Raw genomic sequence first — 144,179 nt, forward strand, 5'->3', positions numbered from 1 at the left:
TTCATCTCTCAAGGGCTGACAGAGGGCAGCTGTCACCTGGGCTTTCCCGGAGGGAGCTGCCTGACCCCAGGCTGCCCCCCACGCTCAGTGACTAGTCCACGTGGGGTTCCAACCTCTGCTCCCCACCTGCACACTGGGCAGTTCTGCAGGTCCACCTGCCCCTGGGCTCCCTGTGGGGGTGCTGAGCCTCCTGGGCCCTTACCTGCTCACCACTATTGTTCTGGGGAGCCCTCCCCCATCAACCTTCTACACTCTTGTCTCCTCAGAGGCTTTTTTCCCGGGGACCTGGCCTGAGACAACACGTCACCAGTTGATTGAGTGTCTCTTTTTCTTTCTTAATGTTCCATAAAATGAAGGTGTGACTTACCACCGATGGCGTCCTAGATTCCTTAAAATTAGCTGGGAGTCAGCCAAGTTCAAGAGTGGGGGAGGTGGAGAAACAGGCAGCTGGTGAAGACCGGGTCTCAAAGGGACCTGGGCACCCTGCTACTGAGATGGTTTTGTCATGAAGGAAAGTCACCTGAGCAGACCTGGTTTTGGAAAGTTGTGGCTGATTGAGGGGGCATTAGAAGGTGAGAAAGCACAAGGTCTGGGTCAGAGGAAACAGAAACAGCAGCTGAAGAGTCCACTGCAGAGGCTGGTGAGGAGTGGGTTCACCCAAGGTCCTTGTGTGCGCTCAGTTGCTCCATGGACTGTAGCCCGCCAGGCTCCTCTGTCCGTAGGATTTTCAGGCAAGAATACTGGAGGGGGTTGCCACTTCCTACTCCAGGGGATCTTCCTGACCCAGGGATCGAATCCACGTCTCTTGTGAATCCTGCATGACAGGTGGATTCTTTACCACTAGCACCATCTGGGAAGCCCTCACAAGGTCCTTAGGGAGGTGGAATTTGAGCTTTTGTGATGTTAATGGCCATGCAGATTTCTGGAGGGACTCTGGCTTGGCTTGGAGACCACATCTCAACAAGCTCACAGTGTGACTGCCCATAGGGTGCCCCATAATTGTGTATGCCACTGACAAAGGAAAACATGTTCCCAGTTCAACTGTGAATTTGAATCCCAATCTCAGGTGTGTCAAAAAGCAACAAAGTGTGCATTTTAGACTTAGAAAGACACAGTACTCGATCTCTCTCAAGTTGGTTGAAGCCACCCACTCTGGGAAGTCTTCCTGACTCCCTAAGACCGAGTGAGATGCCCCCTGGATGCTTTCACAGCAAGCGGTGCTCAGTCTTGTGTTACTCCGGTCATCCTCTTAATGCTATTTTGGACTTCGTGAAAAGACATCTGTAAAAGCCTAACCTGTGATCAGCTCTCTTCTGGGCTCAGGGATCAGTAAGTGGAAACAGGAGGAAATCCAATCGGATCGCCCACCGTTGTCTTGTGGTCTCTTGTCCATTTGGCTGTGGACTCCTTGGCAGAGCATCATTGCAGCCCAGCGGCTGGTACCATGCCCGACACATGTTGGGCACAATAAAGGTTTGTTGTGAGAGCGATGAATCCATTAAAGGTCATTTCTCTTGCAGCAGCTGGTACAGGAATCCACCCTGGACAAGACCTTTATCTGTTCACCATTCTCCAAGTTATTCTTGATTTTGTCTTTGCTTGGTGATCACCATAGTCTTGAACACTCACTCCTTTTCCCCTATAATCCTAACCATACTAATGCCCTGGCATGCCTAACCTCCCCCATTATCCATCTTCCCCACCAGCTGGTTCACTTGTTACAGCTGATACTGACACATCACAATCACCCAAAATCCACAGTTCACATTGGGATTCGCTTTGGCAGTGTATGTTCTGTGGTTGTGGACAAATGTCTCAGGACATACATGCATTATAACAATATCATTCAGAGTATTTTCACTATGCTCAAAATCCTCTGTGCTCACCTATTCATCCCTTTCCACTCACCCCTAAACCCCTGGAAAACAAATATCTTTTTACTGTCTTCATAATTTTATCTATTTAAGAATGCCATGTAGTTGGAATCATACAGTATGTAGCCTTTTCAGGTTGGCTTCTTTTACCTATGCTATGCCATGTCACTTCAGTCGTGTCTGACTCTTTTGCGACCCCACGGACTATAGCTTGCCCGGCTCCTCTATCTATGGGATTCTCCAGGCAAGAATACTGGAATGGGTTGCCATGTCCTCCTCCAGGGGATCTTCCCAACCCAGGAACAAACCCACGTCTAATTATGTCTCCTGCATTGGCAGCAGAGTTCTTTACCACTATCACCACCTGGGAAGCCCTCTTTTACTTAGTAATAGGCATGTAAGTTTTCCTCCATTCTTTTCTTGGTTTGAGAGCTCATTTATTTATATTTTTTAAAATGCTGAATAATATTCCATTTCCCGGATGAACCACCGTTTATTTTTCATCCATTCACCTATTGTGGGGTATCCTGGCTTCTTCCAAATTTTATCAATTATGAATAAAGCTGCTACAATTATCCACATTCTTACAGATCAGCTCAGTTCACGGTTATTTCTTCTTCCATTTCCTCAACTCCACTCCTGTCCCACTCCACAGGCTGAGCCCAAATAGAAACTCGAGAGCAAAGAAACCTGCTGAAGCCATCTTATGGCACAAAGCGGAGAGTCTGATAACAATCTCGAGGGGAGGTTGGTGTCATAAAGAAAAAGTGGAGCACCCTCTTCTCCTCTAGGGGCTTCCCATCTACATAAGACATTGCAAAAATCATGAAACCCAGGTAACACATGAGCTGTAAAGTTAATTGATGTGAGATTTAGTCAAAGAAGAAATGACTGTGAACTGAGCTGATGAGTGAGAATATGGGAGAGATGAGAGTGAACCTGGGGGCTGGCCTTTCTAATTCTGTGTTGCGGTGGCTACATGCACCAGGTCACCCCTTCTCTCCCTCCAGGTGCTACAGCAGCTCATCCCTCCCCCTTGGAAGGCTTTCTCCAGCCCTTTTCTTCCTAGCTCACACTGGGTGCCACCCACCCACAGTTCAGTTCTCAGCTTCAAGGCCAACTTCTCTGGGGTACTCTCTGACCACCCAGGACTTGCTAAGGATGGTTCCCATTTCCTATGATAACAGATGAACATCTTCCTATGAACAGATGCCAGGCAAAGTATTTGCATTTTTATTCAATTCAAACAGATCTGCACCCTATAGTATGAAACATTCACTGTATTCACACAGTTTTAGGCAGTGTGGAGTAATTCTGGGGACGCTGATACTCAACTCTTGGCAAACGATGCTGGGTGCCATGGATGGCCTGGCACGGACCGAGTCTCCTGGGCCAAAGGGGCATGTGCAGCACATGGCTCTAGCATCCCTGCCTGCCCCATCTTACTCAGGGTGCTGGGTCGCCATCAGTCTGGTCTCTTGTGGATGGTGGGCTCTGGGCAGCAGGTCTGGTTCCCTCGCTCCAGCACCCGGAACCTGATGCGGATGCAGCAGCAGGTGTACAGGGAAGGAAGCCCACCAGGGAAACGTGTACATGTGTGTCTGTGTGCGTGGATGTGTGTGCATGTGTGTAGGAGCACGTGTGCCCGTAGGGACAGGTCCAGTTCAGGTTTGTCCCTCCGGAGAGAGAAGCACAGCTGGCAGGGTCCCTGTTGGTGGCTGTGGACAGTGAGCAGGGACTGCAGCCCCAAAGGTCAAAGCTTTAAAGGGCTCCCACCTTAGTCCTTGCAGAGCCCTGAGTGCTGCTTGGGGACCAGCAGCGGCAGCATTGGCGGCATCACCGAGCTTGCAGCAGAGACCTTCGGGCTCCACCCCAGACCTACTGGAGCATCTCCACACACTCCCCCAGAGACTGGCGTGCACCTCTGAGTGGGAGACGCAAGGCCTCCCCAGTTCCAACTTAACGTTTTGTCCAATCACTCCTACTTCAACACTCCCAACATTTTCAAATGATGAACTTTTCATTGATGCTGTTGTTTAGCTGCTCAGTCGTGTCCACTGTTTTGTGACTCCAGGGACTGTAAGTTTGCCAGGTTCCTCTGTCCATGCGGATTTTCCAGGCAAGAATACTGGAGTGGGTTGCCATTCCCTTCTCCGGGGGATCTTCCCGATCCAGGGATCGAACCCAGGACTCCTGCATAGCAGGCAGATTCTTTACTGTCCAAGCCAACAGAACTTTAAATCAGTTTTAAGAAAGTAAATGCCTGCTTATGAGCTCCTTGAGGGTGGGTCTGCTTTCTGTAATCAAGCCGCAACCCTGGAAATGAGCATTAGTCCTGTTCCTGGCACAAACTGGTGGCTGGTACACAACAGTGTCGTAGAGCCTTGGTTTATTTTCATTATGTCCCTCCTAGGTATGTGTGAGTTGGGGGGATAATGACCAAAGGTCCATGCTCTTTTTTTTAAGATCTTTTTTTATGTGGACCATTTTTTAAAAGTCTTTATTGTATTTGTTATGGCTTCCCAGGTGGCTCAGAATCTTCCTGCCAAGGCAGGAAACGTGGGTTCGATCCCTGGGTTGGGAAGATCTGTTAGAGGAGGAAATCGCAACCCACTCCAGTATTCTTGCCTGGAAAATTCCATGGACAGAGGCGCCTGGAAGGCTACAGTCCATGGAGCCACTAAAGAGTGGGACACGACCGAGTGACTAACCAACAGCAACTTGGGGGTTGAGCTGCGTCAGACAAGCCTTTCTGGAGGGATCACCTTGAAAGATGACTTGGTATTCAACCAGCAGAGAGGGAGAGAAGTCTTGTATTAGTTTACAATTATCATTTCATTTGTTCTGGAAACTGGTAGTTGGAATTACTTTAGTTTAGATTTTGAGATTGAATCTGTAATTTCAAACCTCAAGCTTTTGGAAAATTCATTTACTTCATACAAAAATGTAACTTTCTGGTTAAAAGAAGAAGTAAACATAAGAAGTTGCCTTTTGAGTCGTGCGGTTTAGTAGAACTTTCTGCTCTGATGGATGCCCGTGCAGTTTGCTATGGTAGCCACTAGCCACGCATGGCTGCTGGGCACTGTTAATACAGCCAGCACAACTGAGGAGCACAGTTCTAAGTCACATTACCTTTTAATTAATTTAAGTATAAATAGCCCAAATATGTGTCTATAGTATTGAGCAGTGAAGCCCGGGGACACGAACACAAAAATACTGATTTTGGGGGGGAAATGGATTAAAAAGAGACAAGATATAATTTCTTTGAAACACTGAAGGGTTTTCATATCAAGGAAATATGACCTGGAAAAATATTATTCTCTATGTTCCCCAAGGTGTTTTGCCTAGGTGCTTGGAATCCTTCCAAATTTTGTGGGAAAGATTGTTCTGTGAACAACCTGTGTACAATTGGGAAAGACTGTTCTGTGAACAACCTGTGTACACTTGGGAGGTGCCTCTTACACTGGACAATTTTGTTTATCTTCCACTGAGATATTTAATTTTATTTGCTCATATGTGTTATATCCCTAGAAAAAGAATCCCAGGATTTTCCCTCCTGTGGTTTTTTTTTTTTTTTGAACTTTTATGTTTTGGTCACACTGTGAAGCATATGAGATCTTAATGCCCCCAACAGGGATCAAACTTGCACCCCCTGCATTGGAAGTGCAGAGCCTTAACCACCTGGAGTCCCCTTGCTGTGTAGTTTCGATTTGCTTCTTTACGTCAGGTTCATGATATCAGCTGGGGTTGTTAGTACAGTGAAATCACACTGAAGAGATGCAAGCAGGTTTTCTACCATTCTTCTAGATCTTTGAGCATCAAATCTGGGGCTGATCTTGCCACACTTGTGTAACCCGCCTGTGAGGACCCCAGCGACTTCCCTAGCTCTGCAATCATCAGTGATTTCGAACTTAACTGTGTCACCACGCTTCACCATCACAGAAACCAGAAGACAGCTGTGGAGCATGGCTTGATAAGCTGGCATCTGCCTTTCTTTTAGCTGAAGGTGCCATGAGATCATCTCTCCTTCTCCCTGTGAACTTCCCCCATCTTCACAGCTATTGTGCAGGGTCTTATTTCCATGGCTATCTGACCCTGGTTTCCCAGCTGGGATGCAGCTGGAGTTGAACAATGGGCATGTCCTGCTCTGTTAGCTCTGCATCTTCATACAATGTCCCCATTGGATGGACCCACCTTTGGTGTGTGGGAATCTCCTAGGAGGAAACTTTTTACTGGGTGCTGCCTAACTGTTGAGAGCCCACCATGCACATCACCTCTGTTAACAACACACCTTTCCAAACACTACATTTCCAATATCTAAATTAAAAAAAATAATAATTTACTTATTTGGCCGTACTAGGTCTTGTTTGTGGCATGTGGGATCTAGTTCCCTGACCTGGGGTTGAACCCTGGCCCCCTGCTTTGGGAACTTGGGGTCTTAGCCACTGGACCCCCAGAGAAGTCCTCCAATTTCTAAAATTTTAATTTACTGGAACTACAGTTGGTGCAGCAGTATTTCCATAAAATAAGAGAATTTGACCAGTGCTCTATTTTCTTTGCCTATTTTGTAACCTCTATTTCAATTAGTCTTTGATACATTTTTCACTTTATGTTTACTAACTGAAATGTAGCTAGCTGTATCCAGTAAAGGACTTTAAGATTTTATAATTTTGTAAAGAAAACAAGCACTTTGATAGACATGATTATGACTACATTACATCAAATGATAAGGCTTGACTTTGGCAAAGAAACAATTTTCCCCCAACGTGGGAAATTTCTAATAAATAGTTTGCAAGAAACCAAAACTGTGAATTTATATATAAGGATTCTGTTGGAATGAATCTCAATTATTTTACTTACCAGTTGAGAAAAAAGGTACCAGAGTAAAGAGGTTATTTTTTATTTTAATAAAAAATTTGAAGTATAGTTGCTGTATAATATTATATGTTGCTGCTGCTACTGCTAAGTCACTTCAGTCATGTCCGACTCTGTGGGACCCTATAGACGGCAGCCCACCAGGCTCCCCCGTCCCTGGGATTCTCCAGGCAAGAACACTGGAGTGGGTTGCCATTTCCTTCTCCGGTGCATGAAAGGGAAAAGTGAAAGTGAAGTCACTCAGTCGTGTCCGACCCTCAGCGACCCCGTGGACTGCAGCCCACCAGGCTCCACCGTCCATGGGGTTTTCCAGGCAAGAGTTCTGGAGTGGGCTGCCATTGTTACAGGTGTACAATATAGTGATTGACAATTTTTAAAGTTTAAACTCCATTTACAGTTATAAAATATTGGCTATGTTCCCCATGTTGTACAGTATATCCATGCAGCTTTTTTTTATACCTAATAGCTTGTACCTCTTACTCACCTACCCCTAAATTGCCCCTCCCCTTTTCCCTCTCCCCACTGGTAACCACAAGTTTGTTCTCTAGATCTGTGAGTCTGCTTCTTTTTAATTATAGTCACTAGTTCTTTGCATTATTTTAGATTCCACATATAAGTGACAAGGGAAGAGGCATTTATTTATTTATTAGGCTTCACCATGCAGTTTGTGGGGCCTTAGATCACTGACCAGGGATTGAACCTGGGCCCCCCGGCAGTGAAAGCGCCAAGTTCTAACCACTGGATTACCAGGGAATTAGTTCAGTTCAGTTCAGTCATTTAGTCATGTCCACCTCTTTGCGAGCCAGTGAACTGCAGCATGCCAGGCTTCCCTGTCCATCACCAACTCCCGGAGCTTCCTCAAGCTCATGTCCATTGAGTTGGTGATGCCATCCAATCATCTTATCCTCTGTCATCCCCTTTTCTCCTCCCACCTTCAATCTTTCCCAGCATCAGGGTCTTTTCCAATCAGTCAGTTATTCGCATCAGATGGCCAAAGTATTGGCATTTCAGCTTTAGCATCAGTCCTTCCAGTGAATATTCAGGACTGATTTCCTTTGGGATTGACTGGTTTGATCTCCTTGCTGTCCAAGGGACTCTCAAGAGTCTTCTCCAATACCACAGTTCAAAAGCATCAATTCAGCTTTCTTTATAGTCCAACTCTCACATCCATACATGACTAGTGGAAAAACCACAACTTTGAATAGGCGGACCTTTGTTGGCAAAGTAATGTCTCTGCTTTTTAACATGCTGTCTAGGTTGTTCATAACTTTCCTTCCAAGGAGCAAGCGTCTTTTAATTTCATGCTGCAGTCACCATTTGCAGTGATTTTGGAGCCTCCCAAAAGAAAGTCTGTCACTGTTTTCATTGTTTCCCCATCTATTTGCCATGAAGGAATGGGACTGGATGCCATGATCTTCGTTGTTTTTAATGTTGAGTTTTAAGCCAGCTTTTTCACTCTCCTCTTTTGCTTTCATCAAGAGGCTCCTTAGTTCCTCTTCACTTTCTGCCATAAGGGTGGTGTCATCTGTACGTCTTAGGTTATTGATATTTCTCCCAGCAATCTTGATTCCAGCTTGTGCTTCATCCAGCCTGGCATTTCACATGATGTACTCTGCATATAAGTTAAATAAGCAGGGTGACAATATACAGCCTTGATGTCCTCCTTTCCCAATTTGGAATCAGTCTCTTGTTCTATGTCCAGTTCTAACTGTTACTTCTTGACCTGCATGCAGATTTCTCAGGAGGCAGGTAAGGTGGTCTGGTATTCCCATCTCTTGAAGAATTTTCCACAGTTTGTTGTGATCTACACAGTCAAAGGCTTTGGTGTAGTCAATAAAGCAGAAGTAGATTTTTTTCTGGAGTTCTCTTGCTTTTTCTGTGATCCAACAGATGTTGGCAACTTGATCTCTGGTTCCTCTGCCTTTTCTAAATCCCCTTGAACATCTGGAAGTTCTCAGTTCACGTACTGTTGAAGCCTGGCTTGGAGAATTTTGAGCAATACTTTGCTAGTGTCTGAGATGAGTGCAATTGTGTGGTAGTTTGAACATTCTTTAGCATTGCCCTCTTTGGGATTGAGAAGTGAAAACTGACCTTTTCCAATCATGTGGCCACTGTTGAGCTTTCCAAATTTGCTGGCATATTGAGTGCAGCATTTTAACAGCATTGTCTTTTAGGATTTGAAATAGCTCAAATGGAATTCCATCATCTCCACTAGCTTTGTTCGTAGTGATGCTTCCTAAAGCCCACTTGACTTCTCACTCCAGGATGTCTGGCTCTAGGTGAGTGATCACACCATCGTGGTTATCTGAGTCATGAAGATCTTTTTTGTATAGTTCTTCTGTGTATTTTGCCACCTCTTCTTTATATCTTCTGCTTCTGTTAGGTCCATATTATTTGTATACTTTATTGTGCCCATCTTTGCAAGAAATGTTCCCTTGGTATCTCCAATTTTCTTGAAGCGATCTCTAGTCTTTCCCATTCTATTGTTTTCCTCTATTTCTTTACAATGCTCACTGAGGAAGGCTTTATTATCTCTCCTTGTTATTCTTTGGAACTCTGCATTCAGATGGATATATCTTTCCTTTTTTTATTTTCCTTTATCTTTTCTTCTTTTCTCAGCTATTTGTAAGGCCTACTCAGACAACCATTTTGCCTTTTTGGGTTTCTTTTTCTTGGGAATGATTTTGATCACTGCCTTCTGTACAATGTCACGAGCCTCCGTCCATAGTTCTTCAGGCACTGTATCTATCAGATCTAATCCCTTGAATCTATTTCTCACTTCCACTGTATAATCATAAGGGATTTGACTTAGGTCATACCTGAATGGTCTAGTGGTTTTCCCTACTTTCTTCAATTTAAACCTGAATTTGGCAATAAGGAGTTCATAAATTCCCTGAAAAGAGGTTATTTTTAAAAGTGGAATTCCAATGCATCATTGTGAAGTCAAAGAGGAAAACTGTTCCTATTGAAAAATTCTGTGGTTGTACACACCAAAAGGCTAGACTTTAAAGTTCTCTGTCTGTTCTCCAAGTTTCTAGGGTTCAGGTCAGTCATTACACCAGGTCAATGTACAGAGTAACAGAGCTCTCGTCTTCCTGCTCCTGTCCAATTAGTCCCGGGGCTTTGCCATACTTCAGGTGCTACCTCTCCTGCTCAGGAACCAAACGCCCCCGCCCCCACCTCCTCCCACATCTCCGAGCTTCAGCGGAGTCATTTTATAGCTGAGTCACACATGATCCATGTGTATTTTTGAACAGAGAATTGGGGAAAGATACACATCTCATGCTAATTCACTGGCTGCAGATTTCTGATTCCAGGCATGTGTTTGTCTGCAACCTGGGCTGTCTTGGGAGCATAAGGAATGACACTGGTTACCTGTAACAGATTGAGAGCTCAGGTAGACAAAGGTCACAGACTAAGAAGCTGGCATGCCAAACACAGGTAGTGCCAGTCATGGTTCTAAATGGTTAGCATATATCAATCAATCTTTCCAGCAAACCTATGGGCGGCTACCATCACTTTTCTCACTCTATACACAGAGTGTGTGTGACAAAGCAATGTGTCACCACTCACCGCCCCAGAGCTACAGGACTGGCCTTGAACCCAGGTGGTTTGCCAGCTGCTCTCACCCCTGCACTCTGCACTCTAGCATCTCTCTGGAGGGCAAAGCACTGGGGTTTAGAGTATCTCCATTATTCCAGGTGATTATCTAAGAGTCATTTTCAAGCTTTTCTTTGGTTTCACAATTTGGCCCACATCACCCATGTTGGCCCCAGGTCTGCAGCTGCAGAGACATGTACCTCTGAGGGCTCTGGATTTAAACAATGCTGTTCTGCTTGGTCTCCTGGTCATCGGATGATTTTTAGTTCCTTACTTATTCTCATTCACTCAGAAATGGAATTTGAAATGAGCTACGGTGCAAGATAAAAAGATGATTTTTTGCAAGGTGTGGAGGCTTGCAAAAATCAACCCAGGTCTCCTGGGAACAGGGGAGCTCAGAGTACCCACCTCCACTTCTTCCCCCAACCCCCATTTGGAAAGCAAGTGCTCCCAGGAGGGTCCCAGCAGGTGCAAATTTCTGGTCCCCACTGAAGATGTTTCCTTTCCACATCATCCATCAATCAGCCTTGCCTGTCTGGAGGGACCCTCTACCTCTGAAGAGAAGGCTCTTCATTTTCACACCACCTGGCTAGAGATGAAGGCAAGATAAGGACCATCTAGGGATCAGATACCATGTGATAGACCTTTAGAACAAACATTTATGGAGGCTTATTTTGTATAAGGCAATTGCCGAGAGCAGTCTCCACCCAGTAAAGGGTGGTAGACAGTTTAAATCCCGCTAATGAAGCTTAACAATGAGGATTAGGACTAGGCTGGGGGGGGTGGGAAAGAGGCTGGCCAGAGGACAGTCAGTTTGCCTTGATTCCAAACCAATTTGGGATGCCTGGATAGGAACCCCCCTGTGTTCTCCTGGGCAGAAATGTTCATAACCTGGTCCAGGTATTCAACTCATCCAGAATAATGTTAATAATCTTAAGACTTCTGTTTAGAGCCTGCAAGGCACTGTGCTCAGTTCTTCTAAAGAAGTTTCCATTCTTGGCTTGGCTAATCACCACCTGTACCCCACTCCAACCCCTCCCCACCCCTGCATCAAACATTTGACAACATGGTGAGAACTCTTCGGCTTTTAAACGGTCTCCAGTGGATCCGACCTCTCCTTGAAGAAGTCTCCAGTGGATCCGACCTCTCCTTGAAGAAGTCGCTGGTCATTGTGGGGGAGCCGTGGCTGCATGGGTGCAGGAGGACCTAGAGGAGCTATCCCACGTTGAAGGTCAGGAAGGGCGGCGGTGAGGAGATACCCCTCGTCCAAGGTAAGGAGCAATGGCTGTGCTTTGCTGGAGCAGCCATGAAGAGATACCCCACGCCCAAGGTAAGAGAAACCCAAGTAAGACGGTAGGTGTTGCAAGAGGGCATCAGAGGGCAGACACACTGAAACCATACTCACAGAAAACTAGTCAATCTAATCACACTAGGACCACAGCCTTGTCTAACTCAATGAAACTAAGCCATGCCCCTGGGGCAACCCAAAATGGGCGGGTCATGGTGGAGAGATCTGACAGAATGTGGTCCACTGGAGAAGGGAATGGCAAGCCACTTCAGTATTCTTGCCTTGAGAACCCCATGAACAGTATGAAAGGGCAAAATGATAGGATACTGAAAGAGGAACTCCCCAGGTCAGTAGGTGCCCAATATGCTACTGGAGATCAGTGAAGAAATAACTCCAGAAAGAATGAAGGGATGGAGCCAAAGCAAAAACAATACCCAGCTGTGGATGTGACTGGTGATAGAAGCAAGGTCCAATGCTGTAAAGAGCAATATTGCATAGGAACCTGGAATGTCAGGTCCATGAATCAAGGCAAATTGGAAGTGGTCAAACAAGAGATGGCAAGAGTGAATGTTGACATTCTAGGAATCAGCGAACTGAAATCGACTGGAATGGGTGAATTTAACTCAGATGACCATTATATCTACCACTGCAGGCAGGAATCCCTCAGAAGAAATGGAGCAGCCATCACGGTCAACAAAAGAGTCCAAAATGCAGCACTTGGATGCAATCTCAAAAATGACAGAATGATCTCTGTTCGTTTCCAAGGCAAACCATTCAAAATCACAGTAATCCAAATCTATGCCCCAACCAGTAACACTGAAGAAGCTGAAGTTGAACGGTTCTATGAAGACCTACAAGACCTTTTAGAACTAACACCCAAAAAAGATGTCCTTTTCATTATAGGGGACTGGAATGCAAAAGTAGGAAGTCAAGAAACACCTGGAGTAACAGGCAAATTTGGCCTTGGAATACGGAATGAAGCAGGGCAAAGACTAATAGAGTTTTGCCAAGAAAATGCACTGGTCATAACAAACACCCTCTTCCAACAACACAAGAGAAGACTCTATACATGGACATCACCAGATGGTCAACACTGAAATCAGATTGATTATATTCTTTGCAGCCAAAGATGGAGAAGCTCTATACAGTCAGCAAAAACAAGACCAGGAGCTGACTGTGGCTCAGAGCATGAACTCCTTATTGCCAAATTCAGACTTAAATTGAAGAAAGTAGGGAAAACCACTAGACCATTCAGGTATGACCTAAATCAAATCCCTTATGATTATACAGTGGAAGTGAGAAATAGATTTAAGAGCCTAGATCTGATAGATAGAGTGCCTGATGAACTATGGAATGAGGTTCATGACATTGTACAGGAGACAGGGATCAAGACCATCCCCATGGAAAAGAAATGCAAAAAAGCAAAATGGCTGTCTGGGGAGGCCTTACAAATAGCTGTGAAAAGAAGAGAAGCGAAAAGCAAAGGAGAAAAGGAAAGATATAAGCATCTGAATGCAGAGTTCCAAAGAATAGCAAGAAGAGATAAGAAAGCCTTCTTCAGCGATCAGTGCAAAGAAATAGAGGAAAACAACAGAATGGGAAAGACTAGGGATCTTTTCAAGGAAATCAGAGATACCAAAGGAACATTTCATGCAAAGATGGGCTCGATAAAGGACAGAAATAATATGGACCTAACAGAAGCGGAAGATATTAAGAAGAGATGGCAAGAATACACAGAAGAACTGTACAAAAAGGATCTTCATGACCCAGATAATCACAATGGTGTGATCACTGACCTAGAGCCAGACATCCTGGAATGTGAAGTCAGGTGGGCCTTAGAAAGCATCACTACGAACAAAGCTAGTGGAGGTGATGGAATTCCAGTGGAGCTATTCCAAATCCTGAAAGATGATGCTGTGAAAGTGCTGCACTCAATATGCCAGCAAATTTGTAAAACTCAGCAGTGGCCACAGGACTGGAAAAGGTCAGTTTTCATTCCAATCCCAAAGAAAGGCGATGCCAAAGAATGCTCAAACTACTGCACAATTGCACTCATCTCACACGCTAGTAAAGTAATGCTCAAAATTCTCCAAGCCAGGCTTCAGCAATATATGAACCGTGAACTTACTGATGTTCAAGCTGGTTTTAGAAAAGGCAGAGGAACCAGAGATCAAATTGCCAACATCCGCTGGATCATGGAAAAAAGCAAGAGAGTTCCAGAAAAGCATCTATTTCTGCTTTATTGACTATGCCAAAGCCTTTGACTGTGTGGATCACAATAAACTGTGGAAAATTCTTCAAGAGATGGGAATACCAGACCACCTGATCTGCCTCTTGAGAAATTTGTATGCAGGTCAGGAAGCAACAGTTAGAACTGGACATGGAACAACAGACTGGTTCCAAATAGGAAAAGGAGTTCGTCAAGGCTGTATATTGTCACCCTGTTTATTTAACTTATATGCAGAGTACATCATGAGAAATGCTGGACTGGAAGAAACACAAGCTGGAATCAAGATTGCCGGGAGAAATATCAATAACCTCAGATATGCAGACGACACCACCCTTATGGCAGAAAGTGAAGAGGAACTAAAAAGCCTCTTGATGAAAGTGAAAGTGGAGAGTGAAAAAGTTGGCTTAAAGCTCAACATTCAGAAAACGAAGATCATGGCATTTGGTTCCATCACTTCATGGGAAATAGATGGGGAAACAGTGGAAACAGTGTCAGACTTTATTTTTATGGGCTCCAAAATCACTACAGATGGTGACTGCAGCCATAAAATTAAAAGACACTTACTCCTTGGAAGGAAAGTTATGACCAACCTAGATAGCATATTGAAAAGCAGAGACATTACTTTGCCAACAAAGGTTCGTCTAGTCAAGGCTATGGTTTTTCCTGTGGTCATGTATGGATGTGAGAGTTGGACTGTGAAGAAGGCTGAGCACCAAAGAATTGATGCTTTTGAACTGTGGTGTTGGAGAAGACTCTTGAGAGTCCCTTGGACTGCAAGGAGATCCAACCAGTCCATTCTGAAGGAGATCAGCCCTGAGATTTCTTTGAAAGGAATGATGCTGAAGCTGAAACTCCAGTACTTTGGCCACCTCATGTGAAGAGTTGACTCATTGGAAAAGAGTCTGATGCTGGGAGGGATTGGGGGTAAGAGGAGAAGGGGATGACAGTGGATGAGATGGCTGGATGGCATCACTGACTCGATGGATGTGAGTCTCAGTGAATTCCGGGAGTTGGTGATGGACAGAGAGGCCTGGCATGCTGCGATTCATGGGGTTGCAAAGAGTCGGACACAACTGAGCGACTGATCTGATCTGATCTGATCTGTGGCACCTAGTCCAGGAAGACAGTCCACAGGGGGCCTGCCCTCTCCTGCCTCCCCTGCTCCAGGCCTGTGTGCTCATTCACTCCTGCAAATATTAGGAAATGTGAACTATTAAAAATCCAGACCCGGAGGCATGGTCCCTGGGATGTGACTCACTCTGGGCACCTTGTTTCGGTGGTGGTTCCCATGGAAACCTGTCATACCTGTTCCAGTCCCAGGGACCTTTCTGCCCTTCCAGCCTCCTACCCCAGCACTTGGTGAGGCATGACCATCACCACTGGCCCGAGAGGGAAACGGGGCTCCGGCCGTACACAGAGCAGAGGTCCCAGGTCTCAGAAGCTGATTGCTTACTTTTAAGTGGGATTTAGTTTGCCCCAGTGAGATGTTTCTTAGCTCTGTAGGGACTGGCATGCTAGCTAAATCACTTCAGTCATGTCCGACTATTTGCGATCCCACGAACTGTAGACCGCCAGGCTCCTCTGCCTATGGGATTCTCCAGGCAAGAATATTGGAATGGGTTACCATCCCTTCCTCCAGGGGATCTTCCCCACCCAGGAATGGAAGCTGCATGTCTCATGTCTCCTGAATTGGCAGGAGGGTTCTTTACCACTAGCGACACCTGGCTAAAAAAGACATGCTGTCAATGTGGAGTGTGTGTGTGTGTGTGTGTGGGAAATGAGAGAAAATTTTCTTTTTCATGACTGCAGCTTATTCATTTTCAACTGTTGTTGTTTGTTACTATTACTGTTGTTGTTGTTACTGTTTTGTTACTGTTTTTCTGCTGCTGCTGCTGCTGCTAAGTCGCTTCAGTCCTGTCCGACTCTGTGCGACCCCATAGATGGCAGCCCACCAGGCTCCCCCGTCCCTGGGATTCTCCAGGCAAGAACAGTGGAGTGGGTTGCCATTTCCTTCTCCAGTGCATGAAAGTGAAAAGTGAAAGTGAAGTCGCGCAGTCGTGTACGACTCTTCGGACCCCATGGACTACAGCCTACCAGGCTCCTCCATCCATGGAATTTTCCAGGCAAGAGTACTGGAGTGGGGTGCCAGTTTAGGTCTATTTTTTCTCAAAGTTGATATACCATTTTCGCTCCATATTAAGGCAAAAATTGGTATTCTGAATCTGAGTAAATCCTGAAACTGCTGTCAAATAGTAGTATTTCATGTTTAACGCAAATGTTAATAGGACTTCTTTAGATGGAAATGAAATGCGGGTTTCAATCTGTCAAATCTTAGAAATCACTGAATTGTGGAACTTCCTCCCCCCCTCACCTTTTATGTTATTTAGTTAAAAAAAAAAAGGAAGAAAACGTTTACTGACAGTGGATTTTTGAACTATCTCACCCACTTTCGAATCAATTATTCTAAGTGTGATTCTTCTCTTGGAACACTTATAGTCTCTCCTGGGAGGCAGTCAGGGAACCGCAGTAGAACGTGTGTATCTGTCATTCTCTTGAAAACCAAAATCAAGTCTCCTAGAAAACAGCCTTGAAACTAGAGCCAGAAATGATGATGAAATTAGTAGGTTTAAAAAATCTTGTTATGAGTTCATAGAGGCAGAGGAGAAGACAGTTCCTCGTGGAGGGGAGTAGGTGAGCTGGACAGCTCTGGGTTTGAGTAACAGAGCCTGTCACCTTGGTCAGCTACTCACCCTTAAGCCCCTTTCTCTGTGGTCTCTCCAGGCTTTTTGTCTTTGTAACCTAAAATCCTCCTCCAAGGCTTCTTCTAGTTTCTATTTTTTTATATGCAAGATATTCCCACATCACTTTTGGAGTCTTTTTTGGGAAGCTCATTAAAAACATTCACCTGAATGGATATACATGTGTATGTATGGCTGAGTCCCTTCACTGTTCACCTGAAATGACCACAACATTGTTAATCGGCTATAGTGAAAGTGAAGTGAAGTTGCTCAGTCGTGTCCAACTCTTTGAGACCCTGTGGACTGTAGCCTACCAGGCTCCTCCATCCATGGGATTTTCCAGGCAAGAGTACTGGAGTGGGTTGCCATTTCCTTCTCCAGGGGATCTTCCCGACCCAGGGATCGAACCCACGTCTCCCATATTGTAGGCAGACGCTTTACTGTCTGAGCCACCAGGGAAGTAATTGGCTATACTCCAATACAAATTAAAAAGTTTAAAGTTTAGGAAAAAAATTCTCCTGGATTCTGGACCTTCTTCTGAGGGTGATGTCCCTTTTTTGTGTGTGTGTATGATGTCCCTTTATCTGTGATGTCATCAGAGCCTGGACAGGTGATCAATATTTTTAACATTTTTGTATTATCTTATTTTTTGGATCAATATTTGGAACTGTATCTAACAAAGCCCTTTGAGTCTGGTGTTTTGTTTTGTTTTGTGTTTGTCCAGTATCAAAGTCTCTGGAAAAGAACTTATTAGTTACTCCAGTAAGCAAACAACATCCCGTATTATCCTTTGATATAAAAAATTTTTTTGTTCTGGTGCTTGCTATTAACTGTGTGTTATTTCATGGTTGAAATTGTTCACACTTTTGCCACCAGAGCTTTTGACTGGGCTCCTTTAGAATATTCCCATCAGTGTGGGTTTGGTGTTTTGTTTTTCAAGTGTTTCCTTCTTTCCTGGTGTTATGGAATACTCCAGACTTATCTCATTTTCTCCCTGCCGCACGGCTCCTGGAAGCAGCTATTTCTCCCAGAAGCTCTAGTTCCTGGTACTGGTGAGAGATGTCAGAAGCTAGGATCCAGGCATTTGATGTGCCCGTTGGTATCAACGTTTCGTTGCTTATGGGTCCTTTAAGCTGAGAGAGCAGGGAAACAGCCATGTGTACACTAAGCTGTGTGTGTACATACATCTGTAAGTACTTCTCCATGTGAGCGTCTGTACCTGTAGTGAAACTGAATGTGAGTTCATCCTGAAGTCTCCAGCTTCCTTATATCACCACATTGGTTACTCCCATGCCTTCCTCTGGTTTTCTGTTAATGCTGGCTCCAGCAGTGAGAGCTATGACCCCCCTCCTGACCTCCACTTGCTTAATTGTTCAGTTCCTGTGTACGTGTATAGCAGTGTCAGAATTTTTAGCTTGCACCTCCATGTGGAACTGTGTTACCAGAGGACAGTACTCTATACAGTTTATTTGCCTTTTGTCGTATAGACGCAACTCATTCCAAAGTCACTTAGGTCAGTTGTTGTTATTACTGTTGTTTAGTCACTAAGTTGTGTTCGACTCTTTTGCGACCCCTGACTATAGCCTGCCAGGCTCCTCTGTGGAATTCTCCAGGCAAGAATACTGGAGTGAACTGTTATTTCTTTCTCCAGGGGATCTTCCCAACCTAGGGCTTGAACTTGCATCTCCCGTATTGGTAGGCAGTGAACCAGCTGGGAAGCCCACTTAGGTCAGTCCCCCACCAATCTCCTCATCCCTTTAGTGAGATGCTTTCATTCATTTGTAATACAATTAATTATCTCATGTCCAATTCTTTGTGACCCCATGGACTGCAGAACTCCAGGCTCCCCTGTCCTTCACTATCTCCCAGAGTTTGCTTAAACTCATGTCCATTGAGTCTGTGGTGCTATCTAACCATCTCGTTCTCTGCTGCCCCCTTCTCCTCCTGCCCTCAATTTTTCCCAGCATCAGGGTCTTTTCTAATGAGTCAACTCTTCGCATCAGGTGGCCAAAGTATTGGAGCTTCAGCTTCAGTAACAGTTCCTCCAGTGAATATTCAGGGTTTATTTCCTTTAGGGTTGACTGGTTTGATCTCCTTGTAGTCTAAGGGATTCTCAAGAGTCTTCTCTAACAACACAATTTGAAAGCATCAATTCTTCATAAGTAGATTGTGGTATCTCATTTTCATGGGTCTTCCACTTTTATATCAAGAATCAGTTAATTTATTAAATTATTTATTTTGCTGAACCTCACAGCATGTGGGAATCTTAGTTCCTCAACCAGGGATTGAACCTGTGTCCCCTGAATTGCAAGCAGAAAGCCTCAACAATTAGACCACCAAGAAAGTCCCTGGGTCTTCTACTTTTAACTTTTCTGTGAGTGAATAACTAAATGACTTCACAGAGTGAGTTGAAAGCTGATATATGGTTTCTTTTTCTTAGAATTTTTGAAGAGTAATATTGAAAGTAGTCTAAAATAAAAACTTCTCTGTTATGTAAGCACGTATGATTTGTTAAGTCACACCTTTATGGTATAAGTTTGTTTCATTAGTTCACTGCCTCTTTCTGAATTTTATGAAAATTCTAAATAATAAATTATAAGAGAAAAAATTCAAAATAATTAACAACATTTATTGGACACTTACTATGGGCATAGAAAAAACTAATATATTAAAACAAGTTCTTGTTACCCAAGTTTTTAATCTAATAATTGTACATATTACTTGTATTGTACATTGAAAGAAGCTTGAAATAATGACTGCTGATAAAGTTGATGAAGATACATTTTTTTGTGGTTAGAAAGTTGGGAAGAAAATTTTTTGTTTAGCCATATATTATTGCCTTCAAAAAACACAATTGGCTTAAAGGATATCCATTTTTATATTTCATTTTATATTCTTTTTTAAAAATTTATTGCTGTTTTTTTTTTTTTCCTGGCCTCACAGCACTGCATATGGGATCTTAGTTCACTGACCAGGAACTGAACCCTGGTTCCCTACACTGGGAATTGGAAGACTTAACCACTACTGAAACACCAGGGAAGTTCATATAAAGAATTTTATATTCTTTTAAGTTTTTCGTTTATTCTTAAAATAGCATAATATGAAATTAGACAAAATCTTGCTTCCAGTGGGACATTCTGGGCCGTTCTGAGCTCCAGGCCCCTGCCCTTTCTCACTGCCCTAGCTTCTGTGTTAAGGCCAGCTGATATCTACTGCTTCTGCTCAGAGCCCCGGGAACTCATCTATCTCTGATTGTCTGAGTAGGTACCTCCTTTATCCTCCCTGGGATTTGGGTTGGGTCAGCATGATTTATGCCAGTAGGTAATTTTATTCATATTTCTGCATTGTTTCAGGAGGCTGAAATTGAGTAATGATGTAACCTTTAACACCAGCAGGCCTATTGAACCCACATTGGGTTTATTTAAGTGAATTCCATCCGGTCCTCGCCTGTTTTGATTTTTCCGAATCTTTGAACTCTGCCCCCTCTTTCTTCTTGATAAACCTGGGGTCTGCCCTTACCATCCTGCTTGGTCTCTTGAGATTTGCAAATTACAGCTCTGATTTGGATTAGAAAAGACATTCCTGTGCATCTAAAAAAAATCTCCACCCAGCCATTACTGATAGAGTCACGGAACAGACTTGAAATCACCAGCTCCAGGATAAAGGAAAGATAAATCAGTGGGAGTTGAGTCTCCCTGTCATGAAACCTAGTTCTTGACCCTCAGAGTTAGGAAGCCTGGCAGTCACTTGCTGCTTCGTATTTGGTCTTTTAACTCCTGGTGTTCCATGTGAGGGGCTGGAGGGCTTGGCCCTGAGGTGGCCACGGTGAGGCTGACCTGCCAGGTATTCATGTGGGTGGTGTGACCAACTGGACCTGTTCCCCAAGTGTTTTTAATGCCCCATAAGGAAATGGCAACCCACTCCAGTGTTCTTGCCTAAAGAATCCCAGGGATGGGGGAGCCTGGTGGGCTGCCATCTATGGGGTCACAAGAGTCGGACACGACTGAAGCGACTTGGCAGCAGTAGCAGCAGCGATCACCTTCAGGTCTGACTCATCTGGAGCTGTCACTCATGAGGCCAGAGCTGTGGCTTTGCATCAGGTCTCAGGAGTTAGGTTGTCATTTCTTTTTTATTTAAGATTTGTTTTTTTTGGATATAGACTATGTTTAAAGTCTTGATTGAATTTGTTACAATATCACTTCTATTGTTTATGTTCTGATTTTTTGCCCACAAGGCATATGGGATCCCTGGCTCCCCAGCCAGGGCTTGAACCTGTGCCCCCTCCGTTGGAAGGTGATGTCTCAGCCACTGGACCACGAGGGAAGTCCCCAGGTTGTCATTTCCGTATTTCTGGAAGCCAGTATAATCTCAGAGCAGGTTTCCATCCTAGATCATCCGTGGGGTGGAAAGCGAGCTTGTTCACACTGCATTGATCTGCAACAAAGTCTTTTATCACAGCAGGAACAGCGAGTGAGACAGAAGTCAGAGCAAAAACATAGATGGAAATTCACCCTCTTTTTTCACCTCAACTCTAACACTTGAGTGTTTCCTTCTGAATATTTTCCTATGTGTACATATAAGCCCGTTAGTAGTATCGTCAAAATGATATCATATGGTACACACTGTTTTGTGACCAGTTTTGTTAGCCCACCATTCCCACTTTAATCAGTTTTCTTCTCAGTGCTTCTCTGAACCATATTCAGATCTCCCTCAAGTGTCTTGGGTAGGGTTTTTGACCTGATGTCCTGCATTGCCTGTGGCTGTTATCACCTATATGTCAGGAACGGTTTCCATTTCTATCAGCATTTGCCAAAACTGACTATTGTGTTTCATGAAAGCTGGTTCTCACAACTGACTCAGATAAACACCATGAACTTGGAGGGGCCTCAGACATCAGACCCTACCTGGCCCTCACTGAACACTGGTTCTTGACCAATACAGCTTGTTTTCACCCTTCTTTTGCTCTGGACTCTGCTCTTCACTGAGTGCTTGCCTTCATTCCTTAGTTAACATAGTCACCACACCTAGATCCACCACCTTCAGCCCCTGACTTTCCCCCTGAGAGAAGTACTCTGGATTTCCTTATTGCTGTGTGTTTCCTTGCCTGGACAGGAAATAATAACTTAACTTTGTATTTTCTCTTTCTTTCTTTCAAGTTTAGTTGATTTACAGTGTTGTGTTAAGTTTTACTGTACAACAAAGTGACTCAGCTGTACCCATTTATGCATTCTTTTTACATTCTTTTCCATTGTGGTTTATCCCAGGATATTGAATGTAGTTCCCTGTGTTAAATAGGCAGGACCTTGTTTATCCATCCGATACGTAATAGTTGGCCTCTACCACCCCCATACTCCCAGTCCAGCCTCCCCTACTCTCCACCACACCCCCCGCTCCCTGGCAGCCACGAGTCTGTTTTCTATGTCTGTGAATCTGTTTCTGTTTCTTAGCTAGGCTCATCTGTGTCATATTTTAGATTCCACATATAAGTGATATCATATATTTGTCTTTCTCCTTCTGACTTAACTTCACTTAGCATGATCATCTCTAGCTGAATCCATGGTGTATTTTTCTTTTCCTTTGATCTCTGATGGCCTTTGCTTCATTCTTTGAAACCTGAAATTTTAAAGAGATTAATTAGTAAGCTCTCAATGCCAGTATGAGAATTCTTCAGCGTGATGAGTTGATCACTGCTAAGGCACACTAAATTGGGCCCGAGATGGAGAAGGTAGCTCAGGCCAGATGCCTGGCTTCCTCATTCTAGGGCTCACCTGGCACTAACTTACCTGTTGGATCCTCCCCCAGGACTGAATGTTCCATGGTCTATTTGATCACATTTTCAATGTGGCAGTTTTTAGATCTGTTTTCTTCTATGCTGCTCTGAGATTGTGTGGGGTTGTCTAAGAAAGAATTCTTCTGTAGTTTGTTGATGTGCTCAGATTTCTTAGACAAAAAACTGGATTTTGGAGCCCTCTACAACAAGGAGAGAATTCACAAGGCTTAGGCTGGGCCCATGTAATGTACAATTTTCCAAACTCATCAAAGTCCGGGTTCTCGAATTTTGTTTTAAAAGTACTTCATTTTAGTTTGACAAATCAATGTCTCAATTTCCTTTTGCCTTCAAGGTAACAAGGTAGATTTGTTTCTGATTTTTGAAGTAGAGCCACGAGTCAGGGAGTGGGGTGTGCTGTTTCTCCTGGACACCCTGTGTCCCTGGACAAGATGCTCACTTGCTCCAAGCTTCGATTTCCTCCTAACATCCCTGTGCCAGAGTTACTCCTAGGACTGAAAAACAGGATCGCTTGAAAACCTTTACTTGCGGGGACTGAATAAATGGTGTATGGGGTGAAAATAATTTATTGTTTCAACTTGCATTTTCTGTTATCTTTTAGAGTGAGTTATTATAAATTATCCAAGAAAGAATTGGCAGGGCTCCAGATGTGGGGGAGATGAACAGCGGAGGCAGAACTGGCTCTGGTTCCAGGCTCTTTGGTTCAAGCTCTGCAGGGTTTTGAAAACCTTGGTGTCTGCCCTCAAACACGACCATCAGGTTCCCTCGAGGAAGGTACAAGTGTCAGAGAGCTGTCTGTTGAAATCACTTTCATTACACCCAGAACATTTTGCATTTAAAACACTGAAACTATGGAATAAAACATGTCACTGGGAGAGAAAAGCATTAATGACATGGTTATGATGGTAATTTTGTGTGTGTACTAACTGTAGTATCGAGTGCTGTTCTAAGGGCTTTATATATATTAACTGTTAATTCTTACACTGGTCTCATTAGGACAACAGTATTATAATCATCTAACTAGTTCTTCTTTTTTCTATTTTTGCTTTATCCTTTTATTTATTGTAGTAAAATACACATAACATAAAATTTACCATTTTTAAATTTAAAATGCACAGTTCAGTGGCACCAGGTCCATTCACATTGTTGTACCACCATCACCACCATTAACCTCCAGAACTGTTTCCTCTTCCCAAAGTGAAACTCTGTCCCCACTAGACGCTGACTGCCCGTCCCCCCTCCTCCAGGCCCTGGACACCACCATTCTACTCTGTCTCTGTGAGTCTGCCTTCTCTGGCTACCTCATGTAAGTAGGATCATACAGTATTTGTCCTTTGGTGTCTGGTTTATTTCACTCAGCATGGTGTCCTCAACCTGGAGAAAGGAATGGAAACCCACTCCAGTATTCTTGCCCTGGAAATCCCACAGACAGAGGAGCCTGGTGGGCTACAGTCCGTAGGGTCACAGAAGAGTCGGACACAACTTAGCGACTGAACAATGTCCTCAAGGTTCATCTGTGTTGTAACATGTGTCGGAATTTCCTTCCTTTCTAGGCTGAATCATATTCCATTGTATGTATAAACTACATTTTGTTGATCCGTTAATCCATCAATGGACATTTTGGGTTGTTTCCACTTTTCGGCTGTTGTGAATAGTGCAACTATGAACATGGATGTACAAATCCCTCTTTAAGTCCCTGTCTTCAGTTCTTTTGAGTCCATATCCAGAGGTGGAATTGCTGGATTATATGGCAAAAAATTCTATGTTCAATTTTTTGAGGAGTCACCATTCTGTTTTCTATAGTGGCTGTACCATTTTACATTTCCACGTGTGGTGCACCAGGTTCCAATTTCTCCACATACTTGTCAACATTTTTTTTTTATGCTGGTAATTCTTGATAAGTGCCTAGAAACTCGATGGAAATGGAACAGAATCAAAATAATATGATATTCATAAACACAAACCCTTACGGTTTCATACCTGGGCAAGGTATAACTTTGATGGCTGATTTCTTTAATTTCTTTAAATGTTAGACTGTTGGTATGACCATTATTTTTTATTAACTAGAAAATTTTTGGTATGCTTGGGGAAAAGACATGTGGTTTTAATGCTAAAAAATGGCTTTCTGTTGTTTTTTAATTGCTAAATTGTGTGACTCTTTTTCAACTCCATGGACTGTAGCCCACCAGACTGCTCTGTCCATGGGATTCTCCAGGCAAGAATACTGGAGTGGGTTGCCATTTCCTTCTTCAGGGAGTCTTCCTAACCCAGGGATCAAACTCATGTCTTCTGCTCTGGCAGGTGGATTCTTTACTGCTGAGCCACCAGGGAAGCCCCGAAATGGCTTAGACTAACTTTAACTATTACTTCTCTGTGGGACTGAAGAGAGCTCTATGACTTCAGGTCATCTGATCTTATTCTTGTGTGAAACTAACTATTCTAAAGTCAGAGCTAAATGTGATTTTACTTAAGATGAAAATTTTTAACAAAAAAGACTAAAAGTTTTGAAAAAGCATCTAGAAGGCTTTCCTGACATCAAATAACACTTACAGACCAGTTGACCTAAATGAAATAGCCATTATTTCATTATCAGTAGATGAAAGTCAAGAGAAAAAAAATGAGACTTCTCAAGCAGAGAGGCCCTGTTTTAGGGAGTTTACTTTCTTGGACCCTCTGTATGTAATTTTAAGGTATTTGATTTTAGTGTTTTCTATCTGTGGTATTTAGTCCCCTCTGGGATGGAGACCTCTATTGTGAATTATTTCAAGTCATTATGCAGCTAATCATTGGCCACTTAATTCCTAAGTACTTCTCAGATGCCTTGCCCATTTTCTTACTGTTATCTTTATTTTTTTCTTGATGAGGAATTCTTACATTCTTCACATAGGCCCTTTATTGTTATTGTTATTGTTTTTTAAAATATTTATATTTATTTATTTGGGTGCATCGAGCCTTAGTTGCCACATGCGGAATTTTACTGATTTAGAGAATTTTAATTGATTACTGTCTATTGGCCTTGTATCCAGCATCCAATCGGACTTATTTTTTTTTAATGTTTTTATTATAAAAGCTTCCAAACATACACAGAACTTGGTAGAATAGTAGCAGGCTCACTAGGCCTGCCACCCAACTTCAAACATATTCAAATCATACAATCTTATTTCTTTATCTACCTTCCCTTTCCAAAACACAAAATATTTTCTGGAAAGTGTACCCCGATCTCCTACTATGTCATTTGTATCTATGTATTAGTTGAGTTTATTAATTCTAAAAATGCACATGTAAATCCCTTTGTTTTTCACACAAAATCATTATGTAAATAGGATTTATATTTCTTACTTTCGTTATGTATACACTGTACTTAACTTTTTCCTTGCTTTGCCATCCAGGTTAGACTATCATTCCAGTAGACGTAGTGATAGCAGGCATCCTTGTCTTATTTCAATCCTGGAAGGCAAGCTTTCAACATTTCACCACCATATCTGGTGTTTGCTGTAGAGTTTTTGTAAATACCTTTTAGATGGTCAAGGAAGTTCTCTATTTTTAGTTGGCTAAGAGTTTTTTACTTTTTAATTAAGAATGGATGTTGCATTTCTTCAACTGCTTTTTTATGGATATATTGATATGTTCATATTTTTCTCTTTTATTCTGTTAATTTAATAATTAATTATTTAATTTAGTGATTACTTGGTTGATACATTGATTTTTTAAAATTAAACTAATCTTGCATTCATGGAATATACTTAGTTTAAATGACAAGTGCTGTTTTTTCCACATTGCTCGAATGACAGTATTAATATTTGGTTTAGAAAATTACGAATGAGATGGCTCCATAACTCTCCTTTTTCTCTAAAATCCCTGTCATTTTTTGGAATCGAAGTTATACCAGTCTCCTAAAAAGAAGTTAGGGTAGTGAAAGAATTTATGCTTAGAAGAAGTTTTCAAGCTACGAAAGACCACAACTCAAAAAATTCTCATTTTCTTAAGACAAGCATGGACAGGCAAAGCATGATTTTGTTGCTCTTTGTTTCTTAGTCTTTTAATTGACTTTAAGAGGTAGTGGTTGACCGTGTCAGCCTGTGAAATAGCCTCTTAAGAATGCTCTAAAGTCTTCAGAAAAACAGACGTACAAAATTCCTAATGCCAGAGTCCTGGACCTCACTTGCAAGCTCAGGTCTGATGATGCTAATGTGCTGAATGTATCTTTATTTCTAGTTTAAGTCTCCAGCAGCGCGCACACACAGAGAACGACTTCGGCCGTCATTTAGTACTTTCTCTCCTTTTGTCCGGACTGAATATAGATCTATTAAACACCTCAGTATGGATTCTTTTTTAAAAATTGTGGTAAAATATACATAACATAAAATATACCGTCTTAGCCATTTCTTTTAAAAGATTTCCTTTAAGATGAAAATCTCATTTTGCCTTTTGCCTAGCAGCAAACCTAGTGAAGATTAAAATTGAGGTCACTTCAGTTGCTCAGTCGTGTCCGACTCTTTGCGACCCCATGGACTGCAGCACGCCAGAAGATTGAAATTACAGTACAAAAATGAATACGTTGATAATAATGGACATTCCACTTAAAGTAACATCTTAGCCATTTTCAGGCGTGCAGTCCACGGTACTCCGTGACTTCACATTGCTGTGGACCCATCACCTCAACCCAACTCCAGAACTTTCATCACCCCAGTTTGAAACTCTGTCCCACGAAACACTCTCTCCCATCCCTCCTCCCTCAGCCCCTGGTACCCACCATCCTGCTTCATGTCTCTATGAATTTGATGACTCTAGGTGCCTCATTTAAATGGAATCATTCAATATTTGTCCTTTTGTGACTGACCCATTTTATCTAGCATCATGTCCATAAAGGTTCATCCAGGTTGTAGCATGTATCAGGGTTTTCTTCCTTTAAATGCTGAATTCCCATGTGGCTCAGTAATAAAGAATCCACCTGCTGATGCTAGAGTCATGAGTTCAATCCCTGGGTTGGGAAGATCCCCTGGAGGAGGAAATGGCAACCCACTCTAGTATTCTTGCCTAGGAAATCCCATGGACAGAGGGGCCTGGTGGGCTACAGTTCATGAAGTAGCAAAGAGACATGACTGGACACATGCACAAATATTCCACTGTATGTATACATCACATATTATTTCCATCATCCATCTACGGACTCTTGGGTTGCTTCCACCATTGGGCTGCTGTGAATTATGCTGCTGTGAGCATAGGTGTACAAATATCTCTTTGAATCTCTGCTTTCGGTTATTTTGGGTGTATATAAATATTGCCTCTTACATCAAGAGAAAGTTATTTTCAGTTTAGTTCAGTCCAGTAATTGAACACTCTTGTATGTGTGCCGTGTCAAGTCATATGGAAGAATATCAAAGAAAAATAGAACAGACTGGTTTGGGGAAGGCTTATAAATTTGAAGGAGGAGAACAGTTATATTTCATGTTGCTGTATCATTACCTGTGAAAAGTGTTAGTTGCTCAGTTGTGTCCAACTCTTTGTGACCCCATGGACTGTAGCCTGCCATGCTCCTCTGTCTATGGGATTCTCCAGGGAAGAATACTGGAGTGGGTTGCCATTCCCTTCTCCCAGGGGTCATCCTCACCCAGGGATTGAACCTGGGTCTCCAGAATTGCAGGCAGATTCTTTACTATCTGAGCCACAGGGAAGCTTCCATTAATGACTTATAGAGTCTAGGGAAATGGGCCCCCCTGTTGCATGATTTCTGAATTCTGACTTTTCTAATGTGGCCAAAAAGTAAAAGAAGGAGCCATGGAGTCAGACACTGGACAATAAATGAGTCCCTGTTGTTCCATTGCGGTGTTACTCTGAGCCACTGACTGCCCTCTCTGTGGACTGGGCTTGATACTACGGCCTTTACGTGTCACTATGGGGTCTGCAAGCGACCTCCAGGTGACCTGCACAGGTGATCCAGAAGGAGCAACGTGGTGGCCCCCACATGCACCTTGGAGGCTCATGGGCTGGAACTCCCATCCCCCCCCCCATCCCCACCCCTCCACCCCCTGCCCCCCCCTTCCATCCGCAGCAGGGGCAGGGGGAGGGGGCCGGGGGAGGGGGATAGCCCAGCCGCTTTCAGTATCAGCCCTTGACAAGGGTTGTTATTTTTCCTGTCATGTTTGTTGGGGTCCAGCTCAAGTTTGTTTTTCTTGCAGAAAGGCAGGAAGACCAATTTGGAACACACACAACTCACATGTCATCGGCGGTGGCTCGCCCAGCGCTTGGCATTGGCTCCCTGACAGTTAAAAGGCGCAGGGTGGGCGAGCCCCAGCAGCCAGCCCCAGGAAGAAGGAAAAGGAGGGAGAAGGCGAGATGCTTATCTGCTCGGGGCCTGGGAAGGGGGGGGCCATTCTTCTCCCCCTGCTCCTCCTCCCCAGGGGACTCCTGGCCTCAGCCCCACAGCCTCCTGCCCTGGCCTCCACTACACTCCATCCACCTCTTCCTCTCACTGAATGCTCAAGGAAGCCTCCCACCCTAAGGAGGGGAAAGTCTGCGTTAGAGAGATCCATGCTGCAGCCTGGATGGAGGCAGAGGCAGGAAAAGGGAGAGAGCGCTTTCCACCCTGGGCCCAAGACAATCGGCCGGCTGTTTGAGAGGAGCTGGGTGTTTTTCCACCAGACTTGAGGTCTCCTTACAGAAGTTTCACTGGTTTCAGTGTTTGGGGGTGGGGTGGATTGATGTTCTTTGGGGGGGGGGTGTGTGTGAAGATGCTGGCTGTCCTCCAGACCCAGCCGCAGCCCCACAGGTTAACAAGGAGAGCCACTCATTCCAGGGGTCCTGTAATTACAACTGGGTGAAATAGGAAATTAAAAAAATATGTAAACAATGCACACTTTTAGCATATGTCCTCAGTATCTTCCCTGGTGGTTCAAATGGTAAAGAATCTGCCTACAATGCAGGAGACCCGAGTTTGATACCTGGGTCATTCCCCGGGAGAAGGGCTTGGCTACCCCACTCCAGTATTCTGACCTGGAGAATTCCACGGACAGAGGAGCCTGGCAGGCTATAGTCCTTGAGGTCTCAAAGAGTCGGACACGACTGAGCAACTAACACTTTCTTCTTTTTCAGTTCAGTTCAGTCGCTCAGTCGTGTACGACTCTTTGAGACCCCATTAATGGCAGCACGCCAGGCCTCCCTGTCCATCACCAACTTCCAGAGTCTACCCAAACCCATGTCCATTGAGTCGGTGATGCCATCCAACCATCTCATCCTCTGTTGTCCCCTTCTCCTCCCGCCCTCATCTATTAACAAATCTTTGGGGGGAGTCAGTGGACTTGGAGGGCATTTAGCCCCTGGAAGCATCTGTTTTCTCACCTGTAAAGTGGCAAATGGTAGGGTTTGCTTTGCAGACTTTTGAAACAATCAGAAAAACTGCTTAATTCCTAACACCTAGGAGGCTCTCCACAAATAACAACCATTTTTATGATTCTTGTGTGCTCATCCCTTAAATTTTTTTTTTTTAATCTTTTGGCTGTGCAGTATGTGGGTTCATAGTTTCCCAACCAGGGATCAAACCCAAGTTTCCTGCAATGGAAGATTGGAATCTTAACCACTGGATGGCCAAGGAAGTCCCACGTCCTCATTCCTTTAAAAAAAAAAAAAAATGACGGTGGTTGTAGCTTGAATATAAGCTGAAATCAAGGTTTTCAAGCAACTTTTGGACAATCTCACTTCACCTGGTGGTATAAGATGAGCACAGTGAATGCTCAAAAAGCATTTATTTGTTGAATAAACTAGCAGTTTTAGAAATATTTCTCTTCTTATTTTATCTCCCAATTACACAATAAGGGAGCAGGCTAGTGTTCCACTTCCTTGAGACAGAATACACCTTTCATGTAAGATTTCTGATGTGTTGAAGTTTCTGTTTAGGTGGATTCTACATGTGGTCCTTGAACACATTTCTGTTGCTTATCGAGCCCTTCACAAATCCTGCACGAGGTGTGGTAATCAGGTGTCCAGAGATGGCCGTAGCCATATCCCCCACAGGGCTCTTGTTCAGTGTAACCTGGTCACTCATCAGTCACTTGATATTGTGCAGTATTTGTCTTTCTGTGTCTAATTTAATTCACTTAGCATAAAGCTCTCCAGGTTCATCAATATTGTTGCTAATGACAGGATTTCCTTCCTTTTTAAGGTGGAATAATATCCCATTGTGTGTGCTCGTGTAGTATATATATGCTTTTTGCCTGTGATATATATGTATATATATCCTTTATCCATTCATCTGTTGACAGTCATTTAGATTGTTTTTGTGTCTTGGTTAGTGTGACTAATGCTGAAATGAACATGGGACTCCAGTCTTCCCCTTAAGATACTGATTCCTTTTCTTTGGGTATGAATCCCAGAAAGGACTTCTGGCTCCTATGGTAGTTTTATTTTTAATTTTTTGAGAAAACTTTTTACTATTTTTCCTACTGGATCCACCAACTTACATCCTGCCAAGAGTGCTACAAGGCTCTATTTTCTCCACATCTCAGTCAACAATGTTGTCTTTTTTGTCTTCTTGACCTTAATGTGAGGTAATACTGTGGTTTTAATTTACATTTTCCTCGTGATCCGTGACTTTGAAACTTTTCCTATACCTATTGACCTTTAGTAAACTTTACTTTGAGAAATGTCTATTCAGGTCCTTTGTCCATTTTAAAATCAGGGTTGTTTTTTTTTTGCTATAGAGTTATATGAGTTCCTTGGGGTTTTCCTGGTGGCTCAGATGGCAAAGACTCTGCCTGCAGTGCAGGACACCTGGGTTCGATCCCTGAGTCAGGAAGATCTCCTGGAGAAGGAAATGGCAACCCACTCCACTATTCTCACCTGGAAAATCCCATGGTCAGAGGAGCCTGGTTGGCTACAGTCCTTAGGTTTGCTGATACTACTGCGATTAACACACACACACACACACACACAGTAAAACTGGAGCTGTACATTCCTGTATTTTTCCCTTCCATCTGTTAATGTGGTGTATCACATCGATTGACTTGTATCGATATATGTTGCACCACCTTCACATCCCAGAGAAAATCTCACGTGGCCACGCTATATGATCCTTTGAGTGTGCTGCTGAATTTGGTTGGCTAGTATTTTAATGAAGACCTTTGCATCTATCTTCATCAGGGATATGGGCCTGAAGTTTTCTTCCCTTGTGGTGTCTTTGGCTTTGGTGTCAGGGTGATATTGGCTTTGTGAAATGAGTTTAAACTCTCACTGGCATTTGATCTTGATAGAGTATCCTGTTTTTCCATAATTTTCCCTAAGTCTAGAAAAGCCATTTAACTCAAGTCACAAGAGAAATTTTCTTTATAGGTATAAATTGGTTTCCTTTTCATTTATTAATGATCCATTTACTTCCTCATACTTCTTGCTGAAATCATGGTCCTTCTCTCAATTTTTTGGAAGGATTATTTTATTTTATTTATTGGCTGTACCACACTGCACGTGGGATCTAGTTCCCTGACCAGAGATTGAGCCTCTGCCTCTTGCACTGGAAGTATGGAGTCTTGACCGTAAAATCACCAGAAAAGTCCTCCTTCTCTCAATTTTAATTAGTCTCCTTCTCTGATTTGAAAAGTTGTGAAATCGAGATGCTTGATACAGTGGTAGATAGTAGATGATGCCTATGAAGGAATAGTCTGTGGTGGTGAGAGTGAAGTAAGCTATCCTTCAATCCATTACTTTAGGTAAAGTCTCCTTTTCATTTTGGAGAATGGAGAGTAGAATCACTTTCCAGGGGATGAGAGTGGGGTGTGAGACAGGGCCTATGGGTCAGGCACTTTCCAGATGGGAAGGGAGTTGGGTGTCATGTTCGATGGCAAACTTCACAGCGAGCAGCGGGGCACAGCTCTGATGATGTTACTGCGTTTGCCCACGTACTATCATTTATCCGGGAACCTTTTCGTCCCAAGTTCAAATCTCTGGCTTCCTTATTCACCTTGGGACACTCCATCCCGAGGTGTCCTCTGTAAGACATGCGGCCATCCAGATATTAGAACCTATGAAACACAAGAAGACGTAAGCTTGCCAGGTTCCTAAGGTTTTATAATTATGCCCTTTATTTAGAATTCTTGGCAAATAATCTGCCCATAGGCATAAAAAAAGTGTAAGAGAGTAAAAACTCAAATTGATGTTAAAGTTGCTCCTCCCTAAGTCTTCTTAAAAATTCGTAATGGCTGTTATTAATGGGTAAAAAGTACAGCATTAAAAAAAAAAGTACAGCTTTTACTGTGTGAGATTAGTACTCAGTAGGTCACTGCAAGTTCTTTCCAGATCAGAAGCATGCTGGCTATTTGCTATCTCAGACACCTCTTTGGTCTTCTTAACGGAATGGATATACATGAGGAGAAGATGTAATTTCCAGGTTATACGTCATGTATTCATGATTCTTTGAATATCCAGTAGTTTTTCACTGCATGCTGAGCACTAAGAATGATGTATATTCAGGATTATTAGATGATATCACTTTCCTTTAAAGATGACTGAATTTTAATTTACAACATTCAAGACTTGGAAGCAACCAAAATGTCCAACAATATATAGGTGAACAGATAAAAAAAGATGTGGTATCTATACACAGGACAGCACCCATTCAGACTTCTGCCACCCCTTGTTCCTAGTCCCTGTCCCCACAAAGTCCAGCTCCTTACGCTGTCCTGAACACCTCCATCTGCTCCTGCAAGCCGTAGAGATCAGGTCTCTGTGCTTGGAGTCTGATGTGACCCTGGGCTGCCAGCCAGGAGAACTGGGGCTCACTTCGGGTATTTCCCTTTGCTCCAGGATTACCACCCTCTGCTTCCTGTTGTCCACTTCTGGACAACATTTGGTTTATGTATCAAGAGTGGTTTAATAGTTGGCTACGGTGGGAGGCAAGGGTTGGTTCAAGGCACTTGGTCAAGATGGGAAGCTAAGAGTCTGAATTTTGGCAGAAGTAGTGAAACTTTTAGAACAGGACTGCTCAAGTCTGATTCACATCCATGGTGAATATGATTTTTACCCTCTTCTGAATAGCTTTATGGTCTTCCATAGAAGGGTAGCCTTTTGTAGCCTGAAGGAATTAAAAAAAATATTTTCAGCTCTTACTTTTTGAGAAGAGAAAGCTGGGACCCCAAAGGGTAGAGATCTGTGGAGCTCAAAGGCTGGGAGAAGGGCAGAACCAGACTTCTTGGGTTCCTTCTTGAACCTGGCACTTCCTGTTCTTAACCTTCTAGTTTTTTGTCTTTTTTGGCTCTTGTTGGTACAAAGGAATGAAAATGTAACATGATGTTGGACCCTGCTTTTCTCAGCACTCAGCGCATCCTCGCACATCTGCAAGATTTGTGGCCTGTGAACCAGAAGAAGGGAACTCTGTCTCCAGAGAAAGGGACACTGTTGGGGGGGGGCAGTGACATTAGAGAGGACCTTGAACATCTCAGTGGGGTGTGGGGAGCAGTTAGAGACAGCAGACAAGACAGGTAGAGCTTCACACCCAGAAGTGCTGAAAGCCTGAGATGGAACCCAGTCAAGGAAGGCTGGTGGGTTTTGCAGAAAAGGTGAGGCCTGAGGTCTGAGAGCCCCTGTCACTGGGGTGCAGGGCACAGAGAGGGCGGAAGGACCCATCCTGGGCCACCTGCTTTGAGCCCTGGCTCAGCACCAACCTCTTTGAATCTCCATTTCCATTTTTAAGGTGAGGATAGCCTTAAATCACTGAATGTTCACTGATGCTGAAGCTCCAATATTTTGGCCATCTGATGCGAAGAGCCAACTCATTGGAAAAGATCCTTATGCTGGGAAAGATTGAAGGCAGGAAGAGAAGGGGGCGACAAAGGATGAGATGTTTGGATGGCATCACTGACTCAATGGATATGAATTTGAGCAAACTCTGGGAGATAATGAAGGACAGAGGAGCCTGGTGTGCTGCAGTCCATGGGGTCGCAAAGAGTTGAAAAGACCTAGCAACTGAATGACAGCAACAACAAGTCCCATCCTAGCTGTTGTGATGAATGCTGTCCAGGGGCCTGCTCTCCTTGTGGCCCAGTTCCTGTCTCTCCTCTCCTGGAACCCATCAGGGCTCACAGAGCCTCTCTAACACCCCCGATTGAAAGCAGCCTCTAGTGTTTGGGGCTGGTGCACTGGGGTGACCCAGAGGGATGGTATGGGGAGGGAGGTGGGAGGGGGATTCAGGATGGGGAACATGTGTACACCTGTGGTGGATTCATGTTGATGTATGGAAAAACCAATACAATATTGTAAAGTAATTAGCCTCCAATTAAAAAAATAAATTTATATTAAAAAATAAATAAAGATTTTCTATTTTATTAAAAAAAAAAAAGAAAGAAAGCAGTCTCTATAAGAAGCCTGGGAAAACTGCAAAGGAAAATTTCCACCTGTCTCTTTTCTGAGCCTTGCATTTTTTTGCTCTCAGAGACTGGTTGTCCTTCAGGTGCCCCCTCCCTCGGCTGGTTGCCTATGGCCCTTCCTTTCCCCATTTCCAAAAAGTAGCTGGGCTTCTGTTCCAGTTTTGCAAACACCATTCTCACATAAGTGCCAAGATAAACTGGCTGGAGGGGGAATGTGTTAATGGTGCTGGCGGGTATTTGGTTAACCTTCCCAATCCTGCTGTAGATCTGTGGGTGGCAGGACCGCCCCACTCCCCCAAGGCAGTCTCAGCCTAAAAACCTGCTGTTTTCCATCTTTTCTGTTGGGGGTGGGGGCAGGTGAGAAGCCAGGAAGCCTAGAATTCTGAGAGGATCTAGAAAAAGCGCAAAGATCATCTATGCGCTGTGAAGTGGTTTTCACACACAACTGATAAAATCATGCTGCTTTTGAAATTAAGATGTTGGCTTTTGACAAAGCACAAACATAGACTAAAAATATGATTGCTCATCCTGATTCCCAGCGGAATGACCCAGGATCAGTCTCACACAGTTCGGAGGGCTGTGTTCATTCCGCCTGCCCATACTGTGAGACTAGTCAGTTAGTGCAAGAAAAATAACCTGGAGATGAAGTGCCTTCTGATAGGATTTAAAACTTTCTTCCAAAATACACAGATTTAATGAAAAGAGGAAAAATTTAGTGATGATAACGCCATCATTGGAAAACAAAGCCTGTTTCTAGGGAAGCATCAATATTTTCCTTCTTAATAGAAGCAGAATGTAACTGTGAACCTAGAATTCCAAGCCTTGAACTCAGGAGTCAGGAGTCGAGTAAATTTCGTTATTGTAGCTTTAACATGTCCACTCAGATGTCTGTTCTTGGTGAAGATTAGGCATTCTGAAATAATAGATTTTTTGCAGTTCATAGCTTTGAATTTCCTGAATTCTATAAAAGTCATCTTTTTGTGTTGTTGTTGTTAAATTTTGTCTTGGGGTATATCCCACTGACAGTGCTGTGATAGTGTCAGGTGCTCAGCAAAGGGGCTCAGCTACACATGTACCTGTATCCATTCTCCCCCAAACTCCCTCCTATCCAGGCTGCCACATAACATTGAGCAGAGTTCCCTGTGCTATACAGAATGTCCTTGTTGGTTTTACACTTTAAATATAGCAGTGTGTACATGTCCATCCCGAACTCCCTAACTATCCCTGCCCCTTGGCAACCATAAGTTCATTTTCTAAGTCTGTGATAATAAAGCTATCTTTATTCTCCTGTATGATTATTAAAGAAAACAATGCTCTGCCTCCCAAATTTTAGAAAACACAGAAAAACAACTAAAAGAAAAAAAAAAAGACAGAGACAGATGACCCGACACTTTCAGTAAGCGGGTTGACTGAATCTATGTCAGTTTCAGTTATCATGTTGGTGTTTGTCCTTGGAGGACTTTTCTCTGGGCAGAAACTAAGAAGGGGAAGAACGGTCTTTTCCTGGCATCTCTGTGCTCATGCTATTCTGAAATACTTCCTCGAATTTGCTCTGCTTTCTTTAACCTCTGGTCCTTATACATGCTATTATCTCTGCCTGCCTGGAAGGTCCTTCCTTCCCCATCACAGTCTTCCGCTGCTTACTTTCTGCTTATTCTCATGATGACAGGACTTCTTCTAGGAAGTCCTCCCAGATGTACCCAGATCTGGTTTAGGGGCTTGACTGTCATGTTCTGACTCAGAGCATCCCGGTGTCCTAGCGCTCATCATGTGATGTTATAATTGCTGATTTTCTTCTTCATATTCTCCTCAATGTTTATAAGCTTCATGAGAAAAGGGACTTTGTCCAGCCTGTTGAAAGCTTTATCCCCAGCACCTCCTGTGGTCCTAACACAGGAAATGTCAATAAGTAAATGTTGAGTGAACCAATGATAATTGAAGGAAAGCCTGAGAGAAAAGAGGAGGAATGCCCGGAATTCATGCAAAGTCAGAGTCAAAAGAGTACACAAAGATACCAGGGAGATGCAGACACAAGGCTAGGGCCATCTATTTACTAAATTAACCAGAATTTATTAAACTAGTATTGTTGGACAGTTAGATTCCCCCAACATTTTCTTAAGATTGCTACTACAGATGATACTATTATAAATGCTCTTCTGAATACAGACTGTGTACATGTTAAGCTATATCCTTAGGATAACTTGATAAAAGTGGAATTTCTGTGTCAAAAGTTTCATGTTATTAAACTTTTGATATCTATTAGCGACAGTTTATCCACCAGAAGCATGATTTTATTTTTATGCTTCTTCCCAGGCTTATTCTTTATTTAAAGTATTTAAAATAAGTATTTAAAATTTATTTACTTTAAATAAATGTAAAATTATTTAACATTTTAATATGAAGTTCTCATTTATTTACTACATTTCAAAAATTGTGGTAAAACCCACACATAACATAAAACTGACCCTTTAAACCACTTTAAGTGTACAAGTCAGAGGCATTAGGTACATTCCTAATGTGAGATGACCATTCAGTTCAGTTCAATTCAGTATAGTTGCTCAGTTGTGTCCGACTCTTTGCGACCCCATGAATTGCAGCATGTCAAGCCTCCCTGTCCATCACCAACTCCTGGAGTTCACTCAAACTCATGTCCATCGAGTCGGTGATGCCTTCCAGCCATCTCATCCTCTGTTGTCCCCTTCTCCTCCTGCCCCCAATCTCTCCCAGCATCAGAGTCTTTTCCAATGAGTCAACTCTTCACATGAGGTGGCCAAAGTACTGGAGTTTCAGCTTTAGCATCATTCCTTCCAAAGAACACCCAGGACTGATCTCCTTCAGAATGGACTGGTTGGATCTCCTTGCAGTCCAAGGGACTCTCAAGAGTCTTCTCCAACACCACAGTTCAAAAGCATCAATTCTTTGGCCTCAGCTTTCTTCACAGTCCAACTCTCACATCCATACATGACCACTGGAAAAACCATAGCCTTAACTAGATGAACCTTTGTTGGCAAAGTAATGTCTCTGCTTTTGAATATGCTATCTAGGTTGGTCATAACTTTCCTTCCAAGGAATAAGCATCTTTTAATTTCCTGGCTGCAATCACTATTTGCAGTGATTTTGGAGCCCCCCAAAATAAAGTCTGCCACATTACCACTGTCCATTTCCAGAGCTTTTCTTCATCATCCAAAACAAAACCTAAATATTAATAAGCAATAACTCCCATTTCTCTCTTCTCATTTTCTAAGGAGAATTTGTTGCATGTTTAATACGCCGGCAAACCTAGACAGTGTTATTTAAAAGCACAGATGTCACTTTGCCAACAAAGGTCTGTATAGTAAAAACCTATGGTTTTTCCAGTAGCCATGTTAGATGTGAGAGTTGGACCATAAAGAAGGCTGAGTGCTGAAGAATTGATGCTTTTGAACTGTGGTGCTGGTGAAGACTCTTGAGATTCCGTTGGATAACAAGGAGATCTAACCAGTCAATCCTAAAGGAAATTAACCCTGAATATTCATTGGAAGGACTGTTGCAGAAGCTGAAACTCCAATACTTTGGCCACTTGATGCGAAGAGCCGACTCATTGGAAAAGACCCTGATGCTGGGAAAGATTGAGGGCAAGAGGAGAAGAGGGTGACAGAGAATGAGATGGTTAGATGGTATCACTGACTCAATGGACATGAGTTTAAGCAAACTCTGGGAGATAGTGAAGGACAAGGAAGCCTGACATGCTGCAGTTGATTGGGGTATCAAAGAGTCAGACATGACGAAGCAACTAAACAACAACAAGAGAGAATTTGTTGCATGTTTAGGAAGAAATTTGGGGTTTTATTGCATTTTCATCCAGCAACAGAAATATTAATTAACTCCTAGAAATTTCTGGTTCTGCCTTAGATCAACCACTGAGAAAATGGTTGAATAGAGCTTTGAGAAAATCATATTCAGGCCCACATGCCTTGAAATAAACAGCCTTTAGGGTTCTTTAGACCCAGAGGGGTATCCTTTTACTCAAGAGCTTCTCAAACTGAGAGATTTTTCATCTAATTTGGAATAAGCAAAGACCGACTGTTTAGGATTTGAGACACTGGTTGTAAACTAGAAATATGACACCGGAGAGTCATCTTTGTTTCTGTAGGTGAAATTCTTCACCCTAAGTATTGATGAGGTGGAACTTACCTAAGTGATAGCAATTTTCATAAAGCAAAGTTTAGTTTCTGCTTTGAAATGATTTCCCAGAAAAGAGAGTTTTGTGTGGCTGTTTACAGCTCCACAGCACTTTCTGGGTTGCTTTCATGAAAAGTCAGAATAACAGGAGGATGAGATGCTCTGGAGGGAGGACCCTCCATGGGAGACCTGATGGGGATTCTAAGGGGAAAGTGGGTCCAGAGGCCACTTGAAACAATGGCAAATTTGCAGCTTTGCCAGCTGCTGGCTGTTACCTATCTTGTACTGTGAGAATTACTAAGTGAAAAGGAATTGTATTGAAACTCTGGGCAAAACAGGAGGAGAATTTATGGAGGATTAACTTTCTTTCATCTTCTTACCTTTCAAATTGGGAAACAAGCCCAAGAAACTGAATTAAGGGGAGGAGTCTTTGTAAAGCCTTTGATGTTTTCCTTTGTAAACAGAGTTGAATTTATCTGAACCCTGTCCCTTCAAAGTAAAAACCTTATAAGCAACCAATTTTCTCTGTGCATTCCTCACTCCTCATGAATTAGCGGAGGTTATACAGTAAAAAAAGTGGTCTGATAGGGTATGGGGGCAAGCCCACCCTTTAAGATAGTAATACATGCTGATGAGCTCATGGTAATGACAGAACAATTTTTTTAAAGAAGTGTTCCTTCTATACTCTGGAAGCACCTTAGAATGGTGATAAGGTTAACAGGGGGGAAAAAATACAAATAATAATGTGACCTTAAGATGTCTGCATCTTGCTCTATTTAAATTCAGCCAAAGCTGAATGGTGGGGCTTTCTGTGTTAATGTCTCTGAAAAAATAAAACATCAAAGTCAAGTATAGAATATTTCAAAAGAGCCAAAATTGTTTCTTTCATAGGTCACTAGCTTTTTAAAAAAAAAAATTGAATGAAAGAGTCTTTCAGTTCTATGGTGCTCTACAATTTTTAGAAATTTCAAACACATGATCTGATATAATCCCATAATAATTCTCTTTCCCCCCTACCCCTCTGCTATCGTTACTGCCCCTCCTCCTTCCCTCTCCCCACTGGTAATGACTGCTTTGTTTTCTGTATCTGTGAGTCTACTTCTCTTTTGTTTTATTCACTAGTTTGTTGTATTCTTTAGATTCCACATATAAGGGAGATCATACAGTATTTATCTGACTTATTTCACTTAGCATAATGCCCTCCAAGTCCAACTCTGTCATCGCAAATGGCAAAATTCCTTTCTTTTTCAAGGCTGCATAATATTCCACTATATACATACACATCTTCTTTATCCATTCATCTGTTGGTGGACACTCAGTTGTTTCTATGTCTTGGCAATTGTAAATAGTGCTGCTTTAAACACTGGAGTGTGTGTATTTTTTTGAATTAGTGTTTTTATTTTTTAGATATATACCCAGGAGTGGAATTGCTGGGTCATATGGTAGTTCTATTTTTAGCTTTTTTGAGAAATCTCCATATTGTTTTCCACAATGGCTGCACCAATTTATATTCCCACCAACAATATAGGAGGGTTCCCTTTTCTCCACATCCTCTCTAGCATAAATTGTTGTGGACTTTTTTGATGATGGCCATTCTGATGTGATGCCTTTTTGTGGTTTTGATTTGCACATCATAGGTCAGCAGTGTCAATGGTCACCCTACCTCCAAAGTACTTTCTCCATCAAGAGCGTGCCCGGGTTCCACTCTGACCCTTTGGCCGATCATCTGGCCCCTTCACAGCCTCTCTGGGACTCGCTTCCTCTGTGCAGTGGGGGTAGGAATTTGGGGAGACTCAGGAAGCTGCTGCTGCTAGGGATGGGGTGGGGTGGGATGGGTGGCATGGGATTATCAGAGGTGTTCGCTTTATGTGCTTTTGAAGTGCTTTGCATCAATTTTCTTCTCTAAGATTGCCAGGAAAAATATCAATGACCTCAGATATGCAGAAGACACCACATTTATGGCAGAAAGTGAAGAAGAATTAAAGAGCCTCTTGATGAAAGTAAAAGAAGAGAGTAAAAAGTTGGCTTAAAACTCAACATTCAGAAAACTAAGATCATGGCATCCGGTCCCATCACTTCATGGCAAATAGATGGGGAAACAGTGACAGACTTTATTTTTCTGGGCTCCAAAATCACTGCAGACGGTGACTGCAGCCATGAAATTAAAAGACACTTGCTCCTTAGAAGAAATGTTATGACCAACCCAGACAGCATGTTAAAAAGCAGAGACATTACTTTGCCAACAAAGATCCGTCTAGTCAAAGCTATGGTTTTTCCAGTGGTCATGTATGGATGTGAGAGTTGGCCTATAAAGATAGCTGAGCGCTGAAGAACTGATGCTTTTGAACTGTAATGTTGGAAAAGACTCTTGAGAGTCCCTTGGACTGCAAGGAGATCCAACCAGTCAATCCTAAAGGAAATCAATCCTGAATTCATTGGAAAGACTGATGCTGAAGCTGAAACTCCAATACTTTGGCCATCTGATGTGAAGAATGGACTCGTTTGAAAAGACCCTGATGCTGAGAAAGATTGAAGGCAGGAGGAGAAGGGGACGACAGAGAATGAGATGGCTGGATGGTATCACCAACTCAATGGACATGAGTTTGAGTAAACTCTGGGAGTTGGTGATGAACAGGGAGGCCTGGTGTGCTGCAGTCCATGGGGTCACAAAGAGACACGACTGAGCAACTGAACTGAACCCAACTGAACTGAAGATGAAAAGAGAACCTGTGGATTAAATGAAGCCATGTGTGTTGGCGGTCGTGGATGGCAGGATGCTGGATGCACTGGACGGGCGCGTCTCTGGGAGGCTGCTGGCAGGTCTGCTGTCAGCGGGACCCAGGGCAAGTGGCAAGACCTGCCTGGGCTCCCCCTCCCTCGGGGTAAAGTGAGGGGTGTTGGCCAGCCCTGTCTGCAGACCCTGATGTTCTGGTCTCTGTTGGGAGCTTGCAGTAAAGAAATGCACATGGGCGGTCTGCTCTTGCTGTCACAGATTCCATGCTTGGGAATGCACACAGGTGACGACGTTTATTTGTAATCTAGAGATCAAGACTTGCTGCACCTTCCCATGCTTTTGCAGACATGCCCTGAGCAAGCAAAATCCGCATTTCCCATTGACCTATTCCAGCCAAGGTGGACCCAGCAATGCTCTGTCTTCTCCCTCCAGCTCACACTATCGACAGCTGTCCTTCTCCAGGTCTATTTAGTGGCACATCTTTATTGGTGATTCCACCGTTTAAAATGTCCCGCAAGGGTCAGTCTTCAGTGCTGCCTTGTGTTGTAAGTGTGTGAAGGCTGTGCTGAGCCTTCAGAAGGAGCTGTGTGCAGACACACGTCACATGGCTGTGGTCCGTAAGTTCAAGTTACTTTCAGCGATAAACAACCACATGGGTTGTTTGTAAAACAAGTGCTTGTAAAACAAGGCCATGTATTGATCTGATGAAGATGTTATGACCAGAGATAGGGAAGACACCTGAACTTCCCCAAGGACGAATTATTCTTGGCCAAGTCAGTGTTCACCTCGACTTCAGAGTTCACAGCCACTGTGAACAATGGGAAATGACATGAGTGTACATACCTGCACATACATGCATACAAAATACACATCATAAATACATCCACACACATAAAGCTCTCTTCATGGAACATCTCATTGAGAAGATCAAATGTACAAATAAAAGTCACAATGCAAAAGGACGTTTCCTCTGCGCCCCCAACTTCACTCCTCAGATGCCTCATCTCCCTCCAATCAACTCCCAAAGTGATGTTTCTCAGTGAGAATTTGTCTCCCCTCCAGGGTGACGTGGTCTTAGCTTTAACTGGGGCCTCTGTCCTGCCAGACCCACAGGTAGTCCACAGAGAACCCTTATCTCAGTGTGGTCATTGTTAAATGCCCTTGGCCTCAGTGGGCACGACTGGCAAGAGGAAGTTGCCTGGCCACAGAACAATGAGCAGGTGGCCTTGGCAAGAGCAGCCTTCATGACTGTATTTCTTGGTGGTCGGCTGCCATTATGTGAATTCAGTGTTACAACAGGAGACTGATTCAGTTACTCCAAAAAGCACCAAAATCTGTAAAAATAGTCCATAGGAGAAAGAAGAGGGCTTCTTAAAGGTATAAAGATTGTTATTCAGTCACTAAGTTGTCTGACTGTTTGTGACCCCATGGACTGCAGCATGCCAGGCTTCCCTGTCCTTTACTGTCTCCTGGAGTTTGCTCAAACTCACGTCCATTGAGTCGGTGATGCCATCCAACCATCTCATCCTCTGTCGCCCCCTTCTCCTCCTGGATGGAAAGCACTAAATCTGGCTCTCACATTTTAGAAATAAATCAAGTCACTTAACAATGATTAAATGAGAACCAGGACCATAATTCAGATCCACAGACTTCTAGTTCCCAACAAATTAATTGATGATTGGCAAATGTATATTTGGGTTTCATTATTAAATTTCCTTTTTTGGGGGGCGTCCATGCTTCGATGAGCCCTGTGGGATCTCAGTTCCCAAACCAGGAATTGAGCCCAGGCCATGCCTGCAAAAACACCAAATCCTAACCGCTAGTCTGCCTGGGAACTCCCTCATTATTAAATGTAATCTTCTTCATTCGTTAGTCAGTATGGTGAATTAATGTAGTTACTTTTTTAGTAATTAGTTTCAGTTTTCTTGCAAATAGATGTTTTTAACAGCTTTATCAAGGTGTGTGTTTTCTAAAAAAAATCTTCCAGATGGTTTTCAAAAGTGGTTGGAAGTTCCCACCAGCTGTGTATGAGAGTTCACGTTCTTCAGCCAACACTTGATGTGGTTCGTCTTTAAATTTCGGACATTCTCATAGGTATGAAGTGGTATCTCACCCTGATGACTAACACACTTGAACATCTTCATATACTTTTCTTCTTTGGTTGAGTTTCTCAGGGGTCTTTCATTGCCTGATGGCCAATGGCTTAAAAACCATTGTTCCATATATTTTTGTCCAGTTCTTCAGTTGTTTCTGCTTGAGGTTCATCTGGTCTCTGTTACTCCATCTTGGCTGGAAGCAGGATTCTTAAAAACTACCCATATGTATTTTTCTAACAGTTACAGTCACCCCTGCTGTCATCAGTTCTCTCTTTCTTCAACTTCAAATCCTTATTCCTAAAATTCTCTTGTGATTTTCTTGGCTTTTATTTTTATACTTTGTTTATTTATTTATTTGGGTGCACTGGGTCTTAGGTGCAGCATGTGGGATCTAGTGTCCTGACCAGGGATCGAACCTAGGCCCTCTGTATTGGGAGTGCAGAGCCTTAGCCACTGGACCACCAGGGAAGTCCCTCTTGCTTTTGGCTTTGAAAGTTAGTTTGACTCATGAAGAGTTTATATCTTGTGTTTTCTTTTCTCATCCTTCCAATAGCCATTGCTACTGCATCCTTAAGAAGTTACCAGGGTACCTGAATGATGCTCACAGATTTTAATTTAGTGATCAGGGTACATAAAAGGATTGAGAGGACAAATGGGAAGGATGGATAGAGACTGAGAATATCATTTCATTCCAGGCAGCTTTACTTCAGGGGTCTTTAAAAGTTAACTGGCATAAAAGAAAACAATTGCGAAAATGGATTTTATTGAAATTAAAGACTTTAGAAAACAAGATGGAAAGCCATGGATTTGGAAAGAATATTTGTAACCCATATGACTTTATACAAGTTATGAAACTTAATAATGGTCAAAGATTTGAGAAACATTTCACAAAAGAAGATATATGAATGGCACACACAGCACATAAAAGGAGGCTGTCACCCCTAGTCACCAGGGAAGTGAAAATTAAAATCACAGAGATGCATGATACACACGTCCTCTAGAAGGGATTATCAGAAGGACTGACAGTGTCACATGTCGGGTACCATGTAGAGGAACCAGAAGTCCTGTCTGCTGCTTGTGCTGGTGGGGATGAAAAATCGCATAGCTGCTTAAGAAACACAATGTATGACTTAATGGAGTTTTATTTTCTTATTTAAGACTGTACTGGCTCTTCCTGCTGTGCTTGGGCCTTCCCCAGTTGTGGTGAGCAGCCTCCAGAGTACCAGCTCAGTTTAGTTGCTCTGTGACATATAGGATCTTCCCAAACCCAGGACTGAACCCATATCTCCTGCATTGGCAGGCAGTTTCTTAACCACTGGACTACCAGGGAAGTCCTGTTAAGACTTAATTTATATGTTATGTGTGTGTGTTAGTCACTCAGTTCTGTCCGACTCTTTGCAACCCCACAGACTGTAGCCCACCAGACTTCTTTGTCCATGGAATTCACCAGGCAAGAATACTGGAGTGGTTTGCCATTCCCTTCTCTAGAGGAACTTTCCAACCCAGGGATCAAACCCTGGTCTCTTGCATCGCAGGCAGATTCATAATTTATGTGAAGTTCCCCCCAAATGCAAAAAGCTATAGGGGCTGAAGGCAAGACAATCTGTGTTACTAGTATGCTGCTGCTGCTGCTAAGTCGCTTCAGTTGTGTCTGACTCTGTGCGACCCCATAGACGGCAGCTCACCAGGCTCCCCTGTCCCTGGGATTCTCCAGGCAAGAACACTGGAGTGGGTTGCCATTTCCTTCTCCAATGCATGAAAGTGAAAAGTGAAAGTGAAGTCACTTAGTTGTGTCCGACCCTCAGCGACCCCATGGACTGCAGCCCTCCAGCCTCCTCCGTCCATGGGATTTTCCAGGCAAGAGTACTGGACTGGGGTACCATTGCCTTCTCCGGTTAGTAGTATACAAATGCCAAAATTCATTAAACTTTACACCTTAAAAAAGAGGAATTTTATTGTATGTAAATTGTAACTCAATAAGGCCTTGAGGAAAAGTAAACTTACATTGAAAAGTCATATTTATGTTGGAAAGACAAATGTGGAGTAGCAATTTTCTAGTAACTAGTATAAGCTGTGCCGCTCTAGCGAAAGTGAAGTCGCTCAGTCGTGTCCGACTCTTTGCGACCCCATGGACTGTAGCCTACCAGGCTTCTCCGTCCATGGGATTCTCCAGGCAGGAATACTGGACTGAGTTGCCATTTCCTTCTCCAGGAGATCTTCCCAACCCAGGGATTGAACCCAGGTCCTCTGCACTGTAGGTAGACGCTTTACCGTCTGAGCCACCAGGGAAGTGCTGCTCTAACCTGCTGTCTAATCCAATTTTTAGGCTGTGCTCCCTGTTGTTAGGCTTTTCTCAGGAATGTTTTGAAGAAAATGCTATAAAATCTTTGAAGTGCATTCAATTTTTAAATGAAAACTTCAATATAAATACTACATAAATCACTGTGAACATGCTATCCATCAACACCAAAGGTGCAAATACATGATTAACATTCAAGGCTGAGAATTGAAGACAGACCGCTGATTCTGCTTTACAGACCTGTGCTGTTGGCCTGTGGTTTAGTTGCTCGGGTGAAGCACTGAAAACATGCTGGAAGAAAGAGCACTACTAAAAACATATTCTTTCCACACTGAGGAATATTAAAATCCAAGCCTGATTTGACAGCTTAATGTTATCAGTCCAGCAATAAAGACTGATGAGTTAGTTCAGTAATGACCTCTTTTCCCCTTGAAACCTGAGATCTGCTTTGCTTTTTGAGCCAAAATGTCCACAAATGGAAATATTGTTAGAATTACACTTAAAAACATAGGCAGTAAAACCATGGAAACAGAAAGAAGGACCCTGAATTATAAATTGTAAAAATTATAACCTGTACGTAGCAGAGGGCTTTTTAAAACACAATTTCTGGAAAACCCCTTGCCTTTCTTTTTTTTTGGTGGGGGGTGGTGGAGGGTGTAATTTTCCTGTTAATTCAAACAACAATGACAGTAAAAAAAAAAAAAAAAGAAGAAAAAACGAACACAATGATGCTATGCCGTGTGGAGACCTGGTCTTCTCACATTCTTCTCTAGTCTCCCACCATCCCTAATAAATCTTGAGAATTTGCCTAGAAATGATTTTTTTTTTTTAGAAGATTTTCAACAATATTTAATACAATGGAATCCCTACACAATGAAACAATTTAGATTCCCTTCCACCCACCTTGCAGAGCATTGTAGTAGGATTTCACATAAGCTGGGTATGAATCTGACTAATATTATTTTATCCAAAGTAAGCCAACACAAGGGCAAAAGAAGGGACATGTTTGGCACAATATTTTGTCAGACATTGGTGTCAGCGTTGCAAACAGTAATTACAGCTCTGGTTCTAGACATGCACTATATATTAAAAATTTTTTTTTAATTTTTAATTGGAGGATAATTGCTTTACAATGTTGTGTTGGTTTCTGCTGTACAACAATGTGAATCAGCTCCAAGTATACATATGTCCCCTCCCTCTTGAGCCTCTCTACCAGGCCCCACTCCCATCCCACCCCTCTAGGTCATCACAGAGTTTCAAGCTGAACTCCCTGTTATTAGACAGCAGCTTTCCTGTGTTATACACTAGCTATCTGTTTTACACATGGCAGTGTGTATGTCAATGATGCTCTCAATTCATTCCACCTTCTCCTTCTTCCACTGTGTCCACAAGCCTGTTCTCAGCCTTTGCGCTTCTATTCCTGCCCTGCAAATAGGTTCATCACTACCATTTTCTAGATCCCATATATATGTGTGTGTTAATATATGATTTTTTTTTTTTCTGACTTACTTCGCTTTATAACAGGCTCTAGGTTCATCCACCTGACTACAATGGACTCAAATTCATTCCTTTTTATGGCTGAGTAATATCCTGTTGTATGTATGTACCACAACTTCTTTATCCATTCATTTGTTAATGGACATCTAGATTGCTTCCAAGTTCTGGCTATTGTAAACAGTGCTGCTATGAATATTGGGGTACATGTGTTTTTTGAAATACAATTTTCTCAGGATATTTGCCCAGTAGTGAGATTGCTGGGTCATACAATAGTTTTATTCCTAGTTTTTATAGAAATCTCCACACTGTTCTCCATAGTGACTCTATCGACATTCCCACCAACAGTGCAGGAAGGTTCCCTTTTTTTCCCATATCCTCTCCAGCGTTTACTGTTTGTAGATTTTTTGAGGATGGCCATTCTGACTGGTGTGAGGTGATACCTCATTGTAGTTTTGATTAGCATTTCTCCAATAATGAGCCATGTTGAGCATCTTTCATGTATCTGTTGGCGATTTATATGTTTTATTTGGAGAAATGTCTATTGAGGGAAATTCCTTGACTTTCTCATCTGCAGTGTGGGCCATGAAGCAGGGCGTAGAGATCTGATGTCTAGTGATGGTACCCAGGGGCTGCTCAGGTGGTGCTAATGGTAAAGAAACTGCCTGCCAAAGAGATGCGGGTTCGATCCCTGGGTCAGGAAGATCCCTTGGAGGAGGACATGGCCACCACTCTAGTATTATTGCCTGGATAATTCCATTGTCAGAGGAGCCTGACGGCCCACGGTCCATGGATTGCAAAGAGTCGGACACAACTGAGTGACTAACGCACAGAGTCTGAGAAAGGCTGAGAGTGAACTTGTGCAGGTTAGATGAATGTAAAACAGCTGCCATGTGGATTGTGTGTTATTCCTGCTGTTTATCTTTTAAAAATAGGGCAGTGGTCACACAGCTGAAGCCCTGAGCCTGCCCAGCTCCACGCTGCCCGCTCCCAGGCTGACAGCACTTCCTTCCTGGCCCGAGGGCCTTCCTGCCCGGCCTTATCGCACACAAAACTTGACACAGCGCTGGAATGCACTTAAGGGCCATACAGGGAAACCGGCTGCTTTCTGCATCTACAAACAACTGTCATCGACAGAACGCTGTCTTTATTTCCAGACACACACTTTCCTTCCTTGGTGGGATTAACATGACCCAGAAGGAGCAAGGAAAAAACCCTCTTTCGATTTCCAGCTCTTTTTCCCTGAAATTTTAACCTTTTCTTGTTGAGCCAAAGACAAAAATAGTAATTATGGCATAGATGTGCAAACAAGCAAGAGAGGCTTCAGGAACAGGCATGCAATACAGATTGATTGTATTTTATTCTATGTACTTTTTTATTATGCATGTATGCGTGCTCGGTTGTGTCCGACTCTTTGCAACCCCATGGACTATAGCCCAACAGACTCCTCTGTTCATGGAATTCTCTAGGCAAGAATAGTGGAGTGGGTTGCCATTTCCTACTCCAGGGGATTTTCCCAATCCAGAAATCAAACCCACTTCTCTTGTGTCTTCTGCATTGGTGGGCAGATTCTTTACCCACTGTGCCACCTGAGAAGCCTCACTTTATTGGGTCTCCACCTTAAAGAAGAGGGGGGTGTTTTGCTTGTGAATACTGTTGTATCAACAAGTAAACGTTTATCCTGTCATTTCTGGCTTCCCTTGCAACTATTAAGTGTTTTAGCAATTACAAAGGCTTTACAAAAAAAATCTTATTTTTTGGCCACACCTGTGAGGCACATAGAATCTTTGTTCCTCTACCAGGGATCAAACCCACATCCCCTGCATTGGGAGCACGGAGTCTTAACCACTGGACCACCAGGGAATTCCTTAAAAAGGTTTTTTTGTTTGTTTGTTTCTTATCATCTGAGACCTCCTGCTGTACATTCTTTTCTCCCATAAAATGTTTAAGGTGGATAGGAGATCATCCTCACATTGAATATTAAGATTGGGGATGCTAAAACCATCAAAGGAAAATGAGGCTTGCAAAATTTTTAAAGCTTCACTTTCTGAGCTCTTTAATTTTGACAAAGGTAGTGCAATAGAAAGTGTCTCAGGGAAATAGAGAATGAACCGCTCTCCACTTTACACGACAGTAAATAAAAACTATTTTGAAAATCATGTAAAATTTGGTGTGGACAATTCAAGGGACTCACGGAGGAGAAAAGCATCATAAGAGAGGTTTCTGGGAGTGTCTTGACTTTCTAAATTCAGTGACTTTTCATGAGCTCATCAGCCTTCTTAAGATGTTATGATCTTTTGCCCAGACCAGGGGAATTTCCTCCGATGTGAGCACAGAGTGGGCTGGGCTGTGTCCTGTGAGGACTTAATATTGGAAACATGAACTCTGCTGGAAGCGTTCCCGATTTTATTTCAGAGGAATTCCCCCTTGAAGAGCAGCTCCCGTGATGGAAGACCGAGGACAGAGGAAACCTTTTGAAATCTATTTATTTTTTTAATTTGAAAGTGGAAGAGTTCCCCCTATACCCCACCCTCCGCCTTTGGAAACCACTTCAGTAAGCGTCAGAGAAAACAGTTTGAAGTCTCTCTTTTCAGGATGAGTAAGTTAAACAAGTGGAGGATACTCAAAAATATCATTTGCATTACTCAGATGCACACAGACATACTCGTTAAGGGCACAAGCTTCTGAGTCATTACTTCCAAGTGGACCTGATTCTGTCATGCAAAGAGGCCTCGTGGGCCCCATGGGTGGCCACAGCCGAGGGCTTTATTGATTCCTAAATTCTAAACCAGCTTTTATTTTTTATATAATTTTACTTATTTATTTATTTTTGGCTGTGCTGGATCTTTGTTCCATGAGGGTTTTTCTCAAGTTGTGGTGTGCGGGCATAGCGGCTTCTCTGGTGCGGAGCATGGGCCCTAGGGCAAGCGGGCTTCAGCAGTTTCAGCTCCAGGGCTCCAGAGCACAGGCTCAGTAGTTGTGACACATGGGCTTAATTGCCCCGTGCCATGTGGGATCTTCCTGGACCAGGAATCGAACCCTTGTTTCATGCATTGGCAGGCGGATTCTTTACCACTGAGCCACCAGGGAAGCCCTGAGGCAGCTTTAATTAACTACTACGTGAAGATAAAACTCCCCTGTGACATGTCATGAAAGAAGAGGCTCTGACAGAGAAGAATAGGGACGACTCAGAGCTGGAGGATGAAAAGTCTTCTCTGAGGAGGTAGGGGCGGCAGGTGGCAGATGTGAGAGTACCCAGGGCAGGAGTTCGGGGGTGGGGGAGGAGGTTGGGTGGGAACACCGCCTACATTGTACAAAGCATCCTAGATCATGGTAGAAGTTTTGGTTTTTCTTAAATTGTGGTAAATATATATCACACATAATTAATCATTTGATCATTTGTAAGGGTGCAATTCAGGGCATGAAATGAAACTGTAAACGTTAAACACTCACGGCCTGCCCCCTGTCCCCCAGGCCTGGGCAGCATGTATCTTCTGTTCTGTCTCCATGGATCTGATACTCCAGGTCCAAGTCCTATAGGTGGAATTGTACAGCATCTGTTCCTTTGTGACTGGATGATTTCCCTAGGGTGAAGGACATAGCAACCTACTCCAGTATTCTTGCCTGGAGAATCCCATGGACAGAGGAGCCTGGTGGGCTACAGTCCATGTGGTCGCAAGGGTTGTGACCTAGTGACTAAACCACCACCATCAATGTCCTCAAGGTTCATCTGTGTTGGTGTATGTGCTAGAATTTCCTTCCTCTTTTTTTTTTTTTTTTGTTTCTTTCTTTTTTAATTCTTTTGTAGAAGTTCCTCTCTTTTTAGTGCTGAATAATATTCCATTTTGGTGTATACACCACATTTCGCTCATCCATTCATCTGTCCACCAGCCTTTGGCTATTGTGAATAATGCTGCCATTGACTGCATTTCAGTCAAATAGGGAACAGTAGTATGAGAAAGCAGAGACTTACCTTGAGTCCCTGCTTTCAGTTTTTGGTACATCCCTGGAACTGGAATTTCTGGACCCTTGGGTCATTCTGTGTTCAATTGTTTGATAAACTGCAGTTCTGTTTTCCACAAGAGCTGCACCATTCCATGTTCCCGCCTGCAATGCTCCTCCTCCTTGCCAACACTTGTTATTTTCCATTTTAGTTATTTATAATAGTTATCTTAATAAGTGAGAAGAAGAGCTTGGATTCTTAATTTAGAACCCAATGAGTGATTTTAACCACAGAGTAGCAGATTTGTCTTTCTTTTAAAAATGCTCTCTCAGGCTGCTGATGGGGGATGGGCTGCAGGGGGAGGAGAGGGCAAAAGAGCCATCTAATTATGAGAGTAAATTTTGGTGTCTGGGAGAGGCAGGCTGGTGGCATGGACCCAGGGAGTGGTTTTGAAGAAGAAAGGTATGCAAATTCAAGATACACTCTAGAAACAAAATTGATTGGTCTTAAAGGTGGATTACATGTGGGGGTGGCTGAAGAGGGAGAGAAAAAAGCAATCATGGCTTGAGGTTTCTGCAATAAAAAACTGGAGTGAGTACCGGTGCTATTTAAAGAGATGAAGAAGACTGGGAGTGGGTAGGTTCCAGGACTGGAAATCAAATGCCCATAAAATATGCAGGGTAAGCATCAAGGGACAGAAAACTGGACTGGTAATGTCGAGACTGGGGAAACCCTCTCAGAGAGGTTGAGTAAGTAACTTAAGGTCACACAGCACAGAATCCAAGTGGCAGCGTCAAGATGCAACCCAAAGACTGTCTGACTCCAAAGCCTGATTCTGTGTCCCCACCTTCCAGGCAGAACAGAATGGTCTTCAGAATTTGGACCAGTGACTACATTTAACCACTTCAGGAAACCTCTAGTAATAAGAGGGAGACACCACATCCAATAATAAGTGTGGGGTTTAGAATGGAAGACTTGAAGAGCTCTGAGAATAAATAAAACAGTATATTTGAAATATGATAGACAATCATGGAGGAGAGACTCTCTCTTAATGTTAGTGTTGTTCTTGTTCAGTTGCCCTGTCGTGTTCAACTCTGCAGCCCCATGGACTGCCGCACGCCAGGCTCCTCTGTCCTTCACTATCTCCTGCGGTTTGCCGAAACTCATGTTTATTGAGTCGGTGATGCCACCCAAGCATTTATCCTCGGCCACTCCCTTCTTCTGCCTTCAGTCTTTCCCAGCATCAGGGTCTTTTCCAGTGAGTTAGCTTTTCACATCAAGTAGCCAAAGGACTGGAGCTTCAGCTTCAGCATCAGTTCTCCCAAAGGATATTCAGGTCTGATTTCCTTTAGGATTGACTGGTTTGATCTCCTTGCAGTCAAAGGGACTCTCAAGAGTCTTCTCCAGCACTGCAACAGCATAGACTATTTAATAATTATATGTATTGCCTGCATTAAAAAATAAAATTAATATAATGGTCTCAAAGTTATTTTATTATTAAGCTTTATTTTCTAATTTTTAGTCTCTCAAGTATAATTTTCTGTTGTTAAAGAACCAAATAATCTAATTCATTGGTTCTCAGATTTTTAGATTTTATGAATTAGTAACATTAAAAAAAAATACGCTGAGTAGTTGAATGAGTTTGGGCAATGGCAGGTATTGTGCACAGGCAGAAACAGGGGGACCAACTTTTAATTTTGCCAAGTGAGAACATTTTTTTTTCAAAAGCTCCATGTATTATCATCCAATATTGGATGAAAGAAAGGACATAATAATACAATACTATGGGTCTATGTTTAGCTTATGGAATGAGACATCACTGTATGTACTGATGAAGATCTCCAGGATAAATAAAGTTTTTTAAAAAGGCAAGATACAGGACAGTATGTAGAATATATGTTTAAAAAAATATGCTCCAAAGTTGTGCCTGGTACATAAGAGACCAGCAATCATGGAGACTTGCCCAGACAGAGCACTGAGAGAGAAGGAGACTTGCTTTCCACTAAATATTCCTTTACAAGTTTTGAAGTTTGCATCATGGGCATTCAAAAATAAATAAATATAATTTTTAAAAGTTAGCTTTGGGGGACTTCCCTGGCCGTCCAATGGTTAAGACTGTGCTCCCAATGCAGGGGGCACTGGTTTGATCCCTGGTTAGGGAACTGAGAACCCACACACCTCACATTGTGGCCCAAAAAAGAGAAGTATATTAATAAAAATAAAATACATACTGTTTAAAAAAATAGCTTTGGGAAAAATTTATTTCAGTGTCCTTGTTTTTCATTTTGTCCTGAGTCAGTCAAAACTTTATCCTGAGGCTGGAGATAGGTTTATCCTGAGGCTGGAGATAGGTTGCAAATTGGCTTTTGAGAACCCGCATCTAATGCACTTTCCAGTTACTTTCATTTTATGCAATTCCTTTTATCTTTTTAAAATTTAGTTTTATGGAAGTATAGTTGGTTTACAATGTCACACTACAATACAATAGTTTCAGGTGGATAGCACGGTGATTCAGTTACATATATACATGTAACCGAATATATATGTAGCTGAATATATATATATATGTAACTCAATGTATATTTGTATATATAGGTTTCCCTGGTGGTTCAGATGGTAAAGAATCTGCCTGCAATGCAGGAGACCGGGGTTTGATCCCTGGGTGGGGAAGATCCCCTGGAGAAGGAAACGACTACCCACTCCAGTATTGTTGCCTGGAGAATCCCATGGACAGATGAGCCTGGCGGGCTACAATCTATGGGGTCACAAAGAATTAGACACAACTGAGTGACTAACACTTCCACATATGTATATATGGAGTGTGTGTTTGTGTATGTGTGTGTAGTTCCCTCCAATTACCTTTGTTTTACTTTTTTTAGATTTTTTTTATGTGGACCACTTTTTGAATGTCTTTAAAGTCTTTACTGAACTCATTACAGCACTGCTTCTGTTTTACGTTTTGATTTTGGGGTCAGGAAGCATGTGGTCTCTTAGCTCCCCAACCAAGGATCGAACATGCAACCCCTGCATTGGAAATGCAGAGTCTTAACCACTGGACCACTGGGGAAGTCCCTCTGATTACCTTTAAATGAGTAAAATCTCAGGCAGGAGGGCAAGAGCTTTGCTATACTTTTGGACCCTCCTTTGGAGAAAAGGACATATTACAGAAACTACTGGTTCTCAGGAGAGGATTTGTTATTTCTAAGATCGAAATGATACAAGGTTTCAAAAGATTCACCTTTCCCTTATCTGTCCATGTTGATACTGATGGGTCAGATTCAGGTAAGGAAGCGGAGCCTCACGGCACTTTCCTTTCCAGGGTGTCTGTAATGCTCATCTGTGCCAGAATGCCTGAGTTTATTAATATGCACTACACATTGTGTTTATTTCTGTTTCATCAAGGTTTTGCCAGATTCTGGTCTGTCTGTGCCTGATAGTGGCTGTGTTTGTATATGAGCACAGGGTCATCTGATAACAAGCTGTCGCATCATGCGATTAAGTGATGTTTGAAATGGGGGCCAGCCAGAAGAGTCTGACTCCCAGTTCACTTTGAGAAGGTCCCATCAACAAAGGAAAGTTCAAGGTATCTTGGGAGAGGTCATTGATTACAACCAACGTCTTGGTAATTCTGGACTTGTTCCTTCCTGCAGAGACACAATTGAAATAACGCTGTACAGTAGAAATTTTTCATTGTTGGGGGACAGACACTTTTTTCCAGAAGTAAATCACTGTAAAAACGTGCCTTCTTCTCAGGAAGATGAAAACGAATCATTTTAGATATTTGCTTAGTGAACCGTGGAGGAATTGATACTTTGTTACCAGCTTCTAGTTTTCCGTCATGACTGTTCATGCCTTATCCAAGGCTATGAGCATTGTTGCAGACAGGGATTTGGTTTCATTCACTTTGGTATCAGTTTCTTGGCACATAGTAAGTGCCTAGCAAATTCTGGTAAAAGACCGGGTGAGTAGTGTACTACTATATATAAAATAGGTAGTGACAAGGACCTACTCTACAGCACAGGGAACTATATTTTGTAATAACCTATAAGGGAAAATACTCTTAAAAGGAATATATATATATATATAACTAAATCACTGTGCTGTACACCTGAAACTAATACAATATTGTAAATCAACTATATTTCAATTTTAAAAAATTTTGGTAAGGGCTTCCCTGATGGCTCAATGGCAAAGAATTAGCCTGCCAATGCAGGAGGCATGGGTTTGATCCCTAGATCCGGAAGATCCCACATGCAGAGTCCGGGGGAAAGGAGGGCGGGGAGCAACCGATCCCATGTGCCATAACTACTGTCCCTGTGCTTTAGAGCCTGGGAGTTGCAATTACTGAGCCCACACACCACAACTACTGAAGCCTGCATGCATGCCCTAGAGCCGTGCTCCACAACAAGGGAAGCTACTGCAATGAGAAGGCCACACACAGCAAGCAGAGAGCAGACCCTGCTTGCCACAACTAGAGAAAAAGCCCTTGCAACCACAAAGACCCAGCACAGCCATAAATAAATAAATAGATAAGTTTTAAGAGGAACTAAAGAACTGCTTGATGAAAGTGAAAGAGGAGAGTGAAAAAGCTGGCTTAAAACTCAGCATTCAAAAAACTAAGATCATGGCATCCAGTCCCATCACTTCGTGGCAAATAGATGGGGTATCAAGGGAAACTGACAGACTTTGTTTTCTCGGGCTCTAAAATCACTGCAGATGGTGACTGCAGCCATGAAATTAAAAGACGTTTGGTCCTTGGAAGAAACGCTATGAATCACTTAGGCAGCACATTAAAAAGCAGAGATATTACTTTACCAACAAAGGTCTGTCTAGTCAAAGCTATGATTTTTCCAGTAGTCATGTATGGATGTGAGAGTGGACCATAAAGAAAGCCGAGCACCAAAGAATTGATGCTTTTGAACTGTGGTGTTGGAGAAGACTCCTGAGAGTCCCTTGGACAGTAAGGAGATCCAACCAGTAACCCTAAAGGAAATCAGTCCTGAATATTCATTGGAAGGACTGACACTGAAGCTGAAACTCCAATATTTTGGCCACCTTATGTGAAAAACTGAGTCATTGGAAAAGAGCCTGATGCTGAGAAAGACTGAAGATGGGAGAAGAAGGGGACGAAAGAGAATGAGATTGTTGGATGGCATCATCGACTCAATGGACATGAGTTTGAGCAACCTTCGGGAGTTGGTGAGGGACAGGGAAGCTTGTTGTGCTGCAGTTCATGGGGTTGCGAAGAGTCGGACACGACTGAGTGACTGAACAGAACTGAACCTCCTAATCTATCTCTCCCATATTTTTGTTTTGATATCTAATCTCTCTGATTTATCAGTGCTATAATCAGTGATATAACTGAATTAGCCTGGAAAGCATCAGGAGAAAGTTTTGCCTAATAACTAAAGCTCAGGAACGATGTTATTGTCATCACTATTGGTTTTGTGCTCCAGGAAAAAAATTCCAAAATTAAAAAATTTTTTTAAATTATTTTTTGACTTTGGGTTTTTCTCCTCAATACTATGGGCATATCATTTTATAAGCCCATTGAAATTTAAGAAAATGTGCAAAAGAAATGAATTTCTGCTCTTTTCCGTGAAGCCTGATAATTTTAGCAATCCATTGCCCTATGAGATACAAGGCAACTCTGCTTCCTCTGTAGTCTGTTTTTTCTTCCTTTCTTTCAAAATAACCTACCATCTTTCCAAAATAAACATGAAAGGGAAATACATGAGTGTGTATGTAATCACCCAGATATCTGCAAGGGCATGCCTCTAAAAAAATAGTAAAAATAAAATAGTCATCAGAAATGTATTCTGGTTTTACTAGACTAGTGAGTGTTCTTGTCTTTTCTTTATCAGATTTTTCAAAAAGAGACATTTACATTCATGTAAAAAGTTTGCTAAAGTGAAAATTAAATAGCTATCTGCCTAGAACTTATTTTCTCATAATCTTAGATTTCTGAGATTGCAATTTTGCATATTTTTGTAAAACAAATTAATTGTTCTACAAATTTTTACTTTCTAGAATTACAGCATCATCTATTTCTATTCAATATTTATGAAGCCTCATTCTAATGATCTTATCTGTTGACTATGTTATCCATATAATTACCTTCATTGCATGTCTTGATCATAAAATACACATTTAACATTCATTTTTCAGAGGAGAAGGAGACGACAAAGGATGAGATGGTTGGATGGCATCACCAACTGGATGGACAGAACATTCATTTTTAGATACCTTGAATTTAAACATACTTTATTTTTTAGTATTTCAAATTTTTACGATTCCTTTTAACCCTGAAGAGTCAGGATATTTAAGAAACTGTCTGGTTTCATCCAATCCAATGAGTCTAGTGATTAATTTTATTCCTTTCAATTTATGGTTCAGCAAACACAATGATCACTCTCCTCTTCCTTCTCTTCTTCATTTGCATCCTTTTCGTCATCAATACATATTTAACATCTACTCCGAATACTGCACAACAGGGCTTCGAAGTCTTCAACTTCTGTCTTTAGATCTCAGAGCAAGAAGTTGAGCTAAGAGAATAATCCTGACTCATTCTCCGTCATTACTATGGCCAGGATGGACTGTGGTAAGCACAGGATATACTGATTAATAAAGATCCTGTTCTCTTGGAGTCTGTGCTAAATTGTAGGGAGCAAAGCAAAACTAACTGTGTGCAGCAAAACTAACTGCCGAGCTGAGGAAAGAAGTTTTGCCAAATTGTTTTCACTGTGTCATAAGATAAGTGTTAACTCCTCTCGGGCCAGTCAATTGTTTTTGCCCAGACACATGCTTAGGAGGCCTGAGGATGCCGATTATTAATACAAATCATTCTTATCTTGTGATTAAAGTCACGAGGACTTCCCAGGTGGCACTAGTGATAAAGAACCCACCTGCCAATGCAGGAAACATAAGAGACTTGGGTTTGATCTCTGGATCAGGAAAATTCCCTGGAAGAGGAATGGCAACCCACTCCAGTATTCTTGCCTGGAAAATCCTGTGGACAGGGGAGCCTGGCAGACTACAGTCTGTAGGTTGTAAAGAAGCACACACGATTGAAGCAACTTAATACAAAGTCACAAGGAGACCAATTTGTAAAATGTCCTTAGGAACTGTGAGAATCTTAAAGCTAAAAAACCAAATTACAAAAAATTACTTCCGTTTTGGCCAGTTGCACTTGAAATTTCAAATCACCCTGAGAGTAACATGTGGCTTGTTTAGACCTTCCCTTCCCTTTGAATGTTGATTTATTATGATTCTACTTGCTAACAGGACTCTGAAGGGAGAGCCCCTGGGTGAGTGAGGAGATGGAGACCCTGGCTGTGGGCTGACCTTAGCCATCCTTCCTAGTGGATCTACCTAGAATGAGCAAGCCTCCTCACTATGGGACTAGGGCTTGACTGAGGCTGGAGGTGAGGAAGGAAGGACAAGTCATCTCTGTCCCAGACCCAAGAATTTCAGGTCCCTGTCCTTTTTCCCACATGGCACTAGTGGTAAAGAACCCTCCTGCCAAAGCTGGAGACAAAAGAGATGCAGTTCGATCCCTGGGTTGGAAAGATCCCCTGGAGGAGGGTCTGGCAACCCACTCCAGTATTCTTGCCTGGAGAATCCCATGGACAGAGGAGCCTGGTGGGCTACAGTCCATAGGTCACGAAGATTTGGACACGTCTGAAGCTACTTAGCACACGTGTCCGTTCTCTGGATAGCTCCGATGGTTCATGTTGCAGCCAGTGGAGGTGGCACCAAATCTCTTTTATGAACTGGTTACTGGTTCATATAAGAGAAGAAGCAAGAGAGAGAGAGAGCAGTGGCACACACCTGCACGATTTGTTTCTGTGTGGAAACCGGGGCTGACCTGGGTCTGAAGGCTTTCCAGTTCATGGATGACCAGGTGGCTGCTAACCCTCCATGCTGGGGTTCCTTGCTTGCTCCTGGAGCCGTCAGACTCTCCCTGCAGGAAACAGACTCATTCACAGTCATCCTGGCTTTCGTCCGCTGACCGAAGCTCTCAGGGATCAACAGGAGAAAAGGCTCCGAGCAACAGGACGAATGCAGGCAGGACGTGGTGTTCTCTTCACAGAGGGGGATTCTGAGGCTCTGAGAAGCCATGTGCTCTTCGGCAGGTCTGGCTGGTGAGGGGTCAAGCTGGGATGGACCTCCCATCTCTGAGTTGGGAGGCAGTTTAGAGGAGCTTCACCAGCCTCTATGGGCTGTGAGAAGGGGAGAACGAGAGTAGAGGCCCAGTGAGAAGGCAAGACAAGCAGGAAGGATGGAAAAGGGCAAGAAAAGTAAGTGGTTCCAGAGAGAAAGGAGGGGAAGAAACAAGAGGTGAGTGCTCGGGCACTGGGCTGGTGGTTTGTAACACGAGGGGCCGGGGAGGAGGCAGGGGGATGGGGGTGGCCCCTCTCCATGTCAGCCACTGGGGGCTTCTCCTTAGAGAATGCATCGCCATGTTCTGAGGCTTACTCCTGGCACTCTCAGAATAACAATCAACTCCTTAGTACTTGAAACTGAAATCCTGGGCCTTTGAAAATAAGATTTTGAAATAAAAGAATGATGAGATAGTACCATGGCACCCGAAGTCACACTATCATTTAACTTCCTCTTTGCCTGTCTCTCTTCCATACTCAGGCCTGAACCTTAAATGCAGGAGCTTGTTCTGTTCAGGGTTTTATTACAGCTGCTGCTGCTGCTGCTAAGTCACTTCAGTTGTGTCCGATTCTGTGCGACCCCATAGACGGCAGCCCACCAGGCTCCCCCGTCCCTGGGATTCTCCAGGCAAGAACACTGGAGTGGGTTGCCATTTCCTTCTCCAATGCATGAAAGTGAAAAGTGAAAGTGAAATCGCTCAGTCATGTCCGACTCTGTGCGACCCCATGGACTGCAGCCTTCCAGGCTCCTCCATCCATGGGATTTTCCAGGCAAGAGTACTGGAGTGGGTGCCATTGCCTTCTCCACTTAGCACCTAACTCAAGAATGGGCGCAAAGCAGTGAGCAGGGAGCTGAGGAGTGTGTGTGTGTGTGAGCACACGATGGGGATGACAAGCTATGGGGCCTCAGGCTTTCTGGGCTAGACTCCCAAGTACTTCTTGGTAAAACTTGTGGGTCAATAATCCTTTAAGAGGATGGAACTTTTTTTTTTTTTAATTTTATTTTATTTTTAAACTTTACATAACTGTATTAGTTTTGCCAAATATCAAAATGAATCCGCCACAGGTATACATGTGTTCCCCATCCTGAGCCCCCCTCCCTCCTCCCTCCCCATTCCACCTCTGGGTCGTCCCAGTGCACCAGCCCCAAGCATCCAGTATCGTGCATCAAACCTGGACTGGCAACTCGTTTCATACATGATATTTTACATGTTTCAATGCCATTCTCCCAAATCTTCCCACCCTCTCCCTCTCTAACAGAGTCCATAAGACTGTTCTATACATCAGTGTCTCTTTTGCTGTCTCACATACAGGGTTAATGTTACCATCTTTCTAAATTCCATATATATGCGTTAGTATACTGTATTGGTGTTTTTCTTTCTGGCTTACTTCACTGGAACTTTTTTTTTTTTTTAATTGACATATCATTGAGACTTCCCTGATGGTCCAGTGGTTTAGAATCTACCTTCCAATGCAGAGGACACAGGTTCAATCCCTGGCCAGGGAACTAAGATCCCACATGCTGCCGTGCAACTAAGACCCAGTGTAGCCAAGAACAAGTAAAATAAATACTAAAAAATAAATAAATTGTATCATTGATTTACAATGATGTGTTAGTTTCAGGTGTACAGCAAAGTGAATATGTATACATATGGGCTTCCCTGCTGGCACCATTGGTAAAGAACCCACCTGCCAAGGCAGAAGATGTAAGAGATGTGAGTTCGATTCCTGGGTTGGGAAGATCCCCTGGAGGAGGACATGGCAACCCACTCCAGTATTCCTGCCTGGAGAATTCCATGGACAAAGGAGCCTGGTGGGCTATAGTCCGTGGGGTCACAAAGAGTCAGACATGACTAAAGCGACTTAGCATACATACATGTATACATGTATATATATGTGTGTGTATATTGTCTTTATACTGTATATACATATATATTCTTTTTCAAATTCTGTTCCATTTATTTTTTTTTCCATTCTCTTCTAACGTATTATAAAATATTGAGTAGAGTTCCCTGTGCTATCCAGTAGGTCCTGTTGTTCATCCATTTTTATAGAGTAGTGTGTATCTGTTAATCCCAGTCTCTTAATTTATCCCCTTAATTTATTCTCACCTTGCTTTTCCCCTTTGATATCCATAAGTTTGTTTTCTAGGTGAGTCTGTTTCTGTTTTGTAAATAAGTTCATTTGGGTCAGTTTTAGATTCCACACAGAAGTGATATCATATGATGTTTGTCTTTCTCTGCCTGGCTTACTTCACTCAGCATGAGCATCTCTAGGTCCATCCACGGCATTGTTTCGAAAATGCAGCTCTTTCAAGGCGGAGGGAGCAGGAGACCTGGACACAGCAGCATCCTCTTCTTTGCCTGCCTGATGGGTTGAAGGTGCCGGTGCCCAAGTTCATCTCACCTTAACAGGTGCACACTGGCGGTGTGGGCGGGGTGGGGCTGGGTGAGACGGGTGGTTGAACGCTCCCCCTGGTTTGTGTAAGATGCTTCCACAGGGCCTGGAACTTGACTCTTCTGCCGTGAGACCAAGGCTAAACCTTGGCCCCGTCTGCTGGCTTCTTCTCATCCTGGATGTCGTCGGAGGAGCAGGAGAGAGGCGGGCATGGCAGGGCTGTGAGGCGTCGCTCCTGGGAATGGCTTTATCTGTGTCCTTTCCAGCACGTAGGCTTTGTAAATAGACCGGGGTCCCCACTTCCCTGCTTTGTTAGTGCTCCTATCGCCAGGCCCTGGAGCCACCGGCTTTTCTGTCAAAGACACTTGTTTATGTGTCGTCTAGAAAAGCCAATGACTGCCGGGAGGGAGGCCAGTTCACGGGGGCGTGTGTCGCGAGGGCAGGCCAGGGCTGTCTTGTCTCCTCTTTTGATTCACTGGTCTGCTGGGAGCTCAGTGGTACAAAGCAAAGTGAATGTCATAAGCCAGGTTTCCACAAACAGACAGATGCTAAATTGCATCCAGTCTTCCTGTCAGTTGCCAAGCTTTGCTTTCTTCTGGGAGTGGACTTCCGAGCTGTGCTCTACCATCAGGACTTAAACCAGGTTTATCCACCTCAGACCAGGTACCACTGCCAGAAAAGAAGAAGTAAAAAGGAAAAAAGTAAAAAGAAAAAAGTAAAGAAGTAAAAAGTTAAAAAAAGAGGAAGTGTCAGGCTGAACAGAGGTATCCTTTGCAAGGAGAACAGAATAAAAGACTCCCTCTGTTTTCACTATGGAAAAATACATAGACATAAAATTCATCATTTCAACCATTTCACTGGGGCACTTGGTAAATTCACAAGGTTGTGCCACATCCCATGTTCTAGAACATTCTTACCACCCCACCCACTCTCTCTGTTTTAAAAGAGAAGATGCCAACTGCCTAATTAAAAAACCAACAATTTCAATCAAACAGTGATCATAGCAATCAGTTCCTAAAATCTCAATATTTCATATTGACCACCACAAGCAACTAATGCTGTGGACCATTAGGAAGAGATTTAGCAAAGTACGTACTTGGACATGGGCAGATATATAGATACTTTACAACATTATTAGATAAATTCTTATGTGGATAAAATACATTTGCAGTAATATTTGTGAAAAGATGGGAAGGTTTTATTGAAATTTTCCTTAGTTGGATGGAAGGTAATTTGACGCATAGATGATTTTGAAGAAATCTAATTTTGTTGTTTCTATATTCATAGGGCATCTCTACCAATAGAAAAGAGAAGGCAGGAATACATTAATAGAAAGATGTCCCAAACTTAGTGAAATATGTCAGACAAAGACAAATACAATATGTTTTCATTTATGTGTAGAATCTAAAAGATAAGCCAAATGAGCAAATATAATAAAATGAAAACAGACCCATAGATCAGGTAACAGACCAGTGGTTACCAGAGCAGGGAGAGTTGAGGGGAGGGGCAAAATCAGAAGGGGATTACAAAGTACCAACGACTAGGTATAAAATAAATAAGTTACAAGGATGTAATGTACAGCACAAGGAATATAGTCACTATTTTATATTAACTTTGTATGGAGTGTAATATATGAAAATACAGAATTACTATGTTGTATAACTAATATAACATTGTAAGTCTACTATACTTCAGTAAAAAAAATAAATAAAAACAAAAAATGTAGCTAGGTAGATAGGTTGCTATAGATAAATAATAATATTCTTTATTATTATTGAGAAGATAGAGACTATAGAATCATTTTGTTATATATCAGAAAGTAATATAATACTGTAAATCTGTTATATTTCAATGGACTTCCTGGGTGGCTCAGTAGTAAAGAATCTGCCTGCAATGCAGGAGACCCAGGTTCAATCCCTGGATCAGGAAGATCTCCTGGAGAAGGAAATGACAACCCACTCCAGTGTTCTTTCCTGACAAATCCAATGGACAGAGGAGCATGGGGAGCCTACAGTTCATGGGGTCGCGAAGAGTTGAACATGACTTAGTGACTAAACAACAACAAATACAAGAATTGACTAAACCAGGTGATAGATTTGAAAGTGTTTCTTATGTTATTCTGTCTCTATTTCTTCATGTTTCTATGTTTTATTCATAAAAATATGAAAATTAAATAAATTTGAAAATATGAAAAATGTATTCATCTAAGTCCATAAAGCTTCCTATTTGGGGGATTAAGGTTAAAGCTCAGATCCATTATTTCTGAAGTTGAAATTATACCTTCTTTCTTATTTATTTATTTGGCTGCATTGGGTCTTAATTGTAGCAGCAAGATTTTCATTTTGTCATGCAGGATATTTCTTTGTGGCTCATGGGCCTTCTAGTTGCAGCATGTGGGGTTAGTTGCTCTGGGGCATGTGGGATCTTAGTTCCCTGACTGGGGATTGAACCCTCATCCCCTGCATTGCAAAACAGATTCTTTACTGGACCACCATGGAAGTCCCTACCTTCTTTCATGTGCATAGTTTACTGGCATTATTATCACACAAAATGGCTTGAGATTGGGTGAGATTGTGACTTCTAAGTCAGCTAAACATACTTCTAAATCAACTCTTGTGTCCTTGAATTTCTTCCTGGAGATGACGCCCCCCTTCACAGCCCACCCTCCTTCAGGAAGTCTTCCTACAGCAGTACCTTCCTCTCTCCTTCCTCCACCAGCTTCAACAATTACTTGCTCTGTGACCTTAGGCCATTTGCTCAAACTTTCTAATATGTGACTTGAGTGTGAAGTGGAGGTAATAGCAGAACCGTGCTCCTAAAGTTATTCTAAGGATTGAAGGAACTCCTGCATGTAAAATGCTTGGCACAGTTTCTGCCAAATTTTCAGCACTGCTAACGTTGGCTCTTCTTAGTCGTCATCTGCCTTAGAACAAGATTATTTGTCGACTTTTATGTTATCAAACCACTTGAGGGCAGGGGCACAATATGACTTGATAAATAAACTCTTAAAGAGGGATTTGCTCACCCAATTGGTACACACATCCAGAAACTAGATTATCATTAGAGTTGGGGTTTTAGCAGGTGAAATCTACGATTCTCAAGATTTCATCCTGAAATATCCCTGAAAAGACAGAAGATTTTAATGAGAAGTGACTGGATCTCCATGACAAGGTGCTATATAATTTTGTCAAGTTTTTTTTTAACTGTGGTAAAATAAAATTTTCCATCTTAGCCACTATAACGTCGGTTCACTGACGTTAAGTACATTCATGTTGGTGTGCAACCATGATCTGTCACCAGAGCTATTTCATCTTCCCAAACAGAAACTCTGTACCTTTCCATACTGACTTCCTTCCCACTCCCCCAGCCCCTGGCACCCATCATTCCACTCTCTGTCTGTGGGAATCTGACTTCTCTACTCTACGTACTCCAGGTAAGTAGACTCACACAGAGTCTGACATCTTCATGACTGTCTTGTTTCACTCAGTATAATGCCTTCAAGTTTCATCCATGTTCTAGCCTGTGTCAGAATGTCATGGCCTCCTAAGCCTGAAGAAAGCTCCATTGTATGGATGGACCACATTTCCTTTAACCAAGCAGACACTTGGATTACTTCTGTCTTTTGGTTATTGTGAATAATGCTTCTGTCAACATTGATATACAAGCATCTCTTCAAAACACTGCTTCCAGTCCCTTTGGAAATACACCCTGGAGTGAACTGCTGGATCATCTGGGAACTCTTTGTGAACCCTGAGGAACCAACATCCTGTTCTCTGCAGCAACTGCACCATCTCACTGTCCTTTCAGCCACGCACAAGGTTCCAACTTCTCCATATTATTTCCAGCCCTTTTGGCAAGTCTTCTGCGTTCTAAGTGTTCCATAATTATCAAAGAAATAACACAGGATCAGTAGATTATGATGGCTCTAACCTGACCTTTATAATTGGATCACACCATTCCTTGAATTCTTGACTTCTAGCTTTGCACCTGCCAGCTGTGTAGCTTTGGGCAAATGATGTGATTTGTCTGAACTTCAGTCCACTTTAAGTATAAACTGAGGATCACAGCTCATAGGGTTCATAGGGTTGTTATGGGATCTGAACAAGAAAATCATCATGAAATAATGTCATTTGCAACAACATGGATGGACCTAGAGATTATCATAGTAAATGCAGTTAAGTCAGACAGAGAAAAACAAATAAAATACCACGTATATGTGGAGTCTAAAAAAATTGACACAAGTGAACTTACTTGCAAAACAGAAGTAGACTCACAGACATAGAAAAAAAACTTATGGTTACTAATGGGGAAATGTTGGGGGAGAGACAAATTAGGAATTTAGGATTAAAATATACACACTAATATATAAAATAGATAACTAACAAGGACCCACTGTTCAGCACAGGGAACTATACTCATTATCTTGTAAAAATCTACAATGCAAGAGAATGTAAAAAGAAGGAATATATATATACATATATATATGTATGTATGTATAACTGAATCACTTTGTTGTATACTTGAAACTAACACATTATAAATGAAATATATAAAAATAAAAGATCAATTTCAATAAAAGCAAAACAAAATAAAATCATTACCAAGTACTTACACAATGCTGCTCATACAGAACTCAAGAAACTCAACCTTTGTTACTATTTTTTGAAAGAGTTTCTTCTCAAGAAAATATTGATTATTTAAGGATGCCATCTTCTGCTAGTTCCATTAGTACATATTTTCATTTTTGAAATGTCCCTTCTTTGTACACGTGTACACACATGTATGTGTGATACTTCAAATATTTAATTTTGATCTGAGCTGAAGGATGAGAAGTTAGTATCAGATTAGAGAAGTTCCTGGAAACAAGTTACCTTGAGAGGAACTACTTGTTTGGAATGAGAGGGAGGATAGGGTCACTTGATCCAGGAAAAGACACTTCATAATAAACTTGATGGAAAGAGAACAAAATTAATGGTGAGAACAGAACATTCATTCTCCCTTTCTCAGGAACATAGTTCTCCAAATCTTAGAATAATTCACAGAAAACAGACATCTACACTGGAGAAAAAGAAGTAACCTGAATTACATTTCTAAGCAGTAAACTGTAGAGCTGCAAAATTAAAATTTTCATTTCCAGCATAAATTTGGTGTCTATTTTGCTATTGTTCCTTTGATCTGAAACAAGCAGATAGTGCTTTTCTTTAATGTCGTACTTGATCATTTTATATAATACATATGAATCTTTTTACAATTAGTAAAACAAAATTCTATTTATTAACTTAGGCAATATTAGGGAAGATGGCTATGTTGTACTAATAGAAATTTTCTTAAAAAGTCTTCAAGTTAAGTAATCTGCTGAAACACCCAAACACATATGTATTTGCACACACATGCTTTAGCCTTCAGGAAAGAAACACAGGGTACTTCTATGGTGGTCCAGTGGCTAAGACTTCGTATTCCCAGTGCAAGGGGCCTGGGGTTCAATCCCTGGTCAGAGAACTAGATCCCACATGCTGCAACTAAGACCTGGCGCAGCCAAATAAATAAACATTTTAAAAAAGAAACACGGATAACATCTCTATAATGCCTATTTTTCATCTTGAATTTTGGAAGTGATGTGTTTCAAAGAACCCTTGTCTTCTCCATGTTCTGTCTCTATTTGGAACAATAAAAGTACAAACGCTTTTTGCAAACATCTTTTAAGAAAGCTGGCTGCTACTGCCAAGTCGCTTCAGTCGTGTCCCACTCTGTGCGACCCCAGAGACGGCAGCCCACCAGGCTCCCCTGTCCCTGGGATTCTCCAGGCAAGAACACTGGAGTGGGTTGCCATTTCCTTCTCCAATGCATGAAAGTGAAAAGTGAAAGTGAAGACGCTCAGTCTTATCTGACTCTTAGCGACCCCATGGACTGCAGCCCATCAGGCTCCTCCATCCATGGGATTTTCCAAGCAAGAGTACTGGAGTGGGGTGCCATTGCTTTTTCCGAAGAAAGCTGGAGGGGAGTCCAATTCTGGAAAAGCAGAGCTTCAGATTGATTTATTAGACCTACCCCAGGGGTTTTGTTTTGTTTTCCTTTTTAGAGCAGGTTTTCCAGCTCCAAAGGTTACCTGAATTTCCTTGAGAAAGATCAGGACATAGAATTTTCATGCAGTTCTTGAAAGGTGCTTTAGGAAAACCCTAGCCAGCCCTGGACCAAGCACACCTCCGATAAAGAGAGGTCTCACTGACCCCAGGGAAAACGGCAGATTGATACCCCTTTTGTTGAACAGCCTGTGATTTCATTAATTTCATTGACAGTAATTCGGAGTGAAATTTATGAAGGCCACAGAGCAGAGTTAGTGAACCGCACGAAATGTCAGCACGCCCACTCCTGGCTCCACCATCTCTGACTCTCTCCCCCACGTGCACCTGCTCTGTTTGCTTTGGCGGCTGCTCTCTCATCTTGTTCAGGAGGCTTCCTGCGACCCAGGACCTCGCTCCACCCTGGGTACCACAGCCCCGGGGGGGTCCACACTTGTTTGAGCATCCGTGAGGTTTCACTGCCCACGTTTGGTTCTCTGCATAGGTACCGCACTCACACACACCACACACACACACACACACCACCCCCTGACACACACACCACCCACACACATTCACACCCAGACACCACCCAGGCACACACACACATACACCATCCACCCACCCACACCAGCCCCACACACACACCACCCACACATATACACACCATACCCACCATCTGTACCACGCCCCCCTACACCCACCATAAACACACACCACACACATCACACACTCCACAAGCACTCCACAAACACTACACACCAAAATACCACACACTCCCTTGACACACAACACACACACCATCTGTACCACACACACAGTACATTCATACACACACACACCACCATCCTACACACATGACATCTTAGATGCAGCACATACAACCCTTCTCCTTAGGTTCACACCAGACGGACTCTCTGGAGTCCCGCTTACGTTTCTGAAGCTCCATTTCCCCTCAATCAGTTGTTTCAGCTATATGTTCTGTCACCTGCAGTCTGAAAAGTCCTGAATAACCGATTGTTTTTAGAGAAAATTGTCTTTCTCAGTTTGCCTGCCCAGTATTCTTCCAGGGTAGACATCTTTACTTGTGTGTTTAGTAAACACTTTCATTTCCACCAGTAAAATTTGCGTTTACAAGCCAAGAGGCATAAACTTAAATTACAGGAATTATAATTGAGAGTATATTTCCTTGGCATTAACAATAAATAGAAAGATTTTTTTGTTTTGATGAATATGATTTTTGTTTATGCATTTTAGATGTTATGCCTGATAAAAAGATAAGTGTATAGCCATTCATGCAAAATATTAAGGGAAATACTTGGGTATTTTTAATGAGAAAAATGACTTACTAAAGACAAGAGACAAATTGTCTCACCCCTATCAAGTTTCTTTCAGGTATGAGTGTAAAATTTTAAGGCATTTCAAGTTTTCTTTTAAGAAGTAACTACTTTAACATGCGTTTAGAATTGACAGCATGCAGTCAGTTCATCACTGATGTCCTTCTTGTAGTGCTCTCCTATCACTCAGATCATCTTCCTGGACATCAGTATTTTGCATAAAGCTCCTCCAGAGCCAGATGTTGACTGTGTAAAATCCCTTGGGTGCCATCTGATGAAATGTGATGCAGGAGAGGCTGACTGGAAGGGGGCAGAGATTTTTGATTGCTCTGACACATGTTTTCAAATTAAAAAAAAAAAATGTAAGACCAGGTAAACACAGTTGACCCATTCTAGGGTCTTGGAAAGGGCCAAAGTGAGTGTGAAACCCTAAAGCATAACTTCATTAACTTCAGCTAAATTCACCTCTGAGCAACACTGAAAAACTTTTTTGGCTGCACTGGGTCTCTGTTGCTATGCGCAGGCTTGCTCTAGTTGGCGGGGCTGGCTACTCTTCATTGCGGTGCGAGGGCTTCTCACTGTGGCGGCTTCTCTAATGGCAGAGCACAGGCTCTAGGGCCTTGCGAGCTCCAGTAGTCGTGGCATGAGGGCTCAGTAGTTGTGGTTCCTGGGCTTAGTTGCCCTGCAGCAGGTGCGATCTTCCTGGGCCCAGGATTGAACCTGAGTCTTCTGCATTAGCAGGTGAATTCCCATCCATTGTACCACCAGGGAAGTCCAACGCTGAACATTTGACTGAGTCAGGCTAGATCTCTGTTCTATCCCACTAGTTAGAAAAAGGAGACAGACTTCTTAGTCGAAGGTCTCTTGTAGAATCCTCGGGAGAAACACCATTTATACTTCTAGGATAAATACAATAATGTAAGTAATTTCCTGGCTATTTGTCATGCCTTTGGTCACTCCCTGAGGCTAAAATTCTACAGATACCACCTTGATTCCATCAGGTCCATGGGTTGAAGCTGGGAGATTACTTCCTGTTTGGCAGTTATAAAAGGTGAACCCAATACCCCCAAGTGTACCTGGGAGCATGAGGTTTCTAAAGCCTTCCTGAATCCTCAAGGGGCAGATCAGACCTCTTGGGGATTCTCTAGGGCTCCTTTCTCTTCCTCCACCAACCTACTTATTCATCTTATAATGTAAGATTATAATATATAGGCCTACCTGGGCTTTCACACTAACCTGACCCCTGTTGACAAGAGCAGGGCCTTCCAGCGCAATACACTGCCTAGAGGGGCAATAGTGTCCTAGCATTGTAAAAGAAACCACTTGAAACATTGTCTCCCTAAATCAAGTTGACCTCTCCACCTCTGCATTTCGTGACAAGATCCTTTCAATAAATCTTACCTTAATATTTAATAATTACTTATAAAATGTGGGAAATGTTTTGCTTAGTTGTATACTAGCAAATTAATCAAAATATCCTTGATTATTCCATCCAGGATAAATTTTTTAACACTTAAAACCACCTGGTCACAAGAAATATTAAAAATATCAGCTTTTAAAAACATTGTGTTAGTTTCAGGTACACAGCAAAGTGATTCATATATATATGCATAATTTTTCAGATTCATTTCCATTATAGATCATTATATGATATTGAATACAGTTCCCTGTGCTATACAGTAAATCCTTGTTATTTATTTGTTTTACAGTAGTGTACGTCTGTTCGTCCCAAACTCCCAATTTGACCCTCTTCCCCTTGGTAACCGCTAGTTCATCTTCTGTCTGTGGGTCTGTTTACGTTTCGCACATACCTTTGTTTGTATTATGTTTTAGATTTCACGTATGAGTGACAGCACATGATCTTTGTCTTTCTTTGTTTGACTTCGTATGATAATCTCTATGTGCATCCAAGTTGTTGCAAATGGCATTATTTCATTCTTTGTTATGACTGAGAAGTATTCCATTGTGTATATGTACCACATCTACTTTATCCGTCACTCTCTTGATGGACACTTAGGTTGCTTCCATGTCTGGCTATTGTAAAATAGCGCTGCAATGAACACTGGGGTGAATGTACCTTTTAGAATTAGACTTTTTATCTTTTCTGGATATGTGCCCAGGAATGGGGTTGCTGGTAGCTCAATTCAAAATATCAGGTTTTAATTTATGTACATTTTTTTCCAGGGCCACATTATGGACAATCAGTAAACTAAACTTTCAAGCTAATAAATATATTAAATGAGGATAAGATTCTGAAAAAGACGTGGAATGTAAAGGTATTTTGGGAGGGGAGCAATATGGACTGATGTCAGATTTCTGATGATTTCTGAAAAATCTTGCTTCAGTATTTTAAATAGATCATGACCCTGGTGCTAGAATTCCACTGGTGCATTGGAAAGTTAAATAAAGAGTTTCATTCACAGCTTTTTTGTGTTGATTAGTTCAACTAATCTTTTAAAAAAAAATAATTTTTATTGGAGTATAGTTGATTTACAATTTGTATTGGTTTCAGGTGTATAGCAAAGTGATTCAGTTATACTTGTTTTTATTCACAAATTTAAATTTTCCCAATACACTGGAGGTCACACACATCTTTGCCACTATTTATTTTTTTTATTTTTCTCTTTTAAATTATGAAAGTATGGTAACACACTGACAGGAGATTTAGAAAATACATAGAACAAGGTTACATATAAGTTCACTATATATTGTAGTTATTCTTTACAACTATTTAAATTTAAGATGAAAATGTTTGGAAGGCCAGGCATCGATGTATAAGAGCGGAAGGCAGCTTTTCACAGTTCTTGAAAGGAGTGGGTGCTGTCGTCACTTTGTAGATGAAGTCAGAGTATTAATGAAAGGAAACATCCCCGGACATTTGGTTTAACCTAAACCTACAGAAGCTCAGCCTGCAGAACTGAAAATAGAAGTGAGCCTGCCATGGCGCTGCCACTGCGGAGGCGCTATTTACAGTCAGGAAAAGTGAAGCTCACGGCCACACAAAAGGCCTCCCCAATTGATTGTGTTCTGCTGACTTCCTCACATTGTGGGCCACCAGGATCTGCTGGCAAGAGAAGGGGTGAGTCAGGCCCCAGGGCTGACTCCAGGGCCCAGATAAGGCATCTGGAAATCTCTGGGAGCCCCAAGGAGTGGCGAGGCAGCCGCCCACTCTGCCCAGGTTGCCGGAGGGGCCCTGCCGGGTGCCTGAGTGAAGGCAGGTCTGTTCCAGGCCTTGCTGCCTCCGCACAGTCTGAGCCAGGACTTGACTCAGTTTCAGAAACAGAGTCTCCTCATGGAGGGGAACACCCAGGGCCAGGCTGGCCCTTGGAACCAACACATTCTCCCATGTGTGAATTCCTCCAACAGAGCCTTCAAGATGCATCCCTATAGGTTACAACCCAGACAACCTCTTAAAAACCTGTTATTTTGCCTAGAAATATGCCGTGCTGGCTAAGTCGCTACAGTCGTGTCTGACCCTTTTCGACTCCATGGACTGAAGCCTGCCAGGCTTCTCTGTCCATGGGATTCTCCAGGCAAGAATACTGGAGTGAAAAAAAAAAAGAATACCGGAGTGGGTTGCCATTTCCTCCTCCAGGGGATCTTCCGGACTCAGGGATCTCCTGCATCTCCTGCATTGGCAGGCGGGTTCTTTACCACTCCCCTGGACCATCTACCCTGAAGATCTCTCCACCTGTGCCTCTCCACACCTGCCTCATGGCTCCCCCACCCCCACCTGCTCCTCACCTGCTTTCTGGGCTATTCTTTCCCCACCACCCCATCTGTGAGCCTCGTGTCCTGATGATGATGAGATCACACCGCATCGAGTGATGAGATGCTCCCAATTATGTGCATGGATCCTGGAGCCAGGCCGTTTCCTCAGACCCGGCCCTGTACTCATGATCTTATGCCCTGGGACACACACCACCTTTGTGGATGGCCCTTTTGCATCCACAGCTGTAAACAGGGCTCACCCAGGGTGCCTCTCCTCAGGTTGCTGCAAGGATTAGTCCAGCACTCATCTTACAGAGACCCTAGAGCAGGACCAGGCTTCAGAGCTGTTACTGCACTTTGACCTGTGTAAGACCATCCTCAACGGGGTTGTCAACCCACTATTAAATTTCTGCTCTCAAGTATCTTTGAGTTATGTGCTAGACACCAGGCATATGTACGTTGCTCACAAAAAGACGTACCCTCTGCTTTTCAGGGACTCATAGTAAGTATTTATGCTTCTCTCCAGAGCCCCTTGTGACCACACAGTGAGTGACTCCTCCTCCCTTCCTTTTTTCTGCTCTTTTTAAAATATTTGTTTATTTATTTATTTGGCTATGCAGGCTCTTTGTTGAAGCATGTGGGATCTAGTTCCCTGGCCACGGATCAAACCCTGGCCCCTGGCATTGAGAACAGGGAGTCAGCCACTGGACCACTGGGGAAATCCCCTTCCCTTTCTTCTTTCCTTTTCCTCCCTCCCTCCCTGCCTTCCTTCCCCTCTCCTTCCTTTCAGCAAATACAAGTCTGATGCTGCCCTATGCTGGGGGTGCTGCTTCGGAGAGCAAGGTTGCTCCTCCATGGGATGAACTAACACTGGAGAAGACAAATAATAAATGCATACATGGATAAATAATATGACTCAGGAGAGCAATAAATACTCCACAGAAATCCGGAAGGGAGGGTGTATGCTGCCATGCGATGTAGCTGCTCGGTCTGGGCGCCTCTCCTGAGTGAGACGGGTAGGGGTGCAGGGTAGGGGCGCAGGAAGGGTGGACTTGGTCCAGATCTGGGGGAAGAGCCATCAGGCAGGGGAGAGGGCGCCTTCAGAAAAGAAGTGGGGGATGCAGAGGGAAATCGCGGTCTGCTTGGTCCTCAAAGGTGTGTGGTCAAGACTTGGTCTTGATCCCAGTACAATGGGAAGCCTCAGAGAGAGAAGGTGACATGATCCAATGCATACTTATAGAAGGCTCCTCTGCCTGCGAGAGGCATGTGGAGAAGAGTCCAAGGAGTGGGGGGATGACCAGATGGGTGGCAGTGGAAGCAGGTACCAACCTGGCCCCGAGATGCTGGTACTGACCCTACAAGGTAGTTCCTGAGCTCTGGTCTCTAACTTCAGCCTTTTCATTTTTTAAAAAGCCAAGTAAGAGCTAAGTAGTTTTTCTGTTGTCAGAATCACAGCCCCCAAACCTTAATCTTATACTAATTAGAGGGGTTTAATAGGAGAATATGTTAAGAAAATTTTAAAACACGTTTCCCACGAAAATTTTTATATACCAGAAATGGAAGAGACAAATTCAGTCCTTTCATCTCTATCTGATTCAACTTAGTGTTGATGTAGTTTTAAATATCTCCTGTGGTGAGTCTTCATTGTTTCTTAAAGGCAATTGTTTTCATATTTCAAACATCCTTCTAGTAAGAATTTAAATTGTAATTTTTTTTTCTATTTGAAACTAACAAAGAGTCAGCGAATGTATATTCAGTATAAGAAGAGCTGACTGGGGAATTTAAAAAACTGTGACACAATACTTTTTGAATTAACTTCTTAGGTTTACTAAATTATGTTCGACAATCCAAAAGGAGTTCCTGTCTGTCCTGTAAAATTATGTATTCCAGGTATTTCTAGGTTATTAATCTTAATCTCTTACTCTTTTCTTGTCCCTTAGTCCCCATCAAAAAAAAGGCAAAAAAGAATCATTGATTAGCCAGGCTAGACATCAAAGGACTGATCGTCCCACAAATCAATCCCCTGGGGTCTTAATTGCTTTGCTGATTTCTCCCAAACTTTCCCATTTGTCTACTGAACTGCTCATTCCTACACCTTCAGGTTTGTTGTCATAAATTCTTCCCTTTCCTGTTTTTTTGCTACAAGTTGTTGTCCAGGTAGCAGTCCTTGGAAAAGTGAATTGCTGCCCCAGTGACTAGCACAGGGAACACCAGATCTCAGAGATGCAGCCCCACCTCATCTTGGGCATCACAAGGATTCAATCCTGGACTCTGGGGTCCTCGTCTTTAGAGAATGATCATTCCCAACAAACACAGACGTCATCGCTTTGCCTTTGTTGTTTCTTCTCTTTCAAAAACGAAATTAATGCGATGATAACCTCCTTCTCCCCAGACCCGGGTATCGATTTCTGCCTCATTTTCTGGCCCCTCTTCTCAGTTCTGAAGACACTACCAAAGGGGCATTATTGATCAGCCGGGCTGCCCGTCACTTCCTTGGGCACAAAGGACACAGACCCTGTCACCTCCGTGCCCCGGAATAGACCTGAAGGTAAAGGGTCAGAGATGAAAGGCTTCGGATCAGTTCTTCTTTGTAATCAGCCTCTCAGGAAGGCCGAGCCTCTGTTTACACCTGTCCTTGGGGTTTAAGATGGAAAACTTTTACTCCCAGGTCCAGACATGGATGTAGGTGAAGCAGAACACTTATCTTTCTTAGTTTCTCATGGGGGCAGATGGATTGTTTGTGATTAAGGCAGTTTGCCTTTTTAGGTAAAAAGCTGATGCATCCTGAGTCTTTCGTTTGTTGCCTGCCCTGCTGAGACTCCATCTGTTACAGAGATCGTAACGCTTTAGATGTCAGCTAGAGAACACCCAAATTAATTTCCTCTGAGAAAGGACTCTGAAAGATTCCTTCTTCTTTCCTTGGGTTGCAACGATGTCATTGATTTCATTGTTAAACCGGAGCAGAGAGGGTCAAGGGAGTTTGGGGAAGCTGAGAGAAAGAATGCCAGAAAAAAGGCATTAGTCATCTACCTTCACAGAGTGGCCGCTGACCATTCAAGACTCTCAACCACCACCTGGAGAAGAGAAATGTTCTAAAGCGGCCTTGGCTTAACCCACCGCTTCTTAGGGTGCACTCAATGACTAATTTTTAAAAGCAAAGTTGCATCTTGAAATTCTGATAACTGCTATTAATATTTCATAGTATTCCTAGGTTATTGCCTTAACACAGAAATATGTTTCCCATTTGAATTGCACCAATCTCCTCTTCTATTCTCCCTGCCCCTCCTCATGCCCTGGCCATTTATATACTTACTCATTAAATGAGGGCAATTATTCTCACGCATGTCTCCTAAGTTCTCTGTAGTTGGTAGAGCTGCGAACTTGTGAAAAGGCAATATGTCCAATAGGCCACAAAGAATGGGAAAATGTGCAGAGTTCAGTTTGAGGAGAAAAGTGGCTCTTGGGGGCTTCCCTGGAGGTCCAATGGTTAAGACTTCACCTGCCAGTGCAGGGGGTGCTGGTTCAATCCCTGGTCAGGGAGTTAAGATCCCACAGGCTTCTTGGCCAAAAAATCAAAACATAAAACATAAACAGTGTTGTGACAAATTCAATAAAGACTTTAAAACTGGCCCATTTAAAAAAAAAAAAACTTTAAGAAAAGAAAATTGGCTCTCTTGCTTCATGGGATGGTGATGCTGGGGCATTTGGGGTGGGCGCTGTGCCCCATGATTAAGACCAAGAACAGCTCCTTTTCCCCCCAAGGAGCGAGGAGGAGAAACAATCTGGTCTCAGAGCAGTAGGGTTCAGCCCTCTTCCCAGAACCTGCCAGGCTGTCTCCCAGATGCGTCCAATCTGGCTCCTGACCCCATGAGAGCCCCCTCTTCTTGGTTTCCCCCATCCCAGCTCTGAAGCTAGAAGGCAGGTATGTTTGAGGTTGTGTAGTTACACCTTCCCAGATGGCTTAGCAGTAAAGAATCTGCCTGCCAATGTAAGAGACACAAGAGATGTGGGTTCGATCCCTGGGCCAGGAAGGAGGAGGAAACGGCAACTCACTCCAGCATTCTTGCCTGAGAAATCCCATGGAGAGAGGAACCTGGTGGGCCACTGCCCATGGGGTCTCAAAGAGTCGGACACAAGTGAGTTCACACACACGGCTACACCTGCAGCCTGTTTAGTAGAGGGCGCACCTAACTGCTTGGTGCCCCAGTTAGAACACCTACATCCGAAAAACATAAATGGAAATCATTTCCACAACCGGCTGAATATAACTAACTGTAAATACAAGGCACCTCTTTTTTCCAAAGCTTCAGTTCAGTTCAGTCCAGTCGCTCAGTCATGTCAGACTCTTTGTGACCCCATGAATTGCAGCATGCCAGGCCTCCCTGTCCATCACCAACTTCCGGAGTTCACTCAGACTCACGTCCATCGAGTCAGTGATGCCATCCAGCCATCTCATCCTCTAGCATCCCCTTCTCCTCCTGCCCCCAATCCCTCCCAGCATCAGAGTCTTTTCCAATGAGTCAACTCTTCGCATGAGGTAGCCAAAGTTTTCCAAAGCTTAGACGTGATCAACTCCACAGACCCCTGATCTGCTCAAGCAGCAAATGCACAGTTGCTCCATTTCTCTTTCATGTGGACGTCCAACTCTCCTGAGTATTTCAATTATTCATAACTGTTTTTGGAAAAGTCCATATAGAAAGATTAATTCTGTTTGTCTAGAGTTGAGATTGTTTTGGTCAACCTTAGCCAAGGAAAGTCCCCAGACATGTGACTCATGGAGGCAGCGTTCCCTTCTCTCTGCTCCTCTGGGGTCTGTTTAACTCTGTCGTGAAAGAAAACAAGGTGGTTTTCAGAGATCTATCTGCAAATGCTAATCTTATTGTGATAAGCAAGAAATCTGTACTATTTGCTTTAGAGGTTTTTCCATCAACATCAAGCCCAGCTGGTAACTCAGTTTGTGTCATAAAACAATTCACATGGACACTGGGATCAGCAGACCTTTGAAGACAGTGTCAGTCAAGATATGATCCCTTTGTACACGACTGCTCCCAAATTCTGCAGAAGGTTGCCTCCTCCTACTTGTTGGGTGATTCTAGATCACTAATTAACAACATGGAGGACGTGAACGCTGCTTGTCCAATGAGTCTATGACAAAATTTAAATTCACTCCTTTAATCCATGTCGCTAGCCAGGAAAAGTGCCCTTCAGAATTAACCTACTGTGGTTGCATTAAGTCTCCAGTGTTTACTGCTTGCTTGTTTAATTCATTGACTTTATAATTCTCTGTCTCATCCTGTATATATTTGTTTGTATATATATATAAAACCATTTGTAGGTACTTGCCTATATCATGCCCATCAGTGTGTATTTCCTACAAACTTTCCCCCAAATGGGAATATTCTCTTACAAATCCACAGATTAATGGTCAAATTTGGAAAACTTTAAATTATTTCAAAGCTTTAATCTAATATGTATCCTATATTCCAATTTCTTCAATAAAGTACGTCATGGCTATTTTTAAAAACACTGGTCTGGTGTAGGATCCAGACCAGTGTCATTTGTTACACTTAGTTGTTGTGTCTTGACAGTTTTCAATGAGTTAACTCTTCGCATGAGGTGGCCAAAGTACTGGAGTTTCAGCTTTAGCATCATTCCTTCCAAAGAAATCCCAGGGCTGATCTCCTTCAGAATGGACTGGTTGGATCGCCTTGCAGTCCAAGGGACTCTCAAGAGTCTTCTCCAATATCACAGTTCAAAAGCATCAATTCTTCGGCGCTCAGCCTTCTTCACAGTCCAACTCTCACATCCATACATGACCACTGGAAAAACCATAGCCTTGACTAGACGGATCTTTGTTGGCAAAATAATGTCTCTGCTTTTGAATATGCTATCTAGGTTGGTCATAACTTTCTTTCCAAGGAGTAAGCGTCTTTTAATTTCATGGCTGCAGTCACCATCTGCAGTGATTTTGGAGCCCCCCAAAATAGTCTGACACTGTTTCCACCGTTTCCCCATCTATTTCCCATGAAGTGATGGGACCGGATGCCATGATCTTCGTTTTCTGAATGTTGAGCTTTAAGCCAACTTTTTCATTCTCCTCTTTCACTTTCATCAAGAGCCTTTTTAGTTCCTCTTCACTTTCTGCCATAAGGGTGGTGTCATCTGCATATCGGAGGTTATTGACATTTCTCCCAGCAATCTTGATTCCAGCTTGTGCTTCTTCCAGTCCAGCATTTCTCATAATGTACTCTAAATTTGGGACAATTCCTTAGTATTTATCTTTTAATGTCAATGTCTTTGAAGAACATTGGCTGGTTACTTTTTAAAGTGTCATTTGATTTGGGTTTCTCTGAATTTTTTCTTTTCTCCTTCCCACCAGCTTTATTGATGTAATTGTGTAAGTTCCTTAAATTTTCTGGTCCTTCGATTCTTTGACTGCAAAAAAGAGAACAGTCATAAAATTACCACTTAGTAAATTTAAGGATTTAATAAATTAATGTAGATAAGTTGTCCATGTTCGTTATGTTATCAGCTATTTTTCTGATTTGAAAGTATTATTCTAAAAAATGTGAGCTATACATACAAGGAATGTTATTCAACCTTTAAAAGGAAGGGAATTCTGGGACTTCTCTGGCAGTCTAGGGAAGTTAAGACTTCGCCTTCCAAAGTAGGGGATGCAGGTTTGATCCCCGGTTGAGGTTCTAAGATCCCACATGCCTCACAGCTAAAACACCAAAGAATAAACAACAGAAGCAGTATTGAAACAAATTCAATAAAGACTTTAAAAATTCTCCATATTTTAAAAAATATTTAAAAAGGAAGGAAGTTCTGTCACTTGAAATAGCATGAAGGAACCTTAAGGACTTTATACCAAGTGACATAAGCTGGAGACAAAAGGACAAATACTGTGTGATTCCACTTGTGTGCAGTATTTAGAGATCGGGTTAGTGGAGAAAGACAGAATGGTGGTTACTAGGGGTCAGGTGAAGTGGATACTGGGGAGTTTTAATGTTTAATGGGACAGAGTTTCAGCTGGAGAAGATGAAAAAGTTCTGGAGATGAATCCACATATTCATCCATATTCATCCACAATGATGTGGATGTACTGAAAACCACTTGAATTACAACTTTAAAATGGTTAAAATGGTAAATTTTATGTTATGCATGTTTGTGTGTGTGTGTGTGTGTGCTCATTCAGTCATGTCCGACTCTTTGTGGTCCCATGGATTGTAGGCCACCAGGCTCCTCTATTCATGGGATTCTCCAGGCAAGAATACTGGACTGGGTTGCCAAGCCCTCCTCCAATGAATCTTCCTGACTCAGGGATTGAACCTGTGTCTCTTAAGTCTCCTGCATTGGCAGGTGGGTTCTTCACCATCAGCACCGCCTGGGAAGCCCCTCAGAAGCATTAGCCACTCAGTCGTGTTCAACTCTTTCCAACCTCATGGACTGTAGCCCACCAGTCTCCTCTGTCCATGAGATTTCCCAGGTAAGAATACTGAAGTGGGTTGCCATTTCCTTCTCCAGGGGATCTTCCTGATCCAGGGATTTAACTCATGTCTCCCGCACAACAGGCGGGTTCTCTAGCACTGAGCCACCTGGGAAGCCCTAGGTATATTTTCACCACTAAAAAAAAAATTTGGAATCATTATCCTGACTGCTGTGTGGGGAATGGGGTGGAAGACTAGGAAGATGCAGGTCCAGAAGTCAGGGGCTGTCACCACTGTCTAGTGGAGAGAGGACAGGGGTGGCAGTGGAGGTGCCTGGCAGAAGATGCTTTGGGGATGTGGTTTGAAGTAGTTGGTAACTAGGGTGGGAACTTGCTGGCAGGTTGGATAGGGGGCTGCAGAAGAAAGAGGGGGCAAGGAGAGCTTTCTTCTCTCTGGCTTCAAAAGTGGATGATTTCAGGCTCTGAATCTAACTCCGCAACACTCTCTCCCCAAGACCCTGCCTCCCATGCTTCTGCTTTCTGTCTCTATGAGCATCATTCTCTAGGGACCTCACATACATGAAATCACACAGTATTTGTCCTTCTGTGTCTGACTGACTTCACTTGGCATAATGTCTTCAAGGTCCATCCAGGCTATGGCATGCAACAGTGCTTCCTTCCTGTTCCAGGCTGCATACTAGTCCTTTGTACAAATATAACACATTTTGTTTATTTGTTTATCCACTCATCAGTTGTGTCCATTTGTTTTGTTTTAATTGCTCATTTTGTTTTTTAGATTTTTACATGGATCAACTGTTATTAGTAGTGCTTATAAACATAGCTGACATGTATCAGTACATGTATCAGTGCATGAACAGTACATGTTAGAAGGCATTTTGACTGAAATGACTTCATTTAACAGTGTGATCTCATTCATCAGCTTTCCTCTCTCCTATGTCACGAGCACTGTGCCCAGTGATTGGACTGGGCATCACCCTTCATGCTCACAGGTACTCTGTGAGAGAGGAGCTGTTACTCTAACATCTGGGGAAACCAAGGCACAGAGCGATTAAGTAACTTGCCCAGAGTAACACAGCTAGTGAGTGGCAAAGTGGTGGAGCTAGTGCTCTAGCCCAGGTGGGCTCAGCCCACAGCCATGGGTTTAATCACTCTTCTGAAAGCTTCACCCAGGCCCTGCTACTTTCCAAGAATGAACATCAAGTCCTCAAGCTGACATTTCAAGGATCATCTTACAGGGACTTCCCTGGTAGTCCAGTGGCTAAGATTCTGAGTTCCCAATACAGGGGGCCTGGGTTTGATTTCCTGGTCAGGGAACTGAGATCCAGCACTAAGAGTTTGCATATCGTAACTAGAGATTTTGAACTTGGCAAATAAAAAATCCCGAATGCCTCAACTAAGACCCAGCATAAATTTTAAAAATTTAAAAAAGATCTTCTTTTTAAAAAACAGGATCATTGTACATATTGTTAATTATGAAGCACACATATCCATATAATATTGCACCATTTGGGTTGAGACAAAGCATTGTTTTGCTTTATATTTTATTTTTGCATTGTCAGAGCATATTTCTCTGTCAATTCATAGTTATGCTGACTTATTTTTTCTTCTTCATCACAGTTCAATTACTATAGACTAATGTTAATATTATGATATCCTGAAAAGCTTCTTATGAAAGGGGTGAGGAACTCACTTAGATGTTCAAAAGTTCAGTTTGTCAATTTCATTGATACTTTGAGACTATTCACCAAAACTGAAAGGGACAGTGGAACAGAAACCTGGGTAGTTCATTGAGGAAACTACTGGTTTCCTTTTCCTTCGGGGGCACTTTGCTGAACTTTGCACTGCATGCTTCTGCTTTTGCTGGCATCCAGTCCTGCTTCTTCCCAGGGCCTGTCTGTTTCTTTATTGATCCATCTGAATGGATCTTCTTTTCCATTGCCTTCTTCTTCTTTTCAGCAGAGAGTTAGAGTCTGGAGGTGACAAGCAGATGGTGAATAATGAGAAAGCCAAGGACACATCTAATCCGAGAACCCTGAAGTGAGGTCTAAATTCAGCCCCTCCAGGGAGAACTAGCTGACTTGCAGGGTTCAGAGTGTCCAGGAGATCAGCATGGAGGAGGCAGAGGTGACATTTGGCTGAGTCTGCCGAGGCCCAGATGCCCGGGGGACAGGGAGGGTGGGACTCACTGAACTCTGCATCTATTCACTGAAATACTGTTCTCATTTGACCCCCAGATGGTGCCTTGAAAATAATCGGTGTCAGGCACAAGTTTGTAGGCTGTGTGAGTTTCCTCATTGTCAAGACCAAGGCCTAGGAACCAGAAGAGAAGGAAAAAGAGGCAAAGAGGAGATTAAGGACAGACAGAAAGGGAAGGAAGGTCCTTGCAGCCAGGGTGATGGCCACACTTCCTTCTGTAATGTTCCCGGGATCCCGACCATGGCCCGCTTTCCGGATGCAAGCTAAACTGTGGGAATAGCAGCAGCCACGGAGAGAACGAAACACCTAACCCTGGGAATTCTAAGGCTGCTTTTGGAAGCGTAAGCATATTTTAGAGCCTCAATAAAGCCTAGGGCTGGAAAAGATGTGAGACACACAGTTAGGAATAAACACATACTGAACCGAGCATCACAGTTGTCCTTGACTTTTAATCCTGCTCATTATCATGAAAGGATGGCCTTTTGATCTCCACAGGATAAGAGATGTTATCTCAGTGTGAAAGCATCAGTGATCTCCTGAGTCTACAGAAGCAACCGGCGGCACCGGGCAGCCATGACTGTTCTGTTCTGAACCCCAATTCCACTCTCATTTCTCCATAGAATTTTGAAAGTAAAATTGCTAATTACTCAGTCATGTCCAACTCTTTGTGACCCTCTAGACTGCAGAGTCTTGCCATGGAATTCTCCAGGCAAGAATACTGGAGTGGGTAGCCATTCTCTTCTCCAGGAGATTTTCCCGACCCAGGGATCGAACCCGGGTATTCCTGCATTGCAGGCAGATTCTTTACCACTGAGCCACTTTGTTGCCACTTAAACCCAGAAAACACCAGCTGTGGGCTGGAGCAGGGGGAAACAAATCTAAAGACACACAACAGCCGTGAGTGGGCCTGGGGAGAAGCAGCCGGCTGGCAGGTGGTCAGGGAGACCTGCCAGGGGTCTGGGGAGGCCGAGGAGGGAGGCGGCTGGGGAGCTCTTGGGCCAGGCTCCCACAGTCAGCAGAGGCTGGGATGAACTTCCTCCAATTCCACGTCCATTGTTTGGCCTTTGTTACAGTCTCACTGTCCATCACGGACGGAAGTGAAATTGGTCTGGAAGGGCTTCCCCTTCCCACAGTCTCTGTGGTTGTGTATTGATAGATGGCTTTTAAGTATAATATCCTTGCAGACAGGAAAATTAAGCTGATCTATCCATTTCATGGGCAGAACTATTGTTGTTGTGTTTTTTTTTTTTTTTTTTTTAACACAAGAGACAATGTATTTGCCTCTTCAGCCCGCCAAGACTTCCTTATCATACCATAGTCTAAAAAAAGGTGATGACTTAATTCCCTGGGCTGTCCCCTAGGTCAGGTCAGTAGGAGACATGGGGTCAACATACTTGGTCACCCTGCTCCCCAGTCCCAGGCCATGGCCAAGTGGTCACAGGTGTACACAGGTGGGCGTGGAGGAACCAGACCCCTGAACTCTTCCTGGTCTTTCTCGCTGGCTGTCTATAACCCAGAACTCTGTCTATAACCAGAAAGCCTGTCTCTTCTTGTGTGTGGGTTTTTGTCTATGACTTGGAAGCCCCATGCTGCTGCTTTCTGTTTTCTTTATCTACAGCCCATTGGGTCTTTCAGACCCTGGACAGAGCAGGCTGATGTTTGGGTTTCATCACCATCCTTCTCTGTCAGTGTAATTAGTTATTTCTGTGGCCCTAGAAATGCCTGTTAAGAGTACATCATAGGCTTGCGTGTTGGTTCAGTGGCTAAGACTCTGTGCTCCCAGTGCGGGGCGCCTGGGTTTGATCCCTAGTCGGGGAATTAGACACCACATGCCATGACTAAAGATTCCACATGCCACAACTAAGACCTGGTGCAGCCAAAAATTCAGTATTAAGAAAAAGAAAAAAACAAAAAAATTTTAAAGAACAACCAAAATTTTTTTAAAAATTTAAGAGTACATTCCATTTTCTTGTAAAACTTTATCCCTAACCCACGATATGGGAGCAACCTCAGTGTCCATCAGCAGAGGAATGGAGTGAATAAAATGTGGTATATATATACATATATATGAAATGTTCCTTTGGTATCTCTGATTTTCTTGAAGAGATCTCTAGTCTTTCCCATTCTGTTGTTTTCCTCTATTTCTTTGCATTGATCGCTAAGGAAGTCTTTCTTATCTCTTCTTGCTATTCTTTGGAACTCTGCATTCAGATGCTTATATCTTTCCTTTTCTCCTTTGCTTTTCGCTTCTCTTCTTTTCACAGCTATTTGTAAGGTCTCCCCAGACAGCCATTTTGCTTTTTTGCATTTCTTGTCCATGGAGATGGTCTTGATCCCTGTCTCCTGTACAATGTCACGAACCTCCGTCCATAGTTCATCAGGCACTCTGTCTATCAGATCTAGTCCCTTAAATCTATTTCTCACTTCCACTGTATAATCATAAGGGATTTGATTTAGGTCATACCTGAATGGTCTAGTGGTTTTCCCTACTTTCTTCAATTTAAGCTTGCATTTGGCAATAAGGATTTCATGGTCTGAGCCACAGTCAGCTCCCGGTCTTGTTTTTGCTGACTGTGGTGATTGCAGCCATGAAATTAAAAGATGCTTACTCCTTGGAAGGAAAGTTATGACCAACCTAGATAGCATATTCAAAAGCAGAGACATTACTTTGCCAACAAAGGTCCGTCTAGTCAAGGCTATGGTTTTTCCAATAGTTATGTATGGATGTGAGAGTTGGACTGTGAAGAAAGCTGAGGCTGAAGAATTGATGCTTTTGAACTGTGGTGTTGGAGAAGACTCTTGAGAGTCCCTTGGACTGCAAGGAGATCCAACCAGTCCATTCTGAAGGAGATCAGTCCTGGGTGTTCTTTGAAAGGAATGATGCTAAAGCTGAAACTCCAATACTTTGGCCACCTCATCCGAAGAGTTGACTTATTGGAAAAGACTCTGATGCTGGGAGGGATTGGGGGCAGGAGGAGAAGGGGATGACAGAGGATGAGATGGCTGGATGGCATCACCGACTCGATGGACGTGAGTTTGAGTGAACTCCAGGAGTTGGTGATGGACAGGGAGGCCTGGCATGCTGCAGTTCATAGGGTCACAAAGAGTCGGACACGACTGAGTGACTGAACTGAACTGAACTGAATTGAATGGAAAACTGCTGCTGCTGCTGCTAAGTTGCTTCAGTCATGTCCAACTCTGTGCGACCCCATGGACGGCAGCCTACAAGGCTCCCCCATCCCTGGGATTCTACAGGCAAGAACACTGGAGTGGGTTGCCATTTCCTTCTCCAATGCATGAAAGTGAAAAGTGAAAATGAAGTCACTCAGTCGTGTCCGACTCTTAGCGACCCCATGGACAGTGGCCCACCAGGGTCTTCCATCCATGGGATTTTCTAGGCAAGAGTACTGGAGTGGGGTGCCATTACTCATCTATTAAAAAAAGAACATAATTTTGCCATTTGCAGCAACACAGATGAACTTGGAGGGTATTAGGCTAAGTGAAGTAAGTCAAAGAAAGACAAATACTGTATGATGTTACTTATATATAAAATCTAAAAAAATACAACAAACTATTGAACATAGCAAAAAAGAAGCAGATTCACAGATCTAGAGAACAAGCTAGTTGTTACCAGTGGGCAGAGGGAAGGGGGGAGGGGCAAAATAGGAGTAGGGGATTAAGAGGTACAAAATATTAATTATAAAATAAATAAGCTACAAGAATATATTGTACAATGCAGGGAATATAGCCTATATTTTATAGGGACTTCCCTGATAGCTCAGTTGGTGAAGAATCTGCCTGCAATGCAGGAGACCCTGGTTTGATTCCTGGGTTGGGAAGATTGGCTGGAGAAGGGATAGGCTACCTACTCCAGTATCCTTGGGCTTCCCTTATGGCTCAGCTGGTAAAGAATTTGCCTGCAGTGTGGCAGACCTGGGTTCGATCTCTAGGTTGGGAAGATCCCCAGAGAAGGGAAAGGCTACCCACTCAGTATTCTGGCTGGGAGAATTCCATGGACTGTATAGTCCATGGGATCTAAAAGAGTCGGACACGACTGAGTGACTTTCATTCCACTTCACTTATAGTAACCATAAATGGAGTATAACCTTTAAAAATTGTGGATCACTATACTGTACACCTGTAACCTATATAATATTGTATTAATAAATCCACTATACATGAATTTAAAATAAAACAAAAATGAAACACTTTATTCCTAAGGTTTTCCTTCTATCAGGATCTCCCTGTTCCCATCTTTGTTGTTATTGTTCAGTCACTCAGTCATGTCTGACTCTTTGCGACCCCATGGACTGCAGCATGCCAGGCTTCCCTGTCCTTCACCATCTCCCAGAGTTTGCTTAAACTCATGTCCATCGAGTCGGTGAAGCAAACCAACCATCTCATCCTCTGTCATCCCATTCTCCTCTTGTCCTCTATCTCTCCCAGCATCAGGGTTCCCCTCTAAAACAGTTCCCGTCTTAAACGTATTCAAAAGCACTTGTTTGATCTCATGCTGACAGTGCTTATTTTCCCTAACACCATGAACACTGTTAGATGATTGTTATTTTCACTAATGTTTATGGAAGGATTTTTAGACATCCTTTCTTATGCTAGCATGCACTTTCTCATTTAATCTCAAATAACCCATGAGGTAGAAATATGATGATCGTCCTCTGTTTTGCAGATGAGAATACTGGTGCTTAGACATGGAAATAATATGCTCTCATCTATAGCTCGCTGCTAGCAGGGTTGGGGTTGGAGTCCAGCCCGTCCCCCTGGGAAGCTGGGCCACTGCCCCTGAGGTTCCAACTTGGGGTGGATGGAACCCTTGGGAGTGAACTGACTGGGTGGCCCAGAAAGGTCCCTTGGATGACACCAGGGACTCCTTCCTACCTTGAGAACTGCTGATCTCTGGATAAATTCCACCACTTTTTCATTTGTTTCTACCATTAAATGAAATTCCTTTCAATGTGTAAAAGTTGGATCAAGAAACCAACCTACCTGAAATGATTATTTCACCTTCTACACTAAAAAAGCACTTGGGAAAAAAAAAAAAGCTTGAAAGAGTATTTACTTCTTTAAAGGCCATTTGTTCTTGTCCCGAAGCATTTTTCTGTTAGAAGAATCTGGCAACCTGTGTCATCTTTGGAACATTTGAATTGGAACAGGATTTATACACTCTGTATCATCTGGTGAGACTTTTAAGAGGAAAGTGTCAACATAAATTTGGAATTTCCTGACTTCTGCAGATTTGAGTTATAATCTGGACATGACTAGAAAGGAAATCTTAAAAAAATATTTTAGAGTGTTTTATTGTGGAAATGTCCCCAAACATTTTCATCCCATTTTCCCAGAGAAAGCTGACAGCTTGGGGTGGGGGGGAGAAGAATAAAACACAACGGGCCACATCCTTGAACTCTTTTGTGTGTTTAGAACAATGTCCAGTTAAAATCAAACAATATTGCTGCTAAATATGTCTAAAATAGTCCTTGGTGAGCACTCTTGGAGGAGTGATGAGAGCCAGGGTCCCTGTGAGTGGGAAGGTCTCACTCTGACTGAGGCAGAGTCCTGGCAGGACTCAGCATCTTCCCCAGCATTGTATAATCCTTCCTGTACAGCCTGGGACCTTAGATACCTTCCCCATCGCCCTGACATCACCTCCTGTACGACCTGGGACCTTAGATACTTTCCCCATCACCAGGTCACCGGCTCCAGTTAGGCCTGGGGCCCCGCATCCCAACCCGAGCACGCGCAGAGGCAGAGCAGAGCTAATACCAGCGCTGCGCCCAAGTGGAAAACAAAAGCCGGGCCTGGCTGGGGGCGGGCGGGCTCGTAAAGAGAAGGAGGCGAAGTCACGAAGTCTGGCTTTCTGGCCAGATTTCCTCGGGAAGGAGAGGTGTGGCCGCTCTGTGTGTGCGCGCCGGGAGGGGCCGCAGGCCCGCTGGCGCGCGGCCAGGGCGCCCGACGCCAGGCCCGGCTCTCGCGCTGGGAGCGGCCGCCGGCGGCCACACAATGGCGTTATCTCGGCCAGCGCGCTGCAGCGACCGCCGCTTCCTGCCCGCATCGGCACAGACTGTCCCGGGGCCCCGCGCCTTCGGACACACTCCCTGGCGCTCGGTCGCCGGGCTCGGCAGGGAACGTCCAAAGCGCCTTCTTCCTTGGGAATTGCAGACGCTGCGATGCTGTCATGCATTGTATTTTTAATCCCCCTTGGAAGGACGCGCGGTCATGAATCACCGGGGGAAGGGACGAACTCGCCCAGGGGTTTATGTGATGCAGGCGACCCCTGGGGCTTCTCGGAGCAGGGAGAACAGCACCGGCTACAAAGTGACCTGAGAGGGCACAGGGCACCATTTGTTCCTGAGTGCCCACCCTCGCACTCCCCTGCCCACTCCAGAATCCGCAGCAACTTGGTGCCAGGAGAGTAGAGACTTCAGTTTGCAGGGAGGTGGGGAACCTGGCCAAGGTGCTGGAGGCAGCTTGCTTTAACATCCAGTCAACACTTTCTATATTTTCACTGAATTTGATCTAAACTCTTATGGGATTTTAAATACAGCCCTCGAATTAAATTACATAAAAAATTTAAAGTCTTTAAACCCGGGTCCTACAGTTGAAAAGGACAAGAAAGACTTAAGATTTTGTTTTGTTTTGCTGGCATCCTTGAAGTTGGAATATTGTGGTTAGTTTATTAAACAACAGATGAAGTATTTCTAGCAACATGCCTGTGCCAGAAAATTTAAAACTCTTAATAACTTGCTCCCAGAAATCAGGGGTTTAATCCAAGAGTTACCAGAAGTGCTCTTCAACCTTCTGCTTCCAGGTCAGGAAGTTTCTGGCCAGCGTGGACACTCGTAGAAGAGTGTTTCAGGGGAGCTGGACAGCCTGGTTTTGGGGGAGACCGACCGGCTGCCGTGTGCTCTAGGACAACTTCTGTTCTTGTTGTGCAAACCTGATTTCGGGAGACCTGGGCAACTTCATGCCTAGAGAGCGTCTTTTCCTCCTTGTGACCCATGAAGATCCCTCCTGTTCCCGCTTTTGTGGAAATGACCAGGCTTTTTTGGTCTGCACTCAGCAGAATGCTGGCAAATGTTTAACAACCAGCAATAAACAGACCTGATTAGACAGTTGTCAGGGCCTTTAACGGGACCAGCATAGACAGGTACAGTTTTTGAAACTGTGACATCTCTGCAGCATACAGAAAAACACAGGGAATCAGACAATAGATGTTCTGGCACTCACCAGCCACCTTGGATGAGATCTAGACATTTTGTGTTGTTTACTGGAGAGTTTTCTTTTAAAGGAACAGTTGAGGACAGTGTGGTCCCCTCTCCAAAGTCCCACCTGTCCCTCCCCACAAGGAGGTGACTGCTGTCTGAACAAACTGCTGTCTGCGTTTGCCTTTCTCACCTGCTAGATGGTTGTTCTCCATGTGTCCCCCGCTGGGTAAAGCCTGGCATCAATTCTGATGAGTCAGTACAAGTTTTTCCATATTTTTGAAAACCACCCTGGCCTGCGTGTTTCCAAGTATGTGTTTGTATGTGCAATATGTAATATTGTTCTGCGAGTCTTAAAATTTGAATATAAGTTGTATTGTATATAGCCTTGTTGATGGGCTCATTGAGATAGAGTTCATGAACCATACAATTCATCTCTTTCAAGTGGACCATTCAATTATTTTTAATATAGTCACAGAATTGTACAATCATCACAGTTAATTTTAGAACATTTTCATGAACCACCTGTGGAAAAAAAAAAACGCTGTTAAGTCAATAGTCATGCCCCTCCTCCCACTTCCCAGACTGAGGCCACCACTGATCTGCTTTCTTTGTGCACTTACCTGTTCTGTCATTTCACATAAATGGAATCATACGATATATGACCTCTTGTGTCTGACTTTCACTTAACGTAGGATTTTTATGGTTCATCTGTGTTGTAGTGGGAGAAGGCAATGGCACCCCACTCCAGTACTCTTGCTTGGAAAATCCCATGGACGGAGGAGCCTGGTGGGCTGCTCTCTATGGGGTCACACAGAGTCGGACACAACTCAAGCGACTTAGCATAGCATAGTGTTGTAGTGTGTATTGGTGCTTTCTTACTGTCTAATATTCCATTCTATGGAAGTATCACATTTTATTTATTCATCCATTTATGAGCATTTGGGTTGTTCCCACTTTTGGCTATTATGAATAATGCTGCTATGAATATTTCTGTACAAGCTTTGTGTGAATACACATCATTTTTCATTCCCACCAGTGGTCATATGAGTGTCCCAATTTCTCTGTATCCTTGTCAATGCTTATTATCTGATTTTTTAAATTATAGCCATCCTAGTAGGTATGAACTGGTGTCTTCTGGTTTTGATTTGCATTTCCCTAATGACTACTGATGTTGAGTATCTTTTCATGTACTTGTTGGCTATTTGTACACCTTTTTTGGTGAAATATTTATTCAGATCCTTTGACCATGTAAAACATTTAATTACTTGTTTTTTTAATTATTAACGTATGTGTAAAAACACTTTATATATGCAAGATATAAGTCCTTTATCAGATTTATGATTTACAAATATTTTCTCCCATTCTGTGGGCTGTCTTTTCACTTTCTTGATGGTGTTTGCTATACATAACCCTCTGAAACTCTTTGAAATTATAAACATGGATAAAACAATGATCCAGGCTTTCCAGTGTTCAGCCTTTCCAATATTCATTGTATCATTTATTCCTTGCAGAAGACCTAGAAGGCAGGCACTACCTTACTTATCCCAGCTTCAGCCATTTGTCAGAATCTTCCAAATTTAGGTGGTGATATTAGTTGTGACTCTGAAAATAAAGTAAACTTTAGAGCCTGGCTGTTTCCCTCCAATAAGTTTTCCAGAGCCAAGAAAGTTCAAAAGTTGAATTAAAGACAATTAAAGAGTTGAATTAAAGGTCTTTTCAACCATACAGTGAGGATTCTCAGTCAGAGTAAAGGTAAGATCAGGAAATCCTGAGATGTTCTGTCTAAATTCTATTTCACTGAAGTGTTGAAAGATTAAAGTTCAGCCTTAAAGTTATTTTGCATTGGAAATTGGGTAGACTCCAGTCCTCACCAGATTTACTTGGCCAGACTTTCTCATCTCTCTGGCAGCGGATGGAACCTTGCCCGAGGAGGCTCAGAGAGGACAGGTCTGACCCCTGTCCTCAAGTCAGTGACTACCCAGTGGTTGTAGAGACTTTGAATCAAAATGACTGTGGATGTGCTGTTGGCTAGATGTGGGCCAGATGTGGAACCATCACACCAAGCAGGACGGATCCTGAGCAGACTAAGGATGGAAATGTGCTGCCTCCCAGTCCTATTGGGGATTCTCCGACTCTTGTTAAGAAGCTGCTTTCACAGGTTAAGTCTGTGCTACTTAACTTCTTTGTGCTCGGCTTCCCTCCTCTGAAAACGGGGGATAATAATAGTACTGTCAGCACCCCAGAGCTAATGTGAGGATTAAATGACATTATAAACGTAAAATGCAGGAATAGCACCTGGAAAACTGAAAATGCTCATTGAATATGAGTTAGGACTCTGATTGTATTATTACTATTATTTTCTTCCAGTTTTATTGAGATATAATTGACATAAAGCACTGTACACTTTTAAGGTGCACAGCATAACAATTTGACTGACATATGATTGTATCACTATTACTAATACACCCAATAGGTGTACCAACCACAATTCCCTGGTGGGACAGTGGATCAGTTCAGTTCAGTCGCTCAGTCGTGTCCGACTCTTTGCAACCCCATGAATTGCAGCACGCCAGGCCTCCCTGTCCATCACCAACTCCCAGAGTTTACTCAAACTCATGTCCATCGAGTCGGTGATGCCATCCAGCCATCTCATCCTCTGTCGTCCCCTTCTCCTCCTGCCCCCAATTCCTCCCATCATCAGGGTCTTTTCCAATGAGTCAACTCTTCGCATGAGGTGGCCAAAGTATTGGAGTTTCAGCTTTAGCATCAGTCCTTCCAATGAACACCCAGGACTGATCTCCTTTAGAATGGACTGGTTGGATCTCCTTGCAGTCCAAGGGACTCTCAGGGGACAGTGGCCAGGAATCTGCAAATTCACTGCAGAGGGCACAAGTTCAATCACTGGTCGGAGAACTAAGATCACATGAGTCACAAGGCCAAAAAAATATTGTGCCCCCAATAAAGTTAAGGGAAAATAAATTAATTCTTCATGTATTCAAAAAGTTGTTTGAATAAATCTTCAAACATTTTAGAGACTAAGTGTGTCCATTAGATGCAGAATCAATGGAGATTTTCTCAATGCTTGTCAACTCAAACTTACAAATAAAGAGGAAGAGTAATTTTACACACCTGGTAAAAAGGTAGCTTCACTTGATGGTCTTGCAAATTGAAACAGTACTTATGGTTTCAGGACATATATATTGACACATAGTCTAGGAACTAATTTTCTAAAATATTTATTTATTTATTTGGCTGTGCCAGGTCTTAGCTGCAGCACTCTGAATCTTTGATCTTCACTGAGTGGGGATCTAGCTCCCCTGCATTGGGAGCTCAGACTGTTAGCCTCTGGACCACCAGGGTAGTTGCTATGAGTTCATTTTCATATTAAAAACTGAGATAGCACATATGATACTACATCAACACGAGAAATACTTTTAAATGTAAAAATTAAATTAAAAATATTATTTTACTGAGTACAGACTGCAAAGGAAGTTCATCTTTAAAAGTCTGGATTTTTAACTTCCTGGCTTTCTTTTTTTGATTTATACAGTTAAGAAATATCCAAGTCAGCATTTCAGTAAATAGGGCTCAGTCGTGTCCAACTCTGCGACCCCGTGGACTGTAACCCACCAGGCTTCTCTGTCCATGGAATTCTCCAAAGAATACTGGAGTGGTTATAGCTCACTTCAGTGGAGAAGATTTCCTTCTCCAGGGAATCTTCCCAACCCAGGGATCGTACCCCTGGGTCTCCTGTATTGCAGGCAGTTTAAATAACTCACAATTTTTTTTCCTATTTTTATCAACCAAGAGAATTTAGAAAACACACACACACATACACATATGATCCTTTCTAATTAAAATCTGTCTGGATAGTACCATTTCAGATCATAATTATAGCAAGTCTATTTTATCTAAATAAATAATTGTTTATAATTAGTGTAACTGTTATGTAATTATGAACTGTCACCAAAACTTACATTGTTCAAGAGCAAGTGATCTTGCATTTCAAAAAGTGGCTCATGAATGTTTTTTTAAGCAAATTATAATGATAAATTAGCAGTGTTATCTTAAATAAATACCTTCTAACATTTTCCCTTGATTTCCATGCCCAAAGCAAATAATTTATTTCAGAAGGATTTTTTTCCTGCTGACAGGGAAGTTTAAAAAAATCATTTAGCTGAAGAAGGCTTCCTGATAATCAGAGAATCTTTGAAAGCTTGACCCTGGCCATCACTAGATGACGGTCTAACCCCGGGGGTCCCCTCAAGAAGAGGAAACTTGAGTGAGAACTTGGTCTCCTCATTACTGGAGGGCACGCCTGCCAGCCCGGGCCATGTTGGAAGAGGGAAATCTAAGCAGAAGCATAAATAGCTGCCGACAAACCTCAGGAAATAGCAGTAAGGGGGAGTCACCAAGTTGTCAAATCTTGGGTTTTTTGATTTGGGAGGTGAGATGAAAAAGCAGGAACTATCCTTCAGTTCTTCAAGAAATAGAAATATTTGCCAGTCCAATGGATGGAAAAACACCCTGTTTCAAAAGTTTCCAAACAGTGACGATTACAATCAGGATTTGGGTGGGTTTTATTCAATTTAATTTATCAGAGTTTAGTTGCTTTACAATGTTGTATTAGTTTCTGCTGTAGAGCAAAGTGAATCAGCTATACATTTACATATATCCCTTCTTTTTAAAATTTTCTTCCCATTTAGGTCACCACAGAGCATTGAGTAGAGTTCCCTGAGCGATGCAGTAGGTTCTCATTAGTTACAAAGTCTCTATAGTGTATATATGTCAATCCCCATCTCCCAGTTCTCCCCTTTTGCACCCACTGTGTTCACATATCTGTTCTCTAGGTCTGTGTCTCTATTCCTGCCCTGCAAATAGGTTCATCTGTACCATTTTTCTAGATTTCATATATAGAAATATATATATGATATTTGAAATCATATGATATTTGAATTTCATATGCATATGAAATGTCTATATATATGATATTTGTTTTTCTCTTTCTGACTTACTTCACTCTGTATGACAGCAAGATCTTTTTTGACCCACCACCTAGCATAACAAAAATAAAAACAAAAATAAACTTAGGCTTAATAGGCTTTAAAAAAGACTTTTACATGTAAAAAAGTGTGCAAACCATAAACACACAGCTTTGATAAATGCTTTTCTCTTTTAAAATAAATTATAGTAAAAGTATATGTGGCACAAATCATACCATTTTAACTATTTCAAGGGTGAACTTCTCAGTAGCATTAAGTGCATTCACAGTGTTTTGCAACTACCAGCACCATCTACCTCCAGAAATTTTACATCTTCCCCAAAATGAAAGCCCAGACCCATGAAACACTCACAATTTGAATAATATAATAACTATTTGTAGGCTATGAAATTATAAAATATTTAAAAATTTTAGCTAGAATTATAGGTGATTTTTTTCTTACTTATATGTGTCAGATTTTTTTTTTAGAAAATACTAAATATGTGCTGCTTTTGTTTCCTGGTAGCTCAGATGGTAAAGAATCGGTCTGCAATGCAGGAGACCCGAGTTCGATCCCTGGGTCAGGAAGATCCCCTAGAGAAGGAAATGGCAACCCACTCCAGTATTCTTGCCTAAGAAATCCCATGGACAGAAGAGCTTGGTGGGCTACAATCCATAAGGTCACAAGAGTCAGAGGCAACTGAATGCCTAACACACACACACACACCACTGTTGGAGACGATGCCATAAGCAAAGGAACCTACTTAGCTTTATGCCTGCTGGGAAAGTGAGACTCAAGCCAGTGGAAGCAGAGCAGTGAGGCACTGCGCAGGTGTTATTGCCACCAACTCTTTACTCTGTAGACAGTCAAGCATGAGCAGGCTCAGCTCTTCCTTCCTCGGACACAGGAAAAATGGGAAATGCAGGTGCTCTAGAGAAAGGCAGGCCCAGGGGAGAGACGGAAAATAGCAGCCAAGCAGAGGAGGACCCAGATCACTTCTCACCATGGTCTTGGGGAGAATGATGACCAAGGATATCGCTGGTGGCAGGATGCTGACTACGACCTGGGTAACCAGGTAAACACGAGTCTCTGTCCCTGAAAAGCACCTTGCCTTTCCCACCTGGGTGTGGGAAATGGGAGCTAGAGAAAGTTTGCTGAAAGAGGAGAAAGTCCAGGAGGTAAGAGGAGCAGGGGAGGGCATGAACCCACCTGAGACCATGGGTGACATCCTGGAGGGAGACACCCTTAGACCCCTGCCTCGGGTAGTCAGGGGGCGGAATTTATCCAAAGGCTGAGGAGGAGATGAGAGGACGAAGTTTAGAAAGTAGGCCCTGGGCAGGAGGAGGTGCAAGGACTGGGAGGAGGGCAGGTTAGGAGTCCAGTGGTCCCCAGGGGTCCACCCTGATTCCGTCCATGTGGCCCTTCAGGGGGTGGATGAGGTGCTACTCCTACCCTGGAAGGAGCAGGCCGAGATGAGGAGCAGGTGGGGTCGGATTTGGGGTGGTGGGTTTGCTAAGGAGGACAACGAAAACACACAGGCATGTGCTGCAGAGCTCTGCGGAGGCCGAGATGCTCAGCAAGGGGCTGTGAAGTGGAGCTGGCCCAGGACTGCCCTGGGATGGACAAGGGGCGTTGGGGGATTGCGCATAGATAGAGCTCCTGTCCCCTGTCCCCTCTGAGAGGCCGGAGATCTGGGGGCCAGTGGGGTCTCGGTGGGCCCTGGAGGCAAACTTCTGGCCTCCATTCTTCGGGACCTGGGTTTGCACAAGCCCTAGCGATGACCTGGGGACATGGGGAGGGTGAGGGTTGTGGGCCAGGGGAGCGGGGGTCAGGGGGAGAGTGTGAAGGCCATTGGTGGGGATGGGATCTGTTCACTGTCCTGTGTCGCTTGGAGGCCATTAAGGCTGAGACCCTGGCCTAGCAGGTGCGCCTGCTCTGGACACCCTGCAGGTAATATTCGTGGCTCCACGGTTCTGTGTTAGCGGAGCATTTTCTACATTGGGCCTGTAGTGTAAACTCCTCAACCTGTTTAGCTCCAAAACGCATCCCAATGCTCTACAGTAGTTTATGAAACTGTGTTAAAATTCAATGGGGGAGATTCACAATCTATTTTGTTCCCTCGAACACTAGAACGGGCTTTTTAAAAGTAAGAAGTATGTTCATTTTTTTAAGTACTAAGGGTCTTTTTTTTTTTTTTTTTTGACTCTTCTGTTCAGAAGGGAGAAGCTAACACCTTATTAACGGAAGAGAATGAGAAAACATCGCAATAAGGTTATGTCAGAATTCAGGGATTCTGAACTAAATACCTAAACCTTCTTTCTTTAGTGATTATATAATCTTTTCTCAGCAAGGTTTCCCTTGAACTTTAAAAAGAGGTACAGATACAATCCGGTTTCTAAACAACATGGCATTGAAGGAAAGAACTATTCATACCTCACTTAGACACGAGCCATAAAATAACTGGGGGAATATCTTCATTATACACAGATTGCCGTTGTCACAGCATCTCTATCAGTCTGACCTACAGAGAGATGTGTGCCGTTGAAATAGGATTTGTGGAAAGAAACGAGAAGGACCAGATCCCCTGTGGGACAGTCAGTGACAATCCAGCCTCGCGTGTGAGGCACTGCAGGTTTGGGCAGAGTTTAGGAAATCTATTCTCCTCACCTCAGAATGCTCCGCTGACAAAGGTAGTGTTTTGTTTTTCTGAATGACTTAATCAGCAAGTCCCTTAGGCAGAAGGCTTCCCTGGTGGCTCAGTGGTAAAGAATCCACCTGTAATGCAGGAGACGCGGGTTGGATCCCTGGGTCAGGAAGGTCCCCTGGAAAAGGAAATGGCAAACCTGCTCCAGTCTTCTTACCTGGAAAATTCCATTGACAGAGGAGCCTGGTGGGCTATACAGTCCATGGGGTTGCAAGAGTCAGACACGACTTAGCGACTAAACCCTCCTCAGGCAGAATTAGGTACTCACACGTGTAGTTAGAAGTATAGATGTCGCAGGAGCCTAAGTATGGAGACTGAAAAAGCACAGCCTGGTGCTCAGCTCATTTGTTTCTTTGTAGGAGCTGGACCAGGAGGAGGTCAGGTCCATGATGAAGAAAGACTCTAGGGGGGAGACTGTCACCCCATGAGTCCAGCCTCACTGGGGGGATGCCATGGAAGGAGGCCGACTGGTGCAGTGACAGAGGGGCTTCTTTTATTGAGCAGCTTTTGTATCCTGATGTGCTCTGTTCATCACACCTGTCCCCTCCTGTCTTCCTCACCTGAGTACTGAACAGAGTCTTTCCGTGGGGAAGGGTGCTAGGTTCTCTAATCACAAAACCTGGCATTGAAATGACTTTCCAAAGATACCATGAGGCTGCTTTTTTTTTTCCCCCTTTTGTCTCAGATTATTAGCAGTACCTAGAAATTTAATAGCGGAGACCTGGAATACCTCACTTGTCCAGCTCAGCCCTGGGCCTGACTCACTGGATGGGCTTAGTGAAATCATTTTCCACCGTGAGTGAGTTTCCTTGCTGTTAAGACAAAAACTAAAAATACATCTTGTCTTCATGGGTTATGGTAAGGAGTAGCTGAGTAATCTTTACTAAGAAATTGCCTTTTTTTTTTTTAAGGAGAAAAGGTATTTCACCACAGAGGAAATCTGTTTGGGAGTTGCCTGATCCCAAAGTGATATGATATCAAATTAAAAAATGTTCTTCAGCCTCCTCTATTAGCCCAGGAGACAAAACCTGGCTTTGTTCCAGGTTCCTTGATGTGGGCTGAGAAAGGGCACAGCGCCCCATGAGCAGTCCAGCCGGCTTCCAGAAGACGCGGGGTGCTTAGGAGGAAGCAGTGTGTACTCTGAGGTCCCACCTCACTCCCACCCAAACCCCTCACCCTCCCACCCCTGCCCCCACCGCCCCAAGCTCACTCTCCCGCGTGCTAAATCCACCACCAATTTTTCTTTGGAATTTATAGGACCCCGTTTTTTTCCCTTTGGCTGCATACAAATCTAGTTTTAAAAGCAGTGGCTTTTCTAATTTTAAACAGAAAACTGTCCCATTTGCATTATTTTTTTTTATACTTTTATTCCTCTCTTTAATTTGAGTGACCGGTTCTCATAGCTAAGAAGATTTCAAATGGCCAGCCCAGAAGAGCAGATAAAGCCTGAGTGTGGAAGGCAGGAGGTGAGTCAGGGTTTGGAGGTGAGTCAGGTCTACTGACTCTCTAACAGCCTTGGAGAAGTGCTGTCTGTCTGCGCTAAGTCACTAAGTCATGTCCGACTCCTGGCGACCTTGTGAACTGTAGCCTGCCAGGCTCCTCTGTCCATGGAATTCTCCAGGAAAGAATGCTGGAGTGGGTTGCCATTCTCTTCTCCAGAGGATCGAATCCCTGTCTCCTGCATTGGCAGGGAGATGCTTTACCACTCAGCCAGGGAGGAGTATGGGTAACCTCAAAGGGGAACTGACAACCAAAGCACTGTCAAGGTCAGCCTGCACCTCCCCAACACCCCAAACAAGTCTGAAGACAGAGACCTCTGCTACGGCCTCTCCTGGACACTCAACACCCTTCACCAGAGACTCAGAACCTGATTCTTCCTCTCCATCCCTGTGTTTCCCTTTGTTCTGACACATTTGACCCTGCGACCTCTTAGCTTCTTGACCCAGTGACCAAATTCTCTGCTGGGCCACAGCTTCCTGTTCTCATGGTGCAGAATGTGAAGTCTGAACTGCATTATCTCTTGAAACTGGTCCACCTCCAAAATGACAGACTCAGACATCCTCCTCTATGGTCACACAGCCTGTTCCTGCCTCTTCTTGGTCAGAGTCCTGCCACCACCATCATTTGCCCTCGGGCTGTTCACACTTCCACACTGTCCCCTCCTCAGCTGACTGTCCCCAGTTCAGGTCTATTGTGGGGGCCCCTCAGGCCACCTCTTTCTTACCGGCTCTAAACTCTGCCTGGCAGAGTCAAGGCAGGATGAACCGACAATACTCACTGTTTGTCCTTGCACCAGCCAGCTAATACTGCTAGAGGAAAGGTCCCCAGCCAGGCACACCAGCATGGCTGTACACCCTGGACCACCAGCCGCACAGTGCTCCTTTCATCAGCAATCTCACCATGCCTCTCTGATCTGCATATCCGCCAGCCTCTGAGAAAGCTTTCCAAACATTCTCTATCTCCTTCAACCTCAAATATATCCCGCCTCTCCCTCACAGACTTTGGTTTCCATTTATGCTTCATAACATATATCAGACAAGATCTCTCTGGATTTGGGGCCACCAAGTCTCTACCATCGCCTGCGCCTGCTGGAGTTTTCCTCTCCTCCTGATACAACTGAGTGGCCACTCCTCTGAAGAAGACTGCCTTCCATCCTGGTCTGGTCCTGAAGACACAGAGAAGTGGTTTATGGCGGCAGCCACGTGGAGGTCACTGGTGACCCCAAGAAAGTCACATGGAAAGAGCTGGAAAGCAACAAGATAGCTACGGACAACTCATTTGAGAAATTTGATTACAGAGGGAGGCAATTATGTACTGTTTTCTCCCAAAGTTTAGGCTCTGAACTATTACCTTCATCCTCCCCTCCTTCCTCTCCATCCAATCTCTTGCCCCCAGACCTGTGTCGTCTGCACAGTAGGAGCAGCTGCAAGGTGAGCAAGAAACAAAAGCCACCCTTAACCTTGCACCTCTCAGCTGCGGGCCTATTGGTCACTTCTCTCTATGATAAAATTTCTCTGAAGTCCTGGAGGTTTGAAGAAAGTAACTTCAAAGAAGATGATAAACTCAGCTTATCAGGACAACTCCATATGTACCAACTGAGGACTCTGTGTGAGGCGATGGACTCAGGTAGAGCTTCATGGGTGCCTAAGATCCAGCTCTGTTCTCCACAGCCTTCAGGCTGGTGCTGTGACCAAGGGACAGCGAAACATTGCTACCAGCAGTGGGTGAGGCCAGTGGGACCCAGGGAGCCCAAAGGAACAAGGATGATGAAGCCTCTTTGCAGGGGTCAGGAAAGGTGATACCTGAGCTGGGGTTTGAGAAGTGAACCTGAATGGCTGGCACATACTAGGGAGTATGTGCCAGCCAGTGAAAACATGTGCCCAGAGATATACAGGGGACCTCTCACAGAAGCCTGGGGAGGAGGTGATGATGGAGGTGAGGGAGACACAGCTGGATAGATGGATAGATCTCTGCCCGGGAGTGCGGAAGTGCTGACATGGAGCAAGGATGCTGGCCTCAGCCTGTCTCTCCAGTCTCAAGGACATCAGAATCACCTCTTTTGATCTAGGCATGGTCCTTGGTGTTATCAGGTTCTGAATAAATGAAGAATGAATGGATATGTTCTCTCATGAAACCTGCCACATTATTGGTGTTGTTTAAATTTCAAGTGCTAAACTGCTTAGGACCTGGTTAGGCATAGAGTATAAGAGGCAATGGAACACATGTATACCTGTGGTGTATTCATTTTGATATTTGGCAAAACTAATACAATTATGTAAAGTTTAAAAATAAAATAAAATTAAAAAAAAAAAAGAGGCAATGGAGCACAATGGTTAGGGCACCAATCTGTGAGACTAGATATCCAGAGTTTATGTCCTGACTTCACTATTTACCATTCCTTTAGCCAAGTTCCTTAGCATTAATTCCCATAGTATGTAATTCATAGGCTTCCCAGGTGGTTCAGTGGTAAAGAATCTGCCTGCAGTGCAGGAGACATGAGTTCAATCCCTGGGTTGGGAAGATCTCCTGGAAGAGGAAATGGCAACCCACTCCAATATTCTTGCCTGGAGAATGGCATGGACAGAGGAGCCTGGTGCCCTACAGTCCCTGGGGTCGCAGAGTCAGACATGACTTAGCATCTAAACAACAACAATGTAATTCACAAGGTTATCATGAGGCTTAAATGAGTTTATATGTGTAAAGCACTTAACTCAATGCTTAGTAACAATTCGAAGCAGTTGTCCTTAATTACCATTAATAGTAAGTGTGATTCACAATTATTTTTAATAATTCAAATTATCAGTAAACAATTTATTGACCAATTTATTGCTTTATGATGAAACCCTCTGAGAACTCTGATTCCAAAAGCTCACCCCCATGCCCTTCCCCCACTGCACTCTTTTCTTGGCAGATACATATTCTTTGCTGAATTTGGGGTTCAGATCACTCCTTAAGTGTGTTCATCAGCTGATAGGAGAGGATTTACATGGAAAATTGGTAACAACCATCCATAGACCATGGTATCATGATAAACCCTCAGTAACCCTTCTTCCTCATTTAAAGTATGATTGAATAATTCATGTATAAGTCAGTATGTCTGCATGGAGTTATATTCTAGAAGGCTAGAGAGAGAAATAACTGCCCTAGGTGTGTAGTCTGGAGAGTCCACATGACATGCTCCCTATGTTTTTTGTTTCTTGTCATGTCAGCTTTCAGATTTACTGTTCGACTCCCAAAGAGCATGTGTTTTTATATTTTGAAAAACTATCAAACAAAAGCATTAAACCAGCAGAGACCCGTTGCAAAGCTTTCACTTTTAAAGTTTCCAGGCACCCTGCCCTTTTCCTAAAGGAGTCTTTTCCCTTTTATGGATGAGCACCGGGCTCCAAGACAGTGTAAATAGAGCTTCCTGTTCCAGAGAAGTGCTGGCTCCTGCAGGAGCCCAGGGCTCCTTTGGGAAAAGTTGATAGGAACTGGGAGCCGTGTGTGACCGGGGCCTGGAGTCAGCTGAGCCAGCAGGGAGTGGACCTCGGTTAACAGCCCCTTTGTGCAGCCCGAGGTCCCAGAAGCACTTCTGGGAAAGTGACTCTGGTGCCATACACACAGTCCTCTCGAAGAATGGCAGGGAAGCTGGCCGAGCTGGGGAAGGACGTTCCCAGATTAGACTCCCAGATCTCGGGCCGGACCACTTCGGAGTACTGGGACGTGTCCGCGATTCCCACAATTGTGGGCTCCTGTGCTACACATGAGTAGAGACTTCAAATTCAGAAGACAAGACAAATCGATTCTGCACACCCTACCTCTGATCCAATAGGAAGTATTTCTCAGGAGGCTTACATGAAAATTAAAATCTATTTTCCTTCTTTGTTGACCTTAGTAGTTTCCTATACTTTTAAGTGATAATAATAAAATAATTATTTATTTGTGGTTGAGTTGATCTGTATAATTTTAATCTTTGAGTTTTGTGTGTTTAATGATCTTATCAATGGTAGCAAGGAAATAAACCAAGATAGTATAACTAAATCCTATTAGACATACTCATAATGATATTATAACAATGGCCAATAAGCACATGAAAAGATGCTCACTATCACTAGTTGTTAGGAAGTGCACATCAAAACTTCAATGAGATGCTGCTTCATGGCCGCTAGGATGGCTGTAATCAAGAAGACAGACCAGAAGTGTAGTCTGGTTTGTCTGTAGTGAAGACAGACCAGAGACTGTAGAGAACTTGAAACCCTCATACACCACTGGCGGGAATATAAAATGGTGCAGCCGTCTAGAAAACAGTTTGCTATTTCCTCAAACAATTAAACATAGAGGTACCATATGATCCCACAGTTCCATTCCTAGAGAAAAATGAAAACAGACATCCCACAGAACTTGTATATGAATGCTTATAAAAGCAATGTATACATATAGCCTCAAAGTGGAAACAATCCATATGTCCATCAACTTGATGAATGAATACATAAAATGTGGTATATCCACACTGCTACTGCGGCTAAGTCGCTTCAGTCGTGTCCGACTCTGTGCGACCCCATAGACGGCCTCCTACCAGGCTGCCCCGTCCCTGGGATTCTCCAGGCAAGAACACTGGAGTGGGTCGCCATTTCCTTCTCCAGTTCATGAAAGTGAAAAGTGAAGGTGAAGTCGCTCAGTCGTGTCCGACTCTTAGCGACCTCATGGACTGCAGCCTACCAGGCTCCTCTGTCCATGGGATTTTCCGGGCAAGAGTACTGGAGTGGGGTGTCATTGCCTTCTCCGTATATCCACACAATGGACTATTATTCTGCAATAAAAAGAGATAAAGTCCTGATTCATGCTAAAACATGGAGGAACCTTGAAAACATGATGATACATTTAAGAAGGCAATCACAAAGGCCCACATATTGTATAAATCCATTTATGTGTGTGCTTGTTGCTCAGGCATGTCCGACTCTTTGCCACCTCATGGACTGTAGCCTGCCAGGCTCCTCTGTCTGTGGAATTCTCCAGGCAAGAATACTGGAGTGGGTTGCCATTTCCCTCTCCAGGGAATCTTCCCGATCCAGGGATCGAACCCAGGTCTCCTGCTTTGTAGGCAGATTCTTTACCATCTGAGCTACCAGGAAAGTCCAATTCCATTTATACAAATAAGCAAATCCACACAGATAGATAACAGGCTTGTCGTTGCCTGGGGCTGGGAGTAGGGGTGGGGTGAATAAGAATAGGTAACTATCTATCTACTAGAATGGCTAAAATCAGATGGGTTAATAATACCAAGTTGACAAGGATGTGGAGAAACCAGAACTTCATACATTGCGGGTGGAAATGTTACGACTGCTTTGGGAAACAGTTAACATTTCTTAAACAGTTGAGCACACGCATACCTATAACCCAGCTCTTCAACTCAAGAGAAGCTGGAAACATAAACCACCCAGAGGTATACACAAACGTTTACAGCAGTTCTATTCACGTTAAACAAAACCTAGAAACAGTGCAGAACTACATATACTAATGAGTCTATAAATAAAATGTATGTGTTCATTCAAAGAAGTATTACTCAGCAATAAAAATGAAAGAACTATTAATTTATACAATGTGGCTGAATCTCAAAAGGTTATGCTAAGTGAAAGAAGCCAGACTGAAAATATCACATTGACTGATAACACTTACATGAAATAAAAGCAGAAAAACAGAGACAAAAATAAGTGGGTTTTCAGTAGGAGAAGGGATTGCTTGAATGTGGTCACCAGGGAATTTCAGGGTGATGGAGGTGTTCTAAAAATGAATTGTGAAGAACTGAGTAACTGTATTTAACTTACACAAAATCATTGAATTGTAGACGTAAAATGGATGGACTTTATGGTGTATAAATGATAACAGAACGAACTTGTTTTTTAAAAAAGAGAGGGAAAGGATCATGAAATCCTGTACGACTCTTTTGTTTGTGAGGAAAAGTATGACATCTCTCTTTTTCCAATGGCCCACACTTAACCCCAAGAAGAAGAGCCTCAAAAAACTTTTTTTGGGATTGTTTGTGTGTTTGAGAGTGAGATGAAGTGATTAGTGTTACTAAAATTATTTAATGAATGTTTACAACTTGGCCCTTTAATCATCTCATAAATATATATGTTAAACATCCTATGGTCACTCTTGTGTTTTTTCATCCTTTTATTATTTATTAGGTATAATTCACAGACCATACAATTCACCACTTAGTGTACCATTCCATGGTCTTCAGTGTAGTCACAGAGCTGTGTGCACCACAATCCATTTTAGAACATATTCATTAACCCCAAAAGAAACTCCTGTTTTGACAATATAATTATTTTTCACAAACGGCATGTTGTTTATATTGTCTATAGTAACTTGTTATTGTTCTGATGATTTTGTAAGTATTTTGAAAAGTTCTGTTTTCATATTTAATCTGGTTACTACTGACATTATGACTGCATGAGGACTTAATCTTCATGCAGTGTAGACGTTCTCGAGACCTTAAGGTCTGAGAGGTACCAGTCTATCTACTCATGATCCTGACTTTCTCAAGTCCCCAGTGTTTCTCAGCATTTCTCAACATTGCTTTCTTCTTCTACTGCTTTTCTGAAGCCCTTTGCTTATCTCTAAAGGTAAGATTACTTATAGGTAAGATTACCTATAAATCCTAAATTTCAAAATCCAGTTCGGTGTTAGTTTCTTATCTTGTTTGACCGCCCTTAAGCCTACCACATTGTTGTCTTCTCCTGAAAAAAATCCTTCTCGCTTTGATGTTTTCGACACCAACCCTCTCTCTCTATCTCTCCCCTCCTCCTGCCCTTCTCTGCCCCTTGCTGACTCCATCCACCCTGGTTATTCTCAGGGTTCCAATTTAGGTCTTCTCTCACTCTCTGAATGCTTTTCCTGGGGTGTCTCATTCACATCCTTGACTTCAGCCGCTGCCAATATGTCCACCTTTTCCAAATCAGCATTGCTTTCCTGGGCTGGATGCCCCCCCTTCAAATGCATATCAGTGTCCGCCTCCCACCCCTCCCCCACACTGAGCATCTCCAAGTGAACATTCCAACTGAAACTCATCAACTTCCCAAACTCACTTTTTTTTTAAACTTGGGTTCTTAATATTATTATCCATTCATTTGGAAACAATAAAAAAGGAAACTCAAAACAATAATTTTTAAACCTTGTGAAGTTATCTATGAGTCCTCCTCTTCCCAACCACCCCCCCCACCAAAGGCAATAGATCCTCAGATCCACCACCCCCCACCAAAAGCAGTAGATGCTCAGATCCAGCTGTGGCCCCCAGATGCTCTCATATCTATTCCTTCCCTCCCCTTGTTGCTGCTCACATTGCCTTTTTCCTGAACCACTGCAACCATCCTATCGGTCAGGCAGCCTCAGCTGTCAGTTATCCACCACACATGTGTGTGGGTCCAACGTCACTTTTGGTTTTTAAAATTCTTCTATCCTTCTTCCTCACCGTGAGCTCACAGTTCTTTGCCAGGCTCTGGCACACAAAGTCTTTCATTATTTGGTTCTATGGACCCTCCCTCGTGGCTCAGATGGTAAAGAACCTGCCTGTCAATGCAGGAGATGCAGGTTCAATCTCTAGGTTGGGAAGATCTCCTAGAGAAGGAGATCTTCCCTTCTACTGGCCACCCATTCCAGTATTCTTGCCTGGAGAATCCCATGGACAGAAGAGCCTGGTGGGCAACAGTCCATGGGGTCACAAAGTGTCAGACATGACTGAGAGACTAAGCACGCACACTCTGCTTTTAGCATGCTGTATCCGCAGAATGGCTTGAACTGAATTGACCTTCCCAGCTGTGTCTCTTGCCACCCTCAACAGATTCCCTATTTCTGAACACTGCTTTGTTCCTTGGCTCAAGGGGGCTCTCAGCAGAACTCATCCTGGGGGGGGGGGTTGGGGGGGGAGTGCTCCTGTTTTTTCCAGATCTCTTCCTAAAGATCATGTCCTCCCTGAGATCTTGCCTCTCACTCAGCCCAAGGCACACTAGCTGACTTTATCTTGCGAATGCAGAAGTCCCCCTGAATCAGCCCTAATCACACCTCACTGTACTCTGGATACTTGTCTCCGTTTCCCCAGGAGCCCCGAGAGTGGGGCTAAGTGTCCTCTGCGCCAGCAGCCTTCCGTGCTCTCTAGTAGCTGTGGGTGGGTGGGTAACTTGGGTGGGTGGGACGGTGTCAGACCAGGGCTCTCATGCTTTCTCCCTGAACCCACAGTAAAGAAACTCACTGCTCTTCCTAGTTAAATCAAGATGGGACACTAAATTGCTTCGTTCTAGAGAAAACAGGCACAGAATAACTAACTCAGGTGATACAGATGAGATGAAGGTTTCCTCTCCCTGTAGTTTTTGTTTGCTTCTCAGAAATTAGCAATGTGGAGAAGGATGTGGAGAGAAAGGGGGGTTCGGGGATGAAAGGACTCAGGTGGAAGAAAAGGAAAACCAGGTGAGCCACCCAGAGAAAAAGAGGTCCTGGGACGGGGATGAGGGAGATAGAAAAAGAGAAAGCCTTGTGGGAAAGAATGCACAGAAACAGGACGGAAGAATAGCCGATTCGCTGCCAATAAGGAGCTACAGGGAAAAGAAATACAGCAATGAGAGGAAATGGTGACAGGATGCAGCTTCACAATTCTTTTCAGAGCTGGAGCTCACGCCGGCTTCTTGACATTGTCTCTAAGTGTGTGTCCACGCCGACCCCACATCCAGGCAGGCTTTCTCTGAGAGGTAGTCCAGGGTCAAAAGGCCAGAGCCCCTGCAGTGGGACTGGAACCTCTACTTTCTGGACATCACAGCCATTTGATGAAAGTGTTTCCCAAAACTGGGAGTTTGGTTTGTGATGAGGTGACTATAGAACCCCAATTACTATATTCAATTTCTTCCTCTGCTGTGTTTCAATAGGATTTTAATAAGGTCCTATGCCAAATTTAAAACTGTTTGATGTCACGAATCAGAAATAACTCGTTTCAAAAATACAGAGGAGATCAAGGCCACAAGTTAGAAGTTGTAGCAGAACGTGAGGTTTGAGCTTACAAGTCCCTCATTTTTTTAAACAAAGATTTTCTCCAGAATTGGAACTTTTATTTGTTTAATAAAAAGCTACCTACTGAATGGAAAAGAACCAACTGTTGAGAAAAGTGTTCTGTGCATGTACATCCTCATGTTGGCATTATTAGTCTCCATGTCTCTTTAAAACTTGTTTTATTAAAATAGAGTTGATTTAAAATATTGTGTGAATTTGTGCTGTATAGCAAAGGATTGTTACACACACACACATATACATTCTTTTTTATATTCTTTTCCATTATGGCGTATCACAGAATATTGAATATAGTTCCCTGTGCTACATTGTAGGACCTTGTAGTTAATCCAATCTATATGTAACAGTTTGCATCTGCCAACCCCAAACTCCCAGTCCATCCCTCCCCATGCCCCTCTTGGCAGCCACCAGCCTGTTCTCAATATCTGTGAGTGTGTTTCTGTTTTGTAGATAGGTTCATTTGTGTCATATCTTAGATTACACAGATAAGTGATATCATGTATTTGCCTTTCTCTGACTTACTTCACTTAGTGTGATAATCTTCAGGGGCAAATGGCAGAAACTACCTGTTTCATTCTTTTTTCTTGGCTGAGTAGTATTCCATTGTACATGTCATTTTTCTTTTTAGTCCTCTTGAAACATCAAACTATTAACTGAGGATTTAGAAAGAAAGTAGCGACACAAGTTCTATCATTCAAGTAAGGCTTCATCAATTCTGCCCAAAGATTGTCCGTCAGAAGGAAGATGGAGTTGTGAGCAGGAAGTGGAAAACACTTCCTTCAAATTTCGTGTTTAGGTTAACATTCTTCCTGACCTGGCACCTGTCTTCTATAATTCTTTGTAAGGTCTCTCAAAGCTCTTCCGTGGGACTCGGAATGTCTGAGCCTGAGAGAAGTGGAGGGATCCTCCAGCTGGGACACTGGGGGCAGAGAGGCAGCGGCTGGCCTGCAGACACATAGCGAGTCTGGAGAAGGGCTGGGATCAGAACCTGGGCTCCTGACTCCAGCACACCTGCTGCCACATTACATCACTTGCTTCTCTGCTCACTGCCAAGACTGTCCTTTGGGCATGTCCCAAGTTCTAGGACATATTTTCAGGACCATGAGCCAATTTGATTTAAAGTAACTGGTGTTGGCTCCCCAAGTCATTAGAGGCTGTTCAGTGGTCCTATGTGTATGTTCACAAATGATGAGTGAGAGGGAGACGGCAGGGGGACATCACTAGGGAAAGCCTGACACCAAAACACTCTAGCAGTTTGGCTGAGCACTGGGGAGCAGACATAGCCTCCTGCCACCCAGCTCCTCCTCCAACCATGGCCAAGTCTCTCTGGCCTCTGTCATGGGATTTCCATGAGGGTTAAGGGCACTGATGCACTCACTAGTAGGTCATACAGTTAGCTGCTACAGAAAGTGACAGGTGGAGATTTTTATTCTGTGTGTTAGTCACTCGGTCATGTCCGACTCTGCGACCCTTTGGACTGTAGCCTGCCAGGCTCCTCTGTCCATGGAATTCTCTAGGCAAAAATACTGGAGCGGGTTGCATCTCCTGCATTGGCAGGTGGATTCTTTACCGCTGAGCCACCAGGGAAGCCCTTTTATTCTGAGGTGACCATAACAATTTGGCAGCATCTGATTTTGCCCTGGGCAGTCCTCCCCCTGCAGGGGCGTGTGGTCTTTCCAGCAGCCCTTCCCCGCAAGGTTCTAGGCAGCTGCACACCCTGGCAATCCCAGCTGGGTCCCTCATGTGTTGCTAAACTGAAGTTTTCAGTGTGACCCTAAGAGATCCATGTAGGAAGACTTCCCTGGTGGTCCAGTGGATAAGAATCTGCCTACCAATGCAGGAGGCATGGGTGTGATCCCTGCTCTGGGAAGATCCCACTTGCCACAGAGCAACTAAGACTGGAAGCCACAACTACTCAGCCAGTGTGCCTAGAGCCTGTGCTCCATAACAAGATAAGCCCCCACAATGAGAAGCCTGTGACCATAATGAACAGTAGGCCCCACTTGCTGCAACTAGAGGAAAAGCCTGCACGCAGTAATAAAGACCTAGAACAGCCATAAATAAATAAATTTAAAAAAGAGATCCATATATGAATAAAAGCTGTAATCCTGTAAAGCAGTAAACAAGCCAGCTCACGTCACCCACAGATCCTCCCTGCAGGGTAAGACACTGCCGATCTGTACGAGCAAGGGGCACCTCATCCCAACCACAGTCCACACCTGCATTAGTTGAACCTATGTCTGGCAGAGGTGGCTCAGCGGTAAAGAATCCGCCTGCCAGTGAAGGAGACGTGAGTTCGATCCCTGGGTCGGGAAGATCCCCTGGAGAAGGAAATGGCAACCTGCTCCAGTATTCTTACCTGGAGAATCCAATGGACAGAGGAGCCTGGCGGGCTATGGTCCATGGGGTCACAAAGAGTCAGACATGACTTAGCACACAATAGTACAGAGTATGAAGGAGAATCCAATCTTCATATCAGTTTGAGACAGAAGGACCCCACAGTTAAGAAGAATGACTACATCATCCAAAGACTCTCCCTTTCTCTCCACTGCCTGCACCAACATTTCAGGTTAATTGGAGATTTTGTCTGTTAACACGATTCACTTGAAACAAACCCTGGTTGTGTGCCTTCAGAGAGCCCGTTCCATCAACAAGGCTATACATAGAACACAGGGTTGTGCTTTGCAGCTGAGAGTTCCCCACAGATAATAGATCTTGCCCAAGAAAGGAAGCTTGGTCCTTCCTTATTTTTCTAGCACCCCAGGTTGACAAGTCAACCCACATCCTCCAGCCAGTGGACTATCTAAATAAATATTGACAAACCGCACTGATTTTCACCAGGGCTTAGCTCTGTGTAATGACAATATTAGTAATGGTGGGGCTCTTTTATTTAAAATAACAGTTTCTTGCATGTATTTACTCTTTCAGCGTTAATTTTGGAGACAATTTAGGAATGGAATATTTAAGAGTCATCATGTACTTCAAGCAACAGTGAAGAAGCAGGAGCTAAATGTTGTTCATGTATATTTTGAAAAACTGATACATGCAACTGAGGTGTAATCCGCCTGAATGACCCTCCAAAACAGACACATTCATGTCATGCTAAAGGCTGTCTCCGTTTCCTTAATGGTGGTATAATCACCTGGGGAAACACAGAAGCCGTTCCCCACCTAATCTGCGCTTCCTCACTGTGACACACAGCACTTCTCTGGTTTTCCGGACCGTTTTCTGACCTGAAGTCAAAGCTATTTTTCATGTCTTAGGTTGTGGGAAGCCAGCCCCAGGCTGGCTCCATTATGGAGACTGAAAACCATGAGGATGGACGCAGAGCCGTGGGCGAATCCTGGGGCTCAGTGTGCCTGCTTTTTCCCAAGGCCTTCCTGACCGTTCTCTGCTGCCCACCAGGAACTGCTTTCAGGTTCACTGGGCTGTCTTTCCCCAGTCCCTAGGGGGAACATGGAAGGAGAGAGCCAGGTTGACCTTCCAGCGCTGGCTCAGTTCTCAGGGCCTGTGGTCACACGAGCCCTTTTACCCAGGGATACTCAGGGCTTAATATCCTTGGAGGGAGACCCCAGACCATCCTCTGGCTTTTTGTGCAGAACTGACCAGAATGTGGCATCAGGGAGCCCAGACCTTCAAGTATCGCTGTCCTCTTTCAGTCCAGGGTGTGGCCTGGGAACACCCAGACCTACGCGGCTTGTCCTGCTCCCTGGACCCTATAGAAGAGAGGCCAGCTGCCAGGTGACTAGTTGTATACAAAAGCCAACTTGAGAGAGGAGACAAAGATCTCCAGAGCGTGCCTTGGAAGGTTAACTCATTCTCAACTCATCATTTCCTGAAGCTTTTTCCTTGACTGATGCCCAAGATTTCATGAGCAGGAATGCCTTCCAGGTTCCTGGTGTCCCTAGGGCAGGGAGGGGCTCTCCATCTGCCGGCACCGTTCCTAATCACTGTAGACTTGGCCCTCATGACTTACCAACTCCTTGAGAGATGGAAATAGGTCTTTTTCACCACTGTCCATCCTGAATGACTGTGTAGCAGGAGCTGGACACACCTGGGTCCTTCCCCAGGCTTCGGACTAGGAGTGCTAGGTACCAGTTCTCTGCAGCGCCTGGAAGTCACACAGGTGCATCACAGCCTCTAAGCTCTTGCCCTTCCCAGAGTGGATCCTTGCCTTTGGCTCAATCATAGAGGATGAACTATGGGAGGGCAAGCTTGGAAGCAATGATAGCATTATGAATCATGAGAATGGGTATGTGGATGGAGGGGAAGTGACAGAGGCAAGATACTCAAGAGATATGAAGGTCAGAGATTGAGGGAATGTGCCCAACTCATTCCTTAGCTCTGGTACTTTTTCACATACATTAGTTCTGGCTTTGAAAGATTAAATCATAGGGGTCAACCAGGCTGTTGGGCCCAAAGGTCCAGGGCTCAGGAGAGAGTGGGGGGTGGTCTGGGGGTCCTCAGCACTTGTGGGAGTAGGTGAGATGGACCAGGGAGCAGTGTACAGTGGGAAGAGGAGCAGCTGGGGACACGTGGTCAGGAAACTCTGACAGGCAGAGGAAGAGAACTCTGACAAGCGATATCTAACAACCTATTTCTCCAGAAGTCTTCTTATCTTTTTCTCCTGACTCTGGTGAATTCAGATCAAGAATCTTGTAAGAATTCTTAGTACTTTCTTTTTCAATAATACATAAAAATATTCAGATAACTATTGCTAACCTTTTAGAAACTGATTCTTTGTCCTCATCATATCATTCATTATTGATAGTTCCTATTAACACTGTAGGAGAAACTTGGGGGTTGAGGTCATATATCTATTGATCTTTAAAAATATCCATAACTAGAGTTTTAAGGGAATGGAAAATTGAAAATACCATCAAAGAATTGTCTTTGAGGCCAAATTTTTAAGACATTAACCTAAATAATGGCATATTTATAAAGAGGTGGAAGAATCTGGAAGTGTCTATTTCCATTTCCTCCTGATTTTTTTTTTTTTTCTCATACTTGACATTCCTTTTATTCCCGAAGAGCAGGCTCACATCTGCTGTGTGTTTTGCCTTCATTGATATGGATGCTCCAAAGTCAACAGGTGTTTTCTGATGTCAGAAGTCTCTGTGTTTCCTTTGGATGCCTTCCAAGGCTGGATAAAGACATGTGTGGCTGAAATGGCTTATCTCTGTCATAGCACCAACCAGCTAGAAGATGCTGGAGGCTCTGTTGCCAGGGAATTCTCAATCAGTTTGTCCACACGATTCTTCACACTTCCAGCTCTGAGTTCCAGGTAGCGTGTGTCGTGTGATGTACACTGTGGCAGCGTCCACATGGAAACCGACAGAAACATTTTGATTCAAAACTTTGGTCTCTAGCAATATCTAGGACTTGCTTTTAAAAGGAAATTGATGTAGCACATGGCAGGCCTTGATGTCTTACAAAACTTTTGGTCAGAGGATCCACTGAGAATCTGAAATCTGAATATACATTGCTGTCTTAAAGCACATTGTACTAAGTGCAATATTTAGAGAGTTCATATTAAACAACTATCTTGTATGGCAGCCCATTAATTTATTTCCAATGAGTCACACGGAAAGAAAAATTCCCAGATTCATCAGAAAAATAATTAAGATACTTTACCATATTAGTACCTTTATGTTCATTGAAATATTTCATGAGTTTCCTTACCTGTTTATTTAAAAGATATGTCTGGGGACTTTCCTGGTGGTCCAGTGGTCAGGACGCCACGCTTCCACTGCAGGGAGCATAGATTCAATCCCTGATTGGGGAACTAAGATCCCGCATGCCATGTGGCACAGCCAAAGAAAAAGAGAAAGGAAAAAAAAAGAGACATGTTTGAATGTTCACTAGATGAACCTGTGGATTATATTATTCTCCTTTTCAACTTCATTGAATATCTTTCCAAAACAGAAAGACATTTTTTGGTGTATTGTTAAAAGTAAAACATAGTCTACACACAGAACTTTGGGGAATTGAATCCTTTTTCTCCTGTTCTACTTGCTCATGCCCCTTGTGAGCTCAGATACCTAAATATCCCCTTTTCCCATCAGGATTTACTTTGTTGACTTGCTCAGTGGCAATCAAGTTGGTTTTCCTTTCAAAAACATATCCCAAATCTTACGCTATTATAATATCAAAATCAGAATGTACTTAAGGCCTAACTTCCTAGGCTGTGGACAAGAGACGGAGGAGAACAGGCCCATCTTTCCGGGTATTTGAGATGAACGAGTCCACACACATAAATTTCAGAGAACAGAGCTGGGCAGGACAGGACATCAGCATACGTGTCGTGCTCACAGATCACATCAAAGGGCATTTATGAAGGGGTGACATTGTCTACAGACTAATCTGAAGAAGCAGAGATGTTCCCAAGTTCCCAAGCCTTTGGGTTACCCTTTACTAGAGTTCTAGCAGTTTGGGACACAGCTCAGCAAGAGGTAGACCCTACTCCCAGACTTCCTGCTTATATCTGGCTGTGTTCAGCAACCCCATGGAGGTCTCCCCTGACCTGGGTAGCCTTAGGACAAATCAGCAGAGAGGGGATATCCCCTGCTCTCAGCAGGCCTCCTAGGCAACCACCCCAACATCATCATCCCCCTGCAGGGGTCACACAGGCCCTCTGATTGGCTCCTTTCCCTGGGGGAGCATCAGGACAGTATGGCCCTGCCCCCCTTGTCTCTCCACCTCCCTCTGACCTAGCCTCTGGCACCCACCACACTCCGGTGGCTTAAAGCCCCCAGCCCTATCACCTCTTAGTGTTGGTGACCCCAGTGGTTTCTGAGTGACCCTCCCTGTCACTGCCAGTGCTGAAGTCTGGCAGTTGATGCCTCTCGGACCTTTAGACATTCCTCAGATTCACTCTGATTGTTCAGACAAGGTCTATTTTCACTCATCTCTTATCAAGCAGGCTGAATAGTGCAGTTGGCGGGGTTGGGCTGGGGATTACCTCTGACTGCTTATTTTAGAGAAAGTGGATCACAAAGCAATCGAGACATCCGTCTTATGGGTTAAAAGCGGAGATTCCAGATTCCATCGCGTGCATGTGTACTCAGTCGTGTCAGACTCTTTGCGACCCATGGACTCAAGTCCACCAGGTTTCCTATGTCCATGGGATTCTCCAGGCAAGAATACTGGAGTGGGTTGCCATACCCTCTTCCAGGGGACCTTCCCGACCCAGGGATCGAACCTGCATCTCTTGTGTTTCCTGTATGGGCAGGTGAATTCTTTACCACTTGAGCTACCTGGGAAGCCTCCATACTACACTAGATCTTAGTCAAAAAGCCTAGAAGCAATATCAGATTTGATGTTCTCCAGTTCCTGACTCTTAGGGCCTTTTGAGAGACAAGAAAAGACAGTAGAGAGTCTACTGAGAACCTGCGGGACCGAGTTTCCTTGTTGATAATTTTCATCAGCTCAAACATGCCACTGCTCTTCTGACACAATCTGCATTTTTAGAATGTGTCTTTACTTTTCTGTCTGTGGTGTAGTTTTTTTTTTTTTAATATATAGGAGTGATTATTTTAATATATGTCTTTATCCAGGTTATTTTGTTTTGCTGAGATAAGTAATATTCAAAAAGAGGGAATCAATTAGCATTATCTTAAAACACATATGAAATCTATTTCTATGTCTCAAGTGTCCCCAGCATTGATAACCCACCCAGCCCTTGGCAGTGGAGTGAGCTGAAGGAAGGAAGGCAGAAAGAAAGAAAGGAATGAAACCAAACTGCACCTTCAGAGAGCCTCTAGTGACATGTTAACCAGCCCCTGCGACCAGACTCCTACCTCCCTATCCTCGGAAGTGGCTTTGATGTGCAGCTCTTCATTCTCTGGTTCCTGCATTTACCTTGTGACCTGTGTTCCCTACCAAGGGTAGCTGCAGCTGCGATAAAACAGAATGGTGTGAAAATGTACCTTGTTTGATTAGATGCTTCGTTTGCAATCTGCCAAGGCTAACATTGAGGTCAGTGTGAGTGCATCCAAGTACCCACATGGAGGCCACCATCATACTGACCACAGCCATGGGATGTGGCACCATTATGACCTGCTTTATGTATTGATCCTATTTCAATATTTATTTTTATAAGATTTTTATTACACAGGGAAGTAAAATGAGTATAAATCAAATAACACTCATAGTAATTTGAATAAACTTCTTCTACCTATATTAGCATAATCTTCCACTGCCCATTTTTCAATCAATTTTTATTTCATATTGGACTATATTTGTTTGACAATGTTGCGTGAGTTTCAGGTGTACAGTTAAGTGGTTCCATTAAACATATATATGTATCACTTCTTTTTCAAATTCTTTACCCATTTAGGTCATTACAGAGTACTGAGCAAAGTTCCCTGTGCTGTACAGTAGGTCCTTTTGGTTATCTGTTTTAGATATACTGGTATGTATACGGGAATCTCAAACTCCTAATTTATCCTCCACAGCCACCTTTCCCCTTTGGTAACCAAAATTTTGTTTTCTATGTCTGTGAGTCTGTTTCTGTTTTGTAAATAAGTTCATTTATACCATTTTTTAAAAAAAATTTCACATGTAAGTAATGTCATACGGTATTTGTCTTTCTCTGACTTACTTCACTTACTTCATAATCTCTAGGTCCACCCATGTTGTTGCAAATGGCATTATTTCATTCTTTTCATGGCTGAGTAATATTCCATTGCATATATGTACCACATCTTCTTTGTCCATTTCTCCACTGATGGACATTTATGTTCATCCATGTCTTGGCTATCATAAATAGCTCTGCTATAAATATTGGGTGACCTGCTTTAAAGACAGGAGGCTCACCCAACCTCACACACATAAATGGGCCAATATTTGAAATTAGACTATTAAACATCATATTTCATACATGATATTTTTTTCTGTCTTTGGCTCCTTTCCCCCAAGTTTGTAATGAGCTATTTATTGCAATTAGAACCCACAGGAACTGAGTTGCTTCTTATAGAACACAGTCTTGGCGCAGGAATTAAGGATGGAGAGATGGAAGCAGCCTCCCATTCCATCTCCATTGCAGGTGCTGGCAGAGCCCACCTTGACCGGAGTCACACACCTTGGGGATCATAGAAACCGGTCCTCCATGTCCATCAATCCTGCTTCCTCTGTTCCTCCACCTCCCACCTCTCCTGACAGTTCAGCTCTTCCTCAGATTTTCTCACTTATCCACATTTCTCTTCACCTAGCCCTTTGGATGAAATTAGCTAGATCTGACTGCTGCTGCGGGCACTCAAGAGAACCTGCATCTTTGGAATTCTTTATAACATTCATGGCATCGTGTGTGGCACCAGCTGGTTTAATCCTCATGGCAAATCATTTCCTGATTTATAAATTACTTTCCCGAGGCATCAAATGGTGACTCTCTCAAAATCATGTAATGATCAAGTGGTAGAACGTGTTCAAATCAATCTTTCTTTATCCAAAATTCTGAAATGCAAGCAGCTCAAAAAACTCCCGACGAAACCTGGTTGCAGTTGATGTGTGCTTTCCTATAGTTGTTGCATTACTTAAAGTAAAATTTAAGTGAATGTGACCAAAAACCCATGCTCTGCCCCACTTGAAAGGGCTTTGAGGCTTCATTGTTTGTGATGGGCCCACTGACCGAGCCCACATAGCTAAACATCTTTTCATGAACATCAGTAGCTTCCAGGGACTGGAGGTGGCTGGGGCAATACAGTCTCTATCACAAAACTTGCAAACCTTGGGCTAAGTCCTGTCAAATGCATAAACATTTAACAAGTAAATTTAAAAAGTCATTCTTTCTGATGTTTTAGGCCAAAAGAAGTCCTTGAGTCCTTCCTCCATCTCAAGGTGTGTGTGCTTAGTTACTCCGTCATGTCCAGCTCTTTGTGACCCCATGAACTGTAGCCTGCCAGGTTCCTCTGTCCATGAGATTTCCCAGGCAAGAGTACTGGGGTGGGTTGCCATTTCCTCCTTCAGGGGATCTTCTCTACCCAGAAATTGAACCTGCATCTCTTGCATCTCCTGCACTGGCAGGAGGATTCTTTACCACTGGATGTTGGGGCAGCTAAAATCTGTAAACATGTCCCTGTGGAATCATTTTGAATGAAAGTGGCGTTCACTTATTGTCAGCTTGAATGTGACTATGAGGAAGAGAGTCCATTTTCTCCCAGTGGTTTTATATTCCCTATAGGGATGGTTTCTTTTCTAGTGGAAGACTTTATAGTTATTTATATTATAGACGATGGACAAATGAGTGGAATACTGACTAAATGTCTAGCGCCACCTATTGGTAGTCAAGTATACATTGACTTGGTGAATGACATTTCTGTTAAAAGGTAGAGGTGATTTTGACTCCTTTTTTCCCCAATATCTATGTCCATATGCAAACTTGATGATACCCAATATATTTAAACATTGATGATAATAATAATCACTGAATATTTTAAAGTTTGGTTTGAATGATTCAGTTTCACAATTCCTTTAAAGCATCACATGATCTGATGGTCTACTTTTCAATAGTAAAACAAAAAGGTAGGATTCTGAAATATAAGGAAGGAGCAATGACATGATAATTTTACATTAAAAAATACTTGTCTTGAAATACAGATCCTTATCCACAACACAAAGTATCCTGATTATAGTATTATCCTATTTCTTTTAAACCAGTCTTTGCCTTTCCCCCCACCCCCAACATTTAAGCGTTTGAAATAACAGTCATTTAAATTCAATTACTCATCTGTGCTAAGAATAAATGGGCCACAAATAGTGCCAAGACAACAGGATTTCCACATACAAAAGAATAAATGAAATTGGAATACTTCACACCATAAACAACAATAATGAACTCAAAATGGATTGAACACTTAAAAAAATGTGGTCTATACTCACAATAAAATATTATTCAACCTAAAAAAGGGAGGAAATTCTAACAGATGCTACAACACACATAGACTTTGAGAACATTATGCAAAGTGATATAAGCCAGTCACAAAAGACAACTATTCTTAGGAGGTAGTCAAATTCATAGAACAGAATGTAGAATGAGGGTGGTCAGAGACTTGAGGGGATTTGGCTGTTGTTTGATTGCTATAGAATTTCAGCTTTGAAAGATGAAAAGAGTTCTGGATATTGAACTATACACTTAAAAAAATAGTTTTAAAATCATAATATTATGCTATGTGTTTTTCATCAATTAAAAAATAGATAAAATTCTAAGAAATGGATCAGACATAAATGTAAGGGCTAAAATTATAAAATTCATAAAATATAGGCATAAACGTTTATGATCTTGGATTAGGAAATAGTTTCTTAGATATAACACACAAAAAACACACAAGAAACTGATAAAGAGATATACAATAATGGACTTCATCAAAATCAACAAATTTTGTGCTTCTAAGGACTCTATCAACAGTGAAATGATAACCTGGGAGAAATATTTGCAAATCATACATCTGATAAGGAACTGGTGGTGGTGGTGGTGGTGGTGGTTTAGTTGCTAAGTCGTGTCTGACTCTTGTGATCTCATGGACTGTAGCCAGGCTTCTCTGTCCATGAGGTTTCCCAGACAAGAATACTGGTGTGGGTTAACATTTCCTTCTCCAAATCCTTTTGGAGAAGTGAAGTGAAAGTCGTTCAGTCGTGTCCGACTCTTTGCGAGTCCATGGAATTCTCTAGGCCAGAATACTAGAGTGGGTAGCCTTTCCCTTCACCAGGGAAGGAACTGGCATCTGAATATAAAAAGAATTCTTACAACTCAACAATAAAAAGACTGCCAATTTCAAAATGAGCTTAAGAGTCTGATTAGGACTCTTTCCCCAAGGAAGATACCTGAATCACCAATAAGCACATGAAAAGATGCTCAACATCATTAGTCATTAGGGAAATTCAAGTGAAACCACATGGAGAGACTGGTTCATACCCATTAGGATGGCCATAATAAAAAAGACTGATAATATCAAGAACTGGTAAAGATGTGGAGAAACCAGAAACCTCACACATTGCTGGTAGGATTTTTAAGATGGTGCAGGCACTTTGTAAAACAGTCCAGTAATTCTTCAGATGGTTAAACAAAACTTTTCTGTATGGTCTAGCAGTTCTGCCCCAAGAGAATCTGCACAAAAACTTGTATACAAATGTTGAGAGCAGCATTATTCGTAACAGCTCCAAAGTAGAAACAACCCAAATATCTATCAATGGATAGATGAAACGTGGCGTATCCAGTCAATAGAATATTATTCAGCCAGACAGAGGCATGGGATCCTGACGCCTGCCTGACATCCACAGGGATGAGCCTGGAAAGCATCCGGCCATGGAAGTGAAGCCAGTCACAAAAGACCACACAGTCTGTTATTCCATGTCTATGAAATGTCCAAAATAGGCAAAACTACAGAGACAGAAAGTCCGTTATCAATTTCGGGGTCCTTGAGGTGGTAGGCAGTGAGGAGGAGGAGTGACTGCAGAAAGTTTCTTTCCAGGGTGATGAACCTTTTAAAATTGTAGTTAAGGTTGCAGATATCAGCGAATATAGAGCCATTGAATCAAACACTTTTAAAGGGTGAATTGCAGGATACCTGAAACGTACCTCAAAAAGAGTTGCTATTTAAAAAAGAGAGAGTGGATGGGTCAATACTGGATTCTGCATTACTAAACATGGATTAAACTAGCTTAGAACGAGTAAGACTAGAAAGAGCAATTCTAAACATCTCTTAATGGTATTAAGGCATATAAAACAAACAGTTGAGATTTAAGGAATGTGAGGTTTTTCAGTGATTCATAGTTTGAACTTTATTTTGTTACAGGAAATAATTCACACTAAAATTAAAAATAGGGACATTGTTCTTATCATTCTTTACCTCCCAGACTCATTCTTCACAACCAGCAATGGGAATGTGAAGCTTAAATCTAGTAATTGTCCCCCAGCTAACACTAAAGCCCCTCTTCCTGGGATTGTCTTTTATATATGTTAATTTCCTAAATGCACAAGCTGCTATTTCCATTCAGAACGTTAAAGATACCCCTAGGTAAATTCATTTAAAAAGTTCTGATTTTCACAGCCTTAGAAGCTTAAAGAATCCCGAGGGCAAGCCTTCCCAAGCCTCTTAAGAGCTATGTGGGTGAGAATTTCCTCAGCTGCTTGGTAAAAATGGAGATTCATGAGTTACTTTCAACCTTCCACACCCCCAGGTGATTTTTATGCAGACTAGAATATGTAGATTTAGTAATATTCTACTCCCCTAATGCATCAGAGATCTGGGACTTTTGAAATCTTGTTGCCATTTGGAGAAGTGCAGAATCCTAGAATGTGAAAACTGAGGGGCACCCTAGAGTCACCTGGGGCAACCCTCTCACTGTGTGGAAGAAGACACTTGATGGTTAACCCCAAACCACACAGCTAGATAGATCGGGGTAAGACAGAGACCAGGCAGACTGTGCTCTGATGTCAGAGCAATGCCCTGGATCAGCTGGGACAGAACTAGACTGCCTGGGCGCCAGGGAAGTCCATGCTCTGTCCATCCACTATTAGGGACCCTGAATCTTAGTTCTAAACATACGTAGGGAACTCCAGAGCAAAGAGGATGGAAATGCCATGAGAAAAAGGGAGGGATCCTCTGCAGAGACAATATTTTTAAATTTTCTCTGCCACAGCTTTTTTTTTTTAAACGGTTTCTCTCTCTCTCCCTTTTTTTTTTTTTTTAATGTTTTTTGATGTGGACCATTTTTAAAGTCTATTTCTTACAATACTGCTTCTGTTTTATGTTTAGGTTTTTTGGCCATGAGGCATGTGGAGTCTCAGCTCCCTGACCAGGGATTGAACCTGCACCCCCTGAATTGCAAGGCAAAGTCTTAACCACTGAACTGCCAGGGAAGTCCCTCTATCACAGCTTTTTTACATTCAAACAGCTTAATATTTAGTTTTTATAAAACATTTCATGCTGTCTCTTAAATATTGTGTGTGTATGTGAGAAACTCTGGGAGATAGTGAAGGACAGGGAAGCCTGGCATGCTGCAGTCCATGGGGTCTCAAAGAGCTGGACATGACTGAGCGACTGAACAACAACAAGTAAGAAAGCTTACTTCTGTGTTGTTGGAGTTGACTATTTCCCCTTTTCTAGTTGCACGCTAGCGGCTCCCTATGTAGAATTTTCTACAAGTTGAAGTTCTTCAACAAAACATTTTCCCAAGATGGTTCTCTCTCTCTCTCCCCCGCTCCTCCTTCTTTTCCTTCCTTCTTCTGCCCTGGAAATTGGCCAGCAAGATTATTTATGGCTCCTGGTTCACATCACACCTTAATAATAAACAGGAGCAGTTTCTCTTTGTTTTCCAATTTCAACAGCACGGTAGTTAAAAATTGGCTCCCATCAGAAAACTCTTTCTCCAGGTCTAATGTGCTGTGCTGTGTATATACATGATTAACCAGTACAATACGTACAGCAAAGAAACCAGGTGAGAGATTTATTGATTCTGGCTGAAACAAATTGGAAGGTAACCTTGAACCCTTTGTGAGTCCATAATGAGCGCTACAAATCAGCCTGGGAGCCACTGTAGCCCATCCATTGAGTTGAGGCAAAGAAACTCTGATCTAACTTAATCAGAGTGTAAAAAGTAGGTCAAAATGATGACATTCTAAAATTCAAAGATTTTTTTTTGACTAAGCGAAATGCATTTATTTTAAATGGGATTAATGAATTTGGTGAAAGATGGTATTTTGTTAACTATTTTGAAGGTCCTTCTACCAACGAATTTTCACAATTGATCAGTGGGATGAATGACTGTCCCCATATTCAGAGCCGATTCCAGGTAACTTTCAATGACTTGGCCCTTCTAGAAAATGTCCCTCCCTCTGATGAGTCAAAATTCAAATTGGGACTGTAAACTAGAATACAGAATTATTTAGTGCCGTTCATATTACAGAACAAATTCTGTTCTTCTGACAATCATCCCATTAAGTTAAATGTTACCTGACTCTATTCAGAGGCTACATCTTCTGAAATTAAGTATAAACTTTTAAAAAACTAAATAATCAGAACAGTATAGAAAGCAGTAATTATTAAACCTTCCTCCACCAATTAACTTTCTGAAATCAGAAATGAAATGACTGTGTGTCTGTATAAGCATGTGATAGCAGATTTCTAACTCAATTTTCAAACTTAGATTTTTCACTGTTGATTTTTTTGTTGTTGGTTTGTTTGTTCTGTTTAAGAACCACAGAAAGAATATGCCTTTACATGATCTTAAATTTTATTCATAATGCTTTTCTGTTTATGTTAGGAATTAACTAGTTGTATAGAAAATAAAGAATTGCATTTTTATCAGAAGAGGGAAAACTAGTTTGAAGTGAGTAAAGGTAAAACACCCACTTGGTTATTGAGAAATCTTGATTCTTTTTAAGGCTGCAAGCCCTCTTTTCTTCCTGGCCAAAAATAGAAGTGACTAAGTTCCCCAAAGTGTGCCATAAATAAAAGAATCAAAAGTGAGTTAAAGTTTTCATTGTGATTACAAAATACTACTTGTTTGGATAAGAAAAAACCCCAAAGATTTAAAAACTGAATAGTAAGTTCTTGGTTTGTTTACCAATAGAAGAACTCTTGCTTTCTCTTCTAACAAAACCAGATACCTTACCACAATCAATCTTAGAAAAATATTTCTCTGAGGACAAATAAGATGTTTAGAAAGCAGCTGGTAAAGACTCTTGGTGTGGAAGAAGGATGCCGACCTTCCCCACACCTGGGACGTCCCACATCACAATGAAACCGCAGTGCTCTTGCACCCAAGAGGAACCTTCTAGAAATTGCCATATTAGGGCACGTTGCCAAGGACACTCGGGCTTAAATCTGAAAACACTAGTTAGAAAGAGCTTGATTTGTAGAGAAATAATTATTCTCTTTTTCACTTTGAGTCCTCAGGCATTTAAAGAAACGCTTTCAGCCAGAATATGGTCATGAATCTTTTAAATACATTTGTAAAATTATTTTGCTTCTTATGTAAAAAGTTGAAATATTGACTAGTGATGAAAATTTCTTCCTACACAAATGTTTTTCAAGCTCATTTAGCCCCCAACCTTACTAAATAAACATTAAGCACAATTTTTCTGAAATATTTCTTCAAGTCCCAAAATGAACAAGTGAGATTGGAAAAAATCACTAAGCAGTGTGTATTAGGGAAGTGAAAGAAGGTTGTATGTTAAAATCATCTTCCCATTCCTACAATTACTATTTTTAAATCTTAATTTTATGTTGGAGGATATTGATTTACAATGTTGTGTTAGTTGACTCAGTTATACATATACATGTATCCATTCTTTTTCAGATTCTTTTCCCATGTAGGTTTTCACAGAGTATTGAGTAGAATTCCCTGTGCTATACAGAAGGTCCTTGTTGATTATTTTGTATATAGAGTAGTCTGACATCGACAGATTGATTTACTGAAGGTAAACGTATCTTTTTTCTCTTTTAAATATTCATCAGTATTCCTACCACAAAACTTAATTGTCACTTAATCTTAGTAAGACTGAGAGAGAGAAGGTGAAAATTTACTTTACCAGTCAGGAGGCTTGGAGGCGGGTAGACATTTAGGATTCTGAATGAGATTTGCAGAATGCTTTAAGAAAGCTCCAAAGTAACTACGAATTCAAGTCTAAAGTAAGACATAAAATAGTAGATAAAGTTTAAAAGCAAACTTGTCAGATGATAATATCATTCTATGACTAATCACAAATCAATTAGTTTATGTGCTGGAGCCTTTTTCTATTAACTACCCTGGGAGAGAGGGTAATCTACTTAGTGCCAAGTGAAAATGTGCCTGGTAGGAGAGGGGAGAGGGGGGAAATCTTTACCAGTTGGTGCCATCTAACATGGTGCATTGTCCAACCAGTGTTCAATTTCAAAAAAAACATTTACTATCGGAGTCTTCTCCAGATAGTCTCTAATTTATAATTTTTCAAATAAGAGTTTCACAAAGATATAATATTCTAAAATTTGCCCATTTGAAGTGTACAGTCCAGTGGTTTTTAGTAAATTCAGTTGTGCAGTGATCACCACAATCAAGTTTATAGTATCTTCATCAGCCCCCAAAGAAACCCTGAGCCTTTCTGTTATCACTCCCTGCCTCCAGCTCCCTTCAGCCCTCCACCCCCAGCACCCCTAAGCAACTGATAATCTCTTTTCTATCTGGATTTGCCTATTCCGGGTATGTCATATAAATGGAATCAACTAGTATGTGATCTCTTACCTCTTCTCTCAGTGTAATGTATTTTCAAGGTTTAATGTCTAATTAAAAAGCCAACTTTCATTTGGGAAGAAATGTCAAACTCACAGAAGAGTTACTAAAGATAAATATTGTACACAAAAGGGGGAAGGTGGTGGGGGAGAAATGGATTGGGAGTTTGGGGTTATCAGATGCAAACTATTATGTATAGAAAGGATAAACAACAAGGTCCTGCTGTATAGCACAGGGAACTAGATTCAATATCCTGTGGTAAACTGTAATGAAAAAGAATACGAAAAAGAACATTATGTGAAACTGAATCACTTTGCTGTAGAGTATAAATTAACATAGCATTGTATACCAACTATACTTCAATAAAATATATTTTTAAAAATTTGTACAAACTGCATATATCCTTTTTCTAGGATATATTGCTAATCAGATGTCTAAAGGCTTTCAATGTCTTTGTTACTGCAGCAAAAAAATGTTTAATTACTCATTATATTTATTTAATGAATGCTTATAAGGAACTTGGATTGCCTTTTTGAACCTTCTTAAAATGACTTAAAACCCAAGGGCTAACTCAGTGGTAGACATGTATTTGAAACAGGCTGACTGACTTTTTTATGTGCCCAGCAGTATATGAGATTGTAAGACTCTAGAAACTGAAATGAACTGAAAAGAATACACAAGAAACAGGATTTCAGGAGGCCAAGAAGATACCAAGTTCTTTCCCATCTTTCTTATCAAATCAGACTTATAATCAATAAGCATTTATTAAGTACCTTATCTTGTGTCCAAAAGTGATAGAAAGTGGTATACAGAAAATAGGACAAGTGGTCAATTGTAACAAAAATAACCAACTGCAATGTATTATAGCCTGAACTCTGTAAGCAAAATAATGAAAAATAGCTATAATTAATAGGCATGAATAAGGCACAAACAATTCTTTCTGGGAGGAAGCCACTCCAAGAATCCCAGAAGGGGTTGTACCTCCAGAAAGCTTTGAGAGGTTTTTTTCCTATTGGTCAAAGGTCTTAAAGATGTTCTAGGTTATGTCTTTTTTATGGGAAAAGTGATAAAATGAAGTTAAGAGGTTTCTTTCCTCTGAAATGTTATTATTTTACGAATAATCAGGGAGCGAGGACCCTAAAGAAGCTTTTTTAGTTTGTGTTTTAGAAAAAAATAGTACTTGGGTACCCTAAATTTAAACTGGCATACATTATAACTTTCCTCTATGTTGCAACAATTTTAGTGCACATCATTAACAATTTTCTACTTCTAATATGTTAAAGCAGTGTTTTCCAGCCCTGGAAATGGCCCCACTAGGAGGCTTGTAATACCAATCTGTAGGACCCTTTCCAGGTGGAACAGAATCTCTGCTGGCAGAAGTCTGGGAAACTTTGGAGCATGTTCCCCCAGAAGTTCATGATGATAAGCTAAATTTAGAATTCTGTGTTACCATATTGGTTATCAAAGCTTAGTTTATGGACATAAAAAGTGTTACTGCAAAAATACTGAATGAAAAGCATGTTGCCCTCAGTCTTCAAGACAGGCTGAAATGCTATAGTAATTTAAGGGGACTGGAAGCCTTTAGGCAGTGGGGGAATCATCAGTGGCTAATAGGAAGATGGTAGAATGGTGTTTTTGCCTGTGTGAAGCCATGTTAGCGTAGTGGAATTGTAGAAAAAGCATAAATTGTGGAATCAAGTGATCCAGTCCTTCCTAGATTTGTGACTCTGGGTGAGTCAATTCATCTCTCTGAATGTCATCGCCTTTTAGTGAAAATTTAAAAAAAAATAAAAAGAAGTTTATAATAGCCAGGACATGGAAGCAACGTAAATGTCCATAAATGAAGGAATGGATAAAGAAGGTAATGGTACATATATACAATGGAATATTACTCAGCCATAAAAAAGAATGACATAATGCCATTTGCAACAACATGGCTGGACACAGAGATTGTCATACTGAATGAAGACGTCAGAGAAAGATAAATATTATATGATATCACTTCTATGTGGAATCTAAAAAAAATGGTACAAATGAACCTATTTACAAAACAGAAACACACAATAGTAAAGAAACTTACAGTTACTGAGGGGGAAAAGAAGGGGAGGGATAAATTGGGAGATTGGGATTGACATATACACACTATTATATATAATATAGATAACTAATAAGGACCTACTGTATAGAACAGGGAAATCTACTCAATACTCTGTAATGACCTTATCGGAAAGGAATCTAAAAAAGAGTGAATACGTGTATATGGATAACTGATTCACTTTGCTGTACACCTGAAATTAACACAATGTTGTAAATCAACTATACTCCAATAAAAATTAATTAAAAAAAGAAAAGAACGTCTAACTAGTAGGGTTATTTTAAAGATTAAATTGAAGTATGTATATAAAATACTTTTGAAGTAACGTATAAACATTAATTATTATATTTTGTAAACCAGTGAATCACTTTTCCATATTCATATCCTTTAAGAAACAATATCAACTATTTTTTTAAAGGAACCAACATACCACTGTAAACTTATTATGCAAATCCATTATATCTGAAAATAAATCTACAAAAGAAACAACTTTTCTTTTTGGTGTATTACTCCAGGTTGTGGCAGTTTTTATATTGTCACAATTTTAGGTCTTCTCCTTACAGAAAGTTCTTGCTCTAAAAGACGTGAAGATATTTGCAGATGCCTGGTTTAGAGAAAACCTACAGATATATGAAATAGTAAAGTAAGAGAATTTGAAGGTCATTTGAATTCAAGAAAGCTATTTATGAAAAAATTTAAAACTGAGGGAATATGACTAGACAATTTGAGCACTTTTGAGAGTCCAGTTAATTGTAATTTAGAATGGAAAGAATCTTAGAAACAGTGTCTGCCTGGATAACACAAATTCACATTAATTAACGATTTAAAACCCTCTCTCTGAACAAAGGCCTTAGTATGGTGATAATAAATAAATGGTACCAAACAGGTCAATATTTTATTATATGTAAATAAGTTCCACAGATGGAAACTTGCAGTCACAGCCTTTTGTTGATGGTGATGGGGACAAAAGGAAGATGGAAAAGGAAGGGATTTGTGGCAGCCAGAACTTCAAGGGAACTCATCAAGTTAGAAGTCAGAATGAGTTGGGGGATGGGATGAGCAGAACTTGGCCAAAAAGCCTGATCCTGTTAAAAGACAAAGGGTCCCCTCAAGTCAGGGAGTTAGCCCGGGCTACCTAAGAGAACAGCGCACTGTGGCTCCTGTGTTGCCAGAGCCACAAACACTTCAGGTGACGGACTGCATTCTCTAGCTTTGGCTTCCGGTTCCAGATCCCCTAGACTGATTATGTGAAACTTCAGTTTCCCCACCGCTAAAACAAACACAAATGTGTATATATATATATATATATATATATATATATATATATATATACACATACACACACACATTTTATACATTCATACACATTTCTGTTTTTATTATACATACATAATTGTATACAAGACATACAATAATTGTATATAATAAATTATGTGCAATATAGTTTCTATATTTTATATATATTCTATATTTTATATAAAATATAGAAATTATATTGAATCACCAATATTATACCCATATATTAGATACATGCTGCCTAGGAGTAGTTACAGCTAACAATGTAGCTTTAACTATTTGGCAGCAGAAGAAAGAATTCACTTCGGTGACAGAAGCAGATCACTGAAGGGTTAGTGAACCTGAGCGATCCGTCTGCCGGCTCTCTCCTCTTCGCCCCCACCTCACTGGCCAGGCGCCCCCTCTCGCCCCAACACGAGCCCCCCAGCAGCGAAGCTGAATGCGTTCAGGGAGTCCCCACTCCTACCCTACTCAGAGCCACTGCCCAGACCCAGCTGTCAAGGTAAACAACCCCGGTGTTTAACAGTGAATAATGTCAATAAACCGCTTATTGTTGAGTTGATGCTTATCTGTGACAGAAGTTCTCATCTAATATCACTCGTAATATCCATTAGTATATCCTTTTAAAAAATTAAATAAGGAAGTAGGGACCTAAAACTGCAAAGTGAGGAGAGGACTGCAGGTTTAAGGCCAGTCTTCCGTCGAGGGCAGGGGGCTGAGGTCTGACCCACCCGAGTCTGGGGTGGGATTCCGGGATGCGGTTGCGGTGGCAACAGCCCTCGAACTGGGGGACTGAGGTCTGGGGCGGGATGCGGAAAGCAGCTCGGAGCTTTGGGAGCAATTGAGAGCAGGTTGATGTCTGAGGATCCTCCTAATAAAAAGTGTGAGCTCGTATCAATACTTTGCTTGACTTCGTTATTTTACTTTTCTAGGTGTTTTTCTTTTCTTTTGTATTTTAAAAGTGTCAGTGGGTGACAGATTTGGAATAAAGGGGAAACCTGATCCTTCTGCGCGGCTACTTTCAGAAGGTCCGTTTCGGACCACCCTTCATTCCCATCAGCCTTTCAAGCCCGGAGGAGTCATTTTCCCTCCAGAAATAGTGACCCGGGCGCGGAGGGAGCGGGTGGGGCTGGGCTCGGGTCTTCAGATCTCCAGGCTGTTTGCGGTGGGCGGTGGGATCTCGCTTAGTCAACCCGTAGGTGGTTGGGCCGACATGCCTTCCTCCAGCTCCTGGCTCCAGGTGAGCGCTGCGGTCCCACCTCCTCGGCAAACACCTTCAAAGAGCCCGCTGCAGATACCGAGATGGGCCTTCTCCAAACACGGCGAGATTGTGGAGGGGGACTAGGTGAAAATCATATTCTTGATCACAAACAAACACAATTAACTGGCAACTGGATTAAGATACCTAATCAGTCCAAATTATTTAGAGGCTCTTGTAACCATCACCCTTCTTTTGAAAGTGCTTAGTTACTCTGGGAGATAATACTCTGTTAATGAAATACGTGTCCAGAGGGGGCATTCCTCTTCTTAAAGTGACAGGATGAGGCTTTAGCTAGGAGCAATACAAGCTCTCAGGGAAAAGGGTGTTTTCAAGAAAAATGCATGACTGTGCAAAAGACCAACTAGTAGTCAAAGCCGCTGCAGTTTTGGCAGGGGGAAATCCTCTGATGAGCTGTCTTGGGCTGTGTTTCAACCACTCAACAAATCTTGTTGATGTATCCCTGGGTTCAGGGATATGGCAGTGCACAGCACCCATAGTATCTTGGGGAGTTAGCATTTTAATGGGGAAAGAGAGACAATAAACAGATTTAAAAACATGATGACTGCCAGGAACAGGTACTTTAGGAAATTATAAACCAAGTGGGAGAAGAGAGTCTGACAAGTTTGTGGGGGCAGTGGCAGACATTGGCTATTTTAGGTAGGATGGTCTCCTGGAGTTGGTGTCTTTGGAGGAGGGGGCTAACCACAGCAGAATCTGGGGGACCTCGGTTCCACACAGATGGAAGAGATTGTAGGCTCCAAGGAGGAAAGAACGTCGCATGTTGTAGAAGCAGCCAGAGGCCAGTTGGCAGGAATATAGTGAAGGAGGCAGAGAGCAGTAAGAGAGGGGTAGACAGAAAGGAGAGGGCCCCTGAATGTGAGGTGTATGTGGCTGTACAGGCTGTTGTAATAGACAGGGTGTCTATGTTATGCACGTGTATAGGAAATGTTCACTAGTAAAATGTACCCAACTCAAAGGCTAAGTGGAGGTGTTGGAAAGTATTTACTAATTTTCTTCATAAATATACTATTATAATTCATTTGTTGCATACAATAAGTATTGGCAAAATCAAATTAGCAGAGGTCCTTGAACTACTGAAGACTTAACCTGCTGTTAAGAATTAAAGCTTCAGTATGAACGACCACCCTAAAACTGAACTGGTATATTAGATATGTTTGGGAAGTCTCACTACATATAATGCCCAAACCAGTTAATACATACCCATATGATTAAATATTTGTTCAAGCATTCATGCTTCTAGTCTTTGCTTAACTACAGCCTGCCCTTTCTAGCCCTGGGATGTTTTATCATCACCCTTTCTGTAGAAAGGACCCAGTAACATTTTCCGCCTTTAGCTTTGGAAAAAGAGGAAAGATGCGTCAAGCAGAGAGGTGCTTGTTAGGTGTCCATGGCTGTCCATTGCAGCTGAACTTGGACTCACTCACCTTCAGGGTTGTCCTGAGCTCTGCAAGGAGAAACAGCCATGGAAGGGGCGGGGAGGGGGGGTGCTGAGCCTCATCGGAAGGCTCAGGGGATTGGTCTTCATGTTAACATGGTTCCACAGAACTCTCTCTCTGAAGATGAAAATGACTCATGGGAATTCAGTCATGCATAGAAGCAGTATAAATTAGATTGGTCAACCTCTGAACTTGGGACAAGTCATGAAATCTGACTTGGTATGCATTATTTTATTCATTTAAGATCATGGAGAGTAATGTATGTGTGGGTGTGGCTGACAAGAGGGGAGAGGCAGCGTATTTACGAAGTATTTCCTCAAAACTGCCACAAATTCTGTGAACGCTTCTGAAAAAATATTGTTTAATTCTTACTGCCCTTTCTTATCATTTTTAGCAAAAAAAAAAAAGCCTACTAGGTCAAGCCAATTTCTAGTTTTTGTTCTGGCCATGACTGAAAAGAAACATTTTTTTGGTTTTTGAGATTCAATCTTATATTCTCAAAACTGTGTTTGACCCCCCTCCAAACAGACAAAAATAATTCCTTGTAATTTTGTTTTTAATTGAATCCTGAGGAATTTGCCACCAAGGAAAGGCAGTAAAGAAGGAACTTTTGTTATTATAGTTTATGGTCACATTTTATACTTAAAATAATTGAAAAATGGCTTCCCTGGTGGCTCAGCAGTAAAGAACCTGCCTGCCAATGCAGGAAACTCAGGAGACTTGGGCTCAATCCCTGGGTCAGGAAGACTCCCTGAAGGAGGAAATGGCAATCCACTCCAGTGTTCTTGCCTGGGAAATCCCATGGACAGAGGAACCTGGCTGGCTACAGTCCATGGGGTCGCAGAGAGTCAGACATGACTGAGCACACATGCACAATTTAAAGATAAAGTTAAACAAGTAATTATTATGTTTTTGCCTTGCTTTTGAACATGGAAACAGTGGAGCGCTGCAGGAGACCTGCACAGAGGTGCTGGCCTGGAAGTCAAGAGCAGGCAGGTGGGGTTGCTGGGATTACAGCAGGCAAATAGCAGGTATATTAAGGGTAGTGGGAGCCAGGTTCTTTATATTCAGAAAAGGCATTTAGAAATACAGAGAGGCAGCAGGCTAGCAAGAACCCTGATATGTTGGATTGGAATTGGAGGAATCTTCAAGTAACTCAGTGTTTTAATAATTTGGGGGGGAAGATAAGAAATAGCTACAGATATATGCAAGATGCACATATATATATACTGCTGAGAGTATCTAGAAATGATGATAGCCCAGTACTCATGAGAACCCAGATCCTGGCTTTTAAACACCCTATTTTATTAAAAGATGCTCTCAACTCCTTGCAGAAATGACTGAATCAGGGTTAAGGCAGGAAAATACAAGATGAACCTGGAATATCTTTCTTTTTTTTTTTTACTTTTTGGATGCCCCACGTAGCATGTGGGATCTTAGTTCCCAGATCAAGGATCAAACCCATTCCCCTTGCACTGGAAGTATGGCGTCTTAACCACTGGATTGCCAGGGACGTCCAAAGCCTGGAATATCTTGTTATGCTAAAATATAAAGAAATAGTCAAAGGATGATTAGGACAAATCAAAAGGATACAGGAACTAGCTTAAAAGGTGCCCCACATGCCAAATTGGTGACAACCTGAGCATCCAAACAAATAATATTAATTAAGGACGATAAAGCACTGAGTGAAGAAGGAATCTATGGCCCATACTAATATAAAGGAAAGGAAAACTTTCTTACAGTAGAAGGAACATATAAATACAGAGGAATGATGGAAATTCAAAACCACCCCTTGTCACCCATCTTAGCAGATGCTAAGGCAGGTGGGTGAAGGCTTGATGAGGATATTGGTATAATATAGGGCACAGTTCCCACTACAGAAAATAGTTATCCATTGCATTGGGGGGAAATGATCATTTGAAGCTAGAGAAACTGGGCAGACACCAACTGGTCAGGTGGTCAAGGTTAACTCAGCAGTATGATGAGGCTGCAGGCAGCCTCCCTTGTCTTGCTCTGGGAGGGGCACACCACTGTCTCTGTAGTTTTCCTCCAGGAACGCAGGAGCCCAGACCAGACAGACTGCATGTGAGACCCTTATGGAATGAAAGACCTGCACTCTGGAAAACCATAAAGAACTATTAGAAAAGACGGAAGTCTAAAGAGACATGGTACCTAGGGGCAATGTGTGATCCTGGATAGAATGTTGGGCCAAAAGAAAGGGACTTTGTTTGCAAAATGTGAATTGGGCAAGCAGCTTAGGTAGGAATGCTATTTCCAAATAACCAATTTGTTGGCTATTTGATGGCTGGTTATATGGGAGAATGTTCTCTGGAGTATTTAGACTGAGTGAGACATTATGTCTCAGCCTGCTCTCAGGTGGTTCAGAAAAAAGGCTAACCATACACACATTCAGACATACATACATAGGTATTAATATATAACATTCTATATAGATGTAGTATATATTTAGGTAGTATCTACAATGTATCAGTATATGTCAGTATGCTCTATGATAAATATGACTACATATTTATATTGTTATATCCATTTACTTACTTTTTAAAAAAGAGCGCAAGAGAGACAGCAAATGTAGGGAAATTTTTGTTGTTATAAATCAAGAGGAAGCCAAAAGAGGTAAAATGCTAAGAAATTGGAGAGTCTTCTTTATACTATTCTTGCAACTTCTCTGTAAGTTTGAGGTTATTTTAAAATAAGTGATTTAAAAAGAATGCTGTGTACCAGCATAGCTGTGTGAGTAACAAGTGCATTCATATATTAGCATTTAATATATGTTATTTCCTATGTAAGGCATTCTCTTGTGTCCAATCTCTCACTGGGGTAATTTTGCTGCTGCTGCTGCTGCTAAGTCGCTTCAGTCGTGTCCAACTCTGTGCGACCCCATAGACGGCAGCCCACCAGGCTCCACCGTCCCTGGGATTCTCCAGGCAAGAACACTGGAGTGGGTTGCCATTTCCTTCTCCAATGCATGAAAGTGAAAAATGAAAGTGAAGTCACTCAGTCGTGTCCGACTCTTAGTGACCCCATGGACTGCAGCCCAGCAGGCTCCTCCATCCATGGGATTTTCCAGGCAAGAGTACTGGAGTGGGGTGCCATTGCCTTCTCCGGGGGTAATTTTACAGAACCTGAAAAGCAAGGGTGGGTTATGCAGTTCTCTTCAGCACTAGGACTCCCTGTGTATGACAGATGAGTTCCAAGGAAGTGTTACATAAAGAACCAGTTGTCTGTTTGTCTCCAAATTTCAGTTTTAAATTAGCCACTGGGGAGAAAGAAGAAAAAAAAAACAACAAAGTAACCACTGAAATAATAGATATTTACTAAAATAATGGCTGTTCAGTAAATCAAGAGCCTTAGTTCACAGAAACAGAACCTGGTTTGTCCTGGACCAAAGGTGGGACCTGTTGTGCAGTAACTTTTAAAACATTTTTGCTTTCAAAGCAGCAGCATTCCATTATTACCCAAAGCAGTACAGTCTTCTTTACAATCTCTATTTCCATTTTATCTCAATTTGCTACTTTTTTTTAATGTACAAAGAACCTTCTCTGAATGTCCATAGACTCATATATCTGCAGACACACGAGCCCTATTTCACTGAGCACTCTTATTCTGCAAAACTGGGTGATCATTTGTTTTCTTTTTTACCTGGAACAGTGGGCGAGAGATTGGATATTTTCTCCTTTCTTATCTGAGAATGCTGAAAACGAGGCAGTTTGAAATGACTCGCAATTACCTGGCAGAAAGTTACTGAACAATAAAGACAAGAATTTGGGATATTTTCACACTGAAAGAGCTAGGCAGGGTATGTACATTCATGGGTCTTTTTTCCTTTAAACACATGGGTCCCAGGCATAGTTCTCAAAATTGAACTTTTCTCTGTGCCTTTAGGAGAGGAATTTAACCCAGGTTAAATGCTCACTGCAAGGTGTCTTTGCATTTCAAAGATCTTTTAGTGGAGTACTGAATGTTTTACAATTCTGTGTATTTTTTTTTTCCTGGCCAGTCTTAACCGAGTTTTAGAAGGCTGACGTGCATAAAACAAAGACTCTTTACCACCAAAGTAAAAATGTTGACATTTCAAATGTAATTAGAAAATGCACAATAGTTAATAGACCTCTAGAAAAGCTTTTGCCAGCGTAACAAATAATTTTGATTAAAACATGATAATGTTAGTTATTACTCATTATCAGAGATACAATATTTTTTCCTTGAAAACATTTGTTTTAGCTGTTACAGTGTACATACATTCAGTATCATGGTCACCTTTTCTTATTTATTCTCCCAATATGTCTTCATGTGCACACATTCATTAATTTAAATTTTATTTTATTATGAAATACCTGTGTAACACTTACTATGTGTCAGGTCGTAGTCTAAGCAGTTAGTGAACAATTAGCTCATTTAATCCACATAAAATTCTCTGAGACCATTACTATAATTCTTCATTTTACAGAGTTGGTACAGAAAGATTCAGCAATATGTCCAAGGATGCACAGCTGGTGAGCTGCAGAACTAGGGTTCAATCCCAAGGAGTTTGACTCCCAAACCTGTGGTCGTAATATACCAATATACCATGCTGTACTGAGCCTTAGATTTACAGGTACTGGGGGAATTATTGGTTGATTAAATGAACAGATGATTCTCTCGTCTCTTAGACTGGTTTGAAAACAAGGAAATCACCCAATTGCTCCATGCCTTAATTTCCCACATCATAAAATAGAATTGATAATATTTGCCATCCATTTCTCTCCCAAACAACAGTATACATAAAGGGAATTTACTTAGCTGCTACATGTATGTTTTTATGCTCTAAAGGTTTGGTCAGCTACAGGTGTAGAGGAGACCAGCAGCTTAGACTTTAAACATGAGACAATGCCACACAACTCGGTATAGTTAACTATGTCTCTTTCAGTCTGAATGAATACAAGAGCAGAGCTTCAGAGAGCTCAGCTTCTTTATATCTGAACTTTATCCCCATATAACTTTGAACTGTTTTCATTTTTCCAGCTGAATTAGAATTTGTTTGTATAAAATGATACTCAAATGAGATGTCATCTCGGGCTTTGATTATGTAATCTAATAAAATACCTAATTATATATCTTCTAAATGAAAATGTTTTCTTGTTACAGCTCTGCAGCTATGACATTTAAAAAAACAAAACAAAACAAAACAATCGTGTGATTGTGACCTGATTAGGAACCACACTGGAAGTTTCTGTGCTAAAGTCCTTAACCCATGCCTTCCTACTTTCTGGTTTTATTGAGTTTCTACAAATCCCATCAGGTCTTTCACTGGCACAGACAGGGCATGGAAAGAAACTCAAAACAAGACGCACCACTGTTAACAGCAAGGGCAAATAGCTGGTCCGAGAATCCTTGTCATGGGACCTCGAACAGGTCCCCAGGCCTCAGTCTCAGTCTCCTTCTCTGTTGCCCTGCCTCCCTCCAAGGCTCTCCTGACACTCAAATGAGTTAACCTACAAGAAACTGCTTTGTAAACTGTAATCTATGACTACAAAGAAATTAACATGAAAGGTTTGGGTTTTGAAAAGTCTCCAAAAGACAGAAATTTATGTATGCATATATCCACATGCAAAATTTTCCAAGTACACTCTTAGCCTGGACTTACATGCTGAGTGGGTTCAGAAAAGCCAGAGGACTTGAGTTAAACCTCAGAAAAGGTGAGATTTCAGGTGTTTAGTGCCTGCAGATTGAGCCTCTGGCAAAGAAGAGGGTGAGAGAGGATCTTGCAGGCCTTAAGTCTGTGTGTCTACACAGATGTGTCTCAGATGAAAACAGAGGTTTACAGAGATAATTCTTAGTGCCTTGCCTCCAAAGAAGATAACTCCAGGATCTAATCAAGAACAACTGTGGCAGTCTGGATGGCAGGGGATTTTGGGGGAGAATGGATACATGTATATGTATGGCTGAGTCCCTTTGCTGTCCACCTGAGACTATCATAATATTGTTAATTGGTTGTACTCCAATACAAAATAAAAAGTTTTTTTTAAAAAACAATTGTTACAGTATTCCTGAGCATTTATTACACACCAATGGACTGTGTATACTCGAGGGATATAAACAGGCTGTTGAGGGAAGGGATAAACTGAGACTGGGATTGATGTAAGCATACACTATATATGAAATACATAGCTAAGGACCTATGGTATAGCACAGGGAACTCTACGGTAAAGAATCTTTTAAGAAAATGGATATATGTATAACTGATTCACTTTGCAGTACACCTGAAACTAGCACAGCATTGTAAATCAACTATATTCCAGTAAAAAAAAAAATAAAGAGGCCATTAAAGAGTGCTGATAAAGCTGTTGGCAGGGTCTAGAAATGGGCAGAGAAGAAAATTCATGTAACCGAGGTCAACCAAACACTGACTGCAGAGGAATCCAAAGGATTCAGGTTCTCTGCTGTTTAGAAACACTGGAGCCGACTCTGGCTCCATTTCCAAATCTGATAGGCTTGTGGTTGTGGTTCAAGTTGCACGGGAGGGTGGGTAATGAGTGTGTCAGGAGTGGCCTGTCCTGTAGCCTATTCACTTTGATCACTCCCATGATCACAGGATGCACACCTTGCCCTAACCAACCACCTGGCAAAATCCAGCCCTGCTGACTAGGGAAGCTTGGCAAGCCAGTTTACAGGACAGAAAGGCCACCAATTGCAGGACCTCTACTAGAGAAAAAAAAAAAAAAAAATTCAGAGCACTTGGCCTAGAGATGTCAGCATCACCTTTCCATGCCAGGAACAAGTGATTGAGGTAGAGAGGGCCTAGATTCTACCTGGGCTGCACGCGAATCAATCAGAGGGGAAGACTAATGGTACCACACTGGGCATTTCTAAGATGCAGGGGCCTTGTCTGCTCCCCCGCTGTGGAAAGAGCGGGGAGAGGGGTGCGGGGCGGGGCGCGGGGCGGGGGGGGGGGGGCGATGTGCAGGTGTCTGCTGCTGCTGCTAAGCCTGTCTGCGCAGCTGACGACACAGCTCCACCAGGAAAGCCCGGACCTTTGCTGGGTGCGAGGAAGGTGGGACTGGGGAGTCGGCAGAAGTGGGCGCACAGGAACCGCTACTGAGATTGCAGTTAGAGCTCAGAGAGGCCAAAGATGAAGCGGGTGGTGAGCAGACTAGTGTGTGGCCGTAATCCGCCCTGGGGATGAGCTGGTGCCTTGCCTTCACCCCTGATGCCGTCTCCCTGCGGTGTCTGAGGTTCTCCAAGCCGGGGACTAAGGGGAAGCTGTCAGCACTCCCACCCGAGGACCCGAGCTGGGGCGGGAGGCGGAGTGGGGAATACAAGGAACACCCCCCGCGGACCAGTTTCTGAGCAGGGAAACGGACCGGGAACAGCGCATTTCCTGCTTCTCCTGTGCAAACCCCGGGCGCGGCCGAGCGGGAACTGGGTGACGGTCGGGGAGTCGCCGGCTGCTGGGGCGGGGTTCGTGGAGGCCTCGAGGGGTCCGCGGACCAGGCGGGATGCTGGCGGAGGGCGTGGGGGAGGGCGTGGGAGCAGAACGCACGTCTCCTGTCCTGGTGCGGAGCGAGCGTCCCCAAAGCCCTCTCGGCCCCGCGGGAGAGGCGGGCGCCCCAACGGCAGGGTAGGGCGCCAGGTGAGAGGCAGCGGGGCTCTGACCCTTGGGAGCCTCGGGGTGGGAGCTGGTGGCCGTGATCTCCCGGGCCCTCCTTCTTCCCCACCCCTCCCATCTCACCCGCGACTTTGAACCGCGCTTCGCGGACCCGCTGGGGACCCGCCGGAGGACCGGGAATAGACGCGAGAGGTACGCAGAGCCGGCGCGCGGCCCTACCTGGGCAGTGCGGAGCCCCGGGCGCGCTCCGTGCGGCGCGCCGCCTTCCGCTTGGCTCCCGGAGGCCGCCGCGGGCACGCGACTTATAAACTCGAAGACCTGATTGTTGTTCTTTGTTCCGGGGATACCATTGTCTGTCGGTTCCTGGTGCCCGCGGCGCGCCCCCTCTTTCCCTCCGCCCTCGAGCCTAGCGGGACTGTCCCGGTGCCCACGGCCTTCCCCGGAGGCCGAAGCGTCCTTCGTCCGGCTCCTGCTTCCCAAACATCGAAACACAAAAGCCTGCAGGAAACCCACGGCCGGTGCCTGGTCACGCAGGGCTCCGAACCGCGGCTCACCACCTACCCGGATTCAACGCTGCGACCGCCGGCCACGGGCCCGGCGGGGTACCGGGCAGGGCTTCACGCCGCGCTAGTCGCGTCCTTGCCCAGACTTTCCAGCCTTGGGCCCAGCCTGGGGGACTGGGCATGGATTAGCAGCCAGGAGTCAGAGGTCCCAGTCCCCGCGCGCTCCGGCAACGCGGGCGGGTGGACAGGGCTCCTCCTCGCCAATTTGTCTGGCCCCCCCCCCCCGCGTAAATCTCTCGTGATGAGAAAAGCAAGGCTCGCAGGAAGCCACTCCGGATGTTTGCTGCTTTTCATGTGGCATTTGTGGCTGGCTCTGATAACATCCAGAGCTCGACTTCCAACGCCGCGTTTAGTTAAGAGACTGAAATAGAAGAGTCCACACACACCTCGTGGACGTCTGCGGCGCCGCCACCCCCAACCCCAACACGCTCCCCTCAAATCTATGATAAAAGCAGGATCAGAAGCCTGGATGAGCACAGGTAACTGCCTGCTGGAGGGACTCGTCTTGGAAAGGCACCACAATTCCTCTCTTGTAAATATAAGTAAATCGTTATAACTCCTAGGGAGAGTGTTATAATAAGTAGGGGGTGGAGGGACATCAAAATCTGAAGCTACATCTCCATCCTATGCATCCTGTGCTCTCACCTAATTTTTCAATATCTTAAAAAAAAAAAAGCAGTAGTTAGACTCCAAGAACAAGTGCAGATAATAACTCCAAGAATAAGTGCAGATAAAAAACCCCCATCAGTTTCTTGACCTTCTTGGCACCTCTTCCTGTAATGAGGTGGCCAAGAGGCACCTAAGGATGAATAAAATGTACAGGGTAAACCTGTGCATATATATATTTTGAACTTACACCTGGATTGCATTTCCTGTACCCTATGTTATTTTTTTTATGGAATTCATCAAATAGAATCATCTAGAGAGATAAATGTAGTCTGGAACAGGCATTATTTTTGTTTGGTTTTTCTTTTTTTTTTAAATTTTATTTTATTTTTAAACTTTACATAATTGTATTAGTTTTGCCAAATGTCAAAATGAATCCACCACAGGTATACATGTGTTCCCCATCCTGAACCCTCCTCCCTCCTCCCTTTGTTTGGTTTTTCAATCGATATTTTAAGAAAACTCCTATTAGTTCACAAAACTTTTGCCCTAACAGAAAATCCTGCTTTGAGATCTTTGGAAAATATTTATAACTTTGCAATAAAGAGACGATCGCCAAGAAAACATCAAGGAACGAAGCCCTACAGGATTAATTTATTCTCTCTACTCCTATAGTTTCCTTACTTAGATAACCAGTTGCAAAGCAATCATGCTTAATTTTCAAGCCCATATTTTTCTCTTACAGAAAAATAAGCTCTTAAAGGAAAAGTGCATAATCAGTTAAATGTGTTTAAGATTATCAGTTGTTTCAAAACCATCTATTAAAAATAACACTTCTCCATTATTTCCTTAAGCAGATTAACTTTTTTTCTTGTCTGAATCTCAGAGACCCAGGAACTACAACCACTTTTTGGCCACTGAAGGTGGGGGTGGGGGGCAGCCTATGTCACAGATACTCAAGGAATTAAGTTGGCTTAAAACAAGTGTGCAGAAGTTCTTTGGAGAAATAGCAGACTCAGAGAAACTGAAGGCCAATTGCTTTCAAAGGCTGTTTCTTTGTTTTTATGAATGCCCCCAGTAAGCAGTCTTGATAGACCACTTGTCAAGCAGTGCCACACTGCAAGCTTCAGGCCTTACCTCCCAGATCCCGGATGTAAGCCCTAGTTTTCATCGTCTCTTCACAGTAAACAAAGCAAATCTGTTGTGGAGATTGATAAAAGTTGTCTATTTATGCAGAAGCGGCTGTGTTCACTGCTTTAGCAAACAACACAACACATAAATACACAAATGCAACAGCTTGGGTTAGTGGTTAATAGTGCCAAGTCTGAGGGCAGACTTCTGGAGGTGATTCCACTCCCCAGTGCTGTGCTAGTGGGCAAGGTCCTTAACGTCTCTGGGCCTCAGCTTCCTCTCCTGTAAGATAGAATGGGCTCTACCTCACAGGGTTAGAAGGATAAACTTGTTGGCTGATGTTTGGTGTGCTGTATGTAAGTTTGACAGAAGGGTTTGTTTACAAACCCACAAAAAAGGCCTCTCGAATTTAAACAGAAGTTTAAATCTTAAAAGTTTTCATTCCAGTCTTGAGAAACACTTCAGAACCCCCCAATACCTTAAACTGACCCCAAGGGGTACAGGTATTTTGTTCCTCAAAGGTTGCTTTATTTTCTCCATTCGACAGGCGTTTAGATAAATATCGCTATCTTTACCACATTTAAGAAATCAAAACTAAATCTTGCTTTTTTTCCTGAACACATAGGAGGACATTTTGTTAAGTTTATTAAACATTTCCTGTACATATTTTCAAGGGTGGGTTAGTCTCTTTGGATAAAACTTTAAAAAAAAAATTCTTCAGGATGACATTTGTAATCTTGTTTCGAAAGTAGAATTTACCTCGGACATAGAATTTTGAATATAATACAGGTACGTCGAGTCCTTGGGGAGAGAAAGTATTTTCCAGTTCGGAGACGATGTCCGTGGGACTCTGGGAAGAAGGCGAGACCCCCACCGCTGAAAGCTCCTCAGCTCCAGGTTGAGTGGGTGCTTCCTGCTTCGATCCGGACTGCGGTGGCCAAGTACTTCTAGGCAGCAGGGCGATCAGCACCCTAGAAAGTTGACCAGGGGTCCCCCTTGGACAGTGGGAGCCGACGCGGCGCCAAAGCCCGGCTCTAGCCCGTTCTCTCAGGGGCAGGTGTCGCCCTGGGCGCGGGGCCGGGGAGGGGGGAAGGGCGGGCGTGGGGTTGAGCTGAAACTTGGGACCTGGGCGGCGGGCTGGGCGTGGGCCTAACGTCGCCGGCCGGCCCGCCCCCGCCGCTCCATTGGCCGGGTCTGTGCAGAAAAGGCCCGGCGGCCGGGGGGCGCCCGCAGTGGCACTGGGCTGGAGGGGGCGCGGGCAGCGCCAGGGACTGCGATCGATCTGCAAGGAACGCGGGCGGCAGGGTCCGGTCGGGGGACGCGAGCGGCCCGCCGGGCATCTCCTCTCTCGCTCCCCACCCCCTCCCCCCGGCAGGGGGAGGCGGCGTGTCCGGCGGAGAGTTGCGGGGCGCAGGGCCGGGCTGGAGCGCCATGAGCAGCCCGGATGCGGGGTACGCCAGTGACGAGCAGAGCCAGCCCCGGAGCGCGCTGCCCGCCGTGATGGCCGGCCTGGGCCCCTGTCCCTGGGCCGAGTCGCTGAGTCCCCTCGGGGACATGAAGATGAAGGGCGAGGCGGCGGCGAGCGGCGGTGCGCCGGCCGGGCCGGCGGGTCGAGCGAAGGGCGAGTCTCGCATCCGGCGGCCGATGAACGCCTTCATGGTGTGGGCGAAGGACGAGCGCAAGCGCCTGGCGCAGCAGAACCCAGATCTGCACAACGCCGAGTTGAGCAAGATGCTGGGTGAGTCCGCGCCGGGGCCCAGGCCCGGAGAACCTTGAGGGTCAGACGGTGCGGACCTTGCGCCCGAGGCTGCGGGTGCGCGGCCCCCACGTCCTTCCCTGGGGACCCTGTTCCTTCCCGCTGTCCTATCTCCTACTCTCCAAGCGGCTTTGGGCCTCGGCCCCCGGGTTCACCGTCGGCCGGGGCTCCGGGGAGGCGGCTTCCCGCGCATCCGAACGGCGGCGAGGGCACCCTGGCGCGGGTCTGGTTGGGTCGCCCGTTCCCCCGACTCCTGGCCAGTTCCTCGAACGAGCGCGGGTGGTGAGCGGGAAGCCGCTTCCAAGAGCGACAGAAAGGCGGCGGGGGGATGGGGGGAATGTCTTGGAGGGCCCCGAGATCTCGCGTCTTCCCCCGGTGCCCAGCCTGACCTCGGCCTCCACAGCCCCAACCTTCAACCTTTCCCTTAATCCCTTCCCCCGCCCCGGGAGTGGCACCAGCCGAGGTCGCAGGGGGGCGGTAGGGCCTGGGAGCGGGGGCGCAGACGCTAAACCCGCGGCCCGGTCCATCCCGCGCCCCGCAGGCAAGTCGTGGAAGGCGCTGACGCTGGCGGAGAAGCGGCCGTTCGTGGAGGAGGCCGAGCGGCTGCGCGTCCAGCACATGCAGGACCATCCCAACTACAAGTACCGGCCGCGGCGGCGCAAGCAGGTGAAGCGGCTGAAGCGGGTGGAGGGCGGCTTCCTGCATGGCCTGGCCGAGCCGCCGGCGGCCGCGCTGGGCCCCGAGGGCGGCCGCGTGGCCATGGACGGCCTGGGCCTGCCCTTCCCGGAGCAGGGCTTCCCCGCGGGCCCGCCGCTGCTGCCCCCGCACCTGGGCGGCCACTACCGCGACTGCCCGGGCCTGGGCGCGCCCCAGCTCGACGGCTACCCTCTGCCCACGCCCGACACGTCCCCGCTGGACGGCGTGGAACCCGACCCGGCCTTCTTCGCCGCGCCGCTGCCAGCGGACTGTCCGGCCC

General features: G+C 43.2%; 1 protein-coding gene across 1 annotated transcript in view; it reads left to right on the top strand.

Moving 5' to 3' along the window:
• The first annotated feature begins 142,529 nt into the window (after nt 1–142,529).
• Nucleotides 142,530–144,179, top strand: part of SOX17 (SRY-box transcription factor 17) — a 5,937-nt gene continuing 4,287 nt past the window's right edge. The window contains exons 1-2 of the mRNA XM_055546003.1: nt 142,530–143,185; nt 143,745–144,179. The exon at nt 143,745–144,179 is cut by the window's right edge and continues 4,287 nt beyond it. Of these exons, the coding sequence (XP_055401978.1) occupies nt 142,879–143,185; nt 143,745–144,179 (742 nt within the window). The 5' untranslated portion in view covers nt 142,530–142,878. The remainder of the gene's footprint in view (nt 143,186–143,744) is intronic.

The sequence above is a fragment of the Bubalus kerabau genome, chromosome 14 (genome assembly GCF_029407905.1).
Source record: "Bubalus kerabau isolate K-KA32 ecotype Philippines breed swamp buffalo chromosome 14, PCC_UOA_SB_1v2, whole genome shotgun sequence".
NCBI lineage: Eukaryota > Metazoa > Chordata > Mammalia > Artiodactyla > Bovidae > Bubalus > Bubalus kerabau.